Source organism: Magallana gigas, chromosome 8 (genome assembly GCF_963853765.1).
Source record: "Magallana gigas chromosome 8, xbMagGiga1.1, whole genome shotgun sequence".
Taxonomy (NCBI): Eukaryota; Metazoa; Mollusca; class Bivalvia; order Ostreida; family Ostreidae; genus Magallana; species Magallana gigas.
The window spans coordinates 50,618,773-50,762,951 of NC_088860.1; the positions used below are offsets into that span (position 1 = coordinate 50,618,773).

The following is a 144,179-nucleotide window of genomic DNA, read 5'->3' on the forward strand; positions in this document are numbered from 1 at the left end:
ACTGTGTTTTTCTTCCAGGAACTTCATGAGATCCGTGATTTTTTCTCTTTTCTTTTCTAGGTCTAATTTTTTCCAATTACCTCAGCATTTTTTTTCCTTCAATTGCTCTCTCAGTTTGGTTTCAAATATCTTCTTGATTTCATAAGGTTTTGACACAACCGCATCAAAATGTTGTTGAAGCTGAAATACCGCAGCTTCACAACGTTTTTTGCTATCCTCCACTCGCTTGGATTCTTTCTGTATCTCCTCATATATCTCTTTCACATCTTTCTCCTTTATCTTACTCAGAGTCATCTTGAGCTCTCTTCTCTTTAGGATTCCCGCTGTGAATATAGTTTTCCAGTTGTGGTCCTTGTGGTCTGATTTGGCACATTGCGAACAGAAAAACTAATCACAGTCCTCACATGTTATGTTTATAATCAAACTGTGTTTCTTACACATTGGTATGTGTTCTTGAGCACACACTAATTCAAGCGGGTATGTGGGATCACTTGTCGCCATGTTTCTGTATCAGTATATACCTACTAATGACCTACATTTCAGTGTCATATTACAGATAGATAACACACAATTGACTTTGATAGGGGTGCTACAGGTTGGTTAAACATTGGAATAAATATTTCATTTTTTGCACTACACTCTATTTTTCTATATTAGACACCATAGATATGTTTAAGAAAGCAAAGACCATAACATCAACTGTTTTAAAAATCAAAACGTTTTATTTTTTAGAATGCTTAAATTTTTAGAAAACTAATGATATGTTACTGTAAAAAAAACCTGTACAGACTTTTAAAGCACAAATGTAATATATAAGGAAAGATACTACCTTCAGTAGTTAAAATGGGTTAAGTGACTGTGTGTATGAATGAAAAAATAACAATAGCAAACTGTGAACCATCTCAAAAAATCCACAAAACAAAATACAAATTCAAAACAGCGCAACACGGACCTCTAAAAATCTAAAAAAACAGAGGTAGGATCAGATGCCATGGAGGAGTAAGCATCTGCTGACCAGTAATATCCACCATGTGCTCTTTGTCGTATCGGGGGAAAACGGAAAAGGCCGAAGACAATTTTATCAAAGGGTTTGATTAGATAAAGCGGAAGATCTTAACCTGTGTCAGTGTCACATTTTCCATTTTAGTCTTACTTGTGACTTAATAGTAACTAATAAAGACAAAAAATCCCCCCAAAACAGCCTAACAGTATATTTGGCTTTCATTGCAGTACAGAACGAAAAGAAAGAATTTCACCTACGTATACTTATATACGAAATTGATATCTGGTACATTCTTTGTTCAAAGTTCAAAAACACTGAAAATGTTGTTAAAACCGATCTGTACTAAAATACCTTAGAGTTGAGTTAACATTGTACAATGTAATCTTTTAATACATTTTCAGTTGTTGACACTTACCTTGCATTAACTGCAGTACTAATCATGTAAAATAAGTTTTCAAAAATGTTATACTCAAATGGGTATACATGTAATAAACAAGACTTTATGGATTTACTAATATTATACAAACACAAGATCTCGAGATTTGCAATGTTGATTGATTTATGTCCAACGAACTGATAGAAACCACTCGGCCATTCAACAAAATTCATTAAACATGTCAAAAATAGGAGTTTTTTGACCAAGATTTTATCGGTTTTTTGTTTAACTTCGATAATTTTTTATGAACCCCAAAGTTGTTGGCAAAACGTAGTTACTACGAGATGTCAAAAATTTTACGTATGAAAAAGTTAAAGGTAAACAATCAAAAAATAACATTTGAGCAAAGTAACATCAAATTGTGAAGAAAAACATATATATTATAATTATAACTGGATACTTTCAGATGAAAGGTTTTGTAACTTTTTGAATCTGTCATACCACTTAAAGCTATGTGTAAGATTATTCAAAAGCCATGTAGCCTACTAATACATAGTTTAATATGAAATATTTCTTGCATGAATGATCTCTATCACATATTTTAACTAAATATGTGATAAAAATAGCATGTCATACGCATACAATAAATTAAGCATATCTTATCCGATATACCCCATAACATAGCATAGTATTTTAAAGCTCATGTCATATCTTTAGATTCTTGATTTCATGGTTGTACTTTTAAAAATATGTGTTTGAATTGCAGATAAGTGGTAAACTTTGATTTTTATTTTCAATTTTTTACCTAATCTGTTAGGGAGGTGTTAGACTGTTTAGCTCTCATAGCATAGCATTGGGTCTATCATTCATATTTTTGTGGTAGCATAGCATGAATATTTTATTCCATTGCATAAAAATTTCATAGTACATCATCAAAACATCATATTATTAAAACACCACATCAAAGCACATCATAGAATTGTAAAATATACGTTTGAAATGGCCTGAACGTCACACTGTTGATGTGTGGGAATTATTCTTCTGTTTATTTATAAAACCTTTTTTCTGCAATAATAAATCAAAAAAGAAACTGAATAAATTTATTTCTCAAAGAAAAACTTATCAATATATTATGAAGTGTCGTACATGGGTTTAAGGAAGTTGCCATAAAGAGGAAGGAAAGCCAAACACATACTTTCTTTATATATATTTAATAATGTAGTAAACTTGTCACATGTAGTCATGTTTTTTTTTTTAAAATAAACTACATAATTAAGCATATATGCACGTTTGAAGTAAGAGAAATCGTATTTACTGGATGCTGACATCATATTTTGACGGTACATAATCTTTTCCACTTTGGTTTACATATAACCCTATGCAATGTACACAGTTTTCTTAATAAAACGCTTCATTGTGCCTTTCTGTTACTCAAATAATCAACTGAAGAAAATTGATAGTGTTTAGGTTCACACGTGTATGCAATTCTTATGAAATAAATGACGGCTGCTAATCTCCTATTAATCTAAGTTGAAAATAGCCTCGAGTAAATTTCTATTCCAAGTCATGTTCTTCGCTAACAAAATAAGTATGTTATAATTGTGATCGGGTGTTTGAATAATTTCTCTGAAGTTGGAGCGGTCTCAAGTCGATATTGTTTCAAATTTTCAAGAACTTGTCTTTTAGAGCATAAATATGTTGATGAAACAAACCGGGAAAGATGAAGTGACGTCAAATTTAAATTAAGCGATCGATTTTCATGATTTATTCATTGTTCCGAGGGGCTAAATGAAAATAAATACGATTTACAATTATAGTACACATAATTAATTTATTGTACAACATGTTATTAGTTTCCTCTCCCTTTAATATAATACATGTAAAATAAGTTTTAACGGTTGCCAGCTACGTTAACGTTTGTCTAATTTTGTCCATTAATAATGCAATATGGATAATACAGGTTATAGTTCAATCAGATATGCGATTCTAAGTTTTATAGTTTACTATAGTACTGAAACACTTTGAGAAGTCCAAATGCATTACCCATCCACAGTGTGGATTTATACAAAGACATGGAACATGGACATGTTACTTCATTCTCTGTCAGTAGGTACCTCATGAACTCCGCATCAGGACTCAGGAGATGGACCTGGCTGTTTGAATAATCACTTATAATGATGTTAAAGTGGGAGTCACACACTACATCAGATGGATCGAATTGAGACTCCTGGTTTTCACCTCGATATACTGACTTGATGGATCCTGAAGCTGATAGAATTACCAGTTCACCCCCACACATACTTATCTTGTTCATTACACAAATATCAGTGTTACCGTTCTGTTTGATTCTGGTTGGTTCATTAAACAGCCTGGTCTGACCGTCCTCCTGGTACTCGTACTCACGGATGACGTCACCGGTCAGTGTCACGTGTCTAGCCAGACGACGGTTGTTTGAATCCACTTGACCTCGTTCTGACTCAGCATCTGTCAGTGTGACCAGCAGACCTCCTGCTGTTGATTGACAGATTCCTGTTGGTACTAGAGAAGTTGTATTGAATACTGTAGAGACTGAGCCTGATGGGGCAAGACGGACAATTGATTTGTTCTTATGGTCAGTGGCATACAAATCACCATTGTCTGTTATACAAACATCATTTATATCGATATTGATTTTTTCTTTCTTCTTATTTCTGATGTTAATTCGTTCAAGATAATTTGACTTAACATCATGCAAAACACATGTATCTCTACTAATTGCCTCTAACACAGAAACACACTCCTCTCCATATTGATATGAATCTGTCTCAGTTACAGTGATGTCATCCAAATCAAACATTTGTCCCATAATTGACTCTAGTGATTCTGAACTAACGCCTCCACTTCTGTATCTCACGGAATAATCCTTTTTTTCAAAATCACACTTCGTGTTTGACCTCAGGTTTGTTAAGTCTCTGAGGTTGTCTATCAAACTATAATCAGACATGTTGTTGTGTTCTTCCTCCAGGAACTTCACAAGATCCTTAATTTTTTCACTTTGCTTCTCTAAGTCTTTTTGTTTCTCTATCACTTCTGCATTTTTTCTCATCAATTTTTCCCTAAATTCAATTTCAAAACTCTTCCTGATTTCATCGAGTTTTGACATAATCGCATCAAAATGTACCTGGAGCTTAAAGACCTCAGAATCACAACATTTCTGGTTATCCTCCATTTGCTTTGATGCTTTCTTTATCTTTTCATCAATCTCTTTCACATCTTCTTCTTTAACTCTACTTAGAGTTTCCTTTAGCTCTCGTCTCCTTAGACTTCCTGCTGTGGGTATCGTTTTCCAGTCGTGATCCTTGTGGTCTGTTTTGGCACATTGTGAACAAATAAACTCATCGCAGTCCTCACATGTTATATCTATATTCAAATCGTGTGTCTCACACATTGGGATGTGTGCTTGAGCAGATCCAAGTGGGTATTCAGGAGCTCTTGTCGCCATGTTTCTGTTTTAGTATACATCTATTTTTGACCCATGTTTGAGTTTTGTAGAGACGTCATGCAGGTACATACTTGTGCAAAATTTACCGGTAAAAGGCATGCTAAAGGTTTGCACAAAAGTGAATATTTAAGTGATATTTATTTCCAATCGGTTTTTTTTATAATACATCATAGAACTGTTGTATGGAGTATAAACATAACGCAAGTTGTTCGATCAATCAGGACTACATTATCGTTTTAATGCCTTGGAAAACTGATGTCACAGTACTGTATAAAACTGCGAAGACTTTTAGAACACTTCTGTAATTTGAAATGAGACTATTTTCAGTAGGGCCAATAAATTTTAAAAAATGGGTTGCGTATGTGTATTTAAGATAACATACTTTTACCTGGTAAAGCGATTGCTTATCATAAGATGTTTTTGGTTTCGATTTAATAGAGAAGTAGATCTTTACTTTAATCCTTTACTCATTTTTTGTCTTTTTTGTCTAACTATTATTAAAAAGACACACCAAAACACATATATCAAATTATATGAGAGCATATAGGTACATCTTCTCCCTCAGTTACTCACAAGTAATTGTATTTTATTTTTTTTAAAATTCCAATATGTTAAGGAGGAAAATTGTACCTCAATGCGCTCAATTCTCGAATCAAAATCATTCAAAAATTTAATTGGTTTTCCATTATAAATGATTGTTGTTTACCTAGCGTGGATTAATTTTGTATGACGTTTCATAACGTTACTCACTTGACTGATGAATAAACTATAAAACTGAACAATGTTGTCACGTGATAATTCTAATCAATGTATTGACAGGCATATCGCTCTATTGTACTAGGGCCCATCCATTATTTTCATCTTCATTAGAAAAGAACAAATTGCAACAAACAAAGATGCTTTTCAGCTGCAATATTTTTTAAGAACAACGAAAATGCTTTTATCCTCAAATAAATAATGTGTCAAAACTATGGCAACTGTTTGAAAGCCTTCGTTTCTAAAATTTCAGCGTCAATTGTAGAATTATAGGGAAGATATATACCTTGGTTTGAGTCATGTTTTTGTTTACATGAATTTATTACATTTAATTTAAGATTCTTAAACTTGGTATTTCTTATTCAGCATTTAAAATATAAACAAATTAAAGTATGACATCAGCTCTTTGACAAACATACATGTAGTATTGTGCTCAAAGCTCTGTATCTTGCTTAAAACTCGAAACTTGACTCTTAGATAAGTCAGTAAATAATTGAAAATTGTAAACAATTAATAAAAAAAACAATGCACCAAAACAAAGAAAGAGCACAATTTATTTTTCATCATATATATACTTTAATATTTCTAGCAGTGAAAATAATCTCCGTTTAGACTGAAAATGCTGAGCATCTTAACAAATCACGTTGCATTATTCAACCATTACGTAGAGGTTGTACCGAATTATGAATCAAATGAATAGTACAAATGAATTGTATTTTAATATATGTTGTTAGTGTATCAGATTATGCTCATTTTGCGCAGGTAAACAATCAGATGTCTTTGTTTGATTTGATACGTAAATATTTTAAAAAAAAAGCGATAGTTCCCCTCAAGTTCAAAAGCATAATTAACGAAAATGAAACTAAAATCAAAACAAGCTAAAACCACCGTCACAAGTGAACATGTCAACGCATTGAAATATTAAACCTAAATTTACTTCACAAAATCGGCACAAATACATTATGCAAGTTTCTTATATTCTCTTCGCACGTAAACTGTAAAGATGTTGCACAACAAGCAAATTCATCTTTGTCATATTTCGTTCGTCGAACATGGCTGCTTGGTTTTCGATGGGATGGTGTAAAGTCCGGGACCTATGTCGAATTTACACTTTTGGGGAAGGAAAATTGGCAATTTTTAACTTATTAGTGTTTTATATGAAGCACAAATGATACAATCGACTAAACTTAATGATGCTTTTTGATATCTGATTAATGGTTTTTTGATTAACAATAACTGGAAAATAATTTCGACGGGAAATAGGCAATTGGGACAGCGCGGGACATATGGCCCGGACTACTTTTACATTGTCTCATTTCGCCTCTACGAAATACCGAACCCGAAGTTATAAACTGATCGATCCCCATTCTTTCTTTATTATTATTTTCGCAAATTACTCAAATTTGAAACAGAATTAGCCCATGACTTTTGCAATTTATATTTTACTTTCCATTAGGATTATTTTTGCTAAATAACGTTGAATTTGACTCAGTAGTTTTTGAGAAGAGTTAAAAAATGCACCCCTTTTCTACAGTTTCGAGGTTTTCTCCGCTTTGAATAAAGATCGGTCTTTCATTTCTGCAGTTTATATTTGTCGTACCATAAGGATGCTTCGTGCCAAATTTAGTTGGAAGCGGCCAGGTGGGTATAGTCCACTAATGCATTTTCCATAGGCGGTAATGTTAACGGTATGGTTCATAGCTCCGGCCCTAATTTTCGTTCAGCAACGAGGGACCTCTTGAATGAAAGCTCATCAAATTGTCTCTTTCCTGTTAAAATTTCGTGGTTTGAAGTCAGATTCGTTTTCCGGCAAAATGCGTCTGTATTGAAAAACTCTGAAAATGAAAGTAAAAGTAGGGAATTTCTCAGTTTTGGAAAACAATTTCAATTCATTTCTTCAAATGATAACTCAATTTTGACATTTGTTTTTAAAATTGAAAATCCTCTTTTCTGACATGTATCAAGCATTCTGATTTAAAATGTTCCAATAAATGTATATACACTATGAAAGTATAGGGACTAATTTGCTTAAAGGCACTAATTTGTTGTCCTACCGATTCTAAAAATAGTTAGAGGGATATACCCAGGTGGTTTAGAGAAGAAGTTCAAAATGTAAAAGTTTACAGACGGATGGACGGACGGATGGACGACGACCAAAATGTGATCAGAAAAGCTCCGTTGAGCTCTCAGCTCAGGTGAGCTAAAAAAGGAATTTCATTTAATATTTTTTGGTATTCAATGAAAAAAACCACAAAATAAACCAAAAAGTTAAAAATAAAGATATATTTATTACATTTATACACTTGTTGACACTTACATTATGTAATATATTCATAGCATTTACTGTTTTCTACACCTATTCAGTGTTATGGTTATCGTTAAGGAATCACTCCTTGAGAATTAAGAGATGATCAAATACGTTCGTGAGATACCAAATCAGATACAATAAAGTAATGTAATAACATGTAATTATATGCCGATTGCTTATTTATTTTTAGTCGCTGCTGTTAAACTGGTTCACAACTGTTGACACATTGTATAAGTACCTTGTTAAAAAATGTTATAATATGTAATCACTTTCCTGTTTCTCATTTCCTTGTGTTCATTGTAGTGGAACTGCTTTACATCTGGTGAGACACTCCATTAATACCTTGTAAAATAATGCTCAATAATTGTGTAAACATTTAACCCTCATATGATTCAAATAGATACTTTGTAATGTTTTTTAAAAGTTTATTTCAACAATTAAATAGAGTTTTTTAAATCTTTTTTATTATTTATTATTGAAGCTATTATACTATTTCACATGTATGGTGTAAAGAAATAACAAACATACTATTTGTAAAATAGTTATATTGGAGAGAACGAATGAAAAAGAAAGAAGGACAGAAGGCAATAAAATCAAGTACAGCATACATAAAACAACCATGTAAATTTATACCTATCATCATAGTCGTAATGTATATAAGGCTCATCGGCACCATAACTGGCTAATATATATGCTACGGACTCACAACTCACAAACTGTTTCTAATCTCTTCCATATTCTTATTATTTGCATTTTTTGACAGCTTTAATTTCAATACACTGTATATTTTGTTGCTCAAGAAAATATCGCCAGAACTAAAAGTATATTGATAATGAAGTATGAGTAGTGCGTGTACTTTGCGTGGTTATAACTCCATTGTAATGTCACGTGATATGTACGTCCTTGACAACACCGTGCTGTCGTCACTGTCAGAATCTGTTAATGAAGGGATAGTTTAGCCTCAACCACAGTCAGTCAGCACATCTTAATTAAAGTGATTTCACAGTTTAGACATACATGTACAGCGATTCCAACATTAAACCAGTTTAATCTGATGAATGTCAAGTACTACTCCTGTGAATTATTTTGTTTCCAGTTCCACCATCTGTGAATTCTTTATAACAATATAATAAACAGAGATGTATTTAAATCAGAATATTTCTTCATTCAATTTCCTTTCGATAAAATCAAATACAAATGCATTTTGATTAAAAATTTTAAGCACATCCAACGGTTTATTTATGGCACGGACAAAATATATATTTTATTTCTAAACAATAATTATTTTCGTTAAAAAAGTTGTGACGCTAACAATTCTAAATTTTAGACCGTTTACTCAGCCACCCCAACCACTGATAAGCATATTCTGTAAGGCTATCATCTCTGATCCCACCGGTAGAGCGTTCTAATCATCCTCATACTTTATTTATTAACAGGATATCTGTGAGACAATTTTCACTGAAATTACCTGATGTGAATGTACAAAATAAGCAAAGTCAACATTTCCCACGAAGTTGACGTACGATTGGTATAAAAATAAATCCCAAAAAAAGAGTGTGTTAAAATTTCAGGCATCTGCAATTGTTTGAGAATTCGGGCTAAAAATAAACAGTTGTTGTTTAACAGGAAGTTGTCTTTCGATTGGTATAAAAATAGATACCAACATAATGCCTAAATAAAGAGTGTTAAAATGTCAAGCACCTGCATTGAAGATATGTTGAGAAAAATGCGACATATTTTTTTTTTATGGACTGACAAGACGGACGGGCAGATAGACATACAAGGGTGAAACTGTCAACTTCCTTTTGCTTCGGAGTGGGGGTATTATAATTGAACACATGCAAAGCTACTAGCTATAAGTTTAATTTGAATGCCCTCTGTATACTTTTAAATTTTCATCCCCGTTTCTTTCTGACAAACACAGTGGTAATTAAAAGCAATATCCTAAGCATATAGTTTGATATATAAGCATTCCTTTAAGTATTTTCACGACAAATGACCTTTCAGATCTTCAGAAAAAATATTTAGGATTTGTGTTCTATTTATATTTCAAATCTCAACTTTGAACCCCTGCAGAACCTCTTCGTGACTCCTAGGGTCATTATTTAAACAAATTTAATTCTATAATAATAATTTAGATATTACAGGTTAATTGTTTTGTAAAATACCTAATCCTATTTTAACTCTTTTTCTAGTATTCCCTATTTAAAGAGGGTCTCACTCTTCAACCGAAAGTTCATTCCCCCAAAGTTACTTTCTGCCAAGTCTGGTTGAAAATAGCCAAGTGGTTCTGCTGAAGATAAAAATAGGAAAAAAGGACAGCGACGACGACAGCCATCAAAGTTTGATGCTTACTTAAGCCTTTGGCTAAGTGAGGTAATACATAAATGACAGTGATCATACAATTTGTAATTTATTCACAACAAACATATAGCTTTTAAGTAAAATACACAACAAAATGGCCACTTAAACAAGTATCACAGATAATCGGAAATTCAAAACGTCCTGAATTTTATATATTAATGATAATTTGTTCACAGATCAATCCAAGCCATTGCTTCAGTTTTATTTTCAAACTAAAACATAATGTAGAAAACAACATGTATCCGCAATCGTCAAAACCAATGTAACAGATTCTGTGGCTACATGCTTGAAACAGATTAATTGATCTGGGAAATGTAGGCAATAAGGAAATTCATGCATGGTAAAAGCACTATTCATATAAGTTATAACTTTAATATGATAAATTCCACAAACTGTAATAGAAATTGAGAGGAAAGATTAACACTTGACTGATAACAATCTGGGATTTCGTGTATAGAATACTGTGCAGATTATAATAACAAATATAAACTCTGAATAACAGACTCCCACCTTACTCAGTATCACAAAATCAAGGGAAAGTGAAATACAAAAAAAGAAAATAAAACAATAAACGCCAGCACGTGCTACCTTAAGTGTAGAAGTGTTAACACAGCACTGAATGAAGGCATGTAGGCTGACGACGTCCATCGCCTGACACAAGTAACAAATGACAATTAACAATGGTGACGACAAGAAAGATGTCATCGTTCTAACAGACATCAGAGAAGCCTTGGTTTTAGATAAGCAGTGAGTTATTTAATATACGTATATAACGTACAAGGCAATCCAACAGCAGTATAACATGTATATGTAGAAATAGAGCTCTGTAATACAGATATATAATTGGCACATGATTAAAAAAATACACATAGGCAAAATATTCTCTAATACAAGGATCAAATGTAACAATTATTTTTTTTCGTTTCAAAGAAATTGATGTAAATTTACCCTAAAAAGCACTTGGGCACTAATGCTGGAAGTATTAAATTCACCATTTATACATATAGTATTACCTGAGAAAAGTACTCAAAAACAAACCTACAAAATGTCTGAACCAAGAAGTCGACTTAGTTATTGTAATGCTTGTACATTTCAGTATAATGAACACTTTTCACCAGAAAATCAAGAAAACTTTAATGCATCAAAGGTACAACAACACAACAACAAAGCAACATTGACAACAATAAAGAACAATAAACGGATATCACCGTACACAATGGCACACTAAGAGCTGTAACAATGAACAACAATATACCTATTCAGAACAGGTGAATGACCTTTAAATATGCATCACTTAGAGTACACGCTTCACGCAAGTCAAAGAGTTGTTTCCCATCACAACCAGAGTATTCAAACAACACAACAGAGGCTAATGTAGACGGGTGCAAGCTTGAGCAAAATTTGGATGATATCAGAAATACATTCAATTTGGATTTTTTTTCTTTGTGTTATTGTGTTTAGGGGTTAATATAAATTTTTTCAGACTGGTGCTCCTCTCAGGATGACGGAAACATCACAGCAAAGGTGGCATACACCGGGCTGTCTAACTTCTCCATTTTCAGGCACTGTCAAAAAAAGAATGAAGAAGTACAGTTAGAATCCTTTTTAAAAGAATTTATCATTACGTTTGAAAATTAGGAACAAAACATATCTATTATTTTCATAAGTGCTTTTATTTTTAATTAAAATTACTGAACATGATTTGTTAAATATTAGTATCATTCATTGATTGACACATATTTCAAACTCTACAGTGGGTTACTTGCAAACAAAACAATTTTTAAACATTCTCTTAAAAAAACTACAGTGATGATCGTATAGAATTATAAGATCCATCTTTGAACAAAGTTTTTTTCAGAAATGACACTTTATCGACCCCCCAAAAATCTCGATGTTGCATTCCAGCTTATATATAATTTTTGATTGAACTATAGCTACAAAGTGCGACGACATACCTCCGATCGGCTGGTTTTATCTCCCAGTCCAAACTTCTGGCTGACGATGCCAGTGGTCTTGTAGGAGTTATCTCCCTTCTGGTACTGCTGTACAGTGATACAGTAGCGGACTTCTCGGTCCGGACGCATGGAGAACGTGTGGCGTTCACACTGACGGAAGCTCAGGATCGGATCACCAGGCTTCAGCCGCTACAAAAAACAAAAAGAATTGGATCGCCTGGTTTTAGCTGTTGGCAAAATAATGTTTAACAATCAGGATTGAACAGCACAACAACCGCTGAATTGTAAAAAAAAAAGAAGAAGAGGTTTTTCTTCTTAATGCAACCATAGTATACATTGGAACATTGATAAATATATTGAATCCTTTTAAATTAATTGATCTAATATGGGATTCATATTTCAAATATTGGTGTACAAAAAAGGACATTTAATTGATATAGCAACTTTTTAGCTAAAACTTTAATTTAAAAAAATCGTTTTAAACTGAGATTAAAATCGTTTCATTACTAGATCACTTAATCATAAAAGACAGATAGCATTAATGGGTAACATAAGCATATACATGTTAACGTCTTGATATAAATAGCTTTACCTGCATGTAAAAAGCAACATGCCCAGCACTACTTCTTACAGCCTTCAGCTCAAAATGGAAGCCGTGAAGGGAGAGAACTTCGGAGTGGTAGTGGGGCTCCTATATCATTGCAGACACACAGGTAAAAATATTAACTTCAAACATTAAAAATCTTTCACAGTTTTCTGATTGTGTAGAAAGGCTTTCTTCTTGATAAGAAACATAAACATTTATTATAATTTTTCTGCTTTGAATTTATATTTCGCTGTTTGGATTTTTGAGATGGTTGACAGTTGGGTTTTTTGGTCATTTTTCATCATAATTCAATTGAGAATTAAACTTGACCAACATTTTGACTTTCGTTAGTGCTTGATAGTAAAATCTTTTTCATTTTTAGAATAACACTGTAAGTAACTATACAGATTAAGTTTATCAGCATTAACAGTACTGTGTAATCATTTTTATTCGTGGGGGTCAATGTTCGTGGGCACCCAACATGTTCTTGGTTTGTGAGGACGTAATTTTGTTGGTAATAAGTTCTATTTTGTAAATTTTGTAAATTTATATTGAACATGTGCCTGCATATACGTTCGTGGGGATGTAAATTCGTGGGCAAGGGTTACCCACGAAATACACGAACATCGGTCCCCCACGGACATGATTCCACAGTATTCGTGGTTAGCAAATTCTTACGTCATCGACGATGAAGCCCTGTCGCACGGAGTAAGCGTTGAAGTTTCTGAGCGAGCCCATGTCTCCGCCACCCTGAAGCTGTAAAAGTCACACACAATCTCACCAGCCCACACCGCAGCATTACACAATAGTTAATTACTAATTAATCTATTTAAGTACATGTACATAGGGTTTTTGAAAGGTTTTTATTTTGAAGGTGTAATTTTGAAGAAAAAAATCTAATATTGATTGCAACGAAGACCGACATCACCGCTAGCATTTCACCAAAAACCCTATACTATGCATTACTTGATTATAAATTTTTGTTAAAATAACCATTTATTTCACAGCCGATTATGTATTCAAACATTTGTTACTTTTCATTATCCAGGTTTTAAGTTGTTATTTCTTAGAATTATGAATTTTTTGGACATTTTTTAAACAAATGTCTAGAATACAAAAACAGAAACAACCACCTAAATGTACTGATGGAAAATTATTCTTGTGGATAAAAAGGTAAATTTACGACATTGTTTTGAAAAATTTCATTCCACTGTAAAGTCATTTTTTAATATGGATGCAGCTATATTCATAATATTTTTCCATCAGCACAAATTCATAATACCACTATGAGCAAAAACTTCACCCATACCATTAACATCACTATAAACTAACCCGTTGCACAGAAGGGTAAATATGGACTAGAATCCCTAAGGCAACTTACATAACTGTCCAGTACAAAGCCCTGCCGCTTGGCCAAATTTTTAAATTGGTCTACATTTGACCTTGAACTATCCCCGCCATTTTGAAGCTCAAAAAGATTAAAGTAAAATCTATAACACTAAGTTACAAATTAGCAATTTGTTTTAATCGGAGTAAAATCGATAATAATATCTAACAAATTAACTTACTCATGCAAACGTATTACATTTAGCGTGTACGATGTTTTACAAAAATATTTCATATAACTGAATGCAAATTGGATTTGAATTATCATTTCTGAATTCATATTTTCTTATGAATATATGGATGACATAACGCTATGTATTTGTTTTAGCGGTATCCGCTTTTCGCTAAAAAGATAAAAAAAAAATCATAACTAAATGCAATGCGTTTACATTATAAACACACACAAATTTGTTTAATAAACAACAATACAACTGAGTGATTCAACCATTTGTTTGTTTCATACTTGTTTATCATTTGTTTGTATCATATTTATTTCCATTAAATAAAGTTTATATCCAAACGTCCTTACTTAATATTATTGTTCTCTAAACCAACCTAAATTGTCTACTATTATTGCTCTTTACATCAACGCAAATTGTCTTAATATTATTGTTATTTATACCTACTAGGATCTTGTTTCGTTTTTAATAAATCAAAATATTCACACGACAATGTGAATGATTGACAAAGGCTTGAACCTGTTTATAGCAATTTGTTATATATGTTGATGATCTATAACATTGATGTATAAATTGTAGATTTCTAATTAAAGCTCGGAATTAAAATCACAAGGAACAAATCTCACATATTTTAACATCTCGCCTTTATTTTTCTGTAAAATCATAATAAAAATTAGGATCTCACGATATTTCATAGAGAATAGAAAATCCATTAATCAAGTACTTGGGTGAAATACGAATCTACAGTAGTGCAAGTCTGGTATGGCTTGGTCCTTATAGTTTCGAATTCCTTATACTAAGATTTCTTTATTTTCTTACATTTTGAAATAAAATATATTGAATGTTAAGGTGTTGGACTTTGCCTCATTTCATTAAAATTTCAAGAAATTTCTTCTTATTAGATTTCTTTGACAAAATTTATGGTTTTAGTTCTTCTCAATCGTCTTCTTAAATGGTTATTAACAAAAAACGGTTAAGATTCTAATTTCTAATAATTTTCCATCTATTATCGAGATTTCGAGGATTGTAGGGTTTTTCTCTCTATAGATGAGATTTCTCTATAGGAGTATCCAATCTACAGTGAAAATATCAAAGGTCTTCCTAACCTTATGAGTTAGAGTTTGTAAATTGTTCTCTAAAGTTACATTTCCTATACTTTCTCCAATTACCAAATACACTAAAAATATACATACTGCGTGGTAGTGTTGAGAAAGAAGATCAATCAACTGTGACGGGGGCAAGATATTCATCATCTGCATATCCTGGATATGGTTGGCTGAAAATCAAATTACATATAGTGAAAATGATATGGTGAAAAATGAAAAAACTAATAGATACCAATATTATAATAATACACGTAACCAAGGTCTAGTACAATGATATATAATCATATCTTACAAATTACACATATATTGCTGTTAAAAAATAACAACAGCGCAGCTCATATATGTTTTTAAAATAGAAAAGAAACAAAACTTTATGGAAATCACAACAAAATCCTGAGGCCGATGGTTAATGTCTCTAATTTTGTTTAACAATTCTTTTTTTTGTTCCCCTTTGTATATAACTCTGCACTAAGGTTTCCTGTTTATTTCCATTATGAACATCTCCAAAGGAATCATGATATGAACAAAATAGAATCTACTTTTTCATGTAAACATTAGGATATTACACGTTTTCTTTGATTTTTTTGTTTCTTTTTAAGAAGATTTTGAACCTCCTCTTTTATAATTCGTTCTCTGAAATTGTCTTCCTTTGAAGGAGAGGCTGGGCATTGAAACAAAAGACCTTTAAAGGATGTTTTATGTACAAATTTTGGTTGAAGTTGGCTAAGTGTAAACATGAAAAAATAAGTTTACAGATGAACGAACAGAAAAAATAAAAATTACACCAAACAAAATGTGATCTTAAAGCTCACATGAGCTTGGAATCAAAAGGTCAGGTGAGATAAACACTAAAGATAAAATGAAATGCTACAAATTAAACAATGATAAAAGAACAAAATGCAATTTGTTTTTTATAACTAAATCAAAATAATGGATTTCTGACCTTTATTTAAAGATTTTAAATGATAAACAAGTCTGATTAATATACATGTTCTTACTGATGTTATGGAAATGATAAATGAAGACAAATAGATCGACTAGTAGAAATTATTACCCTAATTGACCCTGTCAATGAAAAGCAATTGAGAATGAATTGTTTACAAACTAAAGTTTCATTGCAACATATCTCAAAGAAACGTCATTCTGAGTGTAAAAAAAAAATTATAGACTTTTTTTATTATAATTATAAAATTTATAAAATAGTTACAAACAGGTACATATTCATTTCATTCATTATCAAAAGGTAAGCGAAAACTGGATTCGATGATTGATAGCCTGTTCATTGTTTTATTTCTCATCCAGATTTAAATTAAGAAGTATCATCAGATATCAGAATGCAGGAAAAGATGTTTTGGATTTCAAAAAAATTATATTTTTTATTTACTCATCTCGATAGAATATCTAAAGAAACTCTATCAATTTTACAACATGTGTGGAAATAAACTATAGTTTATCTAATGAAATAAAAGAATAAATGTTATTTGAATTTTTGTGCAATATATCAATAAATGGTGACAAGTAACAAAGATACTATTCCATGCAATACATTTTGTTTATATATATAATATACTGAAGAAATATAAGCTGTCTAAAAAAATTGAAAGTAATTATTGTACATTACAAAAGTTTGAAAAATTGTAGAAAAAATAGGAAATGAGATGAAAGTCCTTTCTAACAGCAATTGCTGTTTAGATAAATAAGGCTTTATGGCATGTGGTGATAACGAACAGCATTGAAAATCAAAAGTCCAAAGGAAAAATACAGAGCAGAGCAAATGCAGACCTCTAATTTACATATGAATAATTCATTTTGATCAGCATATAATAATAGTTTTGTTTTCTTTCCATTTATGTCTTTCTTTTTTTATTTTTTTTTATCATTTTTCACAAACAAACATGCACCAACAAAGTAAAATCAAAATGTCAATGATTCACTTGCTACAAAATGTCAAAGTGGACTTGAAAATGATATACACATGACCCCCCCCCCCCCCAAAAAAAAATTTTGTCGATTCTTCGGTCGACTAAATAGTACGGAATTTGGATGTGGTCTGCCTAACAACAGAGCTAAACCTTAAAAATGTTTTACCTTACAGAAAAGTCAAATGATTAAATGATTAAGGTGCCTGTAAGAAAATATAGAAAATAGTTCAGATCTTTAAAATTTGCCATGCATTTTGACACAGAATAAAAATTGTGAGCAAACCTGGTCATTTTTTGTCCGATATTGCTCTGTCTAAAGAAAAAAAAGGTTTTCTAATTTTAAGAAAGGGACAAAATTGTTGGTCAAACATTCAACCGATGATAATGAAATAGCGAAATGAACAAAATTTATTTTTGAAAATTGGCAACAATTAAAATTGTAGATATGTTTTCGAAAAACTAATATAAGACTTTAAATATTCATAATCAGCATTGTAGATACTGTAAGTAATTAACATTCCCTTACACAAAGAGAAATTTCTGTCAGGAAAAAATGATTTCGTGTACCTAATGCAGACAGGTGGTTTGATGCAACAAGTTTCTTTTTGTGCAGTGACTTAGACACATATAAATTGTAAGCAAGACTACAGAGTCTTACCTAAACATCTATCGACGGGAAAAAACAGACTGAGATGTTTAACGTGAATTTACGAATACAACATATTTCATCTAATCTTAAATCAATTAATAATTTATTTTATATAAAAGAAAAAAGATCATTTAATATATATTGTACATGTATATATGCATATGATGGTTCAAGTGATGTATGATAAAGTATGATATGAGGGTATTTCTATGGATAGTCAGGGAAATGTACATTATAATGACACAGACAACACCTTCACAGCAACAACCTGATATAAGGAAAATAAATTTAACAATTTTTTGCGAAACCTAATTTCAATTCACTTTCTGACAAAATCGTACATAAACCAATGGCAAAAAAAAGTGGATAATTGACGGACATGATAATAAAAGAATAAGCAATTGTCCTTTACGCCTTCGGTAGGAGCTTTCAACTTATTTTTATATTCAGATTAGGATTCTTTCAATCAACGTTTTTAGATATTTATTTTACTTTTGATCTTGATCAGTGACCACATCGGAAAAAGATCTTCATGATATATATCTTTTGTTCAAAATATGCAGTTTAATATCATAAAATATTCTGTTTATTAAATCTTGTGTCATAAGAAAAATTTATGTATAGCTTTATCGTGAACTTTCTATGTAAAGGTCTAATGAATAGCAGTTATAGATTTTTTTTTCTTTGGTTCTTTAAATATATCATATAGCTAAATACAATGTTGTATATACAAAAGAACCACTTACTGTCGGTGATACCGGTCAGACGGACCGCCGAGAACAAAGGGGCATAACACTGTCCCTCATCCTTTTCAACCAGAGCACAGTTCTTTGGAAGACTGAAAGACAATGTCAAATCTGGAGAATCCTCACATGTATCAAAATCAAAGGACGGTCTTTCTCGTAATAAAAAGAAATAAACTTTTGAGTTTATCATAGAAACTTTGACTATGGATTATAGACTGTTTTTGTGCCATTAAGGGGAGATAAGATATGTGTGTTACCTGTTGTAGTAAGACAGAACGGTACTGTGCGAGGGCATCAGTTGTACTTGAGGATTGAGTTGTAGGAACAGCCAATAGGAGAGGAGGCGGTAAATACTGTACTCATTGAACGTGAACAACCTGTTGAAACAACTACAGAGTGTGAGACAAACGTCTACACCATGTGTATTAGGGCTACATGGATTGATATATCACCAACTATATTACTATATAAAGTTGAGAGGAGGCGGTGAATACCGTATTTATTGAATCTGAACAAACTGTTGAAACAAACAGCTACAAACTAAGAGACACAAACGTCAGGTATTTAAAGATCATTATTACTTATAATTTATCATATAAATATACATTTTACTTTACACTTTATGATATCTTTATAACTGAAGGAAAAATATTTTGTGTTTTTTAATCAAATACCTGTGAGATTTCAGAGTTTTCTGGAGAAGATCCATTGATACTTCACGGAGCTGGATTTGACATGACATCTAGAGAACAAAAGTGTTCGTAAGAAAATCTTTCTTTCTCTAAATCTTTTACTTTTTCTCCAAAAAAGTGAAGCATCAATTGAGATTCAAAAACATTAACAAAAATAACATTTTCATAAAACATAATTGATCTAACATATTTCAATTTTTCTATCTTTTCTTTTTTCTCTCTTTCAAAGTGGTGAAAAAGGTCCATTAAGATTTCAAAGACAATTGCATAAAAAAATAATGAAATTGTCAAACTTTACAAATTCCAGTTCATTACCTGAGGAATCAGATTGAGTTCCAACCATCTCTCACATGCCAGGACAACCTGTTCCTGTTGGTACTGAAAAATACCAAGAGTTATGTATCTTAGTCAGTCCAGACCATTTTACATTTACATTAATGTGTTGACAGGAGTGATATAAGTGTTACCTTGGAGGCGGCCAAGTGATATTTACAGACGGTTCTGTGGTTGATATTCTCCAGCATCATTTTACCACAACTAAAAAGACAAGAAAAGTATTTTTTTCAAGAAACCCGTAAGTTATTAGCATTCATTGATGTTGCTCACATGAGAATTGATTTTGGAATCCTTGTTTTTTTTTCATTTAAATTTATCATTTAATGTGTTCACTTTCTGTTCAGCTTGAACAAATGAAATTAACATTTTGTTCATAGCTGTGATGGGAAAATTAACTTCAGGTTTTTTTTATTACTTTACCATAATTTTGAAGAAATACATATGTTTTAACAATGGAAAAGAATATTACGTATTCTGTAACGCTTTGAATCCAAGGACTGAGGCACAAGCCAACACATTGGCGACATCCTCAACCTCTACCTCCACCTCATCGTGGTAAAGATTCCCAAGAGCTACAGCCATTGCTGGAAAAAAGGAACTCTCTCATGATTTATTGACATTGAATATGAACTTAATCACTGGTAAAAAAAGCGATATGAATTACATGTTTAAAAAAACATCTTTGGGCCTATCCTAACTTCTGCCACTCCCTCTCTGATGTAAATAACTAATAAAAATTTCTACATTCAAGAAGACGTTGGCTTTGTTCAGAAGTGATCATGAATCCCACAATATGGCATACCTAATCAAAGAGTGTGTTTAAAATTTTAACCATCTGCGATGAATAATTGCTTCGACGAAAATCTGTTCGCAAAACATGAATAAAAATGAAAACAAAGCCGTCATTAAACTGAACGCTGAGGTCAGATTGGTACAAAACTGAATCTAACGATTAGGCATACCTTAAGAAGTGTAATAAAACTTCAACCATCTGCAATAGATAGTTGTTGAGATATCTTTGATAAAGAAGCATGATTGGTACAAAAATGTATCAAAAAATATGACATACCTATTACCTATTGAAAAGTGTGTGAAAATTTTTACCATCTGCAATAAAAAGGACCTCAGAAAAATGTAACGTTAATAGTATGTACATTCTAGCATTTTGCTTGAATAAGAGAAAAAAGTTTTATCAATTGCTGTTGTAAAATGATTTGCCAAAAAAATTGTTGAAAATATTAGTAAGTCCACCAATTCTGATGTCATCTACATCTTACATCTTCAGTACTTTGATTTTTAATTAACAACCTACGTATCACATAGACCCAGTATCAAAATCAATTGAACGTGTACACTACCATGTTGATTGACACAATTATTTTGAACTTTTGATTGGTTTTGAGTAAAACATTTGTTTCCATTTAAATGATGAGATTCTTATTGTGTCCCTAGAGAAAGTTCATGATGACAAAGGAAAAGACTACAGGTATTAACTTAACACTGTATCATCAGTTCTTGGTCAAGTTTTGTATTCCTTACAAATGATACCTGTACCTATAAATTTATTTTTCTGTCTAAATCACTTGTCTAATGACGTGTCCTTAATAAGATTTAATGAATTCAATCCAATCAAGGGAGGTAAGCTGCAGTATCCATTGATAGAACCAAGCGATATTCTGCCTCCCAAAATAACTTACGCACTATATACTGCCAGCTATTTTTGGAAGTGATTGCACACTTATGTCTATATTCTAGGGTTTTTTCTCTCCTTGATTTGTGAGTGTAAGTATCAGTAGCACAGAAATAGTTTTCCTTCTTTGTGACAAGTTCCAGGAGAGTCCATTGTTCACATCAAAATTCAACTCCTACTTTTACAAATTAATTTTAGAGTGAACTCTTTATCATTAGTCAAAGAGCTGCCTCTAGAAAAGATTATTTCTTTCCTCTGTTATTAAAACATACGTGATTAAGACTGCCTCATTTAAAAATTTCATTGGGATTGGCTAACCCATTTCGACATCAATAAAACCTGAAGTTATGGCCGACTCAATCTACTACATGGCTATCCCATTAATTAATGATTATGACACTCCATTCATTACAAATACCTTGTTCATCATGTACAGAATGAGTCATTTAATATGTACACACATATATTTTATTTCACTGCATAGTCAATGCTCTTTTTAAATATTTAAGTACCCGTACATGTACCTCTAATAAGTTTTAAAATTTGATGTTACATCAATTTTCATAATCAATGCTATGATTCTTTCTTTCTTGTCTTTTTGCTATTCATTAATTTTGCAATGGGTAGAAACATATCTTCTTTTGCATAACTCTATTCCTAAAGCATTTTAGAAATAAAATTGACTTTTCTGCTAAATTTCAGTAGATTTTCAAATACATTTATTTAAAGTAATATGCACATACGTATACTCAAAACAATAGCAATGGTTATATACCGCAGGTTCCTAGTTAAACATAATGAATATCAGTCCACGTTAAAATGCAAAAAGCACATACCCCAGATAGACTTTGAAATTTTACTGTTATTTTCTGGTCCTTGTAAATATTACGATATTCTTTCTAAACTGAAGGAATCGGAAAAGAATTTACCAGTTTATGATGTAAAAATCAATTGTCAACATAAAAAGTATTAATTTACAGTTGTATATTACAGGTATTTATCATGCACCTTAAGGGCAAGGAGAAAACCGACAGTGGAAAATGACATTAATATTACATGTATTTATCATGCACCAGAAGGGTTGTGAAAAAACTGAAAATGTAAAATCTTCTTAGAAATACATCAATATTTTGACATCGCAATATCACGCCAAGAGCAGGGAGCGGTACTATTAACTGATTCTGTGATGAAGGGATTGCTTCAGTTCAAACTGGTCGTAGCATTGCTGCTACTAGCTACCTGTACTTTAAACATTGATTAGGTCCAGTAATTAAAATCTAGCCCACACCTAATGGACCAGGTGTGTCAGACATAAATTACAATGCCGATAATTGTCACAAAGATGGCCAGCTTCACGTCTTGGAGTTAAACTGGCAATAGTTTTTCTCGCTACTCAAACGCCTACACGTGAAATGAATCCTTGAAAAAGATTCAAAATACCAAGTCAGAGAGTATAAAAAAGGAACTAATCGATCACAATAAAAATAAATATATATTTGCATTGTAAAAGTGATGGACTTTCTCCTAAAATTAAAGATGTTTTCCTACAATGCTGAGGGTGACTTCTCAAATAACCAATGCGATAAATTAACGCTTTTGATAGATGGTTCTCAAAAGCCATCATTAAAAATTTTAACACTTAGTTGAAAGAGCCAGCAAACAAAATTAAAAAAAGGAGACATGTACTCTTCTATATTTACTAGTTAAACATATTATATATTTTTTTTTGATTTGAACATTTTAACCTGAACACTAAAAAGGGACATTTAATGATATATAAATATGTCATCTGTTTTATGTTAGATGACTGGTTCCAGCCAAGAGATATCAAGGTACAACTTTGTGAATAACAATAACGTAACTAGTAAAGGAAGATGCATTTTCATTGATACTGCGTATGTCTACACTTTAGGGAGATGGGGGAGTAAGTACAGACCAGTCTGCATGAGTACTTCACAATGCAATAATTATTAGGACGCTTTATAAAAAATGCAAAGAGAAACCTTGAATGAAATGAATTAGCAAAGCTTTATTGATTTCTCCCCTTCATCTTAACCTGATGAACTTGAAATGCACTTCACATTATTGATCAGAGCACACATTTAGTGGGAGAGTCCCTGGATTTTTCCAATATTTCACATCCCCAAGCCTTCATTCATTTATCCGTCTTTCAACACAATTCGTGTCAATAAAACATGACTTGCCAGAGTTCATCAGCAACTGCAGCCATGTTTTATATCATATACTCCCATTTGTCACCTAAATCTTATTCAAGTTTACTTTGCAAGGTGCATTTCCAGCTAAAATCTGTCATCGGTTATGTAGTGTGTGTTTTCCATTGAGAAACAAAAAATCTCCTGTTTGGCTACAAATTGTACTCAGCTGTCACAACATGTATTGATTATCAATATCCATTTTCATAGCCAGATAACAATCAGAAGCCTATGATGAGTAACCTTGAAAAGAGTCATTCAAACATTCAGGGAGTTTTCAGCATTGACAGATATTTTATAGGGTTTGGTTTTCATTCATCTAAAGATGGAAATTGCCAAGCTTATAATGAAACAATATATATATGTTACTTCATCTTGCCTGTAATATGCCAGATAAAATGCTAGCATCAGATGACAAAGCAAGCAAGTATTCATTAAAAAGACCATTACGTTCTGACTCAGTCTCATCCCAACAATTGAAGAAGAAAAATCTCATTTCTATCAGGATAAGTAATCTACAAAGGATTATAGCCTAGTCCCCATAAATCAAAGAGGATTATGGGAAAATGATACGACGGAGACACTGGATCATGTTACACATGTAGGCTTCAGCTTGTTCTCGGCAAATATCTGACAAATCGACATACAGAAATATCTGTGGCATATATTGTCCAAAGAGTGGTTTTTATATCAATAGATGACTGATATTTTATGTTGTTATATCTAGGACAAAATAGCTATATACGTATAATTCTATATATTGAGGATTGTAGTTTTTTTTCTTTGACCGACTAATTAATTTCAAAATGATTGAACTTTGAGAGGGAAAACTTGTTTTAACACTAAATGACGAATGATAATGATTCAGTAGTTACTGAGTTTATTTCTTCCGTTAAATTTCCATATGCTCATAATTTTTAGTAAAAACATTAGCACAACGGTGCATTATTAACATATAATTCATAATCACCGCAGTATTCTTTCTCTGAGATGTAAACAAACTTTGGGATGGTTAGTGAAGAAGAGAAAGGAAAGGAAAATGTGTTGCAGTTTATTTAAGTGATGGGGATTGGAGTAGGGTGGGGATATTGAAGAGTTATCTGTCATCAACGGGGGAAGACCAGATTGTCACGGAAAAATTTGTGTACAGGGTCTAAATTCCATCCAACTAAGTGACATTGTGGTAAAATTGGGATTTTTTAAAACATCATATAGAAATGACTTTAATATTTAAAAAGAACAGGTTTCAAATGTAGAAAGAAAACTTAATCATCAAAGTTTGAGCATAAATGATTTAAATAATTCTTATTTAGATACGTAAAGAAGTAGTATTTCCTTGTAATACTCATCTCCCCTCATTGTGCAAACAAAAATGTACAAGATTTATCTATTGCATTTTTGGTTCCATTCACATTATCATAGTCTTATCTGGGAAGTAAGTAACGCCAGCCTTGCGGTTGGAGATTGGGTTGGTAACATACATGTACATGTATCATGTGTATTTGTAAGGAGGATATATCTCGTCAAGTAACATGAATATTTGGTTGGAATGAGAAATGAAGGGGGTGATAGCTTTCTGGAGAGGGGTGGTTAATTATAGTCAGTTACCTGTTTTAGTGAGCAGTGGGTCCTTACAGTCCAATTTGATGACAGTGACACTGTTGACCCGTTTCTCGGACACATGAGCTGGGTGATTCACTCCTTTAATTTCTTCTTCCTCTGGGTCCTCCACTAGACTCAACCTTCAATGTCAAAATATCGCTTGAACAAACATGCATATGCCTATGACATATTACTTTGCTATTCCTACATTGTAACGGTTTCAACTTTTAGTGGATAAATAACTTTTAATTTCATTTCATTTTAGTTAATGTCACAGTGATCATTGACTAAAACTTTCTTAGTTGGTTACTCTCCAAGAAGTTGGTAAAATTGGGAACATTTGGTTTATTTTTAAACGTGTAAGTGTTTTGGATACAAAAAAATCAAATCGCTTCCTTGGTCAGTAAGTAACAGTATTTCCGGGATATATTTTAAAGTGACTGGTCTATCAGAGTTCAAAAACCTTTTCTTATCTTATACTAAAAAGTTAGCAAAAATACTTATGTATACAGTCATGTATTTGGAGAGATAGATTTTTTCCCAATTTGATGTTTCTTTTCATATTAAATATCAATCAAAGTTATGTAAGTAATGTTTGATATCATATTAATTAAGGAGTGTGCTTTCATAAATAATAAACTTTAACTATTGATTAGGCAAGTCAATAATTAAGATTAAAAAAAAAACACATCTATGATGTCACAATGAATGGTACTTGAATAATTTGAACAAAAAGAAAGGAAAAACAAATACGGTAATGGATATTAATGCACAATACAAACTACAAGAAAATTTGAAATTAAAACGATTTAGTTCATAGTTATAATCTATTAAATATTGTTCCTTTAAAGTGTATGTTTCACTATAATTTTGTTCAAATTTTTCAACTACCCTTCTACTAAATTCATCGTTTATGCATGTGGGTTTTTTAAATTTAAATTTTCTTGTGTTTTTCTTGAATGTCATTTATTTCAAAATTTAATCATATCTTTCAAAATAAATGATGTAAACTTAAGTCTTTGGGATAACAAGGATGGTCTTTGGTGTAACCTTTATATTGTCTTTTACACAAACATTATTTACTGTCATACTCTCTTCTATATCTCACTGATTGATTCCCCTTGTCTACATCATTGTTTGTTTTAGACACAAGTCTTCTCAAATCTCTGAGGTTGTCTATCAAACTAGAATCAGACATAGTACTGTGTTTATCTTCTAGAAACTTACAAGATCTTTGATTTGTACATTTTTCTTTTCTAGGTCTAATGTTTTCTAACTTACTTCACCATTTTTATTACCAAATATTCCCTTAATAATGTCTACAAATTCTTCTTGATTTCTATCTTTTTTTTTTTACACAATCGCATCAAAATGTTTCTGAAGCTTAGAGACATCAGGGTTGGGGTTTTGGTTAGGGTTAATCACGACATTTCTTGTTGTCTTCCACTTGTTTAAATGCCTTCTTTATCTTCTCATCCATCTCGTTCATATTATCTTCCTTAGTCTTATTTAGATTCTTCTTCATAGCTCTCTTCTCTTTTGACTTCCTGCTGTGGGTATAGTTTTTCAGTCGTGATCCTTGTGGTCTGTTTTGGCACATCATTTACAGATAAACTCATGACAGTACTCACATGATATATATATTTTCAAATCGTGTTTCTTAAAGTGAGGTGTGTGTGCTTGAGCAGATCCGAGTAATTGGAGCTCTGGTTGCAATATTTCTTTTTTCTGGACATACATACTGTTGCCCTTTTATCACATTTAGTAGATACTTGTGCAGAATTAAAGACATGCTACAGGCTGGTGCAAAAATGCACATTATACATTTTAGATATATTACAGGAGGTGGAAATCATAACATAAGCTGTTTGAATAATTAGGACTCATTATTTTCCTAAATGGTTAAACCTGATAAGACTGGTGTCACAGTACTGTGAAAAAAAGAAGCTGGATAGACTTTTAGAATACCAATGTTACATGCAAAGAGACAACTTTTAGTAGGGCCTTAAACTTTTAAAATGGGTTTTAAGGGTAAGCGTATCTATGATTACAGAGTATTATGTATCATATAAACGTGTAAGGTGATTGTCTATTATAAGTTACCTACAGGTGCGATTTGATAGAGCAGTGATGTGGATCTTTACTTGTGTCTGTTACCCTTTCGTGTGTACTAAGACTCACAATAAACACCAAATATCAAAACAGTATCTGTCTAATTCATCCACCTATATTGTGTAATTCATTTATTACATATACATTGTTGACAACTACCCTGTGTAATATATTAATTACATTTACAGATGTTGACACCTACGTTGAGTATTTTCTTACATTTACAGTTGTCAAAACTACCTATATATATATGTGTGTGTGTGTTGACAACTAAATTGTGTATCAATTTGTTTTTTTGTTTTTTTACATTTTCAGTTGTTGACAACTACATTATGTAATATATTTACTAGTATTACCCTAAGTCTTCTACACTTCTCTTGTGTTATATGTGTAGGTATAAAGAATCAATCAGTGAGTATTATGAGGGGATCAAATGGTCGGGATGATCAAATTCAATAAAGCCCGAAGGACTTGAAGGGTATTACATGTATTGAATTTTATAACCTCTGACTGCATTTGATTATCTCCTAATATTCAATTAATAATTCTTATTACTTATGTTTTTATAATGTTCAGCAATTTTACAATCTAATATCAGACTAACCAATCATGAAATATGTTGGACTAAACGTTCAAAAATGGTTTGTAGTTATATCACAAAAATTCCAGAAAAAGTAAATTTTTCTAGTAGACCTTGTGCTGTACAACTGTATATAGTACATAATTTTGACATCTTAATGTAATCATTTTATTGCATTTTTATCGTAGTAGTAACCATCTATCGTTTTAATATTTGTATTACATTTTTACATTTACCTACCTGTCACTCATCTCATTGTAGTTGTTGCAATATAACTGTTTTTGCAGTTGTTGACACAATGCAATAATACCATGTATAATACTTTAAATTTATAACATGGAATCACCAACCTCTTAAAATCTCATTGTTCTTATATATAGTAATTGCCGTTGAATGTAACTGTTTTTACAGCTGTTGACACGTTGCATTGATACTATGTGTAATAATGTTATAAAATGTAATCACCGATGTGTTATTCATTCCTTTGTAGTCATTGCTGTTATACTGTTTCTACAGCTGTTGACAGATTACATTGATACCACGTGTAATAATTTTATTACATGTAATCACTGACATATTATTCATAAAATTTCTTTGTAGTCATTGCAATTATGCTGTTTTACAGTTGTTGACAGATTACATTGATACCATGTGTAATAATTTTTATTACATGTAATCACTTACCGATTACTCATCTCCTTGTAGTCGTTGCTATAGAACTGGTTCTTTTTAATGTAGGTGTCTAGTGTTTCTGAGGCAGGACTTCTGTAATACTTGTGGAACTTTGGTCCATCCGCGTCTTTCACGAGGGCCGCTAGGACCTCGGCCTTCTGGAGGAATGGACGATGGAGCTCCCAGTCCATGTTAAGGCATTTCAACACAACATCTACAGGTACAAACATACCGTAAGTAAATTTGGTGAACTTAACTATTTTTTTTTTTCAGGGGGGGGGGTGTATTATCTAGATTTTTTTAAATGTTTTTCATTTTAAATAATTCAAAATTTTAAAAATATTTCTTAAACTTTAATATCTTTCATGATTATAAATACCTTGATTGAGTATATGTATATTTTTTGATACTTTTAGATGATATAAAATGATTAAATCTAAAGCTAACACATCTTTTATTACACAACCAAATTATCAAAATATTTGTTATTTCAAAATAGATCTTTTTAATGAGATCAAAAAAAATATATACTATAAATATCAATACGTATAAATTATTCATTTTAAAATCTACCAAAAAAAAATGACAGAAGTAAAATTATGATTTCTCCATTAATTTATTTTGTATTATTTATGACTTGCACTTAAGAAGTAAAACAGATTGTGTGTCTTCATTCTAACATAAAGGTCATCTCCAAAAAAGTTGATTACTTTATCGACTGCAGCTTTTAAATATTGACAAAGATGTTAATTGAAAAACTTGACTTCATTCCACAACAACAGCTTATTTCTTTCTTGTAGAAAAGGTAAATTAGAAAACAAATTACAAAATATTGACTATGTGGAAGTAATTATGGTATTCTTATATAAACTGTCCATACATATCACTTTCATTAGATACAAAGGCACACAACAACTCGGCATATAACACAGTGTAAAAACATCATTTATATCAACATGTTAATATTGTATTTCTTTATAAAACCCAATGAGCCAGCACCTCAAAGTGTGTAACCTCATTCCTAGGTTAGTTCAAATCTTCTTTATCAGAACCCTTCTAACAACGAATTGTTTCTACATAAACAATAAAACTCCACAAAATAAAACAGGTTAAAACCCCAAAGCACAAAATACATTAAATATTTAACAAACCATATTTTGATAATGGTCCCACAAACCCTACAATAGTATGATAATCATCTTTATATGAAACGACGTAATTGATTTCTTTGCTGTACCAAGCAACCCCTATATAGTGACAATCAGTGGGATAGACTGTCTTTTTGTAAATGGTAATTACAAAAGGCAATTACAATAATTAACTCTGTTTAATACTTTTTCAGTAAAAGTCGACAACCAAAGTAGTTGTAGGTATGGCAATGTTATTGAAAGGGATGGTATGATCCCCATGTGGCTGTACTAAAATTATATCAACATGTTACAAGTTTTTTTTGTTTTTTGTTGAGTTTTTTTTTTTGCATTTTTAAGCTGTTGACAAAAATTGCAAACAACTGTTGTCAACAAAAATAAACTCTGCAACAGTTCATTTTTGACATGATTTTAATTCACTCCTTACAACAGTACTACTAGTACTAAAACTACTGAATGAAAAACGGGGTGTGACAAGGCAAACATATGACTAACTGTAAAAAGGAAAATTCTGAGCAGATGTTAATATGATATGTGAATAAACTACACAAATGTTGAATGAACATATTTATCATGAATTGAAATCGTATATGGGTTGGGCACAGTTATGTACATATAATATCTTATATATCAATGATAATGCCTATTAGTTGTGATAGATACCTGATAGCACAAAATGAGCAGATGACAAACAAGATATAGACAGGAAATACCGGATGTTGATAAGGTCGTTCACTTAGTGAAATGATCTTTTATTTTATATATATATATATATATATATATATATATATATATATATATATATATATATATATATATATATATACTTTACTCTAAAACACACTTACCACCCTGACAAAATGTCTTCTAGCAATAAATATTCACCATCAAATCAGAGCAACACACATCCAAGCCATGTACTATATGTATGATTAAATAATAGGTGTATATACCTCAATAGTTAGTTATACTAAAAAATTAGTTATCAAAATTAAAACTGTACCATGATTACATATACAGTGTCTAGGCATTTTATACATCAATAGGAGTTTTTGTTACTTGATAAGTTGATTGGTGTTATGTGTATTATATTTTGATCTACTTTGGTATAGCTATACAATTTATGATACACACATTATATATTTAAATCCATAGTCATCACCAAATTAATAATTATATAAATTCTGTATCAGCATGCTTCTATTTAAAATGCATGAGATTCACTGTTAGCACTTAATAAAATATGAGATTTAAAAAATCAGAACCATTCTAATAATACATGTAGGAGATGACATGTATATTGTTAATCAAGTCCATGCATAAAATAAGACCAAATTTGATTTTAGTTTCTATTTGTTGTATTTCTTATGATTTTTTAATGAGAAATTCAATATGTTAAATTGTTATTCTGAACTTTGAAAAATGCAGTAAAATAGAGTTTGATATCTGTCAGTAAACATCTTAAATATTCACTAAAATAAAATAAAATATGTAAAATATTTTAAATAAATATAATGTAAGGACTCATCATTCAAAGAGACTCATTAACCTTGAGAATAATGCTGATACAGAATATATCCCATAGTTCCTCTACACAATAAAAGCTAGTTGTCATGGTTACTGGCATTCCTACTACAACTCACCGAAATCAGGGACTTTTTTACCTACACAGCATATGTGATAAAATAACGAAATCAAAACATAATAGACAACTTGGATATACCAAAACTGACTGCATTACTTAATTCATGATGAAAGTTTATCATAGTTTTTTTAGATTAAATTTCTCCGCGTTAATTATGAATCTATTATCAAATCATATTTCCAAATTATATATACAAAGATAAAACAAATTCTATTTTCATAATTATTATAGTGATAACATCAGGTATGTCATCTACTACATGCAGCATGAAGTCTTTTACTGTAAACCAGCCCTTATTTGTGGCAACTTTATTTTAATGATTGTCAGAAATGTACTGGTCTGAGGCAATTCAACAAATTTTCGCCATGAAGATGTGGATTATCTGGAAAATTAGATCCACTTTAGATGACTGGTTTACAGTGAGAAATATTTGCAATGATGAGGCACTCGTAAACCTCGCAAAAAATACTTGCATGTGATTAAGGTGGTATGGGACATCCGTCTCTATTAATGTGGATTAAAGTACATTATAATTATATTAAAATACTTTCTCTGGTTTAGAATTTTCAAATTTTACAAAATTTAACCAAAAAATAGCTTTTAAAAATAACTAGAGAGGTAAAAATTGTAAAACCCTGAGCGGGATTTGAACTCATGACTTACAGATTCGTAGTAAACCCGCTAACCCACTGCACTACGCTATTAGGTGACAAAATTGGCAAAGAAATACGTAATATGATTACACTTCATTTTATTGTTTATTTCGATTAACAATACGTCACAACATTGAGGTGTCCCATTCCACCTTAACAGTCAATTAACAATGAATTTGTTTGGAAAAGAACAAAACTGTATACATCTAAAATTGTCTAATCAAAGCCATAATAAACATTTACGTATACAGGAAAAGTTTTTCACTTTTAATTACTGAAAATTATGATGTTTCATACTGTTATCTATCATAATGTCACCAACCTATGTATCAGACAAGTATTCGTCAATACAGGCAATAATTTGAAATGCAAAGAGGCATTAATTTAATGATGGCTGAAGGTGGGTGGGTTTTTCGAAACCACAACAAATCATAAATTTACATCAGCACAAACCTGTGCAGTAAATTGAGATATTTTATTTACCAGAATGGTTACCCCAAAAGTTCCCTCCCCTGATGTCACTGCAATTGTTTAACCATCCATGAATACGTTCGTGATGAAAGGGTTTCACAGCATATAAAAATATTTTATTAATCATAAAAATCATTAAAAGTCAATTATATAATAAATCAAGATCAGAGGAGACAATCCATAATTTTGACCAATTCTGTTAATCATGATTTGAAATTGTTAATTAAATCTTAATTGGACATTGGAAGTCAAGGCAATATGATACCATACCAGACATGAGTGACCAGGTTATTTGATCAATCTAGCTGAGTTAAACTTAAGGTACTTATTCTTCTAATCAAGAAGACCGATATCATATTAATGATGAAGTATGATTAAGCGGGTATAATGCTGTGATAATGAATCCCTTGTACATGTAATGGCACGTGTCCCGACTTTGTCCTTGACTAGATTGTGCCGTCTTTACATTAGAAGTTTCAGCTGTGTTAATTACAGAGATAGTTCAGCTGCAAATCATAATCATTGCTAGCAAATCTTCATCAAAGTGATTTCACAATTAATACATAGTTATTAAAATAATTATGTTAAGACAGTTTTGATCCGATGAATTTCAAATATTTCTCCTACATTTGAGTTCAATATGTAAAGTTTATATATGATTCTTTGTCTATTAGTATAAGCTATAAAGATGTATTTTTTTATGGATGGATATTTCCTTTACATATAGCTCTTAATAAAATTAAATACATATGCATTTCAATTAAATATTTAAAGCATATCAGATTTATTTATGGCATGAACACAATTTTCTTTTCTTTCTGTGTTTACACTTTTAACGTGCTTTGAATAGACACTTTTGGTTGAAAAACAATTCAAGAGATATTTTTGCTAATTGACGAATATTAATAACAATAAGTAAAGTTTTACCAGGTCCCAGTAGGCTATGGCTTTTTTTGGAGTGATAGAGAAATATATCCTTGGGGGTCGCTGGTCGTGCATTGGACGGCACAAACTTCCTGATGGGGCCAAGAGGGGTGGGGGTACTACAAAAATAAAAAACAAATTATACCATCACAACCCATACACAAACTTCCTGATAGAGTTAAGGGGGCTGGCCTACTACAAAAAAATCAAATATACCATCACAAGTCAACCATTACACAAACTTCTGATGAAGTGTAGAGGTGAATGAGCACAAAAAATGTTAATTAAACATCATAACACTGCTGGTGAATCCTGGACATCCATACAACCCATGAACATTTAATGACATATATATATAGATTGACTTAATTTAGTCACCAGATAAAAAAAACAATACGGCAGATTAAGAAAATTAATTTTACTAAAATTAGACTACTTTGCCTTTGAAGTAGTCCAAAATGAACAGAGAAGAGTTTTGGGCTGATTTTAAGGGGGTTTTTTTGGAATGAATAATAAAGAATGTCTCTATTGGGGGAATTGCGGGGTAAAACTGATCACTGAATCAGAAGGAGCTACACAATGCAATAATCAATCAAACTGTAGCTTAATTGATGATGGCTTTGAATATAAAAGGTTTTCCAATTGAAATTCATTCCTTCAGGGGCCACCATAGAAGAATCACAGTATCACATATGTAGACTGTCCCATGTTTTACTAGACTATTTTCTAAATTTCATTCCAATTAAATGCTGTCATTTTCAAAATTTTGATGGCCTAGAACTTTACTCTCTTATTTTTCCTCGGAAGAGTAAACAATTGATTTCATTGTTGTGAACTTGCAATTATTTAGCGTTTTTTCTCAGAAAATTTGCAGTTGTATGGCATGTACTGAACACTTTTTTCAAAGGTCAAAGAAAACCCTTGGTTTTATATTATATAGTTAAATCTGTACTAGTTTAATTCAATGAAGTACCAGTACAGTATACATGTTTTGTGATTACCCTCTAATTCTGACAGATGGGGAGGATACTGGAACAGCGAAACTATCTACAGACACCCTCTGTGGGCTGAACGTTCTCTCAGGCTCCGTGAGTGGCCGATCATCCGTCTGACGGAACTTGTATGGTCCACTGACATCCAGATTCATATTCAGAACTGGGCTCTCAGCTATTAATAACATACAGTAGTAGACTAGAGCATTACATGAACAGGATCATATTTACAACATGTCTTACACAATTTTAACAAGAAACACAGTGGTTTTATTTTAGGTGCTATTATAATATCATATTTTTTTATAAAAAAATGGCTCTTGCAAGAAACTGTGAAGACACAGTAACAAGTTCAGTATTACGTGCACATTAAAATTAAAAAATCTGTTATCTAAAAATGTTTCTGATATCAAGTTCAGAGAGTAAATAGCAATATATTTTCAATAGTTAAAGCTTGTTTACTTATATAGATTGTTAAGCTACATGTATTTACTGGTCTATGAGGTACATGTGTTTATCGGTCTATAAGCTACATTTGTTAACCAGTCTTTAAACAATATGTATTTACCAGTCTATAAGCTACATGTATTTACCGGTCTATATAAGCTACATGTATTTACCAGTCTATAAGCTACATGTATTTACTGTTCTATAAGCTACATGTGTTTACCAGTCTATAAGCTACATGTATTTACCAGTCTATAAGCTTCATGTATTGACTGGTCTATATAAGCTTCATGTATTTACAAGTCTATGAGCTACATGTGTTTATCGGTCTATAAGCTACATTTGTTTACCAGTCTTTAAACAACATGTATTTACCAGTCTATAAGCTACATGTATTTACCGGTCTATAAGTTACATGTGTTTAATAGTCTTTAAACTATATGTATTTACCGATTTATTTACTGGTCTATAAGCTACATGTATTAACTGGTCTATAAGCTACATGTATTTACTGGTCTATAAGCTACATGTATTTACTGGTCTATAAGCTACATGTATTTACTGGTCTATAAGCTACATGTATTTACCAGTCTATAAGCTACACGTATTTACCGGTCTATAAGCTACATGTATTTACCGGTCTATAAGCTACATGTATTTACCGATCTAGAAGCTACATGTATTTACCGGTCTATAAGCTACATGTATTTACTGGTCTATAAGCTACATGTATTTACCGGTCTATAAGCTACATGTATTAACTGGTCTATAAGCTACATGTATTAACTGGTCTATAAGTTACATGTATTTACTGATCTATAAGCTACATGTATTTACTGGTCTATAAGCTACATGTATTTACCGGTCTATAAGCTACATGTATTTACTGGTCTATAAGCTACATGTATTTACTGGTCTATAAGCTACATGTATTTACCAGTCTATAAGCTACATGTATTTACCAGTCTATAAGCTACATGTATTTACCGGTCTATAAGCTACATGTATTTACCAGTCTATAAATACGACTTTTACAGTTCTGTATACTGACCAGTGATGATGTTGACCAGGCTGTTGTTATAGTTCATGTGGACGGCTTTTATCGCCTGGGAACTTCCCAAGAGGTCACTCCCCAAGGACTCCGGGAGTCTCCAACGATTCGTGCTACCAACCATTTTCCTCACTCGACATCTGGGTGTAACCGGGTGCTGAAAGAAAAAGGTTAATTATAAAGATAATGTAAATCTACATTGTATATTTGTATTCATGAAAGTAATCACTAATTACTCTTTCTTTCTTTCTCTACTGTAACTATCTTCATTTCAAGTTCCTTTTTTTCTTTTGTAAATTTAAACCGATCTCTCATTTAGGAGGGTCTGATTTTCCAAAAAGGAGTACACTCTGTACACTTTTGTACATAAAGTGCAGCGGTGTAGTTTTTAGGTGTACACCGGGTGTACACTTTTCTACACCGAGTCAGGGGCATGTGTTATTGAGGGCTAATTTAGCCCTGAAACCAATATGGCGGATAAATGTTATGACTTAAGAAACTTGACAAATGATTTTAAGTAATATAACAGATTAGAAGGTGCATATAAAATGTCTTTGTTATGAAAGCCAACAAATTTGTACTAACGCGTTTGTTTTATTGTATATATACCAGAAAAAAGCCTTAGAATGTCACTAAAATCAGATTCTCTGCAAAAACTGCATCCTTTCAGAATTTCTGCCATATTTATTCTTAATTTCCCAACACTATGTAACTACACCATCAAACTGCACTTAATATACAATACAAATTTTTTACACTAGTGTATAGTATACCAAATCAACAGGCATCATCCTACTAACATTCTCTCTCTTTCTCTCTCTCTCTTTCTCTCTATCTCTCTGCTTGTCTCTCTCTATCTCTCTGCTTGTCTCTCTCTCTCATCAATCTTATGAATACTACAATTATATTAAATAGCAGTAGAGATCCTTTGTGTAGGACATCAATATGCTAATTTTTAGAATGTTATATTTCCATTCTTATTAATTCTCTGCAGGAAAAATCAATAGGATGAAATGTACTACATTCTAAAGTATGCAAATAAGTACTGAGTTTAGTTGACTATGACTATTCATAGCTCAATGACATCAGAGTATAGTGACCATTCAGCCATTTTGGGAGAAAGCTATGTCACAAATTTACATTTCTGTATACCTCACTAATAAACGTGACCATTGTGGGTGAGATACAGAGGAGGATCTCATTACTTATAATTAGCAATGCTGTAATATGAGCAAGTATCCATATTCATTACACTGAAATCTTGGCAGCTTAGTAAGCTACTATGCTGTGCAACATGAAAAATAGTTTTTGACCTTGCTAAGAGAATATTATACTGTTTAAAATGAAAGAGATGGGAAAAAAAACTTAGGACTTAATCAAAACAAATCTATGAATTTATATAATCTTATATATCTGTTGTTTACCAAACGTTTCAATTTGATACCAGTATTACAAAAAATATATCCTTTTTAGAGATTGAAATAGATTTAATTAGTTTTGTATCGATTTTTGTATCATTCCATGAAATCAAAAAAAAATTTTTTTAAATAAGTCATTTACTTAAAATTTGTGAAACGTAGCCCTAAATTAATGATATGATGTTCACAAGACTGGAGTGTTATGAATTTAAGATGACATACAATTTAGGAAATGTTCACAAATGAGGAGCATTTTCCAACACACCCCCCCCCCCCCCCCCCCCCCCCCCCGTCATTATAATTCTTCAGTGGATGGTCACACTGTCAGGTCAAAAGCTCATCTTTAGTAACTTTGGAGTGATTTATGATCTCTTTGTATAAATGAATTAGCCAAGCATAACAAGACAAAACTTAGAAATGTTGGTGATGGAATCTATAACTCTTTACTATTTAAATGTAATCAATTTTCTGAAAAAAGCTATAACTTAGTCATAAAATATTTCATTAATCAATGACGTTTGATAAAAAATATAGTTTCTAAAACCATTGCAAGAATCAAGCATTAAGGGCAACAAAGTTTAATGTAGTCGGTAAAATTTCAGTTCAGATGATCATAAAAAGCAAAAAACAAAAAAACATGTGGTCAGTCATGTGTGGATCTTTGAAAGGGGGGGGGGGGATTCCCTAAAACAGGCATTGGTCCTCCCCCACCCCACCCCCTGGAAAATTTTTCTGGATCTGGGCATGATGGTACTGCCATAAAATTCTCTAAGGAAATGGTACTGACTCTTTGCTCAAAGTAATGCTGTCAATTTAATTATTCTGTCGATGCATTAGGACTGTCAATGCTTTCAAATTTACTTTTATTACAGATATAAAAGTTCTCTTCTCCATTATTCATGAATACATTTGCTTATTTTATTGTGTATATTTAAAAAATTCAATTTCTAACATTACTTTACATTTAAAGTTGGCTTACATGAAGCAAATGAAAATTATGCATATGTTATGAAAACTGCTTTGAACATTTTGTAGGCATTTGAACTTGATCTGTTGAATCACGATCTGAAGCAGAAACCATGCAATGATATAACCCCACTTTAGTGTGAGCTGATTTACTCAGATTTATAGAGTGTTTAATGACAAGCATAATATTCAGGGTTATGCATCCGCTGAAGAAAAAACATCACATATTCCTCGATTTTACTTAACAACTTTTAAAAATTAAAAAATATATATATTTTTTTAAATCAAACTCCAACTAAACATGTAAATACTTTTTTTTTTTTTTTTATTCAAACTTTCATGTACAAGTTATTCACATCTTCTTATATATTTAGTTTACAGTGCATACACATCACATATTCACTTCATTTGAGATTTAGAATATAAGTATAATATAGACACAGTCACATACCGAAGATAAAAAAGCACATGTACAGACAAGTGTACTACACCCACAGACAGAAAACATGTAAATACTTGATAAAAGGTTTTTTTTATGCTTTCACATCAAATTGAACACGACATCAAATGTTACTGCACCTATTATTTTACCTAATATTAATTATCATGTTAAGTCAAGGATTAGACAAATTCATCAATGATCGGGGAGAACAACTATTTGAGACAAAGTAATTCATACTTTTTAATTTAATTAACTTTAGAGGAATAATGATTTAAAATTTGGATCAATATTGTTGGAGTTTAGGAGGCTATTTTTTCTTAAAAAGGAGATATCGAACTATCTAGTGGTATATGTACATGTATCATGGTCGCCCAATATTGATCAGCATTTATATTAAAGAACTAACATTGACTTGTCAGAAATCGATATCCCTCTTAAAGGAACACTCGTCTAACAATACATTTCTGTGTAGAGATCCGACTACCTTACACTTTGAGAATTTAATCTTCTCAACTCGAGTTTTAGTGATCTTAAGTGTGTACACATGAACTTGAATACAAACTGTTGAATCGATTAAAGCTCAATTGGTCCACACTTTCTAAATGACTAAAGATATTAAGTTTATACCTGAGTAAATTGTTAGCTGAAAGTCTATACACTTCACTCAAAAAACCAAAAAATAAACCAGTTTGAGTCTCCATACCAATAGAGATATATAGGCATAAGTTTGATATATTATTCAACATTTCAGATACATCAAAACTTTGAGATGAAAATTTAATATTATGGAAAGTATTTAAAAACACCTTGAATTGAAATATGAAATAGTCTTTATGACAATAAAAGATTGCCCTAAATATAGAGTATAATGGTAGATCAATACTGAATAGAAATTTTGCCAAATTAAGGTTTGATGCAAGATCTGATATGAATTTGACGTACACGAATAGGAACAATTGCCAGAAATCAGCGCTATTCAAGATCAGTCGACAGTTCCATCTATTCCATTTGTGTACACATCAGTGCGACCATATTCTCGTATAGTTTTTTGCAATGATCAGATCTATTACATGTCTTGTCTAATTGACTATATACCAATATACAGTCAAACCTCGTTATCTTGAACTAGATGGGACAGGTTAAAAACTTCGAGATATCCGTGTATTCGAGATATCAAGGGTAAAATACTTAAAGTTTAAGTGTCAATGCGACCTAAAAATCACTTCGATATATCCATTGTATTCGAGATATCGGTGTTCGAGATACCGAAGTTCAACTGTATGTTGCCATTATTGCACAGTGCAAACAGAGTAAGATCAATGCCTTGAACACATCAAACTAAATTTGAGACACTGTGCATCGAGTTTTCTTAAGAATCTTTACAAAATCCAATCAGTCACCACTTTGAGAGACCCAGTTTTTGTTCCTAATGATGTAACCGTGTGCGTCCATTCATAGTGATGTTGGAGCTCTAAATTACAAACTTCAGAAATATCAACCTAACATTCTTTAAATACAATCATGTAGTTGGCTTCAGTAATCAAAATTTTGAAACATTCTTTAGATATCCCTTTTTATTTCTGCACATAATAAATTATAGTGTGAAAGTGAAAACCAAACTCACCTGTGTTCAATCTTTTGTTTATAAATTTTGATTTATTAAAATTGTGACATTTTAAAAATCGTTTCGCCAAGAAATAATTAATTAGAGGATTTTTAATTTTATTTATTTCTGATTTTGAATTCATGAATCAGAGTGGTTTGAGATTTTTCAACATGTTCAATGAAGATTTATCAAACATTGTTTCAAATTCTTGTTCTTCATTTATTAGATCTATAAAAACACCTAAAATACATTTTCCTTGATGAGCCCACAGCTTATTGACATTTGAGTGATCACAAAAAGAGGAAAAAAACAGAGGAAGAACACATCAAACAGAGATGATAGAGCTTTTATGAATCCACAATCCATAACTTCTAGTGCAAATATTTAATTTCAACTTTCAACACCAAATTCAATACTTTCGACTGATGCTAGCCGGCAGTTGGTAATTGTTTTATCTGTTGACAATTCAACAGGGACTGGTTTTTTTCTTTTATCAATGATTTTGCTTCATTAATTTATTCTGCAGATTGTATAGGGTAGGGAGTCTAAAGGCTTGGTTTTATTGTGTGTGTATTCCCTATTAGCACGTCACTTGGTGCAACCATTAAGTCAGTGTTGATTCAAGTATATAAAGTTAAATCTTTTATGAGATGATCAAACGTGCAGATAATTACACTCCATTATGATCAATTCCAAAAAAAATTTTTTTATCTAATTAACAAGGAATTTCTTTTATTTCCCAACTTTTTAGAAATTGAAAATGCATGCAATTGGGATTCCTGGTAAATTCTGATCGAGGCAAATGAGTTTGCCTAGTATGTATGTACTACCAATCAAACTATTGAATATATTCCACAGAGTAAATATCAAATTTATTTAGCTGTTTTTATTTTGTGAATATATAATAATATATCACATTGATTCATTTTTGCGTTTAAAATGTACTGCAATTTGTAGCTCTCAAACCATCCCCCCTTTTAGTTTTCTTCTTTTTTGGGGGGGGGGGGGGGGATGGGGCTTCAGATGAAAGAATAATATCGAGCTGCATTATTGCAGCGTGTTCAAAATATAATGCACTTTTATTTCTTTTTTCGATGCTGTAGCCACTGGGTGCATTAAACTTTGACCATCCATAATATACAACATTTACATGTAGAAGGTTTTAAAAAATATGATTACTATAAATAAAAATACATTTCACTTGGAATACAAATTAAATGTAGTAATTCCAAAGATCAGATATATTACCGGTAATAAAAAAATCTACAAATTTTGGAATGAAAATGAAAGATTTGATGGTGTTTACTTTTATCAGTGGATGAATACAATTGTTTTCATTCACCACTGAGTAAATCAGTGGATGTATAATTATAGACTAGAGCTATAACCTCTCTATATTGTTGAATCAATGCTAAATCAGGGTGCTGTGTTCACATGGCAGCTTACATTGGGCATATTCAGTTACAGTGTAAAAAGAAAACGTCATATTGCTTGAAAGTTTCACAAAACTGGTCATAATGTTTTTAGTTGGAACATACCAATTTTTTTGTTTTTAATTTCATTCAATTATGAATTTTGACGTGACACATCTATATTGTAATTACATGTTTATTGTGAACTTGTATTCATGGAGAGAACAGAAAAAAACTGAATGTTGTTTCCTTCACAGAAATAAAATATTAATCTAAAAAATAAATAGAATCCTACCCGTTCGGGAATCCTGGCGTCGACTACTACCCCCATCAGTGCGGAGAACGGGGCGTCCTGGACCGACCTGTAACATTGTCAGAATTATATAGGTGTTCATATCATATTGTTTACACAACAGAAGCGATATATCAAAATGAATAATCAAATTCCTTTTTTGAACGTATAACATGTTCAGTAGATGATAATCAAACAGGTAATGGAGATACATGTAAAACTATTTAGCTAACATGACTGTTGTATAGAGCACTATGTTGATATAATTAATCACTTTATACTTGGCACTGGTTAATTAATAAGTCGGAAATAAATATTGCAAATACATAAAATTCTTAATTAATACAACTTGTAATAATAAAAGTATCATTAAAACAAATTTTTAATATGTACATACATGTATGCTTCATACTGCTACTAGATAAGCATTGATGCATACAAGGTAAAAGAATGCAAACTGATTTATGATGTTGCACATAATTTTTTTTAATCTGGATTAAAACTGATGATTTCTGGATCACACGTGCCATCGTATTGAATATTGATGGTATACTTATAAGCTTTTATCTTTATTCAATCTCCTTGTTTGTATATTGTTCTAATACCTAACTTATTTCAAATCCTTTCCTGCCAATCATGAAATTGCTTATCAATTCAATTCAAGGTTTTTGTTTCATTTGATCTCACTTGAATTTCTTCACGATATGATATTAATAGCAGTGTGGAGAAAGAAAACCCCAATATGTGAAGTTGCAATATGTCTGACAAAGTATCCCAACACAATATATCTGTATGCAGCATCATGACTTATATCATATAGTCTCAATCTAATTCTATTCATTTTGTATATATCACTTTCAGATTTAAAGCAAAATATACACCCTCTACAGATAATAACCTTCACACTCTGTGGACAAAGATAATGATATATGCACAAGAAAAAACGGTCAAGTCTCCTGAATAATATATTGGGATCTGATCATCAGAGAGAGATGAAGCACTGATACTCATTAGCATCATCTCAGAGACTCAGGACCTTTGAGACTGGATCTCCGTGACTCTGTGGACCAATTCACAGGACTGTTAACTGATACATCTTAGAATGAGTTGGGAATAGTGTCTAAAGGATGCTTCAGCACCAATTTAAGCAATAAGAGATGTACTTTACTGTATTTTTATTGAAACAGGCTGACATGCATGCATCGAGGAAATTCGAAACCCTGAAAACGTTTTCGACACACGTACACACAACATAAGGTTTATAACTGGGCAACCTGGTGTTAGTAATTAGCAAATTAAATCAGTACCTGCAGTAAGATATTGTTGCCTTCGGTGCATTTGGTGGAATGGAAGGGAAATAGGACTGCGCCGATTCTGTCATTTTGCTGAACTGTCTCCTTTAAATCTGGTCGTGTTCAATGTTTTAATTCTAACTACACAATGCTGCTACTGGCGTTTAAACAGCTATACCATGTTACATAAGACTTGATCACCTATATCCCCTCTGCACAAAAAGCGCGCTTACTCGCCGTACTTTCCACAAATGTTACTATGGACGCTCTGTGACGTCACAACCGGTGTAAACATTAGCACGTGTTTATTCCATTTAAAATGACGAGACGAATAAATTGATACGATCAAATCCTTATTTCACAATTTTTGAAGCAATGTAAGGAAATGTTAAATATTTATAGTCTGCAGCAAATCTAGAAAGTTACATGTATGTGTGTACACTGTAAGATGTTCATTTAACTTGAAAAGAAAATATATAGATCTCCTATGTCCTATATTTATGTTATTTGGCTCTCTGTGGCTCAGTCAGTTTTTAGCGAGAAAGAAGTCATCGACCTATCAAACTACAGCGTATGTAGGAGAAGCCTCGGCAAAATCGGACAGCTAGCGAATAGAACTTCCTCCCACGTTTCTGGGCCGATAAAGAAGATTATAAAGCCTCGACGGCTGTCGGTAGTGGCAAGGAAATTCTACGCCATCAACAGATAACTCGGAGAGCGTCGCAAATTGGCTCATAAATTCTGTCTCCTATCTGTACATTCTTTTCTCTGGTGAGGGCAAAAGGGGAGAGAGAGAGAGAGAGAGAGAGAGAGAGAGAGAGAGAGAAAGAGAGAGAGAGAGAGAGAGAGAGAGAGAGAGAGAGAGAGAGAGAGAGAGAGAGAGAGAGAGAGAGAGAGAGAGAGAGGTGTTAACGAAAATGAAGGAGAGCTAGACAGAAGATAAGAGATTGTGAAAGAGAAGATAGAAAGAAAGAACGCAGTTTGAAACTTTCTGATTCAGCTTTAGGACAAAGTTTCTAACAACATTTTTTCCTCGATCAAACAGTGAATAAACATTGTGGGTTACAACCCCGCTGTCAATTTACAACTCGACAACGTTTAAAAAGTTATGTACAACAGTTTGGTGATGACTCATTATCAAGTTCATTCATTCTTTAAGTGGCCAAAAGTTCAACGAACCTTCTTACGGGACGAGTTATGTTTCAGCGCAATACAGGGTCGTTAATTTGTTGTCTTCAAAATCGTTCAACTCCTCCCAGTTTTACTGAAATGTCCCGTTACTCAAAATCACTCTTTGAATACGTGATTGAAGGGTGTCAGCAATTTATCCGAAATTGGCTTGAATATTGCTTGTAATTGTATATTCGTTGATAAATTATAATAATTCATATTATTTCCCTCTCCCCCCCCCCCCCCCCCCCCCAACACGAGGAAGAAGATGACAAATATCTACCCTGCTATTTTACTATCTTTTACAAATATTATGTAAATTCCACAAAAGCAGATTAAGTACATGCATAGTATGGTGCTTGGTTTTTCGTTTTTTGGTTTTGGTTTGTGTGTGTATATATATAATTATATGCACATTCCTGCATGGCTTTACAGCATGAAAGCAAAAAACAAACAAACAAACTGGCCTAAACCAAAAAGTATCGGCTGACAGCGGTGTTCATCCCCGAACAATAAACGTTAAATTATTCTGATCGATTTTTCCCCTCTTGACATTATTTCCATGTGTTTGTTTTCATTGGCCTTGTTTTGTATCGTACATTGATTGTATCGGAATCAGACACTTCATTCCACCGAGAATCTAATGAACTGTGCCCGTACCTGACGTGTAAGCAACACCTATAAACGGACCCAGTACATTTAATCATCTACTGGTATACCAGTTGTACTATCACACCACGGAGCACTGCGAATTTACCCCCCTCAAAACTTCATTCAATAGAGACAATGATATCATTTATTTTAAATAAAATCACGGCTCTCATCCCTAATATTGACTCCATAAAAGTCGCACGGAAAGGTCCTAGATCTTTTGACACTTGCGTTTGGACTGATCCTGTAAAAATCCATTCTCCCATGCATCGCCCACGCTACAGCTTTATTAGAGAGAGAGAGAGAGAGAGAGAGAGAGAGAGAGAGAGAGAGAGAGAGAGAGAGAGAGAGAGAGAGAGAGAGAGAGAGAGAGAGAGAGAGAGAGAGAGAGGGGGTGTTAAGTGTGTTTTAAGGAAAACGTGCCAGATATATATAGTATTAAGGGCAATGACCCTTGCCATTGCATTGTACAAGCTAGTAAATGGCCCTTTCCAAAATTGGTCGGATGTATGTCTTTTTATATGTACATGTGCATTAATTCATCTTACATTTTGTTGCAACCATTAAAGAGCTGGTTACTTATAACACTGCACGATAAATGCAGTAACGAGGACAGCGCTGACCCAAAGGTCGTAGAGCTTGCATAATAAACAGAACAGCCGTCAATTAAACAGAGGAGCCTGTCACCATTAGATGTTGGCGACAATCGTAGCCCTCTCTCGCTAACGACGACTTCAGCACTGAGTCAGATGCGTGGGAGGATAACAGATGCCGACAAAACATCGCTTTGTGAAACAAATTTTATTGAAATTGTAGTATCACAGTAGATTTTCGAGAGACATGTTTTGGTAAATGTTCGTATAATGTATGCATATAAAAGACATTTATAAGGACATTAACAAAAGGATGAACTATAATCTGAAAAGATATAGTGTCATCTTGGATAACTGAACACGTATTGTACACATAACAAAGAAAACATGTCACACATCGTACACACAATGTATGGCTACTGTACATAACAAAATGAACACACCAAATGCATATTCATCAAAATTCCGATTGTCTTTAATTTAGAAGAATATTAAAAGTTATTCCTCGATAACTTTGCATATCTTTGCACTCTTCCTTATCGCATGAATTTTGCCAAAATGATTGCAAACTCGACAAACTTCAACTATGAGCTTTGTAGAAAAACTTGTACTCAAAGGAAAGTTTTGTCACCAACGGCAAAAGAGCGCCTCAGTACAACACAATGGCGCCACTTCTGTGTCTGCCTCATTTCCACTGGGATTGTGTCGTCATTTCCTGTGCGTCACGAGGTCCGTCAAGTGAACGCCACCATTGGACTGGTTAGGGCTGTGGGGGACGAGAATGGCGTGGAGTAGGGGGAGGAGACTCCGGTGTCCATAGAACTACAGAAACTGGAGGAGACGGAGAAAAACCGACAGGGCGGGGAACATGGCGGACTGAGGGGACTGAGGGGGGACAGGTGGCGCCTCTTGTCTTCCTGCTCCTTTTCAAACTCCAGCAACTGGTGCATGAAGCCTGCATTGGGCGAAATCTCGCTGCGACGGGACTTGACAAACTCAAACGCTGTATCCAGTGAGGCGTGACGGCTGTACATGACGTAAGCGATGCAGATAGTGGCTGATCGGCTGACTCCAGCGTGACAATGGACCAAAGTCTTGCCGCCCGCACCTTTCACTTCATCTACAAATAAACACCACATTGTTATTGGCAAATTCAATCAACAAAAGCCGCTTTTTTCTTCCATTCTATTTGATGGTATGGCGTCACGCGGCAGTAATTCCACCATATTGCTTTTACTATGACAAATAACATGATTACAATGGCGCTACGTGATGATTACATTTCATACGATAATACAAAAAAGTCGGGACATAATGGACAATTCAGATCTTTATTGCGATTATTTATAGGTTCTTTCTACCGATTAAAGTCACGTCCCTTTATACCATTGACTTGTTTATTTAATTATGAAAAGTAACCGATTTTTTTTTCTACGAGGAATTATCATTGACTGAATCACAGTGATATTGGGTTTCGTCTCAAGAACAGAGTATCATCGTTAGAAGGGTCAATAATCTTTCTCATCAAAGCACACAGGCCAGTCAAACAAAATGAACCAATTTCTAATTTTTTATACGCAAGTGTGTGTAAATCCTTTTAAGGCAGTGCAGCAATAGTTGCAACAGTTTAACCTGTATATACCGAACTGCCTTGTAATCAGGTTCATACATATATAGACCTACCTATGAACGTGATGGCGTCTGAGAACCAGTTGGAGAGCAGTGTGTTATGACTGTCATCCACAGGAATGTTCTTGTACAGGAAATTAGAGGTGAAATGGTTCTTGCACGTGGAGGACACGTTCAGGATGGCGGTGATGCCGAGTCGCTGTAGATCCTGCATGCAGGCGGCCGTCAGGGCATTACCTAGGTACAGGTGGGGGAAGATCTCCACCGGCTCCATCTGTGGGGGAGAGAAAAGAGCGGGAAATTAGTGTGCGTATGGGGAGGGGGTGGGGAAATTAGAGCACCCCGTAAAGACATTAACTGATCTAGAAAGGGTGGCCAGGGGCCTATAGACCCCCCCCCCCCCCAACCTCATCTCTAATTTAATGGATCCATAAAGAAGGGTTGCTGAAGATAGGTCTTGCATGGACCCCCCCCCCCCCCCACCCCGCGGGTTTTTTTTTTAATCTGAGTATGAACGAGGAAGCGACTCTTTAAATACAAACTCTTCTGCGTTGTTAATATTTTGATGGGCCGCTGATATCGTTTCATGTCCTTGTTCATTAATACCATAAACAATAATGGCCAATCCCTGGAACAATTCTGACACTCTGTTCTCAGGCGATCTATATAGTATATACTTGTTTTAACATGATTGTAAGGTAGATACAAATATTTTATTACACTTCTTTTTTCGGATTATAAGTTCTGTTGCAGTTTAAAAGCAAGATGTTACGTACTTATATTTATAGGTATGATACACAAAACATATTTTCCCCTTATACGGTAATCTAGGCACTGATCAAGTCTTGCATGCATACACCACTAGGCAAGTTTACCTGTCTGTATTTGTCGATTTATGGACGTAGGATTGTCAATATCTACATTATTTCTAGCCATCAATTTAATGTTGCAAAGCTTCGAGTGTTTTCAATAAGAATGAAGCATTGCGTAAACAAACAGGTAAATACACAGGTAAGTATATTTACAGAACATGAGACACAGTTGTTTGTTGTGGCTGAGGCGATACGCATATTGTTGAAAAAAATCCGGTTAGAGCAAGTTTTTCTTTCTCGGAATTTAAATAATATAAATATTTTTTTTCCAAACACATTTAACGAACGTACATCATTATTTTCATCAGTGATTTTATCACGGCTCATTTCCGCATTTTCATTTCATTTTTTATCGATTTCATTCAGTTCAATTCAGATGTTTGATTTCCATCTCGTTATGTATTTCGTAGATAAAAGTTTGTCATTAACTTTTTTTTTAGGGGGGGGGGGGGAAGTTCATGATTTATTATTTTATTTATTTTGCCAAAATGTGGCGACCACTGGATGACCCATAAGCTGGCATGTTCATTTCAATTCTCTTTTGATAATACAGGGTTTGTAAATTGGTTTTGAATAGTTCACATACCAGTGTAGAATTGGTTCTGAAGAGCGCGTGCCTCTGTGATTTCTCCTGGGCTGAGGGCTCGGCCTGGGGGGTGAGGATCGGGTTGCTGCCCACGATGGTACACTGGCGGGGAAAGCTCTGCATAAACTGGGCGAAACCGCCTGTAAGTAAAATATTAACATTATGGTACGTTAGCTGCACAATAGGAACCCCCTCCCACCATCTCTACGGATTATACCGCTCATTAAGAAACACATGTTTCCGTGCGAAGATCCGACTAATGTTTTTGTCTAATTCAAGAATCTCGAACATAACTGCCGAGGATTTAGTGTATCTTCTACTCCCTCTCTCCTCTAGCTTTAATGTTTTTAATGATCCATTTCCGCTATCTAGTTTCGTGTTCAGAAACAAATGAAAAAAAAAACAACCTCTGTTGCCAAGGTTAATTCCCTGGTTTTCAAACTTATTTACACGTATCTGCACGCGTGACATATTAAGAAGGAAAGTAAAACATGCATGTGTGTACGTCAGCTAATTACATGTGTGCACGAGTGACTTATTTCCGGGAAATGTTTAAAGCACATGAAAAATCTTTATCCCGGAAACACAATAGTTAGGGGGTGGATAATGAGGACAGAATGCAGATTTCATTTCTTCCCTGTAATTGTTTTTTTTTATTTCCGTATTTTCTTTGGTAAAAACTTATAACAAAATTTATTTCGAGGAAGAAGCGTCTGAAAAATGCTTAATTATTAATTATTATATTTTCATACATACAACAGAAATATATATTTCTTAAAATGTTTGTAAATCTGTTACTTGTACAAGCAAGCATCTCTCTCTCTCTCTCTCTCTCTCTCTCTCTCTCTCTCTCTCTCTCTCTCATTACAAACATCAAACAATTCACGTGAAATAATCTTTCTTGATTGTGTTTCCTGGATGAGTAAAATTGCACCTTTGCACGTGCTTCAGGGGTAAAGCCAACACGCTGTGTACATAGCTATTACATCATTTCCCTTATTGTCCACCCTTGATCTCCTGTGCATTCCCGCAACCCTTCCAGCTGTTTATAATATCAATTAATTTTTTTTCCCGATAATTAAATCAATTTCCGGCGTTTTAAACCCATAGTTACGTCCGGCAGAATTCCAATAATTAGCATCAATACCTCGGCCCTTCCTGCAGCTACAGTAAATTGCCTTAAAATTACTCAAAAGTAACAAACTCACACATTCAAAATTAAACGCGATCCAATTTTGCCTGACCCGAGGTGATAAGGTTTTTGTGTCATAAAACAATAAGTCTGGCGGGGGTAGAAGAATTCAATGTTTATCAATTGTAATTAGTGTATTTTAATATAATCTTTTTGGAGAGTTAAAGGGAAGGTGTGGATGTGTCCATGTAATCCGCTCACCTGTTAACTGCGTGTACATTTTATGTATGTCATGTTGAAGGTTCAAAAACAGAACACGATTTGACTGGGGGCTCGATTCGCTCGTCCACAAATATATCGCAATATATACTTATATTCACGGACCATTTATAGATAGATAGATACGGATATTTCAGCAAGCGTTTATTAGTTCTGTTATTTCGTATGTAAAAAAAAAATTAACAAACCACACTTGATGTTAATTGTAAATATTTATAAGAAAGTTGTCAAAATTTGTGTCAAAACAATAATAAATAAATATACGCAATAAAATGTATTTAATACAATAACACAAGATATGTAAATTTGGCACAATTAGCAATGAAATCATGTGCCATTCAAATATTTCATATTTCCTTCCGGTTCACTTTGATATTAATATGTACCAATAAAAAACAACAAAAGCTTCATTCAAAAGGTTGTGCTACGATCGTTTTCCAATCAATCAAAACGCAAAGTTTAAAAGATGTTTGTGTTACGTTTCTATAATTAACTTAATCGGAAATTCTTGCGAGGTCTGTGTGGTTTTAATAACTGCATCGTTGTGTATACCGTGACTCTGAATTCTTAAAATAGAATCCAAACATTTTCAAATACTTTCTTCGTGGCAAAACCATTCAATGTTCAAACGGTTGGATTTTTGGGAAATTACAATGCTATAAATTCTATCATAATGTATAGATAATATTAGATTATACACATACTATTTTTAATATGGTAATTTTCTTTTTTGTGACGTATCCATTTATTGAAAATTTCTTAGAGATACACGACATTTAACAATATTTACCCAAATATACGTGATAAATTCCTCTTTAATTAGACAGAACAAAAAATGAAACAATAAAGTGTTAATTTACATTTTTTTAATTTGGAGCAATATATATTTATATATTAATTTAATTTAAATCATTCTGCAGTAATGATGTATTTGTTTCTTATTTAGATTCAGGAATTCACGACAATTTTGTAATGATAAAATGAAAAGTTTTTTAACAACATAATTTTCTTGATTTCTGATCGTAATCTTTTCCTAATAGATTTTTTCTCCTATTTTGACAAGACGTACAACAAGTTTATTAATAGTGACAATTAGAACGAAGCCCTTCCGCCCACAAACATATACACCAACAGCAGTGTAGATGTGGAATATTAATTTTTCTCAACCTGACTTACAACAATCTGGTAGAATTCTAATAAATAGCTAAAGTTTAGAAAGATAAAAAACAAATACAATTGAACGGGGATTATTTCTAACATTGTTAACTTTTTGATTAACGAAAGCTGTGGTTGTAAAACATAAATATACCTTTCAGAAGTTTGCATATTCCCCCGAATCCTAGCTGCTTTATGGAATGCCAGACGATGTTCATGTTGCTGTCCGAGTGAACGAGTTCGTCCTCACTGTCGCCGTAGATGACAATTTGAGAGTAGCCCCCCGACACCAGCCTGTGTCGCACGTCGCTGTCCAACATCTTCTCCAGATGAAGTTTGCCTCCATTAACAAATCTCCTTTTTGAGATTGGAGGGCAGTACATGTTTTTAGCCCCGACAATATGTCCATCGTTGTAAGAAATGTAGGGCCGTGAATCCAGAATCAAAAGACTTGTAGAATTATTGAAGTTGTAGTGAACTATCAGATGATGAAAGTCGCTGAGGGATATCGTTTCCATTGCTGCAGATATAGTGCGTACGACTGAACATTCCATTCATAAATGATAGTAACCATTCACCGCGCGTAGTAATATATTCTCCGATTAGGCATTCCTCTGAACCAATGAAATTCATCAAGGTCAATAGGAGTATCGAGTAAGACTACGCGGTCAGCATATAAATCTTAAAGAAAATGTAAGTAGATCAGCAATTTGAACAAATATATCTAATAAATGAAAACCCAATCTTCAATAGATGTAACAGTATTCAAAATGAGTGTATTAGGAGAAATCTGACATCATTTTCTCCAGCTTTTGGCTGAGAAAGAATTCAGAAAGGTCCGCCCTCTTACCATATATGGATAATTATGAAAACCACAATCGGAGCGGAAGTAAACAATTGACATGCGATCCACAATTTCATTCATTCCCGACCGTTCACACAACATCTGAACGGAAATCGATAGAATAAGTCATTGTTTAGAAAGTTGTGAGAAAAAATTTCAGGCTGCGCGGTCTTAGCCAGCCCTGCATCAATGGCAGATATTTGACTGATCGATCCCGCCCGTATCGACGAGATCAATGAATGGAGACCGAGAACACCGCGGGTAATTGTAGGGATGAATGAACGGTCTGTGTGCGTGAAATATGAAATTGAGGTCACGCTCACCGTTGACACTTTGACACCCCGACATTTCTCAAACGTAAAAACACGTTTAATTAGTGACCCATAGTTAACCTGGATCATAACAATGATAAAGGATTAGGGAGAGGGCTAAAATAGGCTGTGTCTGCTGCCTAAACCCATTCAATATATTATATGGAATAATATATAGTATAAATTTAAAAAAAAAATGATTAAGATATCCTGATATTCTTAATTAAATGTACGGATAAAAGGGCTGTATTGACACACGAAGGGAGGGGGGGGGGGGGGGGGGTTAAAACAATTACATGTACTATCCAAATGCAGGATGCCGACACACTGTACATTCGAAATACATGTTATAATACTTCACATGAAAGTAAGATATACCGAATCATTGATTGTTGAATGAACATTAGATTTAATACTTGTAAGGGATATGCATGCACGTGGTTCATTAGAATATATCGAAAATGATTTAAATTAGCAGTTTATGTGGATTAAAATCAAGTATCCATTCATAATATATTAGAATTTCATTATGAGTAAGTTTTTTTCCCATTTAATTTATACATAGACGTTTATAGATCTTTATAATGTTATTTAAATCAAATTTCTCGTATATACACAGCATGCACCGGAATCAGGTGCATGATATTTACCTGGAGTGGCCAGGGATAAACGCTATATACAATGAAATACTCTAACGTGAACGATTTTGGAAATTTATACACTTTAATGTCGTCCATATTCATCGTTGTAAAATTCATTTTGAAAAAAATATCAATTCATTTTCATACGTTATTTTTCTTTATATGAGATACAATTCACCTGATGATAAATGGGTGCTTCTGTTTTAGCCAATTGATTACCTATATATTATACATGTTGCAGCGATGATAGACTTCATTAATAGTTGTTCTACTTTTACATGTAGAATACATTTGGCGTTAAGTTACATTTTAAAATCGTTTGCGGGTTTTTTTTTTAAAGATAAAATTATGAACTACTAGTATGTCAAAAAATGACATGTCATATGCATTTATTTTCAGAAAGAGATGGACAATCATAACCATGTATAGTACAATACATGTATATATCTATCTTTTGGCATCTCATGAACATGCATGTATCTAAACAGAGAATTCGAACCTGAATAGCAGTTGTACCGTTACTACATCTATATACATTACACATGTACAGATGTACTGGAGCGTGTTAACATGGTCAGGATTTGAGCTTAACATTTCTGATGTCATTTTCATATTTACAATGCGTTATCTAATGTAATAGAAATGATTTAAATAATAACATGAATGGCACTTGTCAAATACAAGTTTCTCATCTTTTTAAAGCCATGTTTTTAGTTGTAAACGTGGGTTATGCATTGACAAACAGGTTCATTTAAATCAATTTTTTCTAAAAATAAAAAAAAAATAGGTATAATTAATTTTTTTTTAATTTCAAAACAGGTTTTGGAAGCTTGTTATTCTATCTTGTATTTACATTTTGCTCGGGGAATTAGAGCCCACTACATTGTAAGACAAAGAAAGCAATCTGCCTTTGTGCAAAATTTGTATGCAGTGCATCAGCATGCTTAAATAGAGCTCTGTCATTCTTAGAGCATATGCAACATTAATGTACAAACGTTTTCTTCATTATAATTTCCTATTATTGTACGATTGACTGATTTTCTTTATGTATTGTAACTTAAAGCCAATCTGATTAAAATTAGATCTTTGATCCGCTCCTACATGTAATAGAACGATCCATTAGGAGCGGATCAAAGATCTAATATTAATTAGATTGACTTATAGCGTGATATCTCCACAAGGGGGGAATAAAGATTGAATGACTGAACGTAACAAAGGTGTTTTACTTGCTTGTAAATCTACAAGGTTAATTCAAATTCTGGTTAAGCATTAGAAAAACTTAGTTGGGCCTTCTAAATAATGAAAACAGTAAAACACGGAAAAATTTTGCTCAAATCATGAGAATGGCTCTTGAAAGAATGTGGACAACGGTAAAAGAAATACCAAGAACTTGAAAATTGAATGAGAAAAAAAATCATGGATCCGCTTAAGATTCCGGCCGTCTGTTGAGTAGAATACGCACATACATGTACAATATGTATAAACATTAATTCATCCAAAACACGCACATTGCTTTTGTATTTGCATACCCTTGCCTGAACTCTCAGGCTCATGATCCAGAGAGAGAGAGAGAGAGAGAGAGAGAGAGAGAGAGAGAGAGAGAGAGAGAGAGAGAGAGAGAGAGAGAGAGATTTTCTTAATTTGAATTTTACAGGCACAAATTTTATATCACAATCTGATGGAATTAACCCAATCTGATGGAATTAAACCTATACGGTTTTTAGCTCTTTGTTTCTCTCACCATCACTCACTTTATGTGCACGTCCGTTCATCCCAATCACAGTTTGGTCATTGTTGATGGAGAGATCGAACGGAACGAACTCGTGAGTTTCCGATAACACTCACCCTCACCCTATTTTCACAGTTTGTTTCTGGTGCCAGACAAATATTCCACATGTATAATATATATTATATTGGTAAAAGTACAATCTCTTACACGAGACAATTATTAATAAGAGTACATGTAAACTGATGACATATTAAATAGAAATGTGGATGAGATAAATAGGACATATACACATTTGCAAGGAATTATCCCCGCAAAAAGGGAGTGTGTAATTCTATCAATTTCTCCAAGGAAATGTGCACAGGTAGGGGCCAAACTCGTTTTGACATTAATTTCAGTGTATTCATGGCAACATTGAAAGTAATGTCAAAACGGGCTTGGTCCCTGTGGGTCTATGCTTTGAAGAAACTTCATTTTAATACGCACATTTTTTACATGTATATCAATTCCTATACATATATATCATCTATCCTCCCCCCAAGAAAATGGCCATTCTTTTGTTTCTAATTAAGAATCAATTAAGATATATCTACATTGTCAGGAAAGAGTGTTTTAATTAACATATAGAATATGAAAATGAATTGAAATTTAGAAAAAAAATATTGTATTTATTGCCACAGGTGCTTAAAATTGAAGATTGAGGACCGGACTGGACTCCTTTCCAAGATAAATACCCTTTTTCCTTCAAAACTTATCTTTTACGACACATTTTCATCAAATTTATACCATTATTCTGAAAAATTTCTATCACAAACAATTCTATAATATCGTTCCCATCTACATCTACATATGCATTTTGGAAGTAATTTAGGTAAATGAAATAAGGAATGACAATGCATTGTATTGATAAGCATAGGGAAATAGTACAAAATTGCTTTATTTTTTGGAGGGGGGGGGGGGCATCTGGGTGGGGGTCTTGTTATTTTTTTTTAAAGAGTTTTGATAATGCAGTGCTGTGTAAATTCTAAAATTATTGATTAAATATGTTGCTACATTGGTACGCAACATATATATATATATACATATCGTTGTCATTAGACGTAATGCACATAATTTTTTTCTAGTCAAAATTTTTTAAACTATTTTTACTAATAAAAACAAAATTCTTGTCCCTCCCTATGTCATGCAAGGGACAACTAATCAATGACCGAATCCTTTCTCCTATACAATGGATGTCACAAGTTTGGTTAGAACTATATAGTCCATTTACATTATTTTGTCTCTGAGAATATGTGTACTAATTCTAAAAATGTAAGATCTGAAGATCAGATAAAAAGTTGGTATTTACGAGACTGCAGGTTGCATATAACAGGTCGGCATTTGACACAACGTTTTTTTTAAATTGTCCCCTCTCTTCACATGGTTTTCAAACGAAGAAAACTGCAACGAATTAAATTCCGGAATCCGCATGCATACTGTTGTGTTTGCTTTGGTTTTGCATTTTATAAAACTGCTTACGCTATTTACAAAAAACATTATAAAGACATTTTAACAAGAAAAATTGGTGATTATATTCTAAAATAGTTATCACACATAAATTAAAAAAACCAAATTAGTTCTCATTTGATGAGTAACGGCTTGCCTTTTCTCCTGTATTAATTATTTTCATTGGTGTATGAGGTCAAAATGGCGGATGGTGATGCTGGGTTACGAAGAAGAAAAAAATTGAACGCCGAAAACCTGTCGTCAGGAAAAGAGCCAAAGAAGGCAGCAAATGAAATTGATAAAAAGACAGAAAAGACCCTAGAGACGAACACTTTCTGGCTAACACGCATCGTCTTACTGCGCTACATCGGTTTTATTTATTGTATGTCCAAACTAATTTGCAATTCATCCGAGACTTCTCTGATTCTGAGCCATGGCTCAAAGTAATCTTTAGAATGAAGTTGCCAAATGGCTACCGGCTTTGATTTATTGGGGTCATTTTCATATTTGTATAAGGTGTTTACAGTATGACAGGTTGGAAGGGAACAGGGGAAAACCAATGAACTCGGTCATATTTTCATTCTCATATACATGTAATGTGTAATAGTATCAGGGACATATGCACTTCAATGACAGTATACACTAATTGGAAACGTGCACAGGTTGATCTAGCTGCAATAATGTAGCCCTTTTCTGATTTTTTTGGGGAGAGGTTGATCTGCTTTTCTATTTATTCATTGCGCGTGATAAGTCTGTATGTCATATGACATTATATTAGTAGACGTCACTCGTCAGTCGACTATATTCGTTGTAGTGGTAAACCTCTGAGCAATTTCTTTGAAAGAAGATTAAATGAACAATATGCAGAAGAATACCATATTTTGATATCTTTTTTACCAATCAATATTTTCAAGAAGTTTCTCAATTTGAAATGGTTGCATTTTAATCAGACCAGAAAATATGTCTTTACACAAGATGCGGGCATGAGAATCAAATTGGTGAAGAGTATAAAGGGCCATTTTAAACTTTGATTTTCAAGTTCTTTAGGCATAAGGTTTTTATCTCTAAAATGGTCACTATTTTCATGTACATGTGTTATTTATAGGGAATCTCAGCTTGTTTCTACGGGCCCTTCGGGCCAGTAACAGTACTTTGCTATCTAATAATATTAAACTGCTGTAAGAAAGAATAGGAGCCGGCGATCATGGAAATGTTTTATTTCATGCAATTCACATTATAGATTTATTTGGAAAAAAATTATTATCATATTGGCTGTTATGTTCACAAGTGCTCGTCACAATCTTTTTGCATTCTTACTCTTTGACCACTTCTATAGTAAAAAAATAATTAAATTTAGTCATGCTGATGCACTCATACATTTAATGCAGAATGTTTCCAACACTGTAAATAACTTTCTATTTCAGTCGTGGCTTTCCTAGTGGCTCTTCATCAGAACAAGCAACTCTGTGGTCAGCATGGACTTATACCAGCTCAGAAGTTTCTCAAAAGAATACAAACTGAATCCAAAGGCAGCACCCTGGAACTGTTTACTAGGGTCCCCAGTCTCGTCTGGCTGATCAACTATGAGAACAGCTTGGACAGTTTCCTTGACTACACGGCATGGGCGGGGCTTGCCCTGTCTCTGTTTGTGATTGTTGTGGGTGGGGCCAACTGGTTCATTATGCTGGCACTGTGGACTCTGTATCATTCCATTGTTAATGTTGGCAGCACCTGGTAAGTTCACAGTATTTTTTTCCTCTTTGTAAATTACAATTTGAAAGTTCTATTTTATAGCCTGATTGTATATTATTATTAATAAGTTTCCATTTTATGGTTATGATAAAAATTTGACATAAGAAATAGTATCTATGTATGTATTACATTGAAAAATATATTTTCAATTAATGGGTATTTCATTGAATGTATTACTGCTAATTTAAAACAAAGAGAACTCTTTTCTAGGTATGGTTTTGGTAAGTCTTTAGTTCAATATTTTCATAAAATTAAAGATTTATTTATATTTCTAATAAATATAAATTAGAAATGAAAGTACTTTTAATGAAAAGCACCCATGAATTATTTTTTTTGGTACCTTTAATAACACAGTAAAAAGTTAAACACATCAATTTAACCAAGATCCATTTTTTCCAGGTTGGGAGTCCCAGATCCTGGAGACGGGATTTCTGGCCACGTTCCTCTGTCCTGTCTGGAATCTCCGCCCCGTCCCTGAGGACACACCAACATCCAAAATTGTCATCTGGGGATTCCGGTGGCTCATCTTCCGAATCATGATTGGGGCTGTAAGTCTATTTTATAGTCAAACATGATCAGGGCTGAAAGTCTATTTTATACATGTACATATAGTCAATCATGATTGGGACTGTAAATATACAGTGATGTATATTACAGTCAATCACATCGTCAGAATCCACAGGTTCTCTATCCATTACACTGCTTTCAACTGTTGAAAGCAGCGACGATGAGTAAATCATTATTGGGGTATTAAGTCTATATTGTAGTTAAACATGATTTGGGCAGCAAGTCTACATAACAGTAAGTTCATCATGATTGAATCCATCAGTCTATTTTATATGCTCAAATTTATGCTGAAAATGTATAACTAATCATGCTTAAGATAGAAAGTCTATCTGATGGATTAAAACTATTTTAAGTTTATTGTAAAATAGAAGAAGGTAGATTTTTTTAAATTTGAAACTTTTAGCATGATTTATCTCTTTGCCTCAGGAAAATTCTTTTATTGAATCTCATACTTGTTTTTAATTTGTATGGTCATCTTTACATGTACATCTGTCTCAACAAAATAAAAATTTACGCACGTTATTTCTCTGACCTATGAAGTTATGAAGTGTCAATGCTGTGAACTGTTTAGTTTTTTATTCTATCAGGGACTGATCAAAATCCGAGGTGACCAGTGTTGGAGAGATTTAACTTGTATGAACTACCACTATGAGGTAAGATTGAATTGATGCTTCTTGATATGTATATTCAACAATGTTATGGAGTATTCATTAAACCATGGTGTGTCAGACAGATAGAATGGTGCATTTTTTATTGACAATGTCAGGAGGCCCGCTTGTCCACAACACATTATGGATAGGTTTATCAAATAGATAAGAAGATTTTTATAATGTAATTTCAATTTTTTTCTACAAAATCCCATGCTGTATAAGATCTTTTGATTTAAGGGTCATTAGTTCAAGGCTTTAGCCATTGATTTAGAAAAACAAATTTAGCCTAACATAAATAATTATAACATAAATAATTGATAAGACTTCTGTCCAAAAAAATAAGATGTGAAGTCATCTAAGCATTAACCTCAACAGACAGGGAGCACTGATGGACTGCTTTGTTTGTACAGACTCAGCCAGTGCCTAACCCCATCAGTTACTTCATGCACCAGTCACCCGAGATCTTCCACAAGTTTGAGACGTTGACCAATCACTTCGTAGAGCTGGTGGTGCCGTGGTTCCTGATTGGACCGCGGAGACTTTGTATGATTGGTGGCGCCATCCAAATCTTATTTCAGGTCAGATGTTGAAACAGAAGTTATGGACAATTCAGTGTGATTTGACATGCATGATATTTTGTACAACTTGAATGGCATCTTCACAATATCAATGTATTGTATTCATCTTTTCTACATGAAAGAATCATAAAAATTAGCTTTGATATTGTAAAGATGGATAAAAGATGCTGTCTGATTACTTTATATTTTATTTTATTAATGTTCCTCTGCTATCTCTCCAGGATTTCAGATCACTATCAAGGCCAAAAAATGTTTAGTTTCTCAGACACTGCTATGCAATAATAAAAAAGGGGAATAACTCAAAGTATCTAAAATGAATTTATTATCGTTTTTGATTTGAATTTGCATTCTGTTGGGAGGATTGATGTAATAGAAAAACATCAATGCTTCAGAAAACAGCATGGTTTCTCAAGATGATGACTTTTATTTTATAGTAAATGTTGTCTGAAAAAGAAGTCATTTTGATTGAATGTTTGTTTATTGAAGCTGTAGAAATGTTTAGAAGTTCAATGCAATTCTTGACATAACCACCAGAGTGATGTAAACAGGTACAGGTTCCTAGGTCTAGTCTCTAGATTCTATCAATAACATCAATTACAACGTATCACTTAGTTGTGTATTTTGACCAGGCATGTACAAAATATCGGAGGGGATGTGTCAAGCTTACGATCTATTCTTGTAAACGGATTGCATTTGGCTGTGTATTTTATTAACTAAAGTTGAGATGGCTGTGTATTTTATTAACTAAAGTTGAGATGGCTGTGTATTTTATTAACCAAAGTTGATTTCATGTAACTACTAGTGTGTAAATAGATCGATTTATTCAGATATAGGTTAAATCAAATCCAAGCTATTAGAATTGAAAAATCGATTTTCTGCCGATTTGAAGTATCATACATCCTAGATATGATATGTTTGCATTATCTTTAAATCTCTAAACATCAGTTTGTTTTTTCATGATGATTGATCAGATGGTTGTCAGCTTGTAAGTTTTAAAATCAAATTCAGGTTGTGTTTATCATCAGTGGGATATGATTCTCACAACAATGGTTGAATCACCTGCATTTTTATTACCAATGGTGTTGATCGTCAGTGGGATGTTGTCTAACAGTGGTGGTTATTACATTTATTACATGTATTACATTACAAGTTTTGATCGTCAGTGGGATGCTGTCTAACAATGGTGGTTATTGCGGAATCAACATTGTTCCTGGCTTTCGTGGGTAACCCTTACCCATGAATTTACATCACCATGAACCTATGCACAATTATTTGTTTAATATTCATTGAAATTATCCTTATTACACTACCAACAAAATTATGTCCACACGACCTAGAAAAAGTTTGGTTACCAACGAATATTGACCCACACAAATAATAAATATGATTCCACAGTATTACATTTTAGGTGGCGCTGATCAGCAGTGGGATGTTGTCTTACAATGGTGGTTATTACATTTATTACATTACAGGTGGTGCTGATTATCAGTGGTAACCTGAGCTTTTTGAACTGGCTGACCATTGTCCCCAGCCTGGCCTGCTTTGATGACGCTAGTCTGGGCTGGATGTTCTCTGGTCGGGCAGGGTCGGTCAAAGACAGAGTATACAGACTCCAGGGCAGGGCCAATCAACAACTCAAAGTGGGTAGGTCACCTCAATTATTGATGTCATCTTTTACTTATTAAAGGGGCTTGGTCAAAAATAAATTTTCTGATTTTAATGTTTACAATGATCCAGTAAGACATTTTTATTAGGCAACCAGAATTTGAGTATAATTTGTTGAGTTTTAAGCAAGTTACAGAGCATACAATTCTTTGCTATGTAAACAAAGCTTTGTTTACATTTTGAATGTTAAAGTAAAAATTCCAGTTTTAGACCTAAAATGAATGTATTAAATGTTAGAAACTGTTTATTTATGCTTAAAATGAATGAGAACATAGAAGATGTTTATAACCAAAAATTGGTGATCACGATTTTATATTCTCTCAAATTGATACAAAACAGCGGAATCGCAGAATGAAGTACCCACGTTTAAAAATAAGTAATTTACAATATTGAGTAGTTGTCCTGCTTGGTCTCTGCCCAACATGCTAAAGTAAATAGAAAATGCAGAGACAATATTATACCCTTCTGCAGATCTTTATAATATGATTACAGGTAGCTATAAAGGGCATGTTTTCAGAATCAGCCTGGGCGGTCTTTATTACTGTTGATATCTGTTGATATTGTACAGGTAGCTACATAAGGCGGGTTTTCAACATGCAGCCTGGGTGGTCTGATCGCCTACCTCAGTATACCAGTTGTCCAGAATCTCCTCTCTCCCCGCCAGGCCATGAACACTTCGTTCGACCCCCTCAGGATTGTCAACACCTATGGAGCTTTTGGGAGGTGAGTCTATCAATGGCAAGATCTCAGTGTTATATCGTGATATGGCATGAGTTTGGGTTTTATCTCATGAGTATATGTCTATATGAATATCTAATGTTATTTTTAAAAACTAAATAATTTACTTATTTGTCTCAACCAACTCATATGGGGCTGTGATATGATTATGTAAGAGTTACAGCAATAAACAACTACAAACATGAATTGTATGGATACATATGACTATATATTGTATTTTCCTTTTTGTGAAAATGAGGAAAGAGTAAGAAAATTTCAGCATGCTGGTTAATAGTTTGATGAAGTCACACTGTCTTTGTCTGAATTAGTGTCACCAAGGAGAGAACAGAGGTTATTTTCCAAGGGACCTACGATAACCCCCACGAACCAAGTGCACGCTGGGAAGAGTATGAATTCAAATGTAAACCGGGAAATATCACAAGGCGGCCATGTTTAATTTCTCCTTACCACTACCGGCTCGACTGGCTTCTGTGGTTTGCAGCATTTCAGGTAATTAGTGGTAGCAATTCAGGTAATTAGTGGTAGCATTTCTGGTAATTAGTAGTAGCATTTCAGGCAATAGCATTTCAGGTAATTAGTGACAGCTTTTCAGGTAGATTTAGCAGCAATAAATATCTTGAATAGTAACTTTCCATCATTTTGCATTATCAAAGAAATATTATTAACTATTAGAAATAATTCTTTGTTTGTGTAATAGCTTTATCAAATGAATTGCAAAAATTCAAGAACAGTGTGCATGTAATTCAAATATTTATTTCTCTCTATCATTCAGATTGCTTTTCTATAATATAAATGATAGGTAATATTGCTAAAAGAACAATTCTCAACATGTATATTAAGAGATATGTACACATACTGGTATAACACATACTGGTATTTATTTCATTTTTATTGATTTTTTCACATTTTTTTGTCACACTAGAATTATCAGTACAACCCCTGGCTGGTCCATCTGGCGGTCAAGCTGATGTCCAATGACCCTGGAGCAGAGTCCCTCATCTCTCACAATCCATTCCATGACAGGGACCCACCAAAGTCAGTGATCACCATAGTAACACAAATTGTTATACACTTAAAAATATCCTTCTCTAGTAATTACCAACAAATTTTCTAAAAAACGATTGTTAAATTAACTGGTCTAAAAATTTTGATGTGTTCGTCTGTTTGTCTATCATCAATGGCTGGCTGCTACATTAAGGGGCATGATCATGATTTGGTCAAATTTTTAATTTTTTTATGTTCATTGTTTATAATGCATATATATAATACATAACAAAGAAATGCGAGCTCTGAATCTTGTTTATAACTTGACGACTAACACTCAAATTTTGGTTGATCATAAGAAATGCATTACTAATGCATTATAGCTCATGCAATTTTTTTCTTAGATGTACAGTTGAAATCGAAGTTTTTAAACACTCCCATCTAGTTCAAGATAACACAGTTTGACTGTATATTGGTTCAATATACCAGTTAAAGTTCTTTTTTAATCTGCTTATCTGTTTTGAACATGAATAAACAGTTCTTAGTGTTCGTCACATTCACTTTAGGTCTAAGCCTGGAATTTTCTTTTTAACATCCAAAATGTAAACAAAAACATGTCTTGAGATTTCTTTACATAACAAAGAACTGTGAGCTCTGTATCTCGCTTATAACTTGATGACGGACACTCAACTTTTGGTAGAACATTAGAAATGCCTAATCAAATTTGCGATCATGCCCCTTTAATTGATCTTTTATTTGCATCTATAGTAAAGGGTGTAAAACAGTTACTGACTGGTATTTGAGGGATATGCTCTTGTAATAGAATCAGGTGATGTCTGCAACTAGGCTTGAACTCCATCCTCTTCAGTATAAAAACCAAGTGAAGGCTTTATCAACTTAGATGAAGAATTAACCCTTTAGATCAGTTGATACACTATCACTATTTGTGTTTGACCTTCAGGCAGAAATGTGGCCTTTAGCCTTAGGCAACGTTTCTGTCCTCAGGTCAAACAAAGCATATTTTGCCCTCATACCAGGTCCGCCATAGTGATACAACATTAGGGAGCTAGAGCAGAGATATGATGGGTATAAAAGAGTGATGTTCTTATATAGACCTTTCTCTCAGGATGAAATAAATCTATATTATTAGCTCACCTGAGCTGAAAGCTCAAGTGAGCTATTCTGATCACTTTTTGTCCGTCGTCCGTCCGTCCGTCCGTCTGTCCGTCCGTCCGTCTGTCCGTCTGTCTGTCCGTCTGTAAACTTTTTACATTTTGAACTTCTTCTCTAAAACCGCTTATCCAATTTCAACCAAATTTGGCACAAAGCATCCTTATGGGAGGGCGAATATAAATTGCAGAAATAAAAGTCAGATCTGTATTCAAAGCGGAGAAAACCTTGAAACTGTAAAAAAAGGGGGGTGCATTTTAAAAAATCTTCTTCTCAAGAACTACTGATTCCAATTCAACGTTGTTTAGCATAAATTATCCTTATGGGAAGGAAAATATAAATTGCAAAAATTAAGGTCTAATTATGTTTCAAATCTGAGTTATTACGAAAATAATAATAAAGGAAAGGCGTGTTTCAATCAGTTTAATAGCTTCGGATTCGGCATTCGGTAAAATGGGTAGACAAGACTTGGCCTGGGCAAAACAAAAGATTGGCAGTTATTAATCTGCCAATCTCATTAAAATTTCAGGATATTTGATGGACCAGTATATTTGTATTTGCTGTAAATATTGCTGCAAAATAATGCGTATTTGGAATTGACGATTGCCGATCTGCCCCGGCTTTTATTTTGCCACGGCCCAGGTTTGCGTACCCATTTTACCAAGACTCGTATTCCATACATCTAAAACGAGGTTCTTTGTTTAAAGCAGCCATGACATTATACGAAAAAGGGTCGATCTGACTATGATGAATTTGCTTGTTGTGCAACAGTTCGCGAATGAAGGGAGAGTTTTGAAACATGCAAAATGTATTTGTGCCGATTTTGTGAAGTAAATTGAGGCTAAATATTTCAATGCATTGACAGTTTTCACACATGACGTTGATGTTAGCTTGTTCTGATTTTCGTTTCGTTTTCATTATTTATGCTTTGTAACCTGGGAACTATCGTCTGTATTTCGTGATTTTTACGTATCAAATCAAACAGAGACTTCGGTAAATCAAACAGTTAACTGTTTACCTGCGCAAATTAAGCAAAATCTGATGTATCAAAAAAGTACTGAAATACAATTCATTCTATCGGTAATTCGGCATTATATTTTGCGTAATGGTATATTAATGCAATAGGTTTTGTTGAGATGCTCGGCATTTTCTCGAGTTTATTCAGTTTAAATAGAGTTTGATATCGCTGTCGGAAATATGTAGGTATATACATGTACATGTATATATATCATTCATTTCGAAAAAATAAATTGTGTTCTTTATTTGTTATAGTGCATGTTTCTTGTGTTTTATATAATTGTTTACAATTTCTATTTACTAACCATATTTGAGTGTTAAGCTTCGAATTATAAGCAAGATACAGAGATTTGCTCACAATTCTATGTTTGTACACAGATCTTAAAAACTAAAGATTAAAAAACTAAAAAAAATTTCAATATTTATTAAGAAAATTTTCAAAGTCTCTTCTTCCAGAAACCAACTTTAACAACTTATTGCATTGTAAACTTAACCTTTTTTAGCTCACCTGAGCCAAAGTCTTCTCAAAAACTATTAGGTCAGGAAAGCTCAAATTTGAGTAGAAGCATCCTCAGATAGTGTAGATTCAAGTTTGTTCAAATCATGGTTCCCGGGGGTAGGGTGGGGCCACAATAGGGGGATCATGTTTTACATAAGAATATATAGAGAAAATCTTTAAAAACCTTCTCAAAAACTATTAGGCTAGAAAAGTTCAAATTGAAATGAAAGCATCCTCAGGTAGTGTAGATTCAAGTTTGTTCAAATCATGATCCCCGGGGGTAGGGTGGGGCCACAATTGGGAGATCAAGTTTTACATAGGAATATATTGAGAAAATCTTTTAAAAATCTTCTTCTCAAAAATATTTGGCCAAGAAATCTCAAATTGGCATGTAACCATCCTTAGGAAGTGTAGATTCAAGTTTGTTCAAATCATGGTCCTTGGGGGTAGGGCGGGGTCACAATGGGGGATGAATTTTTATAGATAGAGAAAATCTTTAAAAGTCTTCTTCTCAAAATTATTAGGCCAGGAAAGCCCAAATTTGAGTGGAAGCATCCCCAGATCGTATAGATTCAAGTTTGTTTAAATAATAGTCCAGGGGTAGGGTGAGGCCACAATGGGGGATGAATTTTTACTTAGGAATATATAGAGAAAATCTTTAAAAATCTTCTTTTTAAAGAATTTTTGGCCAGAAAGGGTTTAAACTTGTGTAGAGGCATCCTCGGGTAGTGTAAATTCAAGTTTGCAAAATCACAGTCCCTAGTGGTAGGGCGGGACCGTGATGGCGGTTTGAATTTTTACATAGGAATATGAAGAGAAAATCTTTAAAACTATTCTGGGAAAGTGTTCGGTTCAAAACTCAGTACTTAGTGTGAAAGCAAAGGTTATGCAGATTTAAGTCTGATGAAACCATGATTCCCTAGAGAAAAATGGGGCCATGAAATGGGGGGGGGGTATATAGGAATAGAGTCAAATCTTCTTACAGGTACAACAACAAAAGGGGCTTGGTATTTACCAAAAAATAAGAGGTTGATAAAAATTGGCAGATTTTCAAATTTTTTTAGCAAGATCTACTGTACTCAGTTGTCAAGATATTTTGATACTGTAATGCTAATTTGATCAGAATTAAGGCAATTGTTGCTCAGGTGAGCGATGTGGCCCCTGGGCCTCTTGTTTAAGTTGGGATCATTAAAGAAATAGAATTCAAGTCATAAGTGGCAATTTAAAGCTTAAAAATGATTAAGAAATACTAAAGTCAATAACATTTATTGCATACATACACAAGTGAAGAACTAATCTGACTAGCCTTGAGGGTCATCCTACCTCAAGGATTACGAAATAATTAAAATACATGTATCTTTTAATACAATGAAAAAGAAATATTATAATCATACTAATATGTAGATCATGATTCTCACGTTCAAGTATGCTACATTAATCGCCTATCTTCATTACATTTACATCTTGTTTTCCATGTATTTCAATTTTTCTCCGAAACTATGTAGTACTGCCTTTGTAAATATGGGCTGATTGAAGATTTTTTTCAGTAATATACCAACTTAAATCAATTTTAAATGATTTTTAAGATGATTCTTTTCCCAGGTACATAAGAGTGGAACATTACAGATATATTTTTACAAAGATTGGCAGCAAGGATGCCCGACTTGGTCGATGGTGGAAGAGAAGTCATGTAGGCAACTATTTACCTCCAATATCGCTGGACTCCGTCAAAGCGTTCATGAAAAACATGGACTATGAATATCCAAGAATACGACGGAGGAAAAAACATTGATCTCAATTTAAGTAGAAAATCACAATTTTATTTCTATTGTATTAATTTTTTATGAAAAACAAGCAATTGTTTTTGAATTGATTATTTATTTAATCTGTACAACATAAAACTTTACAATCTTTTAATTACCTTTACATAAACTGTATGAGAGAAAGTTCTGAATCTCAAACGGGGTGTTTTTTAAAGTGTATAAAATTATATAGAGTACAATGTATAATTAAACAATTAAAATGAACTATACTCATTATTTGTTAATGTTATGCAGACTTTATAATCACATGCAGCTTTATTTAATATGCATTTAATAATAAGTCCCACAATTTATAAAACAGCATGCATAACTATTTGGTTAATGCTAGGTATAGCAGCAGAATTGTAGCTCTACGAGAAAATTCAGGTTGACAGCCCATAAAGCTTCAGTTAATCTTTGGTGATTCATGCCTGTATGAAGGTAGCGAGCAATGCAGTAAAAACACATAACCCGCATTGGTTCTATTTTTGTTATGATAATGTGATACATGCTGAGTAATTTAATAAGTGTTGTGGTCTTAGTAAAATCTAATATTATAAATGACTTGTGACAATGAAACTAACATTTTGGCATAAAAGATATAGATAAACGACACATAAATATGGTGTTTAAAAAAAACAAAACATACTAGTAGTCAATTCTAATGAAAAAATTGTCAATTCATAAACTGCAAAATAAGTTCATGTCATAGATACACTTTTATGTGAATTCCTCCATGAATATGTCCTCCCAATGTTTGATATCGACCATTTGATAAATATATGATCTCAGTAGTAAACCTAATTTTCTTTAAAAAAAAAATTAGGATGAACAAGCCTGGCCAAGTAAAGTATGCATATTTTGTGAATAAATATCTCATCTATAGTACTGAGCACATGCAGCTAATCGTATTGACATAAAAACTACAGTTACCACATAATAGTTCAAAACTTACAAAGAATAACAGGTCAAACAATATAAAGAAGCAACATTCTAAGAATTTTCTTAAACGGGCATTGTATATTGATATACTACTTGCACACGTCACAGAAACATTGAAGATTTTCATCAGGATCGTTCAATCATTAATTCTGATCATTTGTTCAACTTTAGAAAATAGAAATAGGGAAAAATACGAATCCGAATCAAAAATGTTATCAAAAATGCTATTCCTTTGCAATGTAAACCCTCTGTTTTTATAATCCTCGTATGGATCAATTGGAAAGGAATTAGGTCCAGAGTCATTAAAAACAGAAGTGTCTGCGCCACATTCTAGTAACATTTGAACGATTTTGCTATGTCTCCATGCAATAGCCACATAAAGAGGGGTGATTCCGTTGTTCTCGCTTAAATTAATGACTGCACGTGCACCATTACTCAATAAAAGTTGTACAATGTTATCATGCCCTTTTTGACAGGCTTTAAACAGAGGACTAACTCCGTTTTTATCACTTAAATTAATGTCTGCTCCTTTATTCAGTAAAAGTTGAACAGCATTTTCATGTCCCTCTTGACATGCGATATAGAGAGGACTGGTTTCGTCTTCATCGCATAAATCAACGTCTGCTCCTTTACTCAATAAAAGTTCTACAGTGCTATCATATCCCTCTTGACAAGCTATAAATAGAGGGCCAATTCCGTTTTCATCGCATAAATTAATTTCTGCTCCTTTACCCAATAAAAGTTGTACAGTACTCTCGTATCCCTCTTGGCAAGCTACAAAGAGAGGACTAGTTCCGTCTTTATCGGGTAAATTAATAGCTGCCCCATTACTCAATAAAAGATCCACGATACTGTCGTGCCCTTCTTGACAAGCTAAAGCAAGGGGACTAGTTCCGTCTTTGTCACATAAATTGACATCTGCTCCTTTACTCAGTAAAATTTGCACAATAATGTTATGCCCTTCGTGACATGCTATAGAAAGAGGACTAGTTTTTTCTTTATCAATTATATTGATTTTTGCTCCTTTACTTAGTAAAAGTTGTACTGTACTGCTGTGATTTTTTTGACATGCTACAAAGAGAGGACTGATTCCGTCTTCATTGCATAAATTGATTTCTGCATTTTTGCTGAGTAGAAGATTTATAGTTTCGTTGCGTTTTGTTTCGCTTGAATTTTCTTTGTAGTTTTCGCCGTATTCTTCTGTTTTGTTTGAAGCTGCTAATATCAATGGAGTCGACCTACCAATCTTGCTAGTTCTAATATTGGCAGTATTGTAAGACGTTGTACTCGTATCGTTGTCCAAACTCATCAACTCATGCAGTATTTCAAAATTATGAAACAGGGATGTAATGTGTTCAGGATAGAAATTGCCCCATTTTTCTGTCAAGAAAAACTTAATATTCCAGTCTCCAAAAAACGTTTTGAATAAACCCAATGATCCATTACAGCAAACAGAAGAAAACAGTAAATGTCCTTTCATATCTATTTGCCTTTTTTGTAGAGCATTTAAACAGTGCGTTGATATTTCTGTGTGACAAAACACTATTAAAGCATTAAGAGGTGATATGTCTTTTTCTAGATTCAAAAATGCAAGTTTAGAGAAAGTTATATCTTTTGATTTTGTGTAAAACTCTCTTTTTTTAGTTAGAGGCTTCATTTTTTTAAGTAACATTTCTAACTTTTCTGGATGATTTTCTAGTTCTCCTATAAACACCTTAATAACTTGATCATCTCTTAAACAAGGATTAAAAATAACATCTAATAGCCTCTCTCCGAAAAGATCAGTGAAAAGTCTTTTTCCAAGATCTTTATGTTTGTGTTTCACATATATGATATGCGGATCGTTTTGTTCATCAGATTTTTTAATCTTTACTCTGTTCCTGAGGAAACCAATATCAGCGTATTTTATAATGTCTGCAGGAAACTCTGACCCAAACACAAAAGTGGTAATTTCCATAAAAAGATCGTGATAAAAATGAAAATTGTCTCCAATTTTTTTCACAAAAAGTCCATTCAAAGACTCCAAGGACTCCTTTATAGTAAATGGCGACACGTTCGGAATTCCACAAAGTTGCAGAGCACGTTGAAATTTTTCTTCCGAAATGTATGTTTCAGGTATATCGGTGATACACATGACGTTGTTATACAGAACAAGAAGAACAAGAGCACAGTACTTTTCTTTGCATGTCTTCTGTAAATTGCGTATTTCATCTTCAATTACAAGGTCAACTTCTTTGAAAAATCTTAATCCCATTTTTTGATATTTCTCATTGTCAAAAAATGTTTTGCACAATAATGGAAAATACGCATCAATCTGGAAAAGTCCTTGTAATATCTCAAAATGTAGACAACCCTTGTTTGACGCGTGACTACTCCAGATACTAATTTTCTCTTGGGAATTTAATTTTAATTGGTCGCTATTGATATCTACGACGTTGGATTTATCTTTTAAAAGTCCCTTTTCTCTATAATTGCTTAAAACATTTTTTCTACAACATATCAATAGTTTGACGTTCTTTAAACAAATTTTCAATTGCTCTTCATGTATTCTCCATGAACTAATGGCAATTTCGTCTAAAGCCTCCTTGCCTATTGGGTCCTCTAGTATGAAAATGGTCTTGTTCTCTAAAAATAGGTTTGACGAATATACATTTATAATTTCCGTTACTCCTGTCACCAGTTTCACAACCCAATCTTGACGCCTATATTCAAGAGCTATGTGTTTAATGATGGTAGACTTTCCGTATCCCGAGTGACCTGCCACTATCACTAAGTTTTGACTTTTTACTTTATTTTCAACCTCTTTACATGCTCTTGTTGAAACGAATAAAACGATGTCATCTTGCCATTGTTTAAATGTGTCTCGTTCAAGTGTTGATTCTAATAAAGCAATGAAATTATTTCAGTTGTTTTTATCTTATTTTATCAAATAGCACAGTTATACGTTATGCATGTACATGTAATTGATAATGTCATTGTACTAAATAATGGAATCTGTAAAGTACTCCTAAATGATCGAGAAACATTGAGAAAAGATAGTTGAAATTTTAAATGTTAAATATATAGCGATCGAGGGCAATCCAATTGTCATATATATCCTATACTTGTAGAAACTATCAAAGACACATCATGTCATGAATGAGTATCAGGCTTGGGCAATGCAGGAAAGTAGCATCGGGGGGTGGGGGGGGGGGGGGGGGGGGCTGGCCCCTTAAGTTTTTATCGCAGCAGACATTTTTCTTAAATTAACTTATAATAATTTGAATAAATATGAACTTGGTCAACATTTAAGGGGGGGTGTAAGCAATGGGAGTGAAAATAGGGAAATAAACATTGAAAACTAGGAGATACGACTTATTATCAATAGATAAGATTTATTATCAAATATTATATAACTTCTTCAATATTTTTTACTACACAAGATTAATTATAGATAACTGTACCCATTGGACACGCTGGCTCGACCATCACATGCTTTTTTATCTGTTCTACTTCCTCTGCAAAAAATGAAGAAAACATAAATTAATCAATTTGGTTATCTTTATTTTTATTTCGTTATGACTTTTTATCGCAGCAGACATTTTTCTTAAATTTACTTATAATAATTTGAATTAATATGGACTTGGTCAATTTTCAAGGGGGGGGGGGGGGGTGTAAGCAATGGGAGTGAAAAAAGGGAAATCGACATTGAAAACTAGGAGATACGACTTATCATCAATAGATAAGACTTATTATCAAATATTATATAACTTCTTCAATATTTTTTACTACACAAGATTAATTATAGATAACTGTACCCATTGGACACGCTGGTTCGACCATCACATGCTTTTTTATCTGTTCTACTTCCTCTGCAAAAAATGAAGAAAACATAAATTAATCAATTTGGTTATCTTTATTTTTATTTCGTTTTACATGTAACAATATGTTTGTAAATTAAACCGGGTTTTGTTACAAAAAACTTTAACTCCACACACGTTTTAAAAAAAACTACATATTAAATAAACCGAAATGAATAATTAAACATATGAGGCGATTCATGTTTTTATGTTAATTAATAAAATAAGCAATATAGAAATACTTAAGTTATAAAAAAACATATCTCATATCATATTGGCAAAACTTTTATGATTAGTTTTGTAACACCATCTTATCTATTACCTTTTAAATTGGTAACATCATTTTCTAATTGTTCAACAATCAACAATTTTTGTATGTAAAGCTGTATTGAATGCGGATCCATACAACAAATCTTCAACTTCTTCAGGGCGTCCTGGTACACAGTTGCAGTTCCAAGGTAACCTTCTAGATCCTTTACAATTTCGAAAATATTTTTCCAATTTCGTTCAAAATCTGGCTCTGTAAGAGATAAATCTGTAGAATGCCCCCATTCGTTTCTTAAAAAACGAATTCGTTCTAAGTTTGCCGACAGACTTTTATCAGATGGATCTGGAGGGTTTCCCCATCCCTTTGGATGGGGAGGAATTGAACAAGTGTTTCTTAAGAGAAAGTAGATCAACGAAATGTCAAATTTTGAGTAATCTCCGTTATTGACGAGCTGTTTTTGTTTTTGACTGATTGGAGGTGTTTTGCAATTTAGAAGGTGTTTGTGAAGTTCCCTTTTCAATTCTGGAGGAGATATCTCTTTTGTGAGAACATCTCGCAGTACATCAGCGCAGGGACCTAAAATAGCACGGGCAATTCGAGCAAAGTTTGTAGTCTCCCGGGTCGATTCGTATTTTGATAAGGCCATCCTCCTCCGCAAGAAGCATTTAGAATTTTCCTACAAAAAAGTTATTTATGATAAGATTTTCAAATATTTTCTATAGCTCAAATACCTTTTACAAAAATTGAATTAAATTATTACAAAAAATGACAAGTCATCCGTCCGATTTTCAAAAGGTAATATATGATCTTGACTTTGCTATTTGATAACTAAACATGATCTTGAAAAGAAGGGTGGCTGAGTTTTCATTTAAAGAGTCATATACATGCTTGAAATATTTCTTGACACAGAATGCCTTTAATAATTAATCAAAATTAATGAATTTCAACATACATGTAACGTCAGATATCTTTGCAATTATCGATTATATCACACTTACCAAACATATTTCCAAATATAATCACTGTAAAATTTAAAGTTCACAAAACGACGGATCCACTTCTTGAAAAATCACTCATCTGCATTTTTTCACCTAAACATAAATGATTTTGAGAAATTATGACACGAATCGGTAAATAACCTGTTAACAGATCAAAGAAATACTATAGTCTTTATTTAAAAAAAAATTATTTACATTCCTCATATTTTTTGCTTGTAAAGTGTGTCGAAAGCTACGCCAATTTTAAAAACACTGTAATGTACACAATGTACTCAAAGGTTAAAATGATGAGATTTATTATGACGTCACAAACGTTGAACGCTGAAAACTGCAACGTCACAAGCGAAAATCAAAGTTCACGCTTGTGGCTGTTACTGTTGCTCTTCCATTAATATGAACTTACCCTTCGGATAAGAAAGGATTTTAAGGTATAATTACAATTGTAGACAAGGAGAAAAGTTAAAAAATGTAAATATAAGCATATATTTACATTCCAAATATTTTTTGCATGTAAAGTGTGTGAAAAGACACTGCAGTTATAAGACCGTAACACACACAGGGTACTCAAAGGTTAGAATGACTAGTTTTATTATGACGTCACAAACGTTGAACGCTGTAAAATGCAACGTCACAAGCGAGAATCAAAGTTCACGCTTGTGGCCGTTACAGTGGCTCTTCCATTAATTTGAACTTACCCATAGAATAAAACAGAAATTTTGACTTAAAAATCACATTTGCAGACAAGGAAAGAAGTTAAAAAACGTATTTATTAAGCATTGAATCATTATTTTTTGAAAGATAAAATCTCATAACTGCGAGTCAGTAACTAACCTAATAAGTGTTTTGTTTTCCCGAGGACTATCAAGCGACATATTTATCCACAAATAGCGATGATCTACGCAAAGCCATATACAAGATGCCTAACACCTCGTCCAATTTAACTCATTTAAACACTTCAAAATTTTCAATCTCATCTTTCAAATACTCTTTAAAAATCTTTGCTTCACCTATGTTTATTTACAATGTTTTGTTGCTATTCAATTTTAAATGTTTTCTCTCTTTCCTCTGCAGAGATTTGAGCAAATGTCGACGCTGCCATTTTGTTCTGCTCCAGGCAAAACAATGTGACGTCAATATTCTAAGGGCAACTACTCTAATGTTAAAGAATTTCAAAGGGCAACTACTCCAAATACTATAAGAACTTACGGCATGCGGTTTATGTATTAAACACTATGAAATGTCGAAATCAGTAAGCGAAGCGTCGACAAATGACGTCCATATTGCCTAATATTATTTCTCACAGAACAAATATAGAGATATATTTGCATATCCATTGTTCTTTCCTACTGTTAGTCCATACGGAGGAACTGCAATTATTTTTCTATAAACCCAATATGCTCTGTCTGCATACTATGACGTCATAAAGGTGTGACGTCGTATATTTTTCCATGACGTTATAGTTTAACAAATCTATGTGAATTAAAAAGATAGATTACAGTCTGAATGTTTATTTTTGACGCAATAGCTAAATGTCAAGGTCTAGGCTAATACAGGGTATTTGCGAGTGGTAAAATGCAAATATAAGTAATAAAAAACGATTATTTAATGAACATGGCGTTATGAATAGCAACTGCTCTGCTGGCATATTTTCCATGATATGTGCTAGCGCGCATCATGGAATATGCCAACAGAGCAATTGCTATTCATAACGCCATGTTCACTAAATAACGTTGTTTATTTCTTAAATATGAGGCAATCACGTGCTATGTTTAAACCAATGAAAATGTGACATTTCAGTCCAAGGGAAAATAAAATATTATATATTACCATGATAAAATTATGACATTGTATCATATAATAAAGATCTTACATCATCTGAAAATATAACACTGCTGGGAATTACATCAAAAGAATATTGCCATAATGTCATTAAATCGCGTCCGATTAATAGATTTGTAGACGGTGACGTAAATAAACCTTTGCAACTTAAAACAAAATGACGTCATAATAAGCATTTAGTCAATAAAGAAATATACAGCAATTTAAAAAGTTCACCGGGATATGAAGTTGGTTGGTCACGTGATTAAAGCCTGTGAAGCCCTAAGGGCTTCTCAGTAGATTTGATCACGTACCAACCAACTTTATATCCCGGTGATCTTTTTAACATTGCTGTTTATTACTTATATTTATGTTTGAAATAGACAAATCGTCCAGAGCTGTTAAAATTATCGAGATTTTATGTTTACAATAATCCAAGCGACAAGCAATAAGCGCTTGCTATGATCGGTACTGTATTTGATTAAGCATCACCCGTTTGATAATGCAATTAAAGGTTTATCACACGGGTAGTATACACCACACATATTAGATAAAGTCTCATAACTGCAGCGGTGTGTGAAAATTTGTATGCACACACCGCTGCAGTTATGAGACTTTATCTTTAAAAAAATAATGATTTAATGCTTATATTTACATTTTTTAAATTTTCTTGCCTTGTCTGCAAAAGTGATTTATACCTTAAAAATTCTATTTTATCCTAAGGGTAAGTTCATATAAATAGAAGAGCCACTGTAACAGACGCAAGCGTTAACTTTGATTTTCACTTGTGACGTTGCATTTTACGATGTTAAACGTTTGCGACGTCATAATAAAAGACGTCGTTTTAACACTTCAGTACCCTGTGTGCATTACAGTGTTATAACTGCAGTAGCTTTCCACACACTTTGTATGCAAAAATAAATCATTTATTGCTTACATTTGCATTCCCTTATTGATGAAATGTAATACTTTGAAAAATCGGTAAAAATTGCAGATCACGGAGGGAGTAAGTTAGTAACAACAAGAGCTGTTTCTAAAACCAGTTAAAACTGGTTTCACATAGATTGTTGAGATGAGCCTTGAAAACATGAACATTTTCTCCTAACAATAGAATCAACTTTACCGTTGAATGTTTGTAAAACTTGGTGTTAAACAACATGTATGAACTATAGTTTTAAATCAAACCGATAACAAAGAAATCAATGTCTCAAAACTAATTATGTAGTTTCCATGTACATTCATACGCAGTGATTGGGTTGCTGCATTTAGAGGCATTTAAAAATCACCAGATATACTGGGAAAACACAGTAGTGTGTAAATATAGCTATTTACTAGCATTACAGATGGAAGGAGTTGCAAATTATTGGAGAGCAAAATTAGTCAGAACATATGTAGCATAATTCCCGCGAGTGGCGGTGTATCACCAAAGACCGTTTGATGCTTGGGATATTTAGGAAATGGCCTGGATGCAAATTGTTTTCTTGAATTTTATACCGAGCTAAAAAAAATTACGGCATTCATGCTAGTATAGTGGAAATATGATTTGTTGTAACTGAGATATGGTCATCAAAGGTCACCTGCTCCAAAAACTAATTAGTTCCGAAATCTTAACTTCATCCAGCATCCGAAACCTATGTCTAAGACTCAGCATCAAAGTCTGTTGAATGCATCAATATTACAAGACGAACCATCCATGACAGATTGGTGAAGATAGAACCAATAGAAACTTAAATATGGTAATCAAAGGACACCTTCCCGCATGACTTTAACCTGCTCCCAACACATAAACCTATCCAGCATCTTCCAGCATCTGCAATTCATGGCCCGGATTCAGCATCCAAGTCTTTCAGGTCTGTAAGTAGGTCCAGATGCATCATTCTCGCAAGTCTGTTGAAGATAAGACAATAACTTAGATGCCGAACCTGCTCTAAAAACTTTAATCAGGTCCGGACACCGACACCGATATCATCCCCTGTCCCATAATTTGCCATAAATGCTAAACACATCGTATTATTACAAAGATAGGACAATCAGACATCTTACACTTTGTTTTTATCGAAAAAGATCACCTGCCCCGGGCAAAACATCTTCGCTAGCCAAGAAATAGAAAAGAATCCAAAGCACAACAAAAGTTATAAAACTACATTAAACACCTTTGAAATTGCTTGAGGAAGGTTTATCACTCGAAAAATATATCACGCCAATCATCTTCAATGTACTGAAAACAGGAAGATTTCGGATCACAGAGTATATTTTCAGCTGTAATTTTTAGGTGATGAAATTGAGCATACCATTGAGAAAAATTCAAACATTTACTGCGCAATAGCAATTTTGACATGAAAAAATAACCATTTTAATCATATTTTACCACGCAAAAAGATAAGTTTGAACAGTAACATAGTATGACAATGGCGGGTTATCTGATGCAGCCATGAAACCGTCTCTGCGTTATTGTCTCTTACCTGAATTTTTAAATGCATCGATTGGGGTTACGTAAAGAACACACGCTATTTAATTATTTTGTATAAAATATCCGCTTCTCTATGTAACTAATTAAATGACTGTCCTTTCTAGTATTAGTTGAAAATTCATATCAAATTGTTACACACGAGAGCGTAGATTGTGTCCTTTGAAAGTAAATATTTACAAATACAATAGAGAATGATCAAGTCTCCGTGTGCATTGATTTCCGCTAAATCTAGTTTCAGTTTCTATTTTAACCCCGTTAGATGAGATAACAAGGAGAGACACATAGGGTTGTTTTTATTTTTAGATCTAGCTTTGTAGGATGTAAAAGTAAACACTAAAGATAGCCTCAATCAAATTGAATCGTTCCTATAATCTTTAAACATGTATTTATTTTGAAAACAGAACGGATCAGATAACACCTATAGAAATTGGTTGTGGGTGTCCGCGGTATATCAGGTGGCAGTTATTGTTTGCCTAATTACCTATCCGTCTTGATTTTGTATACGCCTAGCAGGTGTTACTTAGAACTAGTAGACTAATTGTTCTCGAACAATTAGAGGTCTTTCCACCTCATTATTCTTTAACGATTTGTTTCAATATAATTAATAAAACATTTTCGTTGCGTTATTTTATAAAAAAAAAAAAAAGAAAGCAAAAACTTAAATATACAATATTTTGTGGTTTTGTTTTTACCTTGACCTTTGACCTTTATGTCGTATTGACACGTAAATGTCAACATTTCAATTTAAAGTTGTTTAATGGTCCTCCAATGTAAGGTTAAAAAGTTGCAGGTGTTTATAACAAACTTTAGAAACGTTCAGGTGCGATAACTGCTAGAAGGAGGTCTCTGTGACCCTTTCGGTATGCATAGATGGGAAACCCTCTATGTGTTCTCAATACATCAGTACAAGTTTCAAGTCTCTACCTCTAACGATTTATGAGAAGTAGCGATAACACAAATTTTGTACAATAGAGGCAATAACTCTGTAACTGTTTCAAAGTGGGGACTGAAGGGTTATATTTGAAATGTCTTAAGAAGTCCTACTATATCCATGAACAAGTTTTTCTCTAGCACCCTATACAAAAGAGATCTAAGAACTCATTAATAAACGGATTTCCAAATGACCGTGACCTTTGACCTTTATGTCATTTTGTTTGGCCAAGGTAGACGCTTCCATCCAAGTGGTCCGAAGTCTCTATGAGAAATAATTAAAAAGTGGGAAGTGATTTTATAGAAATTTAAATACTTTCAGGGGTAATAACTACTGAAGGGGGCCTCAGATCCTTTCGGTATGAATAAATTGAAGAATCCTCTAGGTGTACTGAAGTAAAAGTGTACTATTAGTAAAAGTTCTAAGTTTCTATATCTTATGATTTCAGAGGAGTAGCGATAACAAGCTTTGCGTACACAAGGGCAATAACTTTGTAAGTTCTTGGAGTTTTCAAGCAAAGGGTCATTTGGTACCATAGCTTTTAATGGTCAATAACATAAAAAAAAATTTCAATATCTCTAGAAAAAAAAAAGCTGTCCCTTGAAAAAAAAGAGAAGAAAAAAACCATAAGAAATACAAAAGGTCTTTCACCTGAAACGTTTTTCATTCATTGTACCATTACTCCTGAATGTTTAAATAGGATAACACCCAAAACTAAAAATAGCCCTTCGGAGGAAACACATGTATACGTCATTGTTTAAGGGACGTACATGTAAATACATGTGCATGCTAACATGCTTAATTATGCTTTCTTTTGTTTGTATGTGTGTGTATGACAAATTTATGCATTACTTCTTTTCTTCATGAGTTTTGTATGATAGTCTAAAATTAGCTGTCGATATCACGTGACAGATTGCTATTCCTGAGGAGGCATTACTTTTCTGGCAGGAAAAAAATAGTTCTTATTGTTTAAAATTTGGTATCTATATTATGTGATCGAATTTAATATTATAATTAACAGCATAAACGTAATATTCTGTAAGCAATGAAGCACATGCATCCCCCACGTCATTTGAAATTAACGCAAAAATATAGAGTGGATAGCTGTAATGTTTTGAAAAGTTAATAAAATACCACATGAACATCAGAATTATGGCAAACAAACCCGCACTTGAAGTGTTATATTATTAAAGAAAAAAAAATATGCAGTGATTTTAACTTAAAAAGGATTGGTAGTAAAGAGAACAAAAATTACAAAGGGACCTGTAAAATGCGAAAAGAAATAAAAAACAAAAGGAATGAAAAAGAAACGAATCGATATCTACCGAAGCAAAACAAAATCAAAACAAGAGGCCCATGGGTCTTATCGCTCACCTGAGGAACAATAGGTATAATAAAATCAGCTTAATCTAGTTGTAGTACATGTACTTATTATCTGGACAATGTAAAATAATACATGTAGATCCTGTATTAATAAAATCCATTTCCACCTGGATATTCTTATATTTATAATCATTATTCCCTTTTAAACAGAATGATTTTATAATCATATAACATGCTAAGTATTGCAGTTCTCAAAAAGATCCTAAACAATTGTCTATATCTGGGATTAAACCTACATCAAACTCCAAATCCTTGTGAGGCCGAAAAATCGTCCAGGGGCCAAAGTCGAAACAATTATATTGAAATACCTGGCTTATTAGTCTTCGAGAAGATTTTCAAAGATTTACTCTATATATTCCCATGTAAAATCTTCGACCCCCCCCCCTCCCCACATTGTGGACCCATTTTCCACGAGAATGATGATTTTCACATCCTTGAATATACAATAAAAGAGGATGGTTCCACACAAGTTTTGCTGTGTATATTCCTATGTATAACTTCGACCGGGGGTCATGATTTTCACACCTTTGAATCTACACTACTTGAGGATGCTTCCACACAAGTTTCAGATTTCCTGGCTGATTAGTTTCTGAGAAGAAGATTTTTAGATTTTTAGAGATTTACTCTATATATTCCCATTGTCACAAGTTAGATAAACACAGACCAAAAATCGCCAGGGTTCCTAAAATATCATTTTGTGTAAACAAGTATGATTACAAATGGATTGTATTAAGAAGCCAAAAAGGATTCTAGTAACTTGAGATTTATATTCAGTTACAATTAGTCTAATGTTTTTTGTTTTTGCATGTCAAATTCAAAAAAAGTATTATCGCGAGGGTGTTAAAGAAGAATTTCGCCAATTAAGCGTCTTATTTTGACTGTTATATTCAAAATCGTGAAATTAAAAACCTTTTTTGAATAAGATCAAAATCTTAGTAGTATCCTTTAAAATAGATGTCCTTGGCATAAAATCGGGTAGTACATTACTGTCACATTGGTGCATTATCACGTGACAACCATAATTAGCTTACGTATATTCCTTCACATAAAATGAAAAAGAACAACACCATCCGGCGGTTTCGAAAAAAAACAATAAGCATACCACGTGAAGGCAAAACATCTCTGTTTGATAAAAAAAAAAGCTCCTAAAATCATATTTTCTCTTAATTGAATTTTTAGTCATCTGCTTCTAAAAATACTATCCCAGCTTTTGTACAGTTTGCACGGAAAACGGTATGTTGCATCAAAACAACACAAAGCATAGGATTATAGCAGCACTTTTCAATTTAAGCATTGATAAAACTATCGATACATGTAAATATAAATTTTGAAGTTCAATATATAAGAGGTACAATGTAGAGTTGACCTAGTCGGATTTTTATATCGTATACAACGACACAGGAAAGCCTGGCCGAGAAATAATAGCAAATTTAGTTATTTACATATTTAGCAAATGATTGATAAAACTAACATCTTTCCCAGTATTCTTATGTTCAGTTCTCAATAAATCACACTAAAATACTTTATTAGAGTCCATAGATTACTTACATTTGAATCTGTTTACATTGCTCTCCGATCAAATTTACACGACATTAAACTTTCAGTCATGATGTCATCAATGTGTAAATTTACGTAATACAATCTAATTTGTGAAAAATTTGGTCTACGTTTCGTTGCTTAAATATTTGAATATTTACTTAAATACTAAGATTTGTGATTTCAAAGAATCAAATGTAACTCAGATTCCATATGCTTCTTTACACCCCCGCAATTTTATTTATGCCATAATTTATAAGTTTTTACAAAATATCGTTTGATATGTACAAATTTTAAAAGGTTTAAATTTTTTTGGGGACATGCGTTCTAAACGTTGAAAAATAATATTTGAAAATGTTCAGCTAAAACGTGACCATACCTATGTGATAGTATCAAACATATTTCTATATGTATTTATTCGTTTTATCTATTTTATTTTCCGTTTTTGTTAAACACAGTCTTAAATTTTAAATAACCGCCAGTTACACTGCGCAACTGGATTGAGTTGGCTGAGTAAAGTCCTTCGTTTTTCATTGGTTCTCTAATTTCATTGGTCTTTCTTATTTTCATTATCCAATAAATTTAATTCTCTATTTGATATAAGTAACCGTTTAAACTAAGTAAAATTAGGCAGTATTTCATTTTCAACATCGTCAGTCAATCCAGCGTATATCTGCTGCATCTTGTGGTATGTTAATATTATATTTACTTATATATTTCTTTACTACCATGTTAGTGATTTGGGCATTTTATTTTAATTGCTAAGTATTTTTGCAGTTAAACTGGTCATAGTAATTTCTAAAACTTGTTTGTAAGTTCAAATGTTAAATTGTTACAAAACATGTTTTTATATTATAAATGAATACTGGAGTAACTGTAGCTTATTGTCAAAGATTTCAGAAACTAAACATATTAAATGTACATGTAAAACTCTATTTTGTGTCTAATGTATTATTTCTTTGTTTATAGGTCAATGCTTTATTTATCTACTTAATAAATCGACTGAAATCACCATCTGCCTCCTTTCTGCTCGGTTACACCTCTATTGCAAATTTAAACGAACAGGAGAAAACAATTTAATAAATTTTTTGTAAAGACATCTTTATAGCTATTGTTTTTGAAAATCCTACTATATTTTAAATTCTTAATATAATAATGACTTTCAAGTAAGGACCCCCCCCCCCCCTCATGTACCCATATGACGCCGAATAGATGAAGCCCGCGTCAAAATTTTTTCCTAAGATTTAAAAGAGATAATTATTGCAATTTAGGATTACCTTTACAATGAGTTTGATCTTATACAAAGTTCAAACTCCGATGTCACCCAATGGTTTAAACATACAAATAAAAATGTCAAAAACACAAATCGATTTTGTTTATTGGAAAATAAATGAAATGACAAGGCAGATTTATTTGAGATGGAGAAAAAAAAAAGAATATTTTAAAAAACTCATCATTAGTAACTTACGTCAGTCAAACACCGGTTTACTTGTTTAAATTTATGTCAGAAAACTTTAAGCCTCTTCTTTTTGCACAGCTTAACGTGTCTGTCTGTCAGTAATGCTTTTATTATATGAACAATAATATTTTGCAAAATAAAGATTGCTCATAAATAAATATTATTTTGTATTGTATCGTTGACATCATCTACAACCAGGTACATTTATTTGTCCATCCATGCCAACTTGTTTGTCCATATTGCAATGCCATTGAGATGTTTTTTGCAATATAGAAGGAATATCATTAAAACATCTTGTCTTATCCTTACTGTATCAAATTCGTTTGTTGCAAATGCTGTTGTACATGTATCTGCTTGCTAGTGTAAGCAGCAATTTGGTTTAGACTCATTGAACTAGTCAGTGTCGTTTTGCAACTTGCTAGCTAGCTCTTTTATATAATACTTTATAGACGCGGCCCAGATATTGACGGGTCTGGATTTTCGTCTACTGAAATTAGTTACTGCTGTCAACGAGCCAGCAATATTCGTAAGAATTATATAAATGGAACTTTAATTTTTTTTGTATTTATTGCGTACAATTGGTATCAATTCTCAGTAGTTTCCTGAAGGAGAAACAATTAATCAGTGGAAAAGCAGAAGATCAGAAAAATGTATTAATACAATGACAATATTACTGTCCTTTGAGGTTCAAAAGTATTACGTTTAAAACACAATCAACACATGTCGCTATGGCTAAGAAATAGGAATGCTTGAAGAATATTTACTCTTAGTTAGATGGAAACATCTGCAATTATCTTTTTGGAGAAAAGTGGCTATTGAAAACCAAACTCCTTGGTTTGTTAAAGTGTGGGACAATCAATTATTGTTAATGTACAGGAAAATCTATAACTAATAAAGTAGTAAAACCAAAGTCAATTTTAATTAATTCACACACAGGATCAATGTTGCATAAAATTTGTCACGGAAAATCTCCCTCTTTCCGGCAATTTATCTGTACCCCCCCCCCCCCCACCCCACCCGAAAACATCAGGAATAAATAAGATTGACGTTTATTACGCATCTTTAAATACAATCAATGAATATTAAGTATTAATTGATAAGATTTTTTTCTGACCTGAAAAACGCATGTTGAACAACGGTTAATAAAAACTATTAAAAAGTCACTATAAAATGAATTTTGAACATTTTATGGATCAGTTACAGTGGAAACAATAGCGTCAGTACTTTTCTGTACTTGTCAGTACTTCTCTAAGTTTCTCAGTACCGTCAGTGAAATGTGCCATGAAATGTCTAAGTTTATCAGTACCATCTAAGTTTGTCATTACTTTTCTAAGTTTCTCAGTATTGTCAGTACATTGTCAGTCAATGTCTAAGTTTATCAATACAAACTAAGATTGTCGGTATTTTTTTCTGGTGCAGTAGTGACATAAAGCTGAACTATTCAATGACTTTTTTGTGACAGGATTTGCACATCTTGACTGATGCAAACATAGTGTAGGAGTGTTTATTTGCATTTTAAATTTAGGTCCGATGTTGTAGATTACTATATCTTTTTATTACGTTCCGAGAATCGGGATTAGAAGTCCCAATGGATTTTTTTTTCTAAAATGACATTTAAATTTTCACCGTTCTTTACTGGTCTAGACAGAGGTCTGAGCTATTTAATGGCTCTTTTGTGACTGGATTTGTGCATCTAACCAAGAAAACAGTAACCTTTACTTCATGGTGTCTTTACTCTATACTAATTTTTCGACAGTTAGTTTTTCATCGTTAAATATGACATGTTTCTACACAAATAGGGGTTTTATTACATCTTCACAGTTATTTCTACATGTAAATGATTGATAACATATACATGCTAATGTCTTATCAAACATTATAAGAGAAATATACTATATATTCAGCATAATCATAAAAAACAAAAAACGAAAAAACATAAATGTATTATTTTTTGTTGCTCCCTTTATTTTATGGATTTCGATCGATCGAGATCAAGAGAGAGAGAGAGCGAGAGAGAGAGAGAGAGAGAGAGAGAGAGAGAGAGAGAGAGAGAGAGAGAGAGAGAGAGAGAGAGAGAGAGAGAGAGAGAGAGAGAGAATGGGTATTTTAAATGTAAATGGCATTAATGATACTTAGTTTTCTTTGAGATGGGAGAAAATTATATATTATTTTTTTTATATCATAGCTTTAAGCCACCTATAGGTATACCAGAGACGTTCATTTACAGAACATGATGTTATTAAGTATTAAGTTGCTTCTTATAATTACAAAGCTTTCGTTTCAAAAACGCTTTTAAAACTTTTAACAGTTGATAAAGAAATACTCAAACTGAAAACCTTTCAACTTGTGTAAATATTTTTTTCAATCTTTTTAGACAGTAATCATTTTACTTTATCTTGTATGCACTTTTATCTCAGTTTTTTTCAAAGCTACTAATATAATGACCGTCATTTCAGGCATTCCCTTTGAACTAAATATTACTATAAATCTTTTAAATTGTTACACATGACATTGTCAACGGTGTCTTTTGAGTGTGAATAATAATTAAAAAAAAAGTTATACAACAGAAACTTTATCTATTAATGTTCATGGGTATTGATTTTATATTTACTTTCAGTTTCTATTCTTACCATTTAGATTTCAGAAACTATCTGACATAACAAGAGGAAAGTCACAGGGTAGGTTAAAAAAAATATCTGGCTTTGTGTTATATCAAAGGCGGCACAATATACACCCTTAATCAAATTAAAAAAGCTTTTTTTTTATAATTTTTTCCAAATTTTTTTTGGGAAAATAGAACTGATCACATAACACCTATATAAAGATTAGTACCAGGATATTTTGGAAAAGGTAAGCTTTGTCTTTTTTCTATTTTTACTACTTTAACTTGTTTTACTACTTTGAGAAAAAGTACAAATCGCCGATTTTAATCATATCTTATATTAACAAACTTTCCCTCATTTCGATGAATATAGCAGTCTGTACAGTGTGTCCCATGATAAATGATGCTATTTCGTCTGTGAGTGATTTCTGATTAATTTATCTAAGAAAATAAATGCAGTTTAATGAATTTATTTAATGTAAATATTCCCTAAACAAATGTCACAATGATTTCCAAGTTAAAAACAAACTGAACATTGTTTATGTAAAAAACATCATATCCTAAAAAATGTGCTGTAAATGACTTGTTTTTAATAAATGACAACATTAGTCAACGTATAAGATTCCTGATAGCAACAGCTGTATAGATTCCGATTTAAAAAAAATCTTCTCCAATTTTAAAGAATAGTTGCTTAATGACTTGTTTAACCCCAGGATAACCAACCTGCATGTTTTTATAACCATAGCTGGAAATTGTGTTCGATAATGATTTTTAAAAAGAAAGCTATCTGTTTTTTTGCCAAATTCATGTTGAATCTAACCAGCCTAACAAAAGAAATATAATGCAATTTTGTGACATCATATTAAAAAAATAGCACGCTTTTCCCCGAACCTTTAATTTGTTGTGGGAAAAATTAAACGATATTCCATTTTATCTGAGCAACAATTTACAAGTACTTACGGAACATTGTTTAATGATAACGAATTTTCAATGGTATCAGGTATTTTAGGAACTCCCTGTTTAACACACTACTGGCTTTAAATAGTACTGAAAGTGACATTCTACTGGTAATTTCTTATATTTACTGATACTGTGCTGTCATTTCTGAGAATTACTAATGCGTACTTATAAATTTACTGTTGTTACAGATAATTGCTGTTGGTTCTGATATGTACTGATTTTTAGACGGGGTCACGTGACCCCGTCTATTGGTTTACTGTCAGCCGAAGTCTTAAACAGGAAGGTACGCGTAGAACACATGAATTGAGTCTACGCGTAAGAAATTAGTGCAAAAAGTTTTCATGCATTTCAGTAAATGTGTATTATAAAAACACGCATTAAATCTTTTTATGTCCTCTGTGTATAAACAAAATTCTATTTAGAAAATAAACAAATAGTTTTATTGATCAAAATATTCTTGCTCGGGTTCAAATGTGGAATGAGTTACGTAACTGAATGCACAGCGCCGTTGACGATTCAGTCGGTGTACGAGCTCATTAATCAATAGAAGAGGTTGATGGTGGAATCGAAATTAAAGTTCGCAAACGCAATGTGCCATTATTGAAAAGTTGTGAAATTTATTTTGAATATCTTTCACCTTAATACAACCAAACGTCATGCGCAAGCCGAAGTTAAAATCGGGACGGGTTATACACATATGTTTTACAAATTAAATAGGTGTTTCATTGGCTTCTAGTAAAAACGAAAATAAAAACAAGTCTGAATTTGCCTTCTCGTTCGTTGGCTCTTTTGTTGATTAAACTGAATTTAGATTTTAAACAATGCATTGTAAGCGAAATCTATAATAGATTATACATTTTGGAAGACTTATACATCATATAATTTATACAATCCTATCTATTGAAGAACCAAGTTAAATGTTAATGTTCATGTTTTCCGGCTTAGTTGGAATCAGGCTTAGGGTGAATTACATTGTAAATTAATGCATTACATTACCATTACTTCATTAATTAGGGCATTAAATTACCATTACCATTACTTGATTTTCTTGAAGCAATGCATTACATTACCATAACATTGAGTAAAGTAATGCATTACCATTACTTTGTGAAAAGTCAATAAGTTTTAAAAACAAAATAAAGAGTTTTTGTAAATATTTCATAAGTAAAACATGCTTAAAATATTACCAGATTCATTTTCATGTTCGCTATCAGCTTCAAATTTAATGACTTATACATTATAGAATGCTGTTGCACTTGTAGTTCTCAAAGTAAGGTTGGTCCCGTAACATTCACACGCTAATGCCGGAGTTGTCAATTTCTGTTATTTATGTTTCTGGTTTTCGGAGTATGATTTTTAATGAAAGGAACGGTTGTATCGTAATTCGTGTAGGTGATGCACGAGTTTACACAAAAAAGAAGTAAGTGGCGAACGGATTTATTTTTACCTATTAATTTTGCATGAATCGCAAATGAAGAAATTCGTTTCAGATAAGTCGGTCTTAAAAATCAAAATGGCGACTGTGACAAATCTTTTATTGTCAAAGTTCTTGGAATCTTATTGTAAAAAAAAAAATTCTAACGTCAGGTGCCTGTGTTATCGGTATACAAATGTTCACTTTGTTTGTTAATTCAGCAGTTTTGGAGTTTTCGGTGTTTTCATAATACTTTAATAATGGATACCGTCCGACTTGTGGATTTTCCCATGGATCACAAAATTGAATAAATCTAATGATTAAAATTATCTACTTTGATAGAGTTGTTTGATTTTCCCGGTTAGTAGTAATTTTTAAAAATTTTCCTTGGGGTCTTATTGTACATAATATACTGTGTGTCAATTTTCTACAATTATGAAGGCCGGGATTGAGTAAAATTTAGACAATGTATCAGACAATTGCAAAAAAGCCGTTAATTAGTTGTTAACATAGATTGTAACAACTAATTCCAACTCATAATTTTTTGAAGCATATTCGAGGAAATCCAGGGCAATTACAAATTCAAACTTTCAAGACCCCGTCTTGCAGTACTCTCAGTACTTTAATTACTGACGTTTTTGCTGTGAGTTCTGATAATTACGTATATTTATGATTAATGAGATTTACTGTTTGTACTATGTGCATATTTATTTCAAATAAATATGTTTCTTTTTGTTCCTGGTCCAACTTTTATTTTCCCTGACTAACACAATTCAGCAAACAAATAAAATGCATGTAGCTATTATATAGCGTCTATTTACCCCAGCCACGAATGAATGCATTAGCATTATAATATTCCTTAGATATTTGAATCCCGACTGGAATAACTATTTATATCCAAATTAAAATCAAACATATTTGTTTCTCTGTTTATTTGCTGGTTGTTTACATCAGTTTATTCTGATGTCACAAGGCATACGTGTATACACATTTTTTGTATATATATATGTACAATTTTTGTGTGTATATTCTGAACGTTGTTTATTAGTTTGGAGAGATTTTCTGATCATGTTCTCAAAAACAGAACATGATGGTTATTATTTGGTATCAATTTGCTTCTCATAATTACAAAGCTTTTGTTTAAAATTCTTTTTAACACTTTGACTAGGAGATTAAAAAACCATACACACTGAAAACCATACAACTTGTGTTATTTCTTTTTCAAGCTTCTCACGTCTACTTTATAGACAGATGTTTATCAATTTATTTATCTTATATGTATTTCTAACTAATTTTTTTCTAAGCTGCTACATCTGAGAGTGTAGACGGTGTCTTTTAAATGTGAATAAGTACAAAGAGCAATCTATACTACTATATTAAAATTATAGACTCGAATTTTTGGTCTTTAATATAGAGTAATCGGAAGAATACTGTCTTTTGTTTTATATATTTTAAACGTCATTGATACTTAAAGATTACCAATATGTCTCTTTTTTTTCTCATTTGAGCCTCGCTAATTAATAATCAACGAAAATTCCTCAACCCCCCCCCCCCTCCCCCCCCCCCCCCCCCGCCCCGGGGGAATCACCTGGATTTTTTGGATTTTACAATCTTGCGCTTGCACAATACATTCACGCTGACGGGATCTTTAGTTTATGTTTCCACAATATCACATATGCATGAATAAACTCATAAATTCAAATGATAATACAAATACGGGTAAATTTTCATTGGACTTTTGCTATAGATTCTGTTCATATATATTAATGATTTCTTATGAGAGAAATTATAAAATAACAAATATTCATTTCAACTAAGTACTTACTTTTGTCTTCGGGATGACAAAAAAATATTTGATTACATGCAAAAAAGTTACATTATATTTTTTAGGAGTGTGAAGATAGAATGTTTTATCGTAAAAATGAATAATGTCCTACGGACCCAGTTTTACAAAGAAAATACGTGTACGTTGGTGAAAAGGTGTTGAATTCTTCCATTCTGTGGATTAAAATTTTAAGTTGAAAGGTATTTGCAGTCTCAAAAAGGTTTGTTGTGATGCATTTGACTGTTATTTTCAAGGCAATTTCATTATTTTTTTCCAAAATCGTTCCAGAGCGATTCTGCAATATTCTGCTACATTACGGGTATATGGGAGGCATTCTAACTGTGGCGAAGGCCTTTTCCGAGACACAGACACAGTTATTCAAACTAAGGAAAGTGTAGTGAAATTATTATCATTATTGTAGGCTTATAGCTTTGTTATGTGAATGTCAATAATAAGGTGTGTCGATGTACCTATTTCGTAAATGTCCGATATGCAATGTCACCCCGTGCACGCACGGGTCAAAGTCTAGTAGGTATACAACAAGTACTTTTGCATTGATCAAGTATCCATGTATTTTGATTTCCGCGTATATCTAGTTTCAGTTTATATCCTAACCCCGTTAGATTTCAGAAAATACCTGACCTAACAAGGGGAATCATATAGGGTGGATATTTTAATACTTGGTTTTGTATGATACATGCGCGGATCCAGAAAATTTTTCTAGGGGGGGTCCGAAGGATAATTTTGTTTGCCAGGGGGGGGGGGGGGGGGTCCGAGGCATATTTTCGCGATAATTTTACTATGTAAATTTAATAAATTTTCATTTTCCAGGGGGGGTCGGGACCCCCCGACCCCCCCTCTAGATCCGCGCATGTGATATATAATAAGTTAATATATAATATGAAAAGCTTTAATCAAATTGAATAGTTCTTTTAATTTTATTTTTTCACAGAAAACTAATTAAACAACACCTATAGTAATTAGATAACATAAGCGTTGTTTATTTACTACTTTTTCTGATTTCAACGTTTAATGCCAATTGATCAGGGTGTAATGTATAATGCTAGCTTTTCAAAATCATTTTTTTTTTACAAAACAAAATAATGTATTTTTTATGAATTTAAATACTATTCATTTCACTCAACAAATTTCACAAACATCCATACGTTTTATACAAAATTAAACACGAAATCGCATTACATTCGACTGACGTTCTTAAAATTAGGTCTTTTTTTAAATCAATGATAACATCAATTCAATACGTAAAATTACTCACAACAGCTGCTGTATAGATTCCGTTTTATTTTTAAAATCTTCTCACATTTCAAAGAATCTGATGCCTAAGTTGTTTATTTCTATGGTAACCTTTTTGAACCAGTCTCCATGTGTATTGATTTCCGCGAATTTCTAGTTTCACTTTCTATCCTAACCCCTTTAGATTTCAGAAAATACATAACATAACAAGTAGACACATATAGGGTGGATTTTATCTCTGACCGACTTTGTATGAGATGTAATTAGATACTATGAACAGCCATATTAAGATTGAACAGTTCTTTTATTTTTTACAACAGGTTTTTATTTAGTAAGTAAACTGATCAAACCAAACATACAGATTGGTACTAGGTTATTTTGAAGAAGGTAAGCTTAGTTTTTTCATTATATTTAGAGCATTTAGAGTTAATGAGTAATAGTTCTCACAACAACAGCTGAAAATATCTCGTTTTTATTTTTAAATCTTATATTCTAAAGAATCTGTTGAGTCGTTTTTCAAAAGAGTAAAACATTTGCATGATTTTCATAACTGTAGCTGGAGATTTATTTTGATAATGTAGTTCTAAAAAGAATGTAAAAGTATGCTCTCTTGCTAGATTCATCTTAAATAATGTTCAGTCTAACCAAAGAAATATACAGTAATTTTGTGTCGTCAATTTTTATTGTAAAATAGAATAGCGGTGTTCCCCCGAACTTTTGTTATAGGGAAAAGTAAATGATGTCACTTTTTATTGACATGGTATAAATATTTTGGAAACACCCCTATGACATTCAAAACATTAAAACATTTTAAAAGTAATATTTAAATATGTTCGGCTTTAATCGTTCACATACCTCTTTAAGAAGTTAGAAAAAAATAAGAGGAAAAACAAGGTTATTTATTTTTATCTAAAAACATCTTTCCAGCTATTCTTTCTGCTAATCCTTACCTATCTTTGATACTTAATATAAATATGGCTATCAAGAAAGGACTCCCCTATGTAACAATTTTACTCTTAACAGATAAACACCGTATCATTAATAATTTAATCAAAAACTTGTAGGTGAAAAAAAATCATTCGCTGCGGCCTTCAACTCGACACTCAGGTATATCGACGACGTATTATCAATTAACATTGTTAACTCCATACTTACGTCGACTCGATATATACTAGTGAACTTGAAATAAAAGATATCACATAGACCGCGTCATCTGTTTCATATTCGGATATTTTACTGGAAATGGACATTGATGGTAACTTAACAACAAAACTCTGTGATAAACGCGTTGATTTCAAGTTTTCTATTGTCAACTTTTCTTACTTATGGAGCAATATACCTTCATCTCCTGTATATGGTGTTTTTATCTATCAGTGTATTCGATACACAAGGGCATGCTCTTCGTGTGAACAGTTTTTAAGGCGAGGCAAGCTACGGACAAACAAGTTGATAAAACAGGAATATCATCAGTTTCGCTTGAAGTAATGTTTTCGTATGTTCTTTTGTCAACACAACGACCTTGTCAGCTAATACAATCTTTCACTGACACGCATGCTGAGTGACGTTTTTCATACTAATTGTTTGACCATAATGAATCATTTAATGGTCTATGGACTTTTTCGTTTTTCCCGATTACGACAAAGAGCACACGGCAGGTGTGACCGGTCAGCAGAGGATGCTCATTCCTCCTAAGCAACTGACCCTATTTCTATCGTTTTAGAAGTCTGTGTTGCTCTTTTTTGATTTTGAATTTGTCTTTCGTTTTATGAATTTTTGAGATGGTTGACAGTTTGCTATTGTCACCCCTATAAGAAGCAAGATCAGAAATATTAGCCACTTTTGAAATTGACTTTGATAAAGAGAAATGTATCATTTTTTCAAGAAAAGAAATGTCTACTAAATGCAATATACGATATAAGGTAATTGAGATCTTTAAAAGTTGCTTATAATTTGCATGTTGCAGATTATTTTGAAAAACTCATAATCATAATAAATGTCTGACTAAAGACATAATCACATGGACGACGACTTTATTTACACAGTGGGTATGCCCGGTATGAAGGTCATAAGACATAGCATATCATGCGCATTTTTAATCAAAGGCGGCAACCGCAAATGACCCTACAACGTCACACATATATATTTTTTTCTTTAATCATAACATCTTCGTGTATTTGGTAATTGCTTTCTTTCTTTTTTCTTAGATTTATAAGTTTGCTTTTGAGACAATTTTCTTTAGAAAGGTGTCGTTTTAAAAGTGTCGTCAGCAACGAAATTGTCGTTAGTCATCATCGTATTTACTCTGCTACAGTAAAACATCAATATATATTTAATAGCGACGACTATACCTTGTTTTTACATTTAGATTATCATTAATCTGTGTAGCTGTCCAAGATACGAGAGATAATAGTTTAAAAAATATATTATAACCTCAATATCTAGTATATGAGTAAAATTGATGTATTAATAAATGCACTCATGAATAAAAGTTAAATATAAAAAAAGATCAATGAATGAATTAATAGACATTTCAATAATAATAAATCAAATTTGACTTCGAAAAAAAACTATTTAAGATAGGTGGTTTATGTCCTCGGAAAACCACTTTGGACCATATTGTTATATGATCATGCTTCTAAATTAAAAGATAAATGGCATTTGGGTACATAAATAATTGCTAGCGCCTTTACGAATAACAACTGATTGAATCTTTTACTCAATTTGTAAAATGATTTACAAAAAAAAAGATGTAGTAGAAAATTTCATTCGAGCTGCGTGGGGGTGTTCAGGAAGCATATGGAATCTGAGTTACATGTAATTCCGTGAAATTACAAATCTTAGTTATTATGTACATATTCAAATATCTAAGCAACAAAACGTAGTCCAAAAACAAATAAAAAATACCGAAGACAATTTTTTCCCCAGAAATTAGTTTGTATTACGTAGATTTACACAGTGATGACGTCATGACTAAAAGTTGAATGCTTTGTGAATTTGATCGGAAAGCATTGTAAACATATTCAAAATATAAGAAATCTAAGAACTATATAATACAATATTGTGGTGTGATTTATTGAGAATTGAACATAAGAATACTGGGAGAGATGTCAGTTTTATCAATCAAGCACGAGCAGGTTGTTACTAATCACATGACCTGTCACCCCTATAAGTAGCAAGATCAGGAAAATTAGCCACTTTTGAAATCGACTTTGATTAAGAGAAATGTATCTTATTTAAGATTTCATTGAAAACAATAAATCTTTCCTTTTAGAATCGGACCATGGACTCTGCGTGCAGCCTTCAGGATCTTGTACGATGCCATCTCTGTGAAACCCCGATTCCTCCTTTACATTGTGTCATATGTACCACACATCTGTGTGAAGACTGTAAGGTGAAACATCTCTCTGATAAATCCAATGAACACAAAGTAGTGCCATTCAAATATCGGGGATATTTTCCTAAATGTCAAAAGCATTCCACAAAAATATGCAACCAGTACTGTGAACACTGCAACATTCCTGTTTGTGAATTCTGTATTTCCTCTAAGGAACACCAAACTCATGATGTAATAAACATTTTGAGTAGGGAAGAAAATAAAAAACAGTTGGATACTTTGTTAGAGACATCTATGGAAACAGAAAGAACCATGCGCAGTGGGGATACTTCAAGTGATGAGTCTTCTCCCCCAGTGATGGTCATCGCACAGATAAAAACAAAGTTTGGGGGCTCTAAAAGATTACACTGTGTGTCCTGTCTGACTGATGAAGCTATCTGGCTGGCTGGTGATGACAAAACTATGAGACTCTATAACCTACAGGGAGAATTGGTGAGGTCAATTGAAACTAAATCAGAAAACTGGCCACAAGACATTGAAGTGAGCAAAACTGGTGAACTTGTTTACTCTGATAAATGGGATAAAACTGTGAATATAGAGAACACTTCTGATATAAAGGAACTGATTAGAAGTACTGAGTGGATGCCACGTGGAGTGTGTTTAACCTCCACTGGCGGCCTTCTGGTTGTCATGGTCAGAAGCCAACAAACAAAAGTTGTGCGTTTTTCTGGCTCCACAGAAACACAAAGTATTCAATTTGACGACAAAAGACAACCTCTCTATTCGACGGGTGAGCTTATCAGCGAGAACAGGAACCTAGATATCTGTGTGTCAGACCCTGGGGCCCATGCGATTGTAGTGGTCAATGAGGCCGGGAAACTACGGTTCAGTTACACCGGTGCTCGCACTACTACCAAGGAACCATTTGATCCACGTGGCATCACAACAGACAGCCAAAATTGGATCTTAACTTCGGAACGTTTCAACAGCCGTATCCATATTATAGACAAGGATGGACAGTTTCTCCGCTACATTGAGGACTCTGATTTACGTAGTCCACATGGTTTATGTATAGACACTAGAGACAACCTCCTTGTTGCTGAATCAAAAACAGGTAAAGTAAAGAAAATCCAATACTACATGTAACTTTTCTAGAGTATATATTGATGAACATTTAAACATTGTGTTTGTATTGTATTTAAAAAAAAAACCATACGTAATGCACGTAAAATATTTTGAATCCCTTAAACTACTTTATACAATTTTGAATTCGATTTTGTGTGCATTAACACTGGTAAATTTGAATTTAATATTGTCAATTATCTTTTTGATACTAGCATTGTAAACATTGTACATATTTTAAAGAGTACAATTAGCCTATTAGGACTTTTTTCTATAAGTATATAATATTTAATATCAGTCCTCATAATTCAGAATTTGAACTGGAATAAATCTGAGCTTTGTAGTTGGGTATAGTCCACTAATGCATATTCCATAGGCGGTAATGTTAACGTTAGGGTTCATAGCTCCGGCCCTAATTTTCGTTCAGCAACGAGGGACCTCTTGAATGAAAGCTCATCAAATTGTCTCTTTCCTGTTAAAATTTCGTGGTCAGATTCGTTTTGCGGCAAAAGGCGTCTGTATTGAAAAACTCTGAAAATGAAAGTAAAAGTAGGGAATTTCTCAGTTTTGGAAACAATTTCAATTCTTTTCCTCAAATGATAATTCAATTTTGACACTTGTTTTTAAAATTGCAAATCCTCTTTTCTGACATGTGTCAAGCATTCTGATTTTAATTGTCCCAATAAATGTATATACACTCTGCAAGTATAGGGACTATTTTGCTTAAAGACACTACTTTGTTGTCCTACCGATTCTAAAAATAGTTAGAGGGATATACCCAGTTGCCAAGACCTGAGCATTCGCTTTACTTCATTAAATGGAGCGACATTTTGAGGTTTTAATGAAGTGAACCAGTTTTAAAAGTATCCTTGCTGTCCATCAATGCCTTAAAATCAAATTTGAAAATTATAGAACACATTAAGACTGGAAAATATGCTAGGGGAGTGCACAAGCATTGTCTTTAAATGCCTACAAGAGCTTTGAATTCGGGATGGGGTTTAGTTTCATAACATGGAACGAAATTTCTTTTCTCCATTTGAAAAACAATTGTAAAGCATATATTCAAAACATGGAATCAATCTGCGTACAACACTGCATTCTTTCTTCTTCATCAAATTGTATACCCTATTGAGCAATCTAGCAAGCTAAATGAAACTTTACCGGTATATTGAGTTAACATACGGCACGCGATTTTATTTTGACCATTACATATAAATCGCTGTTGGCTTTTCTCAAATGAGCATTCATTTTTTTTTCAATATAAAAGAAATATAATAATTTGTGTCCGCAACAATTTGAATAGGCCAATACTTTTGGGGAATTATTTTTAGTTCTTTCTTTTTTTTTTTATGGGCACAATATTTCCCTCAGGTAAACAAATCAGCGAGTCTTTTTAAACTCCAATGAATGCCATTGATACTCTAATACTCTAATAAACCTTAATAAAAGTAATTTGAACAAGTCCATTCATAACTGATATGAATTTTGATTTATTTAAACTTCATACAAAAAATGCGCTTTTCAACTTTATGAGGCTGACTTTTCAACTTTATAAGGCTGACATTAATCAAAGTCGGAAGTATATGTGTAGACTATCAAACAACATTGAAATTGTTTTGAATTGTCTATCCTTCATAACAAGAAGCCAATATACCTTAACGGTCATTTAGTAGCATACACAAACTACCATACTTAGACTTGTCAAGGAGTCTCATATATGCATTTAATTAAGTTTCATGCTAGAGTAGAACAATTATTAATTTGTAATGAGCACCACCTCCCTGCCTGAAATCTTTGATAAAGGACTATGAAACCTTTAATTTTAGGGGAAAATCTATAGATCATATATAATAGAGTGTAAGACCGGATATTGAAAACGTGGGTGCAAGCTTTAAGACTCTGATAAAAACACAATTTTCTCATATTTGTTAACTTTCAGGATAGGTTATGTGTATATGTGTTCATAGAATAGCTATAACAAGGTGGCTAGTAAACATGTTTTATCTAAAACAACCTCCCATCCCCCATACCCCGGAACAGACAGAAACTCTCCCTGTGGGCATTTAAACAAAAGACAAAAAGCTTAAAAAACATATGAGTTAGTAACTTCTCCTGTTCCAGCTTCTGAATATTCAACCTTCACTGACAATTAATCACCATCTGGCATTTATACCAACATCATTTTACCTGTAACAGTGGTTTTCGTTAGCCAATCATTACTTTACTACAAGACAGTCTATTTGTTTATTTAGAAAGTTCAAGAACCGTTTTTGTTTCAAATGATAATAATCCTTGCATAACTCTTTTGATCATACAACTTCTTTAACGATATATTACATTCGATGAATTTTACTAAATATGAACAAGCAAAGGAAGATAACCCTATTAGGAAGAAGCAAGGGAAGATATAGGGAAGATAAATCCAGTAACTTTACCCCCCCCCCCCCCCGTTTGAACTCTTTCCATATCCTTTTCTAATGCTATGTCCTGAAGGGGTCAAGAATGTCATAATTTAGGTAGACATCATAACCATGCATTCAGTTTTTTGCCCAGATGTGTGGGAGTAAAGAAGATGTTTTAAGTTTACATTTTCACTGTATTGCCTGATTGGCCCCACCCTGGAGCCTGTACCCTGACCAAGGGGGCCATGAATTGCACAATTTTGGTAGAGGGTTTCATGGACATCATAAACATGCATTTAGTTTTTCACAAATATTTACGGAAGTAGAGAAGATTTTCTAAGATCAAATACATTTTTACTATATGGCCTTATAGACCCCATTTTTCGTAAACTTACATACAATAAATTGAATGAACACGGAGTTGACCCCCCCCCCCCTACACACTTTTATCGGACCATCTGAGAAATTGGATTAAAAATAGGGTTATAAACAGTGAAATTGAAGTTAAAAGTGTATTTGCTGCTGCCATGATGTCAATTAGTCGACCCGTTTCTAGGCACCCCGTTCTGGAAAATTCTTTCCATTAATACTAAATTTGTATTAATTGTTCCATTTGATTTATTAACTTTTTGTACCAATCGAAGTCTGATCCAAGGTATCTGCCCGCGATGCCTGATGGACTTGTCCTACACTTTTCGTTAATTAGTTATATGCGTTCTTGCTTATACCATTCTGGAAAGTTCTATCCCATTCTCTCACCAGAGGTCGTGCTTCGGAAGCAAATGAGTGTCAAAACTAAAATCGCACACTAAAGAAACGAATTGACTTTATTTATTCAACATTTGTCAAATCTTAACTTCTATGTATTCTCTAAATAGGCTCACAGTAGATATATTCACTCTTTACGTAATCATTTAATATTATTTCATTGCAAGTATATATTTTGATCGAGACTATCCTTGACTTGGATCCGCCAAAGCGTGGCCACCACCTTACTCTAATTATTTTATTTCGGGCTTGTTTATCGAAAATGAAAGTAGGTTTTTGATTAATTTCACAATAATAACTTATTAGTTAAAATTCAATTATACCTTACAGACATCATCACACATGTGATGTGTTGAAATAACAAAGATATAAGCAAGTACCTGGTCGATGAAAATGGTGCAGGCATTTTGTAGTTTATTTGCAAAATGCCTTAATTTATATGTATAGATATGTAAACTATGTGTTTTACGTACTGTGTTTGTGTTCTGATATACTATGGTGTAGAAATATAATATACGAGTAATAGTGCTTTGATATGTGTAAACAATGCTGAGGTAAAGCGGACTGTGCATTAATTCGTTTTTATTTTTGGTTTTGTTTTGATTGTTGAGAAAAATGATGTATATAGTTACACTCAATGTATTGCTTTGTTGTATCAAAGTTAATTAATATTACCTTTGTTATATGATCGGAAAAATCGCATGTAAATAATAATATGTAACCAAATGTTTTCTGATCTTCTCGCTTCCAGTTTATCTTACTTCTCATAAAGTCCACACATTTCTGCTCTATATCTATATTGATGGTTTGACGTTGTCGGTACTTAAACTAACAGTGCGAGTTATCGAAATTATTGGTAAACTATTGTTAAGTATGCATGTTACTTAATGTTTTGATTGTGATTTCATTTTTTACGATGTTTTTTTGTGGAAGATGTTAATATGATAAATTATGAGTTATGTACTACAACTTCTCATATCACACAATATATGGCACTCGTCCAAAAGCGACATTCTTCAAATCAATCATATCACGTATCGCGATTTTATCATATGGTCGATTACAAATTTTTGCCGCTGATTATTTGCTATCGTTTGCTTGATAGTAATATTACTGCGGATTATTGTATTCTCATTTCTTTATTTCATTGAGAGTATTTGGTACGTTTATTGCTCCAATATAATTTTCTTTTTTGTTTTACATTATTTAATTTATTTAACTTTAGAATAAACATTTTATTCAATTAAATAGATTTGATTGTAAATTGTTATTTCCTTAATTATATTTAGTTAGTGTTTTTTTCTCGAAATTTAAAGGTTTTTGTAATCTAATAAAATTGATTTTAATTTCATAGTATTTTGATTTAGAATGAAAAGTTAATTCAACTATTTTTGAATTATATTATAATTAATTCTTGTCCTAAGAAACAAGGTCAGAAACTGTAATATGCCTCATTGGTTTTGTTGCTTTATATTTAGGTTAGCATTGTGAACAATTTAGTAACTGAACTGTACGTTCATGCTTTGGCAATTGATTATAAATAAATATCTTTATACATTACATTCAATAAAATGTTCAAGAAGGGATTATTTAAGCAGAGTAACTCAACTTTACCAATTCCTTCATCTTTTGGAATGTTTTTACATTTAATTTTTTGTTAAACAATTATACATTTTTGATTAATCAAATATATGTGTAATTGAGGTATAAATGAGTTGTGCGAGTGGAATTATTTTTTATTTTCATGTGTTTTGTCATTGTATAACTCATCAATAAATTTTGATATTTTTAGTGAATCTTGATTACTTATTATATTTAAATTGTGAGTTCTGCATATGCCCGACTAGTATTGACTTTTGTATATTCATTTGGTGCATAATTGATCCTGATTGAAACTATTAAATTAATAGATAAGTTGTAAAACATAAAGTTCGTTATATTTTTCCTTTAAGTGACTCAAAATGAGTTTGCTATATCCGTTGATTCTTTATAAACGATTTTAAATTAATTTATAAACCATTTATTAAGAATTTTGCCGGGAACTCCGCAAGAATTCGTTATATCTGAGATTTCGATATATACATGTTCGTGCTAAACGAATTTAACTGTAATATTGTGTATAATACTGGTTGCAACCCGAGACTTTGACCTTTGCTATATATCACAAACACTTCTGGTTTTGTTAAATCTAGGTCAGAGCTCTGAGACTGTTTTAGTTGCCGATTAAAATAAGGTTACACTTATCAAAGATCCCTAAAGCATAGGAGTAATAAAAATAACAATACAAACATTACCTCATAATGATTTTATTGGCGATTTAGGCCACGGCTGCTTACAATGAGGGAGCCAGGCATCAATGATTGCCTTGTTGGGCATCCCCAGACAATACAAGCAAGAATGGTGAGCTCTGGGAACAGATGCTCATCTGCTTGGTCACCTAGTATAGATTAAAATGCAAATACAATGTCAAATAGGAGATAGTTGAGCACTACTGGTGAGCCAAATGGACGCCATGAGACTATGCCAAAGCATAGGCTGCGCCACCAGTAGGGCAATCCCCCAACCGTTAAGCTTGGACCCAATAAAAGATAAAGTCAATATGAGTAAAGTTTGTATAAATATTATAAAAAAATAATGAGCTGTCAAAAATCAAAACGGCACTCATGCCACAAGAAAATGAAATAGCTTGCCACGAAAAATTGTAATAAAGGCAAAATCAAATACTTGATCTTATCATGTGACCAAGACAATACCACAAAATGATACTAGGTGTGAAATTATAATACCATAGACCTTTAATAGTCTATAAACAAATAATCTATGTCCAAACAATTAGACATAGCGCAGCCATGGCCCATTTTTCCCCAACTCTAGGTGACACTTTGACACTTGAATCATTCAAAAATGCTTGCAATGCCTGTTGCAATCTGTACAAAAACAGGTCATTTCCCATTCCAAAATGGTGGACTTTATCTTTGCAAAACATGCCCGTGTTGGCTTTATGTAATTCAGGGTACCTGATGTACTTTCCTCAACCTGATTAAAAGAGTAGCCACATAACTATTAACCCGCATTATAGTTCTCTCCATGGCCGGCTAATTAATACCTCCCCCCCCCTTCCAATGAAGGCGTGGGAGAATTTGGGACCATATAATTATGGTGAAAGGTAGTAATCGATTTAGTTTTTCTATCACAGTTTTTAGTTTGTCACGCAGGTCGGCTGATTTAGCGTGCCTATCACCTATTTTGGTCCCTTTGGAAGCGGGTATGTTGTTACCCCCACAATGGATGACTAACATATTGGGTGGATTTTGTACCTTAGGCAGTGTTCTAACTTTTGAAAAAATCTCTTCCACCCATGATCCCCCTTTGCCTTGCCAAAATTTGGTAGCTGATGGCGATCTAGCTCTAGGTTGGCACAAAACTGGGATTTTCTAGCGTAGCAAAATGCATGCTTGACAATGGAAGAACCAAGGATCCATATCGTTCTAGGACCTAAAAAATGGTTAATAAACAAAATTTTAAATACTAATTGTGTTGGGTGACATTAACCCTAATTTCCTATATACCTGAACATGCATTGGGACTTCCATCTCCCCTTGCTAGCAATATCATGTGCGCTGGTACCCGAGACCCAAGCAGCGGATGCTACCCCAATGCGGAACGAATGAGGTTTGTATGATTTGTTGTCCAAACCCAATTTTTTGAGTGCTAAATTAAATACTGATGCAACTTGGTACCTAGTGACTGGTGTTCCTTAAAGGTGGCAAAAAAATGCCCCCGGGTTGGTGGGTCTTGCCAGCATGAATGATTAAACTATGCGTACAGGACATATGGAAAGTAGTGTGGGGGTTAGCGAAATACTTGAACCTTTTCCTTCCTGGTCAGTTTTTGAATGTATTGTTATGTGCGAGATAGGTTACATCCCCATATTGAATCGCATGACCTGGGTCTTGCAACGATTTTTGTACCAGCTCCCCCATTTTAGATACCCGGAAAATGCTGTGAAGAATTTGGCTGAGAACAGTGTTGATTCATAGGTTGATTGGATATTGTACACTAACCCTTGCAAAACTAACTTCCATAGGAAGTGCACGTCTCTTCTAGACTTGGATGTTTGGGTATTCAGAATTGATACCAGGGCTTGGTTGTCTGTATGAAGAATAACTCTCTTGCCAGTTTCGTACACCAAACACTAAATGCCATGGCAATTGGTACTAGTTCAAGAAATGTAATGTCCTTAATGACTACTTTCCCATCCCACTGTGCAGGCCAGCGCATAAATGCCCATTGCTTTTGCAGTACTGCCCCACAACCTAACTCTATATTCCCTGCACTATCTATAAACAACTCAAATTTGAAATCCTTGGACCAATCTATAATTTTGTAAGATGTGATTCCTGAAACAATCTAAGAACACTAGCCACATCGGTATGTCTACCTTCAATTCTAAGCTAACCCTGTCTTGTGATGCGGTTTCGATAGCCCACAGGTAGAATCGTAAAGCCCTCTAACAAAAACCCTACCAGCTGGGAATGCCCTTATGCAAAAGTTGAGCAAACCTGTGAGAGATTGAAGCTCTTTCAATGTAACCTTACGCTTAGCTAATAAGGACAAAAGCTGTGCTTTGAGTTGCTGCAATTTCTCCACAGATATTCAGATTGTCATATTGATGGTGTCAATTTTTAAACCTAAATAGACTAAATTGGTTGTGGGTCTAAGGGTTTTTTCATGTCCCAACTCTAAATAGATAAAACTAAAGATTGACATAAGGTAAGCACAATCCTTAGTGCCCTTTCTACCTGCTACCAAAAACTCCTCCAAATAGTGAACAACATCATTGCTTTTGGCTTGCTGCTTGAGGGCCCACTGTAAAAATGTTGAAAATTTCTCAAATTTTGAGCAGCTTATAGAACACCCAAAAGGTAAACACTTATTCACAAATATATTATACCCTGAATTCTATATCCCAGTAACTGGAAATCAGAATTGTGAACTGGCAATAATCTAAAAGCACTTTTTATGTCTAAACGTGCTCCAAGCGCTTCATGACCTAGCTTAGAGAGCATGTTTTTAACGCCTCATCAAAAGAAGAATACCTAACCGAACAATACTTTTTGTCTATGAAATCATTTGCACTGGCTCCAGGGGGTGGGATAGATGGTGTGATGATATATATGAGCCTCCCTTTTTTGGCACCATGCCTACTGGTGACAACCTTAGGTCTTTCAAAGGGGGTCGTCAAATGGGCCTGCTACTCTGCCCAATGTAATTTCCTGTGATACTAATTGAACTGCTTCATATTCTAACCTTGACATGGATTTGAGATTTTTACAATCAGTGGCTACTCATGGACCTTCATAGAAAAGCTTAAAGCCAAAAGAAAACCCTGTAATAATTCTAAGGCCAATAAACAGAGTGGATAATCAACTAAAAATTCCCGTAATTTTGAAACTTTGACTGGGCTCAACCAGTCAAGTTTAAGCATTGCATCATGCTGAGGAAAATACGAAATTCATTACAGTTTTGTAATTCTCTTCAAGTTCCCTAAAAAAGGCCGAACATATTTTTACTCGCATAATTGCTATTTTGAAAAGGTGCCCGTCGATGTCTGTAAGAACTTTCATCACCCTTCCCTTTCCCTTTAGATAGATAAATAGTTCAGGAAAATAATAAAAACTGTTGTCAAAATATAAAAAAGCAATAAATACACTGTAAGGTTCAACATATTGTTTTGTATGCAATAAGCATACAAGAACTAAACAATGCCTTTTTAATCACGTAGAACAGCCGTGGAACTGCGCAGCTGCAGTCTTCATTTGAAGGTTTAAAAGTCTGAAAAAAGAAGATTCATTGGTATTTTCTCTACAACCATTTGTTGAGAAAAAGGTTGTATAGACATTTACTTTATATTTTCATATAAAAGAAATTAGATGTCCATTCATATCATCAAATCATTTTGTCTTGAATTTGACAAGTTGTTTTTGCTTTATAAGTTTAAACAAAATTCAATTCTTTTTTGAAAGCAAGGCAGTAGTTCAAAAACTAATTGTCTACATAAAATATACATATATTTTACAGTGAAAATATAACTTTAATATACTCCTATTAATACAGACAAAATGTCTTGCGCGAAACGTAGCTGACAGTGTGCAGTTCTGAGTGATGAAAAAGACATTGTTCTGCTCTTGTATGCGTAATTCGCAGACGAACAGCACGTAGAACGTCATATGTATTGCTTTTTAATCTTTTGACAACAGCTTTGGGCAGGAAAAAGTCGGTTAAAACATGTTGAAATTCACATTTTTATCCTCACATGTACATGATGGCCGCATATCCCCCTTAAGGACACACGAGACGTTCCTCAATTTTATGTATTGTCCCTTGATACTTTATTTCTTATTTATTAACATTTAAACCTGTTAATTCTAAAAAATTCAGGGTGCATTAGCAAGTGCTTTTCGGAGGTAGAATATTTCGAATTTTTCTTAAAACAGCATGCAAAATGCAATTGAATGCTTATAAATAAAGCCATACGATGCATTTTCAATTGAACACTTTTTATCTAATAAAGAAAGAATCATATAACATAAAAATATAATTATAAAATTGCGAAGTGGAAATCTTCAAATTGTGGATATAGACATTTTTTTTATAAATTTAAGCAAAATTTAAAACAAATATTCATGTAAAGCAATGCAAATGAATTGATGAATTAACTAAATTTTTCAAATGATTACCACTAAATTTGTACGTTGTATTACGTATACATGTATGTATAGCCCTGACTTTTTATCTCAGAATTTAAAGGATTCGTACTTCTAAAATAATTATGATCTATCTATGAATGAAGTTTGCATGTTTAATATCAGACATTCGGTGAATTCTACTATTTGTGCATACATGACGATTCACACTTCTTTGTTAACTATGCAGTGACAGCTTTGTGTAAATTAAAAATTTCATCTTTTGATGCATTTCTTTCCAGATTTAAACTTTTATACAGTGGCATAATTATTCAATCATACTTAAATGCTTAAAAATTTACTTTACAATTACAGTAACGTGCCTTTGAACTTATGTGTGCATATGGCACGGAATCCCCATCCCGATTCAGATAAACGTGTGCTAGCCTAGTTCCCTGAGCTACCCATTACGCACAGGAACCAGGCTAGCTCATGCGCAGACTGAATTTTCCCCATAGCATCCGGTTTAACCTCGCTTATATATTTTCTGCGTGGACCTCAGGGTCCACGCAAAAACAAGAGGTACATGGGCCTTATCGGTCACCTGAGTAACTGTAGTTTGGCTTTTGCAATGTATATTCATGTGCAAGAATAACAGGGCTAATGAAATTATTTATAATAATTGGGGATTGCTTAATCCAATGAATTTTCTGAATTCTAAAAGTATTATTACAAAATTGTACCATAACATACAGTGACATAATTGCACAAATCTTAAGTACAAAATAAATAATCGGTTGAAATTACCCCATCCTACCCTATAAAATCATTAGAGTCCTGCCCTTACACCAAAACCCGTGACCCATGGGCCATGAAATTTACAATTTGGAAGATGCCCTCTACCTTATCATAACAATGTACTTACTTAAGAGGTCATCTCCTAAAAATATAGGAGCAAAGGAAAAGATTTTTAAAATATTAATGCATTTTCACTCTATGATAATTAGTGCCCCATCCTAACAAAAGAATCCCTAACTCAGGGGCCATGAATTTCACAATTTTAGAAGAGGCATTTTTCCTCATAATAAATATGTATTTAATTCATCTGCTTAATATCCAGGAGCAGAGGAGAAGATTTTTAAAGAACTAATGCATTTTCACTATATGATTATTAGAGCCCTGTCCTAATACAAGCACACCTGACGCAGGGGCCATCAAATTTATATTTTGAGAAGAAGCATTCTTCCTCATCACAACTATGTACTTAGTTTATGGGCTTAATACCCGGGCGCAGAAGAGAAGATTTTCAAAATATTGATGCATTTGCACTATATAACAATTATAGCCCCCTACAACACCTTAACCCGACCCTGTGCCATAAATTTTAAAATTTTGGAAGACATTTCAATGCTTATTACAATCATGCCAGTAGTTAGACTGCTTGCCCAGGAGTAAATAACAAGATTTCTTAAAGATTGCATTAATTTTGATGGTTTTACCCCCGGCCTTCGGGCCCCAGAGGGACACGTGCCATGAATTTAACAATTTTAATCCTTTTCACCCATATTGCTATCTGTCGAATTTGATTGAAATTAGTTCAGTGGTTCCAGAAAAGAAGCTTTAAATGTTCAAAAGTTTACGAACGACGAACGACAACGGAAAAGCAATAGGACACCTGAGTGACTCAGATGACCTTAAATAATGCTCATCTAATGTATACCTAAATTTAAATCAATAAACGAGATCGCTATATATTTTTTTTCTGATCGATAACAGCCGGCTTACAACGTTATACACCATACCTATGTTGAGTGGTGTGGGTTATTTAAATTTCTAAAGCAAAACGCTTGTTCTACACATTGATTGACATGCCGTTCAGGAGAAATTATTGTGCAAAGCCCAGTACATGTAGGGACTTGACACTTTCAGATGGCAGCACAGTGTAGATTTCTTAAGTGTCACTTATTTCTTAGGTTGATACAAATACATGTCAAGTTATTTTTGACTATCAAGAAGGTAAGATAATAGCATTTTATAGTAAATATGCCGATTATTTTAATCGATGGATTGTTATAGATTTTTATTTCAATTGAAATGAAGAAAATGCCTAACAGAATTGAAGTTTTCTTTGTATCAATAAATTGTTTCTATGTGTTCCTTGTAGATATATGGGTATTTACATGTATTACATATTTATTCCTCAATTTTTTGAGAACATCTATTATGTTTCATAGTGGAACTTTTAAGACTGAAATCTGACCAATCTACCAGATATATTTAAACGACAGGTCGGCGTATTTATACGCATTCCTTTCACCTTACAGACTGCTTTCAATTGTATTGATCAGCGCAAAAATGTTTATTTGTCTGGCTTTGATAAATAATGTTCAAATTTTTCATTGATGCCTTATTGAAGGGTTATGTGTTTACTTGCATTGTTTCAATCAATACTCAATGTGAAGGAAGTAACATTGCAAAAATATATACCTTACACTGCAATGCTAGCTACTTTCTTACCTTACATAACTACTAAAGAGCGATTTTTTTTTATATTAAGGTAAAAATTGAAAAACTACCCATAACGCGTTAGCGGGTTATGCAATATCTGCAATGATCGCTTCCTCCAAAGCCCTTATAAAACATCAAAGAAAGATTTAACTTGTTTACAACATTTTTTTTTAATGTGACAAATTGATTTTTGTTAAAAACCCAGAACATATTGGTTCAGTTTTACTAATTTTTCTACCAACCCAATAAATATATCATGAAATAAACATAGTTTTGATTAAGCACATTTTCATTAGAAATGAAAAAACAGTATCGGATGTACTTCAACACGTGGATTGTGAAAATTTTTAAAATTTCATATATTTACATATTCTGGCTTGTCGGGACCCCCCCCCCCCTCCTCCACTGACAACTGTTAAAAAAGAACCTCAGTGAAATTCAAGTGCTCCTAAAACTGAAATTTATATGTAATAATAAGACACCAAGTCCGATGGTCACATTAAAGTTCGGTGGTCACGCCAAAATCTGATGGTCTGTTCTACAGCCGGGTGTTGTCTTCATACGTTTGTTTCGTCACGTCAAATCGACTTTATTGTGACATCGCTGCTTCACTTCACTTATTCCTGTTCGCTCTTTGGGGAGCATAGGGTCGCAACCACTCCTCGCCAGCGGACTCTGTTTTGGGCGACTTTCTTTAACTGGGCCCAGGTGAAGCCTGCCTCTTTTGCCTCTGACTCTACTGATCTTCTCCAGGTTTGCCTAGGTCTCCCCACCTTCCTCTTTCCCTGTGGGTTCCAATCCAGTGCCTGTCTGGTGATGTTTTCTGGGGGTTTACGTAGAGTGTGGCCTATCCATCCCCATTTCCTCCTCTTTATTTCAATGTGGATGGGATCTTGTTTGGTCTTTTCCCATAGGCTTGTGTTTGATATGGTGTCTGGCCACCTGATGTTAAGAATATGGCAGAGACATTTGTTGACAAAACACTGGAGTTTGTTATTGATCGTTTTTGTTACCTTCCAGGTCTCCGAGCCATACAACAGGACTGATTTTACGTTTGTATTAAAGATTCTTGATTTGGTGTTGATGGAGAGTGCTTTTGAATTCCAAATTTGACGTAGGGTGTTGAATGCATGTCTTGCCTTGTTGGTACGACTTTTAACGTCGTTGTAAGCGTCCCCATCCTTGCTGACAATGCTTTCTCTAATGTTTAACTGAATTGGTGTATTCTGTTTTTTGTTCATTCTCATCACCTCTGTCTTTTTAATGTTTATTTTTAGGCCAGTATTTTCTGCTTCTGCTACGAGGCGTGACAATTTCTCCTGTTCATGTTGTTGTTTGTGGGAAAGCAGGTCAATGTCATCTGCAAAATCCAGGTATTCGAGGTGTTTGGTGAAGTCCATTGGATTCCTGTTTGTTGCCTTGCGTTGTTTCGTTCATGATCCAATCAATAACAATTAAAAATTTTGTTGGTGAAAAAATACAACCCTGCCTTACTCCTGTTTCTACTTTAAATGGATGTGTTAGTGTTCCATTGTGGATTATGTGACATGTGGCGTCGTCGTACAGGTTTATAATGATGCTAATGAACTTCGGTGGTATTCCATAATGTTATATTAGCGTCCAGATGGTTGACCTATCGACACTGTCAAAAGCTTTTTCAAAGTCCACAAATGTTGAATATAGTGGAGACTGCCACTCAATAGACTGCTCTATGATTGTTCGAAGGGTGGCAATTTGGTCCGTGCATGATCTGTTCTGGCGAAACCCTGCTTGCTCTGGTGTTAGTTCCTTGTCCAATGCTTCTTTCATTCTTTCCAACATTACATCGCTGCTATATATACAAAATTAACAACTAAAGATAAACAATAGAGAAAGAGACAAGTAATTAAAATTAACAGTGTTAGTAAGGGAACGTCTTTACAGCGGTGAACTGCGAGAACTAAGAATAAACAAGTTTATGTTGCATTCAACAACAATGTATGTGTTGCATTGAAATGTGCTTCAATTAATTAGCAATGAATGAATTAGTACGTCGATGGTAAACGCATAGAGTAATCTAACAAGGTGGGACTGTTTATAAAATATTAATCATTTATTTTTCTTCTTTATTCTGGATTCAATCTTAAAACCATTAGGCTTTGGAGTATTTCAACATCGGACGCTGGCGATCACATGCAGACTTTGACATGTCAGACCATCTTGGTTTCGCGCAGACCTATAACATATGTAGTTACGTTTTAATTTGAAAAATGTTCCAGACACAAATATTTGCTAAGTGATATCATGATATGAATAAAGTAGTATCGTTGGGATCTGTTTCACTTAAAGCAGATATGATTTCATAAAAAGCATTTAGTCGCCATATTAGTTTCGATCGCTCCTCTACTGATACTGGGGTATATATATACCGGTCGAGAAAGTTACGGTCGGTTGCTTTCCGATCGAGGCATTCAGGTGGCACGGACTTTTAAATGCATGAACTACACACATGTAGTAGTAAAATGTTTGTGATCAAGAATAAAGGAAATGGCAATCAATAAAATACAAAATTAATATTCTTTGAAAGAATTTCTAAGGTATCTGTATTATTTTGTACAGATAATGCCGCCTTACTTCACATGTACATCGAACACGTGCGTCGTTCATACAGAGTGCATAACGTCTGCATCTTTTTAAAAAACCCGGCGGCACTAAATCCAACACAGTTACGAAATGATAGTAAATCCAAGAAAGTAACAACGTAACATGTTTCCAGCGGTTTCTACAAAAACACTCTGTTTCTAAAATCCATGAGAGCATTGACATTGCTCGATCTGCCACATTGTGTGGTTGCGTATGTGCAAAGTTATAACATACACAGGAAAATAGTCTCAGTTATTGAGGATTTTTGAAGTATCTGCGCCTGGATTTCAGTCAGTCTTGTTTCTTCATTCCTTGCCAGTGCAGTGGTTGTCATATTATTCTTATTCAAAACGCGTATCTACACGTCTTTGCGTCCAAGGTAACGTGTTCAGGTGTATGAAATACCTGAATGCGATGAAACATGAATAGTGCTCATGGCCTTATATAGGGGCTGTGTAGCGATAAGCAGAACAATATAAATCGACAACTCATATGGCGGTAGTCGAAGATAAAAGGGAAATAATGCGTATTTATGAATTCATGTCAGCTTTAACTTGTAAAACTGAGTATCAAATGCGCCAAACATATTCGGGAAAACTTAAATGATTTTCGCAAAAGTAAATGTTTGACCTTCATTACAACTAAGACTTGCTTTCAAAAAAAGGAAGGCAGATAGTAAATGTAATTATAAAGTCATAGAGAAAAATCTCTGATTAAATATATTTGTAAATTCTTGGGTGATAGTCTTTAAATAAATAGCAATAAAAAATTAGCAGTAAGAATCGAGACAAATATTTATTTATAACACTAACAGTCAGAATCGAGAGGAATGTTTATGTCTGTTTATAAGTGGTTGAAAATAGAAAAAAAAACAAGTGTGAAGACAATAAATTTGAAATATCAGACAAAAGTATTTGTGCTGTCCTCAGCGAAAGAAAGAGACTATGCTTTGTCTTTATAGTTTATTAACCCAGCATTACTGCCGAATGACAGCGTAAATTCTAGAGAAAAAACAAAATACAAATGTTTACTTACACATTCACAAAAACACATTTGTACTAGAAAGTATTGGTATTACATGTAAGATATTAAAGGATAAATTCACCAAATAGTAATGCTCAAATGTATTTACCCTGTGGGCCTCTATTTATAAGCCAAAGATGTAAACCTGGCTGCACAAGCCATGCGGTTTTGATTTCTTCTTAAACTATATCCGGATATTCTAAATACCCGTAAAAGATATAATAGAACACTTAAAGTACTTCCGGTTACACTAATAATCCGTAAGAAAAACAAACGTAACAGAACATTCCCCGTCTGATTTACAAGTTAATCACTAAATTAAAGAAATAAACTTAAATCTAAACAATGTTTTCAGAATCATTTACAAATTCAGTCACGTGTTCACGAATGAGTTCTAGTTATCAACCAAAAGAACAAGTTCCGTATTGGTCTGGTGTATTCAACATTTTTGCCATCACGGTGTACTCGAACAATGACTTTACGAACTTTTCCATCGTCACTTGGTAATACCTTCACAATCCTGGCCAATGGCCATGAACGCCTTGGTACGTTGTTGTCCTTCAACAAAACAATACTTCCTTCCGTCAGATCCGGAACTGCAGATGTCCACTTCCTGCGCGTTTGAAGCGTATGGAGATATTCCTTCTTCCATTTCTGCCAGAATAATTCTGATAAACACTGCACACGTTTCCACTGCGCTCTATAGATATCTTTCATGTCCAAATTTGAATCACACTCAAACTGAGTTTTAGCTTGACTGTCATCTTTGTGCTTTGTTCAGGAGAGAACATAAATAGGCATTATGCCTGCTGTTCAATCTATTTCAATGAATCTATATACTTGAATGAAATACTTCTTAAATTAATCTTTGTGCGTCAGTAGTAAAGCTGGAGAAAGAAAAATAGGATCCTCTGGGACTGTAGATATGGCTGTGATCGGTCTTGAGTTTATAATTGCTGAGACTTCTGTTAGGAAGGTTACTAAGACTTCATGGGTCAGGGTTTTGGTCGAAGCATCCAAAAGTAGAGCATCCGAAATCCGCCTAGCTGTTCTAATCATACGCTCCCACACTCCTCCCATGTGAGAAGAGTGGGGGGCATTGAAGATCCCTTTTGTAATACCTTTTTCTTCCAGGTAAGACTTTGATGTTGTATCTTCAGTATTCATACAGTTCAGGTTGAGAGTGTTGGCTGCCCCGATAAAATTGGTTCCTCTATCTGAGCGAATTATCTTGACACTGCCCCTAATGGCCACAAACCGTCTTAACCCATTAATGAAAGAAGAACTTGAAATTTTCTCCAGTGCTTCAATGTGTACGGCTCTGGTGCACAAACATGTAAATAAAACTGCCCAGCGCTTGTTGTTCACTATTCCGCCCCTAGTTTTCCGGGTCATCACTTGCCAAGGTCCGAAAACATCTAAGCCTACGTTCATAAAGGGGGGTCCTGCGATTGAACGGTCTATTGGTAAATTGGCCATGAGTTGATTTTGTTCCTTTCCACGCAACTTCTTGCAGGTGATGCACTGATATACGAGTGACGACACCAATCGTTTACATCCTGTAATCCAGTAACCACTTGATCGAACAGCGCCTTCTGTTATGTGCCTCCCCTGATGGAATACCATTTCATGGTATGAGCGAATCATTTGCTATGCCAGGTGAGACTGTCCAGGTAAGATGATAGGATTTGTCTCAGTATGACTGAGATAAGCATTTTTTAATCGTCCTCCTACTCGTAAGGTTCCATCACTGTCCAGGAATGGATTCAGCTGTACCAGATTGCTGTTCTTGTTTATCTGACACTTTCTTCGCAAGGCATCAATGTCCTCTAAATAAAATTTCGTTGGGTCTCTTTGACAATGAAAGTTTAGGCCTCCTTCATATTCTGGGGATTTAATTTCTTTGGCTCAGACAAATGCGTCATCTCTCTTTTTGCTTTGAATGACTTGATAAATTGTTTCAGGTGGGCAATGGCTCTCACTAATGTTATCAAGCTTCCGAACTTTCTGAATCTGTTGATCAAAGGCGTTTCAGCTAGCTGCGTCTTCTGTACGATAACGTCTGTTCTTATTTCCTTGTCATTTTCAGGGTCTAACAATGGAAACACTGTATTGCGGTGAATACATTCCTCACTGCTTTGCAAGAACTCGGGTCCATTTAGCCACATGCTGTCCTGAAGTTTTGACGAGGGAATGGATCGTGTAGCTAAGTCAGCTGGGTTATGCTTGGTGTTCACATATCTCCAGTCAGATGGCTTCTTATTTGGTCCACTCGGATTGACACGTACATGTAGAAACGTCTCGTGGTGTTGTTGATATAGCCCAGAACCACTTGGCTGTCTGTGTAAAATTTGACACTGTCAGGCTTGATGTCGAGTGATTCTCTAATAATCTCATGAATCTCTATGGCCATCACAGCAGCGCATAGTTCTAGTCTTGGTAGGGAATGTCCTTTTGTTGGAGCTAACTTGGCCTTTCCTATCAAAAATCCAATACTCACACTGTTGTCTGAGAAACGAGTTTTCAGATAGGCGACCGCCCCAATAGCTTTCTCCGAAGCATCAGAGAAAATATGTATTTCTGTATTGGTGGCTTTAGGTAACTGAGAAGTGTAGCACCTTGGGATCTTAATGTCTTTCAATGATTCTGAGGAATTGATCCACTCACTCCACTGATTCATGTATTCTTGAGGAAGCTCATCATCCCAGCCAGTAGTTCCTTGGGAAATTTCTCTCAGAAGCGTTTTTCCTTTCATCTTCACGGGAGCAATGAAACCAATAGGGTCAAAAATGCTGTTAATCAATGACAAAATGCCTCGTTGTGTAAATGGTTTTATCTCTAAAGGTAAGTCGAACATAAAACTGTCTGTTTGTAGACTCAAGTAAGTCCAAGACTCTGATGAAATGGTAAGTATTCGTCAGTAAAGTTCAGGTTCTGAATCTCCTTTGAGAGGTCTTGGTTAGGGAAGTGTTTCATAAGCTCCAGGCTGTTTGATGCGATTTTATGAAGCTTCAAGTTTCCTTTATTAGCCAGGTCCATTTGAGTTCTCTTTATAATGTCTACTGCCTCTTGAACTGTTTGGGTTGACAATAGACCGTCATCCACATAAAAGTTTCTCATAACAAAGTTTTTCACATTTTCATCACTTGCTTCTACAGTTTTTCTGAGAGCATAAGTTGCAATCGCCGGTGACGTTGTGTTACCAAACACATGTACCTTCATTTGGTACTCAACTAAGTCGTTGTTCATATCATTCCCTCTATACCAAAAGAAGCGAAGATATATGCGATGATCTGGTTGAACATAAAATCCATAGAACATTTGCTGAATGTCCACTGTTACTGCTACCGTTCCTTGACGAAAACGTAATAGAATTCCAAGAAGATCATTAGTCAGGTTAGGTCCAGTCAGCAATACTTGGTTTAACGACGTGCCTTGACACTGCGCTGATGAGTCAAAGACCACGCGAATTTGTGAAGGCTTTTTTGGATGATAAACGCCAAAGATAGGCAGGTACCAGCACTCTTCTGTGTCGGGAAGTGGAGATACTTCTTCGGCAAAACCTTTGTCCAATATGTTTGACATAAATGTCAAAAAGTGTTCTTGCTTTGTTTTATCTCTCATTAAGCTTACTTCAAGAGACTTTGCTCTCTTCAGAGCAAGTTCTCTGTTGTTTGGTATTAGTGGTCTATCTGGTTTAAATGGCAAGGGTGCTTCCCAATTTCCTTGGTTATCTTTTACCAGTCCTGCTTCCATGATCGTTTCAAATTGTCGGTCTTCAATTGATTTCCCTGGTTTGTTGTCGTTCCTTGTTTTGATGAAAAGATAGCTGTCTGGTTCACAGAACAAAGCGTCAAGGTTACTCTCTTTAACATGAAAATTGTTGATGCACGGAAGGTGCAGACTTGGTTGTCCATCATGAAGTATGAACGTTTTGTTCACATTCACTTGACTACTTCTATGAGCTCTTCCAATGCAAGTTTCTCCTACGATCACCAATCCCAGACTGATCTTTTGTCCATAAGGAGAATTAGAGCTGCCAATATGTTGGTCTTGCACATAGTGAACTCTAATGATGTCTCGTCCTAACAAAAGCAGTGTTTTTGTATTGAAGTTTATTGGTGGTATCAAGTGCGCTACATCTTGGAGATGCAAGTAACATCTTGCTACTTCTGCTGTGGGTATTTCGTCTTTGTTATCTGGGATTTTATTGCATTCAATCAATGTTGGTAGGTGAAGTACTGTTTGGCCATCTAACGACTCTATGATGTAGTTTGATGCTCGTCGGCCTGAAGTAGGTGTGTGCCTGAACATGACGACAAGGTGTATTGTATTTCTGATCCTTTTTCACCAAAGATACCAAAGAACTCTGAACGTGCCAGCGACCTATTACTCTGATTATCAATGATACAGTATGTCTTAATTGCTTTCTCTGGTTGGTCATATGGGTATTGTCACTTGCACTTTCTTTGCACAGGATTTTCTGGAAGCTCCATCTTTACAAATCTGAGTACACTTTGACACTACAGGTTGTTGAGTGTTAACTTGAACGTTGCTAGTGGGTGCTGTATCTTCCCCGCCATGCCTTCTCCATCCTTGAGAAACCATACTGCTTGACCTTTGGTTCCGTGTTGCTTCTGGGTCATGAAGTCCAGTCGGATGATGGTTGCTTCGACAAATGCCACATATCACAGTTCTCACTCTGCAGTCTTTGGTCATGTGTTTTACAGTACCACAACATTTGTAACAAAGTCCATTTTCCTTCAAGAATTGTTTCCTTTCTGTTAAGGATTTTGATCGAAATGTTCTGCAGTCATTCAGAGAATGTTTTATTCCATGTATGGGGCATAATTTAGTGTCTTCAAAAACACTCTGAGTGATGTCAGTTTTGTTTGTCGTAATCATGGTGTTATGGATTGCTTCTCTAGGTTTCCATTTTGGTTGTTCTCGACTAGCGACAGTGTAGGACTGCGAAGTCTCATATTGGAAGCTTGGGTCATTCTTCGAGAGGAGATACTTCAAGTTCTCTAAGAACACTCTGGAATGTAGTCTTCCAACTCACAAATGTTCCGGGAATGTCCATAAACTTTGACAATCTTAATTTCAAAATGTCTTTCTTCACCAGGAATTTAGTCATTTCGGACATGTATGTTTGTTGTGTCGGTTGTGATCTTGGTTGCACATAATATGGTTCGGGACGTTGCTGCACAGGGAATTGTTGCGGATTGTTTGGTTGTTCGATCCTGCTCGGTTGCAAAGGTACAGGCGGTGCATGCATATGCACAGATTGCTGAGAGTTTGGTAAATGGCAGGTTTGGTGTGCATAAACACTAGGTTGTTCAGAATAGAATGTCATGTTTTGAGTTTGGGGAATTAAATGCACTGATGACTGGTGGCTGTAAGGTTGCATTAAAGTTTGTGAATCTGGGTGTCTTGTTCTGGTCTGCTGTTCACTGGGAAGCAGTGAAAACTGGATACCGTGAATCTGCACTAATGACGGTTGTGTTAAGAGTTGTTGTCTGGGGGGTTCCATCTTCACCGAAGGTACATACGTTCATGCCTCATTGGAATAAACGGGTCCATATAATGTATTACATTGTACATTCACAGATGATGTAACGGGTTCTTGTACAGCGGAATGCTCGATTGGAAGTTGCGTCGCAGGAAGGAATGTTGTGCTTTTGGGCACAAATTGCTCGGAAGGTTGTTGCACACTCACAATCACAGGCTGTTGGTCTGATGTTTGTTGTTGAGTTGTTTGTTGTTGAGTTGTTTGTTGTTCGGATGATTGTTGTTCAGCATATTGTTGATGAAAGAGTTGTTGTTCTTTGTACAAACGAACGTCGGTTGGTTGTTGGGAATCTTGATGATCGATTGTTTGTTTAAGAAACGTTTGTTCACTGTCAGTTTGTTGTTTTATTGTCTGTGGAACAAGTGATTCTTGAGGTGGGTAAACTGATGCAATGAATGACTGCTGTTCTGTGATGTATTGTTCTGTTCTTTCTTGGGGGTCCTGTTCTTCATAGTTTGAGAAAGTGTCAAATATTTTAGAATTCTCTACCTCATCTTCGAAAATCTTCAACTCAGCCTCTGCCATACTTAGACTCATTTTAGCATCCAGAACATCCATAGTTGCTTGGATTTCAGATTTGTCTACGGTTAATTTCCGCCTTGACTTTAAATTCACTTTCTAGTAGTTCTGCCTTCATTTTCCTGTATTCAAGTTGTTTCTTTTCATACTCCATTTGCACCCTAGCCGCTTCGGCCTTAAATTTTCGCTCTAATAATTGCTGCATCGGAAAGTAACTTCTACTTGATGAGCCAGATTGTTTATAACTATAATTTGATTTATGAGATGCAACTTTTCTGTTCCCTTGTTTGTCCTGCATGTTTCCTGTAAAAGCCCAGGAATTTACTGTGCTGTCCTCAGCGAAAGAAAGAGACTATGATTTGTCTTTATAGTTTATTAACCCAGCATCACTGTCGAATGACAGAGTAAATTCTAGAGAAAAAACAAAATGCAAAAGTTTACTTACACATTCACAAAAACACATTCGTACTAGAAAGTATTGGTATTACATGTAAGATATTAAAGGATAAATTCACCAAATAGTAATGTTCAAATGTATTTACCCTGTGGGCCTCTATTTATAAGCCAAAGATGTAAACTGGCTGCACAAGCCATGCGGTTTTGATTTCTTCTTAAACTATATCCGGATACACTAAATACCCGTAAAAGATATAATAGAACACTTAAACTACTTTCGGTTACACTAATAACCCGTAAGAAAAACAAACGTAACAGAACAGTATTGCCAGTGATTCAAAGCAAGCACGATTTGGAATAGTCTCTATTATCCAGTGTTCATGTCCTTTCAATTCATCAACTAGCTTTTGTTCTATCGTAAGGGTTTATCTCTTACACACAAATGACGCTTTTAATTTCAGCTGATATGTTTAACTTAATATATAAATTTAACATGTTTATTTTCAATACAAGTATTTGAAGGTAAACATATTTTTCGTAATAAATTTCTTATCTCAAGGCTTTATTCAATTCAATAGTTTACTCTTTTCATTTCTAAATTCTCCATTCTCTTTGATCACTTTTTAGCTCACCTGAGCTGAAAGCTCAAGTGAGCTATTCTGATCACTTTTTGTCCGTCGTCCGTCTGTCTGTCTGTCCGTCTGTAAATTTTTTACATTTTGAACTTCTTCTCTAAAACCGCTTATCCAATTTCAACCAAATTTGGCACAAAGCATCCTTATGGGAGGGCGAATATAAATTGCAGAAATAAAAGTCTGATCTGTATTCAAAGCGGAGAAAACCTTGAAACTGTAGAAAAAGGGGTCCAATTCAACGATGTTTAGCATAAATTATCCTTATGGGAATGAAAATATAAATTGCAAAAATTAAGTGATAATTCTGTTTCAAATCTGAGTTCTTACGAAAATAATAATAAAGGAAAGGCGTGTTTCAATCGTTTTAATAGCTTCGGGCTCGGCATCCGGTAAAATGGGTAGACAAGACTTGGCCTGGGCGAAACAAAAGATTGGCAGTTATTAATCTGCCAATCTTATTAAAATTTCAGGATATTTGATGGACCAGTATATTTGTATTTGCTGTAAATATTGCTGCAAAATAATGCGTATTTGGAATTGACGATTGCCGATCTGCCCCGGCTTTTATTTTGCCACGGCCCGGGTTTGCATACCCATTTTACCAAGACTCGTATTCCATACTTCTAAAACGAGGTTCTTTGTTTAAAGCAGCCATGACATTATACGAAAAAGGGTCGATCTGACTATGATGAATTTGCTTGTTGTGCAACAGTTCGCGAATGAAGGGAAATTTTTGAAACATGCAAAATATATTCGTGCCGATTTTGTGAAGTAAATTGAGGCTAAATATTTCAATGCCATGAATGCGTTGATAGTTTTCACACATGACGTTGGTGTTAGCTTGTTCTGATTTTCGTTTCGTTTTCATTATTTATGCCTTGTAACCTGGGAACTATCGTCTGTATTTCGTGATTTTTACGTATCAAATCAAACAGAGACTTCGGCAAAGCAAACAGTTAACTGTTTACCTGCGCAAATTAAGCAAAATCTGATGTATAAAAAAAGTACTGAAGTACAATTCATTCTATCGGTAATTCGGCATTATCTTTTGCGTAATGGTAGATTAATGCAATAGGTTTTGTTGAGATGCTCGGCATTTTCTCGAGTTTATTCAGTTTAAATTAGAGTTTAATATCGCTGTCGGAAATATGTAGGTATATACATGTACATGTATATATATGATTCATTTCGAAAAAATAAATTGTGTTCTTTATTTGTTATAGTGCATGTTTCTTGTGTTTAATTGTTTACAATTTCTATTTACTAACCATATTTGAGTGTTAAGCTTCGAATTATAAGCAAGATACATAGATTTGCTCACAATTCTATGTTTGTACACAGATCTTAAAAACTAAAGATTAAAAAAGTAAAAAAAAATTGTCAATATTTATTAAGAAAATTTTCAAAGTCTGTTCTTCCAGAAACCAACTTTAACAACTTATTGTATTGTAAACTTAACCTTTTTAGCTCACCTGAGCCAAAGGCTCAAGTGAGCTTTTCTGGTCACAATTTGTCCGTTGTCTGTCGTCGTCGTTGTTGTCGTCGTTGTTGTAAACTTTTCACATTTTCATCTTCTTCTCAAGAACCACTGAGCAGATTTCAACCAAATTTGGCACAAAGCACCACTACCGCGGTAGGTGAAAGGGATTCAAGTTTGTTCAAATGAAGTGCCACGCCCTCTTTAAAGGGGAGATAATTGAGAATTATTGAAAATTTGTTGGTATTTTTCAAAAATCTTCTTCTCAAAAACTATTTGGCCTGAAAAGCTTAAACTTGTGTTGAAGCATCATTAGGTAGTGTAGATTCAAGTTTGTTCAAATCATGGTCCCCGGGGGTAGGGTGGGGCCACAATAGGGGGATCAAGTTTTACATAAGAATATATAGAGAAAATCTTTAAAAATCTTCTTCTAAAAAACTATTAGGCCAGAACAGCTCTAATTAAAATGGAAGATCCTCAGGTAGTGTAGATTCAAGTTTTTTCAAATCATAGTTCCCGGGGGTAGGGTGGGGCCACAATAGGGGGGTCAAGTTTTACATAGGAATATATAGAGAAAATCTTTAAAAATCTTCTACTCAAAAACTATTAGGCCAGGAAAGCTCTAATTAAAATGGAAGCATCCTCAGGTAGTGTAGATTCAAGTGTGTTCAAATCATAGTTCCCGGGGTAGGGTGGGGCCACAATTGGGGGATCAAGTTTTACATAGGAATATATAGAGAAAATCTTTAAAAATCTTCTTCTCAAAAACTATTAGGCCAGGAAAGCTCACATTTGAGTGGAAGCATCCTCAGATAGTGTAGATTCAAGTTTGTTCAAATCATGGTCCCCGGGGTAGGGTGGGGCCACAATTGGGGAATCAAGTTTTATATAGGAATATATAGAGGAAATCTTTTAAAAATCTTCTCCTTAATACTATTTGGCCAAGAAAGCTCAAATTGGCATGTAACCATCCTTAGGAAGTGTAGATTCAAGTTTGTTCAAATCATGGTCCTTGGGGGTAGGGCGGGGTCACAATGGGGGATGAATTTTTATAGATAGAGAAAATCTTTAAAAGTCTTCTTCTCAAAACTATTAGGCCAGGAAAGCCCAAATTTGAGTGGAAGCATCCCCAGATCATATAGATTCAAGTTTGTTTAAATAATAATCATGGGGTAGGGTGAGGCCACAATGGGGGATGAATTTTTACTTAGGAATATATAGAGAAAATCTTTAAAAATCTTTTTAAAGACTATTTGGCCAGAAAAGGTTTAAACTTGTGTATAGGCATCCTCGAGTAGTGTAAATTCAAGTTTGCAAAATCACAGTCCCTAGTGGTAGGGCAGGACCGTGATGGCGGTTTGAATTTTTACATAGGAATATAAAGAGAAAATCTTTAAAAGTATTCTGGGAAAGTTTTCGGTTCAAAACTCAGTACTTAGTGTGAAAGCACAGGTTATGCAGATTTAAGTTTGATGAAACCATGATTCCTTAGAAAAAAGTGGGGCCATGAAATGGGGGTGGGGGGGGGGGGGGGGTGGGGGTTATATAGGTATAGAGAAAAATCTTCTTACAGGTACAACAACAAAAGGGGCTTGGTATTTACCAAAAAATAAGAGGTGGATAAAAATTGGCAGATTTTCAATTTTTTTTAGCAAGATCTACTGTACTCAGTTGTCAAGATATTCTGATACTGTAATGCTAATTTGATCAGAATTAAGACAATTGTTGCTCAGGTGAGCGATGTGGCCCCTGGGCCTCTTGTTTTCCTTTCTTCCACAACTATTTCTTCTGTATGTCTTTTGTTTGAACATATCTCTATGCCGCTTTCCCCCCTTTTTTTTTTTATCTCTCCTTAATGGATGATTTAAATTATGAGATTTTTAAAATTATATTTCTTTGAACAGGTTGCATATTTGAATACATAAACCTTCTACCATGGACAAATCAAGCTCCCTGTATAGAGTACATCAGTGTTCTAAGTGTACGGGGGACACAGAATATTATTGTGTCTCGTGTGCATGTAATATGTGTCTCCACTGTAAAGTGAATCATCTAAATGATCTCAAAACAATAGACCATGATATTGTAACTAAACGTGAGAAAATCAACAGCATCCTAACAAAACAAATCTGTGAGAGACATCCTTGCGAAAATTATAGTGAATACTGTGAACCTTGTGCACTCCCTATATGTAAACATTGCACAGAGCATAGAGCACATCGTTGTTTAGATATTCAAAGAGCATACCAAATAAATCGACAAGAACACAGAGAAATCATTCACACCATTAGAAGTGAGGCACTCTTTCAAAGAACCAATCTCCTGACAGGAATCAAAGTAGACATCAAAACCTGTCTCACAGAATTTTCTCTATTTAGATCAGAAATGTTAACAAAAGCACAGATATTGAAAAATCTAACTGACACACACTTACAGCATATTGACGTCAAACACAGATGTTTTAAACCGAAGATAAAAATGAACAGACATATTGTCATTCTACAGAGATATGAACACAAATATGAACAGTCATCAATTAATCCGGTACAATTCCTCCTGTCCATTAAGGCAACCTACTTCAAGAAAGTACATATTACAATCCACACCAGCCAGCACTTACTGACTGAGCCTCTTAACGGAAAGAGTGTGATGAAGTCATTGACTGGTATCCAAATCACGGAGAAAGAAAAACGTCGTATTAAAAACGAGAATCTGCTGAAACTGATGCAAGGTCCTGAGTGGCATCAATTGTATGCAGTTTCAAATGTAAATTCCTGTGGTCATATTTCTCGCGTAACATCCGACCGCGTTTCGGTTAGTGATTTGATGGTAATTGCTCTGAAAAGCGCAGGAGGTGGCAATCTTCATCCTCAAGGTTCTTTTGTGAACTGGTTAGATTACTATAATGATAGTTGTGGATCACACACACTTAACAATAAAAATGAATTATTTTATATAGGTGAGGATTTAAACATAAAGAAATTGTCAAAAGATGTGAAAACAATTACATTATTTAAAGAAACAACAAGCTCTTCATGGGAACCCCGTTGTTTGCACTGGTCACCATATTCTGGTGATCTACTGGTAGCGATGGTTGATAGAGAGGATGGAGGGGCAGTTTACGTTATCCGCTATAATCAGGCCGATCAACCGACACAGACCATACAACATAGCAATGAAGAATGGAACGGATATCCTTATTATATAACAGAGAACAACAATGGGGATGTCGTGGTGTCTGACTATATGTCTGGTGCTGTAGTGGTGACAGAGTGTGGAGGAAGACATCGTTTCTCCTACACAGGACATCCATCAGGAACAAAACTAGCGCCACGTGGAATCTGTACTGACGCGCTGTCACACATCCTGGTGTGTGATGTAAACACCAACACAGTACAGATGTTAGACAGCGACGGTCAGTTCCTGTCACATCTACTAATAAGACCATCGGAGATATTCTGTCCACAGAGTCTTTGCTATGATATGAACACTCACCGACTCTGGGTCGGGTCATGCATTAACAACACGCTGTGTGTCTACAGGTATATTACCAGACGTGACGCAGACACGGGTAAGTTTGATTACAATACCTGCAATGTTATTGTTTACAAGATAATCAAAAGGATGAGATTTACGCACGATAAGATAGGATTAACGCTCGATAGTACAGTGTACATGCACGATTCGACATGATTGATAGATAAAATAGGAAATGATAAACGATTGATGATCAATATAAACGTGTTATCGCTTCAAACAACTCCGCCATTATCATTATTATGGTATAATTTGTTATGAACACCCACAAAACTAGATATACTTATGATTTTGTACTCAGCAAGATATGATAATGGTTTAATAAACTTTAAAACTATGGAAATTTTACAGTCCTTTTAAAACATGTTAAAACATCTCAATCTTCCATTGTAGTGTAGTTAGCATAATTGTGATTGCAATTTTCATACGATATTTCTAGCTTTTTTAAACTACCAAAGATATTTAAAAAGATATTGCGGCAATAACATGTCTTAAAAATGCCTGAAAAAAACGAAGTCGGCTGAACGCGCAAAACAGTGCGTTAAAAAAAATACTGTGTTAACTTTGGTTTATTTTAGTGAAACATTGATAGAAACGGTTCTGTTTATGGAGGAGACATAAAAACATCGAAATATTTCAAGATCACTTATCTACATGTGATAAAAGCGTTATTCTGATGAAGTCTGCGATTGAACCCTCTGACCAAACGGTGAATGCGGCATATAACGCTTGATAAAAACGAATGACTACGAAGTTATAGAAACAGCGTTATATCTCAACGTCAGATTGGGCTGTTATGTATTTTAATGACAATTCTAATATAAGAATGTACATTGCTCTGAGTTTTATACACTAACATTATTATAGTCTATAGCCCTCGGTCTTTTCGTCACTGACAATTTGATTTCGTACTTTGTTTACCTCAAACGGTGTCTCTTCTGTTTTGCTTTTGCACTCGTGACCTTTATAAGACTTCTTCTTAATTCGAATAGAAGAGTGATTGTTATACTATTTACCTTAATAATACTCAAATCAAAGCAAACCACGTTATATGCGACAAAATATCTCAGTTATACAATAACATTTCAGAATTTTTTTTGAGAATTCGGAGTAAGCAATGTTGAAAATTCGTCTCTTTAAGATAGTTCTTAATTGAAATCTAAGAAAAATGTTTGACTAGTGTTGTTTCGATTCGTCAAAAATGAATAGTCCCAGAAGTATTGATTTGTTTTCTATCTCAAAATGAATTACTTTTTTAAACTAATTAATATATTGATTAGGAAAAGTAAGTAAAATTCACCAAATTACTGTTAATGTACATAAGTACGTTAGCTAAAAGAAACAGCCAAATCATCTTCTGTGAGACTTTGAGTCTGACATCATCATGATTATTTCGTGCAGTCCGTGATATTTCTTGGGTCGCTGTAGGTTTCGACCAATCGAAAAACAGGGCGTGTCAATTTTAGTCCTGTCACTTTCTAATCAGTTTCAGTCGCTGTAGATTTCGACCAATCGATAAACAGGTCATGTAGGTTTTAGTCTGGCTGTTTCTATAGAGCTATGAATTGACTATAAATTTCCGTAAGAAATAGAGGGAATAATACTTGGTAGATGTAAATATAAGATAATGTATTCAAACCTTATAAAAATTAAATACATGTAAGAGAAATTGTTAGTATTGTAATATTCTCTTAATACATTAGGCAGGCAAATTTAATTTGAAATTATTATTATTTATGGGAGTTGATCTTGTCTTCGAAAATTTATTTGTTTATTTTAAGGCATCATTTTATAAGTTTAAATTAATTTCGTTCTGCTCGTTTCGGGAAGTACCAAAAGCTACTATATAATTACAAGACTAACCCGTTGCGCCGTATGTTTGTAGATGTCTTTCCAGCCACAACTGTTATGACGGATTCCGAAAATGAAATCCAAATCACAGAGACAGAAATACCACAGGAGGGAAATGATTGTTTGCTGAAAATTATGTCTTCATTCGAAATAATATACTCACTTGTGAAATATGATTTCGTTGTCGTTAGTCACATTTCCTGTGTGGCTTCAGACCAGGTATGGGTCAGTGATGATGATAGCAATTTTATCTTAACAAACACAACAGGTGATGTACTACATCGTGTGGAGGATTCATGTAGTGGTTTGTATGGATTACACACAGTGAACAGTGAAGGTGAATTAATTTATATAGATGAGAATTATAACATCAACAAAATGTCAAAGGATTTAAAAACAACCACCACCTTTATAGAGACAACAGACTCTAGATGGGAACCACGGTGTGTGTACTGGTCCCCGTCCACTGGGGACCTACTGGTCGGGATGAGTAATCGGAATTATAGAGAGACGGGCAATGTATCAAGGTACAACCAGAGCGGACAACTTCTACAATCAATACAACATGACAACACAGGACTGGGGTTGTATAGTAGACCCCGCTATATAACAGAAAATACCAATGGAGATGTCGTGGTATCTGATCATGACGATTACTCTTTGCCTGGTGCTGTAGTGGTGACAGAGCGTGGAGGGAGACACCGTTTCTCCTACACAGGACATCCATCAGGATCAGGACTAAAACCACGTGGAATCTGTACTGACGCGCTGTCACACATCCTGGTGTGTGATCATGTTAAAGTACATATGTTAAATAAGGACGGCCAATTCCTGACATATCTACTGACAGATTCACGAGACTTCGGAGGGCCATGCAGTCTTAGATATGATGTCTTCACTGAACATCTTTGGGTCGGATCACATAGCGACAAGGTGGCTGTCTACAAATACAAAGACGACCCCGAGGTTTCGACAGGTAAGGTAATCGGAAATAATTATTTGTCATGCTGGTATTAAAAAGATAATTGTTACTATGGTACACAATTGGGGATGTCAATTTAACAAGTCTCCAGTACTCGACAATTTCTCGGTCACAGCTGTCATCGATATAATATTTTTAGTGACAATGACAATTTATGAACTGCATAAATTACATCACAAAAATTTGAACAATAATACATATAAAACATACATTGCATGCACTGGAGTGACAATACAAAAGTGAAAAAAAGGAAAAAGGAAAACAATATGATTATTCTAGAGAGCTAACTCTCTTAATTATAACTTTAATGAATTTACACAGATTAATCAACATTTTTTTATCATTAGTATTAAAGAGTTGTTGAAACTTGTAAACATTTGGTTGTGTGTAGAAGTATGAAGGTATGTATAAAACTCTCTTATCTTCCTTTGTTATATCTGTACAATGAAATAAATGATGAAATTCATCTCATATCTAAATACAGCTATATATTGTACATATACGGTTTTCACGAGGTTTATCATACCATCTACCTCGTTCTATAGGTAATTTAGCATTACTTGTTCTAAAAGTACAAAAGATTTCTGATATTTGGAAGGCAGATCTAATAAGTATTTTTCCAAGGATAATGTGGTTTTAAAAATTCTATAGTTAATACCATTTGAAGAATTATACATTTCACTATTCCATGACTGCTTGAATTGGTCTAGAAGTATATGAAAAACAGTTTTCTTAAGCCACTGGATATTTACATTTTGTTGATACAATTTAAACCAGGGTCTGTTCATTTTACCCATTGCATATTGTAGTTTTGACGAAACTTTATTATTTTGTGAAAAAACAAGTTTACTCCAGTTGATCACTCGTTGAAAAGTAAATACGAATCAAAGCTTTTAAAATTATTAACCTTTCTTTTCTTGGATTTTTTATCCATATCATCAAATTATATTTAAAAATAAAAGTACAAATAAGGCATACATAAGACTGAGACGACCAAATTGATGTTTCTTTTAATACTAAATAGATGTATGAATAAAGTTTCATTTATATTCATAATCATGTTAAGACGTTCGTTTTTATCATTATTAATCTTAAGAGGGATGCGCGGCCGTCTTGTACATTTGAGGATAAGAATGTAAACATTTCTTGAACTGGCTTGTTTCTGCCTGAAACTGGCCAAACATGTTGCCAAAAGATATAATAGCAAAAAATATGGAGTCCTACATGTCAGTCTGTTTGAAAAGTACGTATAACAGAACAGGAGACTGCCTATTTAATCACTCAGAACAGTTGTCTAACTGGGCAGCTACGATTTATTTTGAAGATTAAAAAATATGAAAAAAATATTAAGGGGTTTCATTGATGTCCTCTCTATAACCATTTAATGAGAAAAGGTTTAATTATACCATCGTCCATGTTTCTATCATATAACCTATATTAATTTTTTCAATCAGAGTCTACACTGCTCTGTGTTTTGCCAATTGGAAATACAATATTAACAACATGTTGAATTGAAAAGAGCATTTTATTACAAATTAATGTCAATGTAAATGTAGCGGTATTGTCCGCTATCAAACTGTACGTTACACCTGTCACAACGAAAAATAAAACAACCAAAAAGAGACAGTATCATGAATATAAAAATTGTACATACACAATAAAAAACATATGACTAAGGAATGGCAAAAAATATGGGACTACTATATCTATATGAAAAACATGACTACTATAAAACATTGGAAACATATGAGACTAGCTTCATAAAAAATGGTTTGATTAGTTCAAATAAGAATTAAAAAGGACATATAACAAAATTCAAATAAATATTGATTTATAACACAGATTAAGCATTGGTGGAAGAAGGGGAGGAGGAGGGTCAAAATCTTCTCCCTTCTAAAGTTGTGGTAAACAAAGATCACGTGATCAAAATAATGGAGTCTGTAATATTAGAATCTCAAACGGTACACATGCCTAATCCGGAAATTGACAAAAATAAATTTATCATGGAGATGGTATAAATTACTTTATACTTCACATAAATACAAATATTTCTCATTTAGGTTGTAACTTTGCTCAAAATAGGGTGCTCTATTTTCATCAGTCGGCATGGGATCTATTTTAGGCTAACTGTATTCGGCACGTCCGCGCGCTCGCGCAATAGATTTTGTTTGTAACTATAGATTATCGATTATACGATTTTATTTCTGTCGGCACGATGTTTCACTCTGCCTGGATGAGTGGTGAACAACGATGGTAATTGATGCACAAAGTGATTAATACTCCTGATATCAATGAGTTTGATTCAAATGAGGCACTTAGTGTACTTTTCAATAGAAATCTTTTAGAAACATTTAGTATATGAAAATTTAAAGATGATAATTGAATGAGAGAAAATTCTAAAAATGTTTTATAATACTGTGATTTCTGTTTGTTTGATCTGTTTGTTAAAATACAATTTTACGTTTTTTGTCATCAAACTTCATGTTATTTTCACATATTTGCATTTTTCAGAGTCTTGCCTGTGATGAAACTATGTATCAATTTTTTACTATAAAATCCATAACTTCAAATAACTTATAATTGAGGCGCCAGCATGGTTTGCTTATTTATATTTAAATTTTTAATCGTACAATGACTTAAAATTATATAAATATAAGTAATAAGGAATCATTCTTTGAATATTATGAGGTGATAATTTCAGTCGGGGCGTGATCAAATCTATCATAAAGCCCTTCGGGTCGAAATTATCACCTCATAATTCTACATGTAAAAGAATGATTCCTTATTCCTTAAATAATGCTACATACCACTAGAAATCAGCTTTATTTTTTCTCGAGAGCATTTGGGTGAGGGAACTACAAGGAGCTGGGTGATGTTAAAAATATTTCTTGCGATAATAAGATAATTCTCTGTACTATAATAATTATTATTGTAGTACAGAAAATCATCATATTGCTAAAAAAAATATTACAATGTCAGACATCTGTGCCCTGGACCACCATCCACGCGGTGAAATCGTACCCTAGATAAGTATTCATTGATCATGTAATAAGGTACGGGTTCAAGGCTGAGAGGGAAACATATTATTTGGTTATCCTGTGCGCATATGTATTGTAGTATTTTGTATTATTATTTAAGAAGTTTTCACTTGATAAAATAATAACAATATATCGGGAATAGGTGCGGGAAAAAATTTAAAGTTATAGAAAATGTCTGTACAAGTCATTGGCCTTTTTGTCATTAACCTTACAATATTATTGCTCAGACGACGATTGGCAGTGTGTAAACATATATTTGATACCATTCACACTAAAGACAGTATGGACAAATCTTGCGATTACATCACTTAGCTATACATGTAAATGTACATACTGGACGACCCCATACCCCGGTTTATAATGTTAATACCATTTGGGCTGTTGACTCAACAAGTCCAATTTCTAGACGATAATATATTCTTAGTTGGTATTTATAAATACGGACATTATATATGTGTTTGTAAAACACCGATACCCTGTTTGGCATCAGAGACATAAAATCATTTGTGTTTGTTATTTAGGTCTCTGTTTGCATTTTATGCCAAGATTAGTCTTACAAAAGTAGACTGGACTCCAGGATCAGTGTCATATTAAAGATTAAATAATAAGTTAGCTGATGTCCAAAGAAAATAAAAGCAGAAGCTCTAACCGTTCAAAGTTATAGCAAAATAGACAATATCCATTGTCAAATCATGAATTAAACATGAAATGCAAAGAACTTTGGTGTGTGTCACTAAAGAATAAATCTGCGATTTAAAAAAATTCTACCGCCTACCGTTATAAAAGTGAATCAAAACTATTTGTCAAGGTAATTACTATCGGGGTCGAAATTCCTTGACATGAATGTATGCGATAATGCTTTAAAATAAAGAAAAATCGACGTCATTTGAGTATTTTACTGCAGGAAAATTTCACTTGGAATAAAAGAGATGAGATGGACGCGCGGGCTCGCCGACGCACTGAATATAATGAGCCCTATTTTTAGAACAATAAAAATCCAGTCTATAGTTAGAACTCCTGTGTCTATGGAGACATATTGACGTTATATTTTCATAGAAAAATATAAAAGTCAATTCAAAACAATCCGTTTTGAATTTGATATACATTTCATACCTGTCCCATGTTTGTTTTATGGGGATTTTTTAGTTCTTTGGATATTTTATATATTATTTGAATATTTTACTGGACATGGACATTGATGGTAACCTAACAACAAAACTTTATGATAAACGCGATGACTTCAATTTTTCTATAGTCAACTCTCCTTACTTATGTAGCAATATACCTTCATCACCTGCATATGGTGTTTTTGTCTCTCAGTTGATTCAACACGCAAGTGCATGCTCTTCGTATTGTCCATTCTGATATATTTCATTTTATCAAATCATGTTGTGTATTTGATTTGATAAAATGAAATATATCAAAAGGGAGAGTATGAACAGTTTCTAAGACGAAGCAAGCTACTGACAAACCAGTGGATAAATCACGAGTATCAATTAACAGTCTCGCTTGAAGTAATCTTTTCGTAAGTTCTATGGTCGATACAACGACCTTGTCAGCAAATACAATCTTCCACTGGGTCGCATGCTGACTGACGTTTTTAATACTAAATGTTAGACCATAATTAATCACCTAATTGTGTACGGACTTTTCCGATTTATTTTTCCCGAGTACGGCAAATAGCACACGGCGGGTGTGACCGGTCAGCAGAGGGTGCTCACTCCTCCTAGGCACCTGATCCTACCTCCTATCTATTTGAAGGTCCGTGTTGCTCTGCTTTGAAATTGTATTTTGTTTTATGTGAAATGTGATTGTCTTAATTTCAAAAAGTATACATCATATTTCAATGAAAATATATATGCAATATTCCTCCATAGAAACAGACAAATATAATTATATATCTTGTGGTTTTTTATGCCCATTTTAAGAATAGGGTACCTTACTTTGAGACAAAGTTACAACTTGAATTAGTAAGCTTCGACATTTTTTTCAACAAATGGATGTAGATAGGACACCAAGGAAACCCTTTCATATTTTTTTCTCAAATTTTTAAATCTTAAAAATTAGTCTGTAGCTGCGCAGTGAGACAGCTGTTCAGAGTGAATAAAAAGGCATTGTCCTGTTCTTGTATGCACACTTTTCAAAGAAAATGACATGTAGGACTTCGTCTTTATCGCTTTAATGTCCTTTGGCAACATTTTTGGCCAGTTTCGGGCAGAAACAAACCAGTTCAAGAAATGTTTACTTTCTTATCCTCAAATGTACAAGATGGCCGCACATTCCATTTAAACTGCTGATGCACGAAATAATGGCACAAGACACGTTTGACATTTGTCTTAGATGATATGTGGCCAATTATTTGTAAGAATTTCAATAAATAGCCCAGGCATTTGCTAAAGGATATTGAGATAAGTAGAAAAAGGTAAAACACTTTTAGATTTAAGTTTTAATGAAATAAAGTAAGAACATGTAATCGAATGTTTTTTAATGTTTTGAGCTAAAGATAATTGTTGTATGACAGTGGCATTATTTTATTCGAAAAGGACATACAATTTCAAATAAATCAACGATTTCTTGAATACAGCTCGACAATAGCCCCGTAAATATAAAAATATGAGCAATGAATGAATTAAAAAAAATAGATTAACATAATAAAGCTTCAGACACACATCAAAATAATGTGATCAACATATTATGTACCATATACCATTATTAGGTTGATCCACACATTATATTAAATATATCATAAAAGGTTGATCAACATATCACGGTACAGATGTCATTATAATTAGTTGATCATAATAATATATAACACTGGTGTCATTAAAATTGGTTGATCAAAATGATATATAACTCTAGTGGTGTCATTATTAGAAGTTAATCTACATATTATTTTACAGATGTAGTACTATCAATTCACGCACAATGTAATGTTATATAAATAGTGCTTGTTAGGGAGGAAAACAGTTGAAATTGACACTACTCGAAAACCATTGTCAACCGACGCGAAGTGGAGGTTGACAAAGGTTTTCGAGTGGTATCAATTTTAACTGTTTCTCTCCCAAAGAGGCACTACTTATTTTACTATACTGAATGTCTTAATTTAAGATAAAAATTTCACTGCACTTTATAGAAAATTGACGTGAATTCTACGGCAAACCCTACGCGCATGTAACAATTCGTTGTTTTACCCGTTGCCGTGCGTTGCTAACGCTGCAGGTAATAGAACGGATTATCAACTGCGTCTAAACCAATCAGATTTCAGTATTTTATATGAAAGTATAGTAATATGTTATGTTGCTGTGTTATTATGAATCAATGGCTTAATTGTAGATAAACAAGCCAGGCAAATTGATGAAGCTACATGCATGTTCAGCTCAGGACCAGCCATGGAATAAATATCAAGGTATTATTTAGACAGTGTTTTAATCTTTGAATACAAATGTCTGATGTGAAAACCACACAAAAAGCCATAATTGTTTGGTATGATGAACATAAAGCTGCATACAATCAACGTCTGAATACAGAAGCTGTAACTTAATCATTTAGTTTATTTAGCGACGTCTGTGATTGTTCCCACACCTGCATAAATGTTTCTTCTACATGTACAATCAGCTAGATGAACTTTTGTTGTACCTTCAAAGCGTTAGTTTTGTAAAGACTGTCAGTGTTGTAAACGTTTTATTATTTTTAACTTTCTTCTCAGCAATTAGTCATGAAAATTGTACCCCGCCCCCCAGTCCTTCACTCAAAAAATAAAATGGTTGCACCTTTTTGGGAGTTGATTTTAATCAACTCTCCTATGCAGTTACTCTGACAAACCGAAAGTGAAACAGTGTTTGGACCAAAGCACAAATCATCGCCGCTAACAAGAATTAGTTCATAAGAGTAATTGATTAATTCGAAATAATGTATGCTAAAGCATTGTTTTTCAAGGAAACATATTTATAAATACCTTGAAAATAGTCAGATTTTAAATGGTACGAACAAATTAGATATATTTTGTAGTTGTATGAATATTTTACGCCAGAGTTCATTATAGTCTCGTTCAACTCGACGCTCGGCAAGAGTCTCTCTTGCTTGTCGGGGATTAACGGCGATAAACGAGCGTTTGGTTGAACGAGATGAGAGCTAGTTCAATATTGTTTGGATCCATAAATTTTCCAGAAATATTTCTATCACTGATATATAGTTTGATTGAATTTATTCTATCTTTAAATATTACTTAACTTGATTTATATGGAGTTTTATCAAATTCTTGTGTCGAAAAAGTCCGAAAATTCATATTATAAAAATGTGCGCTATTCAAATACAGACTTGAAACTACCAGTACTTGTCATGCAAAATAACATTTCATTGATTTTGAAATAAATAAACATCGATGAAATCAACTCCCGTCAGTTATTCGGTACTTTGATTCCTATTAGGATCATGTTTTTCTTTTTTAAAAGAAATTGAGTGGGTGCATAAAAGCAAGCTATTATACGAAAGTTTTACTCTAGGGCTCAGCATTGGGCTACTATTATGGGAATTCTAAATTAATGAGGAACCGTTTACCCACTACCAACATTCCGATTTTGTGTCGACTTCTTGATATACTAAAAAAAAGCTTGTGACATCACATGCTTATGATTTTTTTGTAACCTAGTTGTAAGTTTTGAAATAATGCGTCAAAGAATTCAAATCTTACCAAAAATAAATATCGTTTAGACGTTATAGAAATTTAAGTTGATTTGTATTACCACATAAGTGCTGCGCGTGAAATGCAGATTTAATTTTAAACAACATCAATCAACTTATTACTGAATATCTTTTAATAAAAGGTGTCATCTCCGTGCTTTCTTTTGTATAAGCGAAAAGAAATTCCAAGAATAATTGAAGCATGCTTTTATGAAAGTTAAGTGTTGTAACAAAAATAAGTTTATCTAATAGTTTCAAAATCTTATAAAAATATTATAATGTAAAATCATTTTTTTTACACATATCTTTCTGTTTTCTTTTTTTAAACGATGATAAGGAAATATTGTTTGTGTTCTTTAATTATCTATTGTGCCTTTTAGGATAGGCCATTTTGACCACACGTTGAAACCTATCTTTTTGTAGTTATAATATATCAGAGATTTATTATTAACAGTAAATGCTCTCACAAGAAAATATATGAAGTACCTGACTTTTTTCTATTTTAAAGTTATGTACCATAAGATCGATGTCTCCAAAACCCCTAGACTAGCGAAGTTGCAAATTATCGTAAACTGTCCTCCAAATATTAAATCTGACTTCATTTACAAAAACAATGCCAATTTTCAAAACAGACTAAACAACAGTCGGAGTACTTACCGGATACAGGCATTGCGGGCTGTTAGAGACGTAACCAAGTAATGACAATGGTGCACCTCACCCCTCAAGTTGTTTCATTGCGGGGTGTTAGAGACGTGCCCAGGCAATGACAATGGTGCACCTCACCCCTCAAGCTGTTTCATTGCGGGGTGTTAGAGACGTAACCAAGTAATGACAATGGTGCATCTCACCCCTCAAGCTGTTTCATTGCGGGGTGTTAGAGACGTGCCCATGCGATCACAATGGTGCATCTCACCCCTCATTTAGCCGACGTCGACACGGATAATGATTTAGATATAAATTGTGTACATTTTGATACCTTATTGTTATGTCATGACCTTGCCTTAATCATTAATGAGATTGAAAAGTGTTACACATTCTATGGATAATTGTAAAGGACGTGAACCAATACTATTTACCGATACAACAATGAGAGGTCAACGAATAACCGAATTGAAATGTTTACGGCCAAGAAATGCTACACATCTCTTATTCGAAGGAAACGTGCAAGGTACAAACTAAACCAGGTAAACTACAGCAACTAAATACATAAAATCTCATTCTTGAAAATGTTGAGTCCAAAGGAGGAGGCGCATCAAGTGAAAGTAGCACCTGACGATTTTTTCAGCTATTTTTGGGAGTTGATTTTAATCAACTCTCCAATGCAGTTACTCAGACAAACCGAAAGTGAGACAGTGTTTGGACCTCAGCACAAATCATTGCTGCTCTTGAAAATAATTGATAAATTTGATGTAATGCATGCTAAAGCATTGTTTTTCAAGGAAACGTATTTATAAATACCTTGAAAATAGTCAGATTTTAAATGGTACGAACAATTTAAATATTTTTGTAGTCGTATGTATTCCTACGCCAGAGTTCAATATAGTCTCGTTCAACTCGACGCTCGGCTGTCTCCGTAAATCCTTGTCGGAGATTTACGGTGTCAGCCGAGCGTTTGGTTGAACGAGACTAGAGTTAAATATTGCTTGGATCCATACAATTTTCGAGAAATATTTCTATTACTGATACATAGTTTGATTTAATTAATTTTATCTTTAAATATTATTTATCATGATTCATATGGGGGTTTCTCTACATTATTTTCGAAAAAGTCCAAAATTTCATATTATTAAAATGTGCGTAATTCAAATTAGAAACTACATGTACTTGTCATGCAAAATAACATATCATTGATTTTAAAATAAATAAACATCGACAAAATCAACTCCCGTCAGTTCTTCAGTACTTTGATTAGGTTTTGTGATAATGCATATGTCACCGTGCAGGAAACTCAAGAAACGGACCCAATCGCGACCGCCTTCCCAAAGCTAGACGAACCAATATTCAGCAAAGAGATCGTTGATGCGGTCAAACCTCTGAAAAATGAAAAATCGAGCGGCTATGACATCATCAACGAGATGCTCAGTGCAGACGTGTCGACCCTTGAACCAGTGTTGAATGTGTTATTTAATTCGATATTTGATAGTGATTATTATCCTTTAAATTGGAGATTGAGTATAATTGTGCCGAGTTTCAGAACAGAAGATATAATGAATCCACTTAACTACAGGGGCATAACCCTACTAAGCTCTCTGGCGAAGCTTTTCTCACGTATCCTAAACAGATTTCAAAGATGGTCAGAATACAATAGTGTGATATCTGATGCGCAATATGGAGTGAAGAAAGGTTGTCATACTACATGTATTGATGCATTATATGCTTTAAAAAGTATCGTTTGCTTTGAAATAAGCGCTTTTGTACATTTGTAGATTTTCGCAGAGCGGTTGATAGAAATGCATTGTATTATAAAATGTTTAGCTATGTATAGACGGTAAAATGTTATGCATAATCAAATCTATGTATGATGATGTGAAAATGTCGCGTACGAGTCAATGGTAATCTTGAATATTTTTTAAAACAAACTAGGGGTGTTGCAGGGGGACATGTTGTCACCTATGCGGTTTTCTCAATTCCTGGAAGACCTGGAAACAAATATGCACAAGAACTTGTCAGCGGGCATAGAAATCGAACATTTTCCTACTTCTATTTGCAGACGATTTTGCTATAATAAGTGAAACGCCAAATGGTCTACAAAAACATCTAAACACGCTTCATACATATTGTGAAAGATGGGGCCTTACAATCAATATCGATATAACTAAGGTGATGATTTTCCAAAAGGGTCGAGCATGAAAGGGATACAAATTCTGTTACAACAACAAAAACCTGGAAATTGTGGATAGTTGTGCATACCTTGGAACGGTTCTATACATAAATGGACTTTTCGATAAACATGTGAAAATAACTGCGGAAAAAACACTACAATTATATAATACGTTTATGCACAAAACTCAAAAATTGTCTTTTGATTGCAAGAGAGTGATGGAACTATTTGACGTGGCCTCTTCCTCGAATATGAACTACGGAGCGGACGTTTGGGGATATACAAGTTTTACGCTCCCAATATTGTCTAATAAAATCAATTTATGAACATGATCTAAAAAACATGCTATCAAGCTGGATTATGTTGGTCAAAAACTTTACGCGTAGAAATTGAAAATGCTCACCCCTTCCGTTTAAATAAATATCTAAACTTGCCTATGCACCAGTCGGACTACATACTATATGATAAACATAGGAGAGCCTCAAGTAGACTTTTATTCACATCGTCTACGAATCGAATCTAGTAGATATGATAAAAAAAAATGTCATATTAATGAAAGGAAGTGCATATTTTTGAATTCAAACGACGTGGAAGATAAATACCATTTTGTCTTGGTTTGTGATTTTTACACAGGGTTAAGGAAATTATATATTAGGAAATACTTCTATGTATATCGTAAACGTAAATTAAGTTTATAATAAAATAATTGTTTTGTTTGTCTGTTTGATATTTAATCTGTTTGTTACCGCCAATACTGCAATTAGTCATATCTATGCTGGTACTGCAGTTAGTCATACCTGATCTGACGTCATCAGTTTTTGAGCTCAATATTTTTTGTGTGTAGAGCCCGTGAACTTGTGTGAAGCGGGCTCATGTCTTCAATCATTTTGTACTGAATGTACTTTTCTCTGGAGGAAACTACTTAATTGGTGAGTGTTATAATATGTATATTGTTAGAATGTTTTCCAATGCATATGTACATTGTGCAGTAGAATTATATTATAGTATACATTTGATAATTTTCATACTTTAGTGTAGGTATAAAGTTACTATTTATGCATATGCATGGATATTTCAAGGTCATAATTAATGATATATTGATAAAGCTATATAGAGGTACTTATATGTAATTATGAGGCATGTGTGCAACTTCGCTGGATTATGTTAGGTTTATAATTGATATATTACGGGAGGTAACTCCATTTGCAACATGTATGATATCATTTGGTTGTCTAGAGTTATGCCTCTTTGTTTACATTTTTCTGTCGCCAAACTTTGCTAGAGCATTTCAGATTTATATATCTAGATGCATATCTTATTGTGACTAATTGAATTAGGTTATACTGATACATCAGATAGGCATACGTTTCATCATTGTCAACCATATATTTACTAGGATGAATTTGTATGTGTGTGTTTTTTGAATTAGTTTATTTACAATATTTTTTCTCTATTTTTTGTAGTAAATCGTCATTCGTCATTCGTCATTCGTCATTCGTCATATATCTTATATGTTTTGTCACCCTCCAAAATAAAATAAAGACGCATTTACAAAAGTACCAGTTTCCTCATTTCACTGGCCAGTACACTGTTACTTTACATGTATATAACCTGCCTCCCACCTGTACCCACAATTATTTTAAAGTACTGTTATATGGAGGGTAATCGTGTTCAAAAATCCAGACATGTAAACTTGTAAATCCGAATATGCAATCGTGTTGATGTGTGAGCCTGAGCATGAATATGTGTAATTCTGATCGTGTAACCTATAAAACTCGGGCATAAACACGTGTAAGATTTGACTCAGTTCCTTCGCATGATGCACATTTTGCAACTTTATTGTTTACATTAGTTAATTAAACCTTCAACTTTTCACACTTTCAATCCGTAGTTTCTGCGTTTGTAACTTCAGGCTCGGCAATAGCACATCTGACATGATACAAATTGACAAATGTAAAGTCTACAAGCTTATCTTTTAAAAAGATTGGTGAGCTAGCGCTATAGCCATCGTAAAACACAGAAGCAGATTTATAAAACATTGGTTTATATTTTTGAATCGATTAATTAACAATAGGAAGGCACAGTGGTGTATATAGCCTACTGGAAGTATGCTGGAGTGGGCTCTCAATTTAGAATTGTGAATCTAGAGTGGACGTCACATCGGCAATGGCATAAGCTTATTGCCTTAATCTTTATGTAGTTACTGTAATTTCAATTTCGAAGTGAAAATTTTCAAGAACCATTGGTACTGTTTTGTAGATCTTCTCGGGCCTTTCCGGCAAGCTCGGAAAACATATCCGAAGTTGTTTTCCGAGCTTGAAGGAATGAAGATAAAGTAAGCTATCTATTATAATATTGAATATAACGGATACATGCGCGGATCCAGAAAATTTTTCCAGGGGGGGTCCGAAGGATAATTGTGTTTGCCAGGGGGGGTCCGAGGCATATTTTCGCGATAATTTTACTATGTAAATTTAATAAATTTTCATTTTCCAGGGGGGGGGGGGGGGGGGTCGGGACCCCCCCGACCCCCCCTCTAGATCCGCGCATGGGATAAGACCTTTAGCTATTGTTACTTTTTGACTTTTGCAATAAAACACAAAACTTCATGTGAATATGATAAAACGAAATTCAAATGGTACAGTTTATCTACAGTAGTAAAGTATTCCCAGAATCCCCCACTATGGAGTCGAGCATGCGTATTCCAATGAAAAGGACTAACGTAGTTGCTAGCGCTCGCGGGAAAGGGCATGCCGTAACCGCCGGACCGGAATGATCGAAAAATAAACATAATATTCAGCTAAACTGTTGCAATAAGCTTTTAATGAACGACACCTTTTCTATCAAAAACACCGGTATTATTTTTAGGAAAAAAAATTGAGGTATGATTGAAACTGGACCAAACAGGAAGAGGTTCATGTAGAAAAAAAATCGTTGCCGATGTGACGAATGCGCTAATTTCCGTAATATAATTCTCATGGTATTATAAAAGGAAATGCCTAATATCTTATATCTCTAAAAAATTTGACATGTAAAGACTATATGCTATATGGTCAAATATCTGCCCCCGATTTCAACCATTTTTAACCGGGTTTTCCAACGGAAAAATCCGGTTATTAAAATGGTGAAAATGGCGGGTGGGCGGGCGGGCGGGCGGATTGGCGGGCGGGCGGCTGCCAAAAGGGTACCCTCATTGTACGGATAACTCCTCCTACAGTTTTCAAGATAGGAAGTTGTTCTTTTGCAGATCAATTGTACATATATCAGAGGTGTGCATATTGCTAGGATTTTGATTTCCGATAATTTATCAAAAAAATACCAGCTTTTGAACTTAGTCATTTTTTGGCAAAATGTTGCATATAGGGTACCCTCATTGTACGGATAACTCCTCCTACAGTTCTCAAGATAGGAAGTTGTTCTTTTGCAGATCAATTGTACATATATCAGAGGAGTGCATATTGCTAGGATTTTGATTTCCGATAATTTATCAAAAAAATACCAGCTTTTGAACTTAGTCATTTTTTAACAAAATGTTGCATATAGGGTACCCTCATTGTACGGATAACTCCTCCTACAGTTCTCAAGATAGGAAGTTGTTCTTTTGCAGATCAATTGTACATATATCAGAGGTGTGCATATTGCTAGGATTTTGATTTCTGATAATTTATCGAAAAAATACCAGCTTTTGAACTTAGTCATTTTTTTGCAAAATATTGCATATAGGGTACCCTCATTGTACGGATAACTCCTCCTACAGTTCTCAAGATAGGAAGTTGTTCTTTTGCAGATCAATTGTACATATATCAGAGGTGTGCATATTGCTAGGATTTTGATTTCCGATAATTTATCAAAAAAATACTAGCTTTAGAACTTAGTCATTTTTTGGCAAAATGTTGCATATATGCGGGTACCCTCATTGTACGGATAACTCCTCCTACAGTTCCCAAGATAGGAAGTTGTTCTTTTGCAGATCAATTGTACATATATCAGAGGTGTGCATATTGCTAGGATTTTGATTTCCGATAATTTATGAAAAAAATACTAGCTTTAGAACTTAGTCATTTTTTGGCAAAATGTTGCATAAACATGTAGGGTACTCCATTTCACTGGATAAGGGTTGACATGGATTATGGGTACAGTTTACATAAAAGAAAACCCGGTTTGCTGTCACATTGACAGCTTTTCACTTGTTTAAATAGTATCGTATAAAAATGAAATCTTCATAAATCATTGTAAAGAGAATGCCTATAACTTTAATCTTGATTTTAGTCATCATTGCTCACTCGCTATTTATCTATGACGTCACCTATATGACCTAATCCCCGCAAATATGCAAACAAATGAAGATATTCTCATTTTTGCTCTATATTTTGCATTCGGAAGTATAGAGCGCAGGTCTGCTCAAGTGCAATTTTAACATGTGTTTTTCTTTAGATAGTTATACATATTATACTAAAAAATGGTACTTGAGCAAGCCTGCGCTCGTTGTTTCCCAGTCGAAAACCCATCGGAAAACACCCATATTTTGCTACAAAACATAAATTTATCAAAATAGTGCAATATTCATGACGTCATTTCTACGTTATGACGTCACTGTGGTGATAACCTTTTACACCTTTATTTCCAATATGATTTTAACTATCTTTCATCTTATTTTAAAGCTCTTTCTAAAACTTTGATTTTGGGGGGCAAAAATTGCATAAAACCGCACTTAGTCCTTTAAACTGGAATATAAGTAAATGCGTACTCTTTTCTAGAAATGAGACGGATCAAGAAATTTCCTAGGGGGGTAAATATATTTTGAGCGGCATGGGGTTCGAAGACAGCCGTGAGGTCCCATGTAACTCCATTGCTTCTGAATTCTAAGAATTTTGAGAGTGAATTTTTAACCGGGTTTCCAATTATTGAAATAGTAAAAATTGAAGACGGGCGGGTGGCTGTCAATAAGGTACCCTTATTGTACTGATAGCTCCTCGAACAGTTTTCAAGATAGGAAGTTGTTCTTTTGCAGATCATTTATACATATATTATATCAGAAGTATGCAAATTGCTAGGATTTTGATTTCTGATAATTTATAAAAATATCAGCTATTGAACTTAGTCATATTTGGGCAAAAACATTGCATATAGAGTACCCCATTTTTACTCTTGTTATTTTTCTGAATTAGTTAGAATAAACGACCTGCAAGGATTTGGTAATTTTTCGCGGAAAAATTTATGTTACTAGTACTTTACATGTATTTATACTTTTTGTTGTTGTGTAAGTGAAAGATAAATAATAACACAATCTTCAATAATAATAAATAAAACTAGCGCATATTTTTTGTGCGCCGTAAATTGAAGTTTTACTATGGGAGGCACTGTAGCTCAAAGATCGTCCATCTGTATTTTTAGACAGGGAGCTACAGACCTGCAGCTAGTTCACAAGTGGCTGGAAAGCTGTATTATACTAGCTCTCCAGAAAAAAAATTTCAGCCAACTTCACAAAGTGAGTCTGTATTAAACCGACATTCAGGACGTCATACTCAATCCCGTAATAATTGCTTAGAATAATTTTTTTAAAATGTCAATTTTTACCTGCATGATAGGCTTTTTTTCCCTATATATTGCCGAAAATGCAAAGAAACATTTCTTAAAATAATTTATACACATTTTAATTTCACGACAGTTAACCTTATCTTTGGAACTTTTATTCATTTTTTTAATGAGGGTGTCGCTTCTTATGTTTAATATTACCGGGTAATCACAATCTCAAAACCAATGTCTTTAAATAGTTTGTTGCCTGGACCCTGAGGTCCAAGCAGAAAATATATAAGCGAGGTTAAACCGGGTGCTATGGGGAAAATTCAGTCTGCGCATGAGCTAGCCTGGTTCCTGTGCGTAATGGGTAGCTCACGGAACCAGGCTAGCACACGTTTATCTAATCGGGATTGGGATTCCGTGCTATATGCACACATAAGTTCAAAGGCGCTGTAATTGTAAAGTTGTCGGTAAACAGTACAGAAACAAAGTATTCCTTTTAAAGAAATGATTGGCATGTGATATGAACTATCAGTATTATGAAATAAGTTAATGTTATGTCGAAACCACAACATGCATCAAATAGCATAATTTGCAATGTTTTGTTGTTTTCCGAATACACATGTAACTTAACTTTACTTTTATAGCAGGCGAGGCTAGAGAACTTCCCGATTAAATTTTTTTTACGCATTTAAGTATGATTGTATAATTATGTCACTGTATAAAAGTTTAAATCTCAAGAAAACTGCATCGAATTATGAAATTTTTAATTTACACAAAGCTGTCACTGCATAGTTAACAAAGTAGTGCGAATTGTAATGTGTGCGCAAATAGTAGAATTCACCGAATGCCTGATACTGTACATGCAAACTTCATTCATAGATAGATCAAACTTATTTTAGAAGTAAGAACCCTTTAAATTCTGAGATTAAAAGTCAGGGTTATACATACATGTATACGTAATATAACGTACAAATTTAGTGGTTAAAAGCAGAGGGCTAGAGTCGGTGGAATCTCT

The 144,179-nt window shown here is 33.7% G+C and overlaps 8 protein-coding genes and 1 long non-coding RNA gene across 18 annotated transcripts; 3 read left to right on the forward strand and 6 right to left on the reverse strand.

Annotated features, from left to right (window-relative positions):
- Positions 1-10,324: 10,324 nt before the first annotated feature.
- LOC105344430 (BTB/POZ domain-containing protein 16) lies at positions 10,325-43,755 on the reverse strand. 7 transcript variants are annotated; one of them, XM_066068674.1, is made up of 21 exons: positions 43,489-43,755; positions 42,185-42,251; positions 36,046-36,202; positions 34,557-34,722; positions 33,559-33,674; positions 31,506-31,526; positions 29,866-29,892; positions 28,727-28,928; positions 25,357-25,490; positions 20,315-20,429; positions 19,977-20,046; positions 19,825-19,887; positions 19,492-19,559; positions 19,075-19,194; positions 18,818-18,909; positions 15,588-15,670; positions 14,211-14,297; positions 13,508-13,585; positions 12,836-12,934; positions 12,244-12,432; positions 10,325-11,853 (listed from the first exon to the last, which is right to left on the reverse strand). In XM_066068674.1, the coding sequence occupies exons 1-21, from the start codon at positions 43,560-43,562 to the stop codon at positions 11,785-11,787; spliced, it is 2,097 nt and encodes a 698-aa protein (XP_065924746.1). In that variant the 5' UTR covers positions 43,563-43,755; the 3' UTR covers positions 10,325-11,784. The 7 variants fall into 7 exon arrangements, with proteins under 7 accessions (XP_065924746.1, XP_065924747.1, XP_065924748.1 ...); XM_066068675.1 differs by lacking the exon at positions 31,506-31,526; XM_066068676.1 differs by lacking the exon at positions 29,866-29,892.
- On the forward strand, positions 28,808-43,103 carry LOC136270594 (uncharacterized). Its single transcript, XR_010708411.1, has 3 exons — positions 28,808-28,947; positions 36,032-36,215; positions 43,043-43,103. It is a non-coding gene; the product is annotated as an uncharacterized lncRNA (long non-coding RNA).
- Positions 43,756-46,079: 2,324 nt separating the features above from the next.
- On the reverse strand, positions 46,080-52,126 carry LOC105344429 (dual specificity protein phosphatase 4). The gene is made up of 4 exons (XM_011452208.4): positions 51,695-52,126; positions 48,975-49,114; positions 47,571-47,790; positions 46,080-47,007 (listed from the first exon to the last, which is right to left on the reverse strand). Exons 1-4 carry the CDS (start codon positions 52,092-52,094, stop codon positions 46,622-46,624), a joined length of 1,146 nt encoding a protein of 381 aa, XP_011450510.3. The 5' UTR covers positions 52,095-52,126; the 3' UTR covers positions 46,080-46,621.
- A 4,591-nt stretch (positions 52,127-56,717) lies between these two features.
- On the forward strand, positions 56,718-67,991 carry LOC105344428 (lipase maturation factor 1). The gene is given in 12 exon segments (XM_011452207.4): positions 56,718-56,929; positions 57,972-58,281; positions 58,510-58,520; positions 58,699-58,847; positions 59,454-59,519; positions 59,927-60,094; positions 61,567-61,738; positions 62,328-62,356; positions 62,358-62,482; positions 62,806-62,986; positions 63,420-63,532; positions 67,770-67,991. Coding segments are annotated over 12 exon segments (1,695 nt in total). The 5' UTR covers positions 56,718-56,748; the 3' UTR covers positions 67,960-67,991.
- Positions 67,992-68,125: 134 nt separating this feature from the next.
- On the reverse strand, positions 68,126-78,519 carry LOC117690330 (uncharacterized). 4 transcript variants are annotated; one of them, XM_066068503.1, is made up of 7 exons: positions 78,297-78,519; positions 77,605-77,721; positions 74,017-74,109; positions 73,073-73,694; positions 72,709-72,762; positions 72,355-72,408; positions 68,126-71,791 (listed from the first exon to the last, which is right to left on the reverse strand). In XM_066068503.1, the coding sequence occupies exons 4-7, from the start codon at positions 73,662-73,664 to the stop codon at positions 69,048-69,050; spliced, it is 3,444 nt and encodes a 1,147-aa protein (XP_065924575.1). In that variant the 5' UTR covers positions 73,665-73,694; positions 74,017-74,109; positions 77,605-77,721; positions 78,297-78,519; the 3' UTR covers positions 68,126-69,047. The 4 variants fall into 4 exon arrangements, with proteins under 4 accessions (XP_065924575.1, XP_065924574.1, XP_065924576.1 ...); XM_066068502.1 differs by having other exon boundaries at positions 77,586-77,721; XM_066068504.1 differs by lacking the exon at positions 77,605-77,721.
- A 29,343-nt stretch (positions 78,520-107,862) lies between these two features.
- Positions 107,863-139,223, forward strand: LOC109619741 (uncharacterized). The gene is made up of 5 exons (XM_066068507.1): positions 107,863-107,996; positions 122,637-124,303; positions 126,155-127,096; positions 133,474-133,546; positions 137,404-139,223. The coding sequence occupies exons 2-4, from the start codon at positions 122,668-122,670 to the stop codon at positions 133,536-133,538; spliced, it is 2,643 nt and encodes an 880-aa protein (XP_065924579.1). The 5' UTR covers positions 107,863-107,996; positions 122,637-122,667; the 3' UTR covers positions 133,539-133,546; positions 137,404-139,223.
- Positions 112,515-113,528, reverse strand: LOC136271040 (uncharacterized). Its single transcript, XM_066070116.1, has 2 exons — positions 113,115-113,528; positions 112,515-112,904 (listed from the first exon to the last, which is right to left on the reverse strand). Exons 1-2 carry the CDS (start codon positions 113,526-113,528, stop codon positions 112,515-112,517), a joined length of 804 nt encoding a protein of 267 aa, XP_065926188.1.
- Positions 114,367-114,888, reverse strand: LOC105344439 (uncharacterized). The gene has a single exon (XM_011452224.3). It carries the CDS (start codon positions 114,886-114,888, stop codon positions 114,367-114,369), a length of 522 nt encoding a protein of 173 aa, XP_011450526.3.
- On the reverse strand, positions 115,011-116,447 carry LOC136271041 (uncharacterized). The gene has a single exon (XM_066070118.1). The coding sequence runs from the start codon at positions 116,445-116,447 to the stop codon at positions 115,011-115,013; it is 1,437 nt and encodes a 478-aa protein (XP_065926190.1).
- Positions 139,224-144,179: the final 4,956 nt, after the last annotated feature.

Bases quoted from the DNA above. Each gene is read 5' to 3' on its own strand.
- LOC136271041 (XM_066070118.1), bottom strand. From the start codon at position 116,447: ATGTTCAGGCACACACCTACTTCAGGCCGACGAGCATCAAACTACATC.
- LOC136271040 (XM_066070116.1), bottom strand. From the start codon at position 113,528: ATGACCCGGAAAACTAGGGGCGGAATAGTGAACAACAAGCGCTGGGCA. The intron at 112,905-113,114 runs GTAACCTTCCTA...TCCTGAACAAAG, and splicing joins CCCTGACCCATGAAGTCTTA to CACAAAGATGACAGTCAAGC.
- LOC105344439 (XM_011452224.3), bottom strand. From the start codon at position 114,888: ATGAAAGGAAAAACGCTTCTGAGAGAAATTTCCCAAGGAACTACTGGC.
- LOC105344429 (XM_011452208.4), bottom strand. From the start codon at position 52,094: ATGGAATGTTCAGTCGTACGCACTATATCTGCAGCAATGGAAACGATA. The intron at 49,115-51,694 runs GTATATTTATGT...TTTTACTTACAG, and splicing joins AATATGCAAACTTCTGAAAG to GCGGTTTCGCCCAGTTTATG. The intron at 47,008-47,570 runs GTAGGTCTATAT...GTTTATTTGTAG, and splicing joins AGACGCCATCACGTTCATAG to ATGAAGTGAAAGGTGCGGGC.
- LOC105344430 (XM_066068674.1), bottom strand. From the start codon at position 43,562: ATGACAGAATCGGCGCAGTCCTATTTCCCTTCCATTCCACCAAATGCA. The intron at 42,252-43,488 runs GTACTGATTTAA...ACAATGTTACAG, and splicing joins GCAACAATATCTTACTGCAG to GTCGGTCCAGGACGCCCCGT. The intron at 36,203-42,184 runs GTAGGATTCTAT...TTTTTCTTTCAG, and splicing joins ACGCCAGGATTCCCGAACGG to CACCCGGTTACACCCAGATG.
- LOC109619741 (XM_066068507.1), top strand. From the start codon at position 122,668: ATGGACAAATCAAGCTCCCTGTATAGAGTACATCAGTGTTCTAAGTGT. The intron at 124,304-126,154 runs GTAAGTTTGATT...GTATGTTTGTAG, and splicing joins CAGACGTGACGCAGACACGG to ATGTCTTTCCAGCCACAACT. The intron at 127,097-133,473 runs GTAAGGTAATCG...GCTTAATTGTAG, and splicing joins CGACCCCGAGGTTTCGACAG to ATAAACAAGCCAGGCAAATT.
- LOC117690330 (XM_066068504.1), bottom strand. From the start codon at position 73,664: ATGGCCTTATCAAAATACGAATCGACCCGGGAGACTACAAACTTTGCT. The intron at 72,763-73,072 runs GTAATAGATAAG...CATTTTTTGCAG, and splicing joins TGATGTTACCAATTTAAAAG to AGGAAGTAGAACAGATAAAA. The intron at 71,792-72,354 runs GTACAGTTATCT...TTGCTTTATTAG, and splicing joins CGAGCCAGCGTGTCCAATGG to AATCAACACTTGAACGAGAC.